At 49.0% G+C, this 142582-nt stretch overlaps 23 non-coding genes across 23 annotated transcripts; all 23 read right to left on the bottom strand.

Moving 5' to 3' along the window:
- Nucleotides 1-5154: 5154 nt before the first annotated feature.
- Nucleotides 5155-5227, bottom strand: trnar-ccu (transfer RNA arginine (anticodon CCU)). The gene has a single exon. It is a non-coding gene; the product is annotated as a tRNA-Arg (tRNA).
- Nucleotides 5228-12107: 6880 nt separating this feature from the next.
- On the bottom strand, nt 12108-12180 carry trnar-ucu (transfer RNA arginine (anticodon UCU)). The gene has a single exon. It is a non-coding gene; the product is annotated as a tRNA-Arg (tRNA).
- A 379-nt stretch (nt 12181-12559) lies between these two features.
- On the bottom strand, nt 12560-12632 carry trnar-ccu (transfer RNA arginine (anticodon CCU)). The gene has a single exon. It is a non-coding gene; the product is annotated as a tRNA-Arg (tRNA).
- A 23480-nt stretch (nt 12633-36112) lies between these two features.
- Nucleotides 36113-36185, bottom strand: trnar-ccu (transfer RNA arginine (anticodon CCU)). The gene has a single exon. It is a non-coding gene; the product is annotated as a tRNA-Arg (tRNA).
- A 3553-nt stretch (nt 36186-39738) lies between these two features.
- On the bottom strand, nt 39739-39811 carry trnar-ccu (transfer RNA arginine (anticodon CCU)). The gene has a single exon. It is a non-coding gene; the product is annotated as a tRNA-Arg (tRNA).
- Nucleotides 39812-40189: 378 nt separating this feature from the next.
- trnar-ccu (transfer RNA arginine (anticodon CCU)) lies at nt 40190-40262 on the bottom strand. The gene has a single exon. It is a non-coding gene; the product is annotated as a tRNA-Arg (tRNA).
- A 9786-nt stretch (nt 40263-50048) lies between these two features.
- Nucleotides 50049-50121, bottom strand: trnar-ccu (transfer RNA arginine (anticodon CCU)). Its single transcript has one exon. It is a non-coding gene; the product is annotated as a tRNA-Arg (tRNA).
- A 2726-nt stretch (nt 50122-52847) lies between these two features.
- trnar-ccu (transfer RNA arginine (anticodon CCU)) lies at nt 52848-52920 on the bottom strand. Its single transcript has one exon. It is a non-coding gene; the product is annotated as a tRNA-Arg (tRNA).
- Nucleotides 52921-53277: 357 nt separating this feature from the next.
- trnar-ccu (transfer RNA arginine (anticodon CCU)) lies at nt 53278-53350 on the bottom strand. The gene has a single exon. It is a non-coding gene; the product is annotated as a tRNA-Arg (tRNA).
- A 6698-nt stretch (nt 53351-60048) lies between these two features.
- Nucleotides 60049-60121, bottom strand: trnar-ccu (transfer RNA arginine (anticodon CCU)). The gene has a single exon. It is a non-coding gene; the product is annotated as a tRNA-Arg (tRNA).
- A 21505-nt stretch (nt 60122-81626) lies between these two features.
- Nucleotides 81627-81699, bottom strand: trnar-ccg (transfer RNA arginine (anticodon CCG)). Its single transcript has one exon. It is a non-coding gene; the product is annotated as a tRNA-Arg (tRNA).
- A 6728-nt stretch (nt 81700-88427) lies between these two features.
- Nucleotides 88428-88500, bottom strand: trnar-ucu (transfer RNA arginine (anticodon UCU)). Its single transcript has one exon. It is a non-coding gene; the product is annotated as a tRNA-Arg (tRNA).
- A 378-nt stretch (nt 88501-88878) lies between these two features.
- Nucleotides 88879-88951, bottom strand: trnar-ccu (transfer RNA arginine (anticodon CCU)). Its single transcript has one exon. It is a non-coding gene; the product is annotated as a tRNA-Arg (tRNA).
- A 12830-nt stretch (nt 88952-101781) lies between these two features.
- On the bottom strand, nt 101782-101854 carry trnar-ccu (transfer RNA arginine (anticodon CCU)). Its single transcript has one exon. It is a non-coding gene; the product is annotated as a tRNA-Arg (tRNA).
- Nucleotides 101855-102219: 365 nt separating this feature from the next.
- trnar-ucu (transfer RNA arginine (anticodon UCU)) lies at nt 102220-102292 on the bottom strand. Its single transcript has one exon. It is a non-coding gene; the product is annotated as a tRNA-Arg (tRNA).
- A 6113-nt stretch (nt 102293-108405) lies between these two features.
- Nucleotides 108406-108478, bottom strand: trnar-ccu (transfer RNA arginine (anticodon CCU)). Its single transcript has one exon. It is a non-coding gene; the product is annotated as a tRNA-Arg (tRNA).
- Nucleotides 108479-118379: 9901 nt separating this feature from the next.
- Nucleotides 118380-118452, bottom strand: trnar-ccu (transfer RNA arginine (anticodon CCU)). Its single transcript has one exon. It is a non-coding gene; the product is annotated as a tRNA-Arg (tRNA).
- A 2710-nt stretch (nt 118453-121162) lies between these two features.
- Nucleotides 121163-121235, bottom strand: trnar-ccu (transfer RNA arginine (anticodon CCU)). Its single transcript has one exon. It is a non-coding gene; the product is annotated as a tRNA-Arg (tRNA).
- Nucleotides 121236-121592: 357 nt separating this feature from the next.
- Nucleotides 121593-121665, bottom strand: trnar-ccu (transfer RNA arginine (anticodon CCU)). The gene has a single exon. It is a non-coding gene; the product is annotated as a tRNA-Arg (tRNA).
- Nucleotides 121666-127416: 5751 nt separating this feature from the next.
- Nucleotides 127417-127489, bottom strand: trnar-ccu (transfer RNA arginine (anticodon CCU)). The gene has a single exon. It is a non-coding gene; the product is annotated as a tRNA-Arg (tRNA).
- A 362-nt stretch (nt 127490-127851) lies between these two features.
- Nucleotides 127852-127924, bottom strand: trnar-ccu (transfer RNA arginine (anticodon CCU)). Its single transcript has one exon. It is a non-coding gene; the product is annotated as a tRNA-Arg (tRNA).
- A 5025-nt stretch (nt 127925-132949) lies between these two features.
- trnar-ccu (transfer RNA arginine (anticodon CCU)) lies at nt 132950-133022 on the bottom strand. Its single transcript has one exon. It is a non-coding gene; the product is annotated as a tRNA-Arg (tRNA).
- A 373-nt stretch (nt 133023-133395) lies between these two features.
- On the bottom strand, nt 133396-133468 carry trnar-ccu (transfer RNA arginine (anticodon CCU)). Its single transcript has one exon. It is a non-coding gene; the product is annotated as a tRNA-Arg (tRNA).
- Nucleotides 133469-142582: the final 9114 nt, after the last annotated feature.

Below are 142582 nucleotides of genomic sequence, written 5' to 3'. Positions count from 1 at the left end.
GTTAACAGCATTAGATAGCTAGTCTACTGGATAGATGATAGTGTGTGTGCTGGTGGTTAGCAATGTTTCCAGAACTTGTATGAATTGTATTGATCAGCTGCTTGGTTAAACTGGTCGTCTTCACTTGGGACAATGGTATTGGCTTGTGGGATGTTGAGGTGATCAGCCTCCTTGGGTTGAGGTGTTCTCCGTTCCTCATGGATCCTCTGTCCTTTGGGCAAATCCACCTTACGCACTGAGAGAAGTATCCGGACTAGGTGGAGAAGAGAGAGGAGTGAGGGAGGTGATAGAAGGTGAAAGTGGAGAACAGAAACTGAAGTTGAAGAGAGAGAGAGAGATGAATGGAAGGGAGAGAGTGAAACAGACGGCAAGGAGGTGAAAGAGAGACACAGAAGCAGAGAGGAAGATACGCAAAGTGAGGGGGGAGAACGATGAAACTGGAGAAAATGAGGCAAAGATGGAGGAGAGGGAGAGAGCAAGAAACAGAAATGGAGGAAGAGAGAAAAATGAATGTGAGGGAGGGGAGGGGGCGATGGAAGTGAAGGTGAGGGTCCAGCATTGAGGAGAGAGATATGAAAGGAGTGAGAGAGAAATAGAAGAAGAGGAGAGAGCAATAATAAGTGGAGGAGGAGAAAGAGAAATAGAAGTGAAAAAGAAAGTGAGAAACAGAATTGGAGGAGGAGAGAGAAAAACAGAAGTGAAGGAGGAGAAAATAAAAAAGAGAATGGTGGAGAGAGAAACATAAGTGACGGAGGAAAAAGTGAGAAACAGAATGGGGCAGAAAAGAGAGAAAGTGAGAAATAGAATGTTGGAGGAGAAGAAAGTGGGAAATAGAAGTGGAAGAGGAGAAAGAGAAAGAGAAATGGGAGAGAAGAGAGAAACATAATGGTTGAGGAGAAGAAGGTGGGAACAGCTGTGGAGAAGATGGTGAGAAACAGAAGTGGAGAAGAGAGAGAAACAAAGCAGTGAAGCAGAGTGAGACTTTACTACACCCAGTATCCTCAGCTAGAGGAGGGAGAAAGACTGAGGGGGAGTTGGTGGGATGACATCACTTGCCAGAAATATCGACAGTCCTGCCTGACATGCCCCCGTGCCTGGATCATGCATTGTCAGGGTAACATCCTGGTGGAGAGAGGAACATAGGAACAGGAGGAGGCCATTCAGCCCCTCGAGCCTACTCCGGCATTCAATTAGATCTTGGCTGATCTGCATCTTAACTCCATCTACCCGCCTTAGTTCCCTAACCCTCAATACCCTCACCCAACAAAAATCGATCAATCTCAGTTTTGAAATTTTCAATTGACCCTCAGCCTGAACAGCTTTTTTGAGGGTGAGAGTTCCAGATTTCCACCACCCTTTGTGTGAAGGCAGGATCAGCGATCGGGAGTGGGAGGGGGACAGAGATCGGGAGAGGGAGGGGACAGCGATCGGGAGAGGGAGGGGAACAGCGATCAGGAGAGCGAGGGGGACAGCGATCGGGAGAGGGAGGGGGACAGCGATCGGGAGAGGTAGGGGGACTGAGCACCGGGGTGAGGGGGGTCGAGTAGGGGAGCGGGCGGCGGTGGTTGTACTTTGGTGCCCAGACGACCCCTCCTGCATCTCCTGGATCCACATTCAGGTAAATATAGTTAAAAATTGACCATTTTGATGGTGGCCCTTTAAGGACCCCTGGTTAGGCCGCACTAAGACCAGATTTTCCTGAATCCTGCCGGTAGGAACAGTACGAATGGGGGGGATGGTTAAGATAGGGAGAGTTCGGACTGTGTTTCCGACGTGTTCCCTCACATCTTAACTTGGCTAAATTCAGGCACGGGAAGTTTGCCTGCCCCAGAGGAAAGAGAGGCGGGAGAGGGGGGCTGGTTGGCCCAGACCAAAATCTAACCCACAGTTTTCATGCCACAGCCTGAAAGCTGTGAGAATGACAGAGAAATTACAACACAGAAACTGGGCGTTGGCCCCAACCAGTCGGTGCTGGTCTTGATCCCCCACACGAGCAGTATCCTAATCCCATGTGACCGCCCTATCCCTTCGTTCCCCTTTCCATCAATCACCTGTCTAACCTGTTCTTAAATGTTGACACCATCCCTGCTGCAATCACTGTCTCCAGTAGTGTATCCACCATAACCCACAGCCTCACAGCCCTCTGTGCAAAAACCTTTCTACTGCTCTCTGTCCTCAATCTCTTCCATTTAATCCTGTATCTAGATTCACCATTACCTCTTGCCTTAAACCCACTATTCCATGAACTTTTTCTATAACCTTATCTACTTGAGGTGCTGCTTTTAATGTCTTGTGCAGTTGAAGCAGATATTGCTGGCACCTTTTGTATTTGGTTATTTTTAAAGCTGTTTTCCTGACCCAGGATGCAGTGATCAACCTGAAGTCTGTCCAAGAACTCGCCAAAGACCTGGGCTTTGAATGGACCATTGTGGCTTCCGAGCTGGGATTCACAAGGGCGGAGATCGGCCGTTTTCACACGGCCTCTGTTCAGAAAAAGGTGCAAGCAAAGAAAATGTTAGAGAGCTGGTATGTCGAAAGCTCCATCACTAAAAATGAATAGTCTTAAGGAGTGGGATCTCACTAATGTTTCTGTGCTAGCATTTAATGCAATGACCCTCTCACCGTTCTGATATTGTCCGCAGCTCTCCAAACCGGCAGACAATGGGCCGTCTCCCAATGTACATGGTGACTGGGTGAGGTGCTGAGTGCGTAGTGCAGGCATGGAGGAGAAACACTTGCATTTATATAGCACCTTTCATGGCCTCGAGACATCCCACAGCACTTCAATGAAGTACGTTTCAAGTGTAGTCACTTCAAAGTGAAGTTGTAACGACACCAAATAAGGGGGTAGAGTTAATACTGAGGAGGACTGGGAGAAAATACAAGAAGACATCAATAAACTTGCAGAATGGGCGTGTAATTGGCAAATGAATTTCCATTTACATTAAGTGTGAGGTGGTGCATTTTGGTAGGAAGAATAAAGAGGGCACCTACTCCTTGGAAAATCAGAGTCAAAATGGGGTCGAGGAGCAGAGGGATCTGGGGGTCCAGATACACAAATCACTAAAAGTAGCAACACAGGTTATTCAGGCCATAAAAAGGCAAATCCAACACTCGGGTTCTTTTCCAGAGGAATAGAATTGAAAAGCAGAGAAGTCATGTTGAACTTGTATCGAACCTTAGTTAGACCACACTTGGAGTACTGAGAACAGTCCTGGTCTCCATATTATATAAAGGATATATTGAGAATAGACTGATGGGGCAGTAATTGGCCGGATTGGATTTGTCCTGCTTTTTGTGGACAGGACGTACCTGGGCAATTTTCCACATTGTCAGGTAGATGCCAGTGATGTAGCTAATTACATTCGATGTAATTCTATGTAATGTAGGAAATGTGGCAGCTAATTTACACACAGCAAGATCCCACAAACAGCAATGAGAGAAATAAACAGGTGATCTGTTTTTTTTGTGATTTTGGTTGAGGGATAAATATTGTCCCGGACACTGGGGAGAACTCCCCTGCTCTTCTTAGAAATAGTTCCATGGGTTCTTATACATCCACCTGAGAGGGCAGACGGGCCATCAGTTTAACGTCTCATCCAAAAGGCGGCACCTCCGACAATGCAGCACTCCCCCAGCATTGCACTGGAGTGTCAGCCTGAAGTGGGACTTGAACCCACAACCTTCTGACTCAATCTTTGAGCCAAGGCTGATACAGAAAAGTTGGTCTGATCGGTGTTCCCAGAGACATAATCTGGGCTGACACTTTAGTGCAGTACTGAGGGAGAGCTGTGCTGTATTTCAGGTCAGGTGTTTGTGAAAGATCACATGATGTTATTTTGGAGTTCTCCCCGGTGTCCTGGCCGATATTCATCCCTCAACCAACATCAATAAAATAGATTATCGGGTCATTATCTCATTGTTGCTTATGGGATCTTGCTGTCCGTGAATTTGCTGCTGCATTTCCTACATTACAACAGTGACTACACTTCAAAATTACTTCATTGGCTGTAAAGCGTTTTGGGACGTCCTGAGGTCATGAAAGGTGCGATATAAATGCAAATTCTTTTAAAAGACGTTTCCTCAAAGTCCTGTTTCTCGGACCAAGGTGGAGATTACTTTGTAGAAGAGTTAGTTATCCTATAATATAAATCAGGGTCTCTGTGATCTCCTCGACTCGTTTTGATCACTTAAAGGGGTCAGAGAGGAATTTCCAGATTTTATTTCTCTTATTATCCTCCATTTATAATCTGTTTTTTCACCTCTCCCAGGGGATTACACGGCTCTGGGTGGGTGGGGAGTATCTGTATCGAGATGCATCGGGCAGCACAACTTTATGGGACAGGCTAGATAGACCAGTTGGTCTTTTCCTGTCTGTCACTTTCATTTGCTCGAGTGATTCCCAAACTCATTGCCTTCCCCATTAGGCCACTGGGGTCACAGCTACTACCACAGCCTTTGTGCAATTGGTCATTGCTCTACGCTCTCATAACATTCTGTTCTTGTCGCCACTCACTTTGTTTTTATCAATAAATATATCTGCCAATTCCACACACTTCAGCAATGATTGGAAGCAGTTGTGAACACTTTTGATTTCCTCAAACAGTCCTGGCAAGTGTAGACGAGAGTTCCGGTCCCTGAATGGTGGGCTGACATTCGGTGGGGTACTCGTGTCTGATGGGAGCAGAGTAACGACCCCCCCCATCATATCTATCTGGTGGTCCTGGTAAGGAGTTGCGAGTCAGGGTAACGACTGTTCATGTTAGAATGGACTCTGACACTGAAAAAACCCAGAGCATGACTGGCTGGATGGAAAGCAGTGCAAGAAATGGGTTTCCTCTTGTACTGTTAGGCATGGAAGAGGAGGAGAAGAAGAAGACAGTGTTTGGTAAAATGAGGAAAGGAGGTAAAGGGACATTATTTGCCTGGAAAGTGCAGGTGACATTGTTCCCTGAGTATTGGGATGGCGCACAGCTTGGAAGAAGCATCGCATTGGTTTGTTCCACTGGAAAGCAAGTGACTGAGTGAGAAGGGTGTGGACAGGAACTCCCTGGATTGGTTGGTAAGTTGAAAGGAAAGCTCCCTGACTGTCACGGAATGGAGCAATGTTCAGAGAAGGTGTTTTGGCTTTTGTTTCAGTGTGAAAAAATGCTTCACCCCAGATGGGACTTGAACCCACAATCCCTGGCTTAGGAGGCCAGTGCCTTATCCATTAGGCCACTGGGGCTGCACACTATTGGTGTTTGGTGCTTGTGACCTGCCTCTTTGTCTCCATGGATTCACTTCCAAACTTGAGGCCTTTTTATTCACAATCACATTGTGTCAATTCCAAAGATCCCAGCAATGATGTGACAGGATCTGATTTGCTCTTGTGTGTTGGACATTGGAGTATTTTGAATTGGAGCAATGTGATTTGCCCCATGGCTCTCGGACTAAATATGACGATTAGTGAAGAGGAGGGCACCACGATTACAAATCGTCCAATCAAACTAAAATGTCTGCAACTAAAAATAAATTAACCAATGATCTGGTTCCTTTTGTTAGTGACACAGTTGCTGTCCTGCGTTGCCCACAAAGGCTTCAAGTGTATTGGTGGAGCCCACGCGACCCCTCTCCAAGGTCACCCGGGTGTGTTGAAGGCCGTGGAACAGCGGCCAGCAGTCAGAACAATCCTCCATGTGGATGCTTCCAGTGGATGGTGGTTTTAGCCTGGCCCAGGAACATCCCCACCAGGGGTTCATCTGATCCGCTCACCCCCCGCCTCTCTCCCCCACCCTGTCCACTGGGTGCCCGAAGACATGGACTTCAAGGTAACTAAAACTTGAGGCACGGCCCCTTTAAATAGTGAAACAGGGGTTGCAACCTCCGGTACTGCAAATAATGATAATGTATATCTTCATCCAACCCACAAAATGGACAAGTGGCCGGGTATCTGTGAAATGGCCGAGGAGAATGTTCATGCAACCCTCTCCACCCCAGGTCTCCAATGGTGCAGAGGAGAAACCCCAAATACAGGGCTTTCCTGAGGGGACACTCGCCTCTGCCGGCCAGCAGGATATTACCCAAGGGCATGTCGGGACGGAAGGCGAGGGAGAGTATGCAGCAGTGACCTGTTCAGGAAATCCCTCCACTCAGAGCAGAATGGGCCCAAGGGAATCTCCGAGAGATGCCTCAATTTGGGAGGCCGATGTTTCCAAGGGAGGCTTTGGAGCCTCACACCAATGAGCAGCTCCGTCCGAATATGGGTGAAATTCACCGGAATCGCTCCATATGGCTGAGCCTCCTCGACACACTCAACTGAGTCAGGGTCAATTGTGGATTTTATCCCCTCGATGGATTTGGCTCCAAGCCAGATGTCATTGTCAGCTCATCGGCTGCTGAAATCCTCATCCATGGCCTCCTCACGTCTAATCTTGACTATTCCATTGCTCCCCTGGCCGGCCTACCATCTTCCACCCTCCATAAACTGAAGCTCATCCTAAACTCTGCTGACCGTATCCTAACTCACATCAAGTCCCGTTCTCCCATCACCCCCGTGCGCACTGACCTCCATTGGCTCCCAGTCCCGCATCGACTCAATTTTAAAATTCTCATCCTTGTGTGCAAATCCCTCCATGACCTCGCCCCTCCCTCTCTCTGTAACCTGTCACCTCCTACCACCCTCTGAGATCTCTGAGCTCCTCCAATCCCTGCCTCTTTCACATCCCCGATTTTAATCGCTCCACCGTTGGTGGCTGTGCCTTCAGCTGCCTCGGCCCCAAGCTCTGGAATTCCCACCCTAAACCTCTCTGCCTCTCCACCTCTCTCTCCTCCTTTAAGACGCTCCTTAAAACCTACCACTTTGATCAAGCTTTTGATCACCTGTTCTAATATCTCCTTTTGTGGCTCGGTGTCAATTTTTGTCTAATTACTCTCCTGTGATTTACCAGAATGGTACCAGGGATGAGGGACTTCAGTTATGTGGAGAGACTGGAGAAGCTGGGATTGTTCTCCTTAGAACAGAGAAGTTTGAAGGGAGATTTAATCGAGGTGTTCAAAATGATGAAGGATTTTGATCGAGTGGATAGGGAGAAATTATTTCCACCGGCAGGAGGGTCGGTAACCAGAGGACACAGAGTGAAGATAATTGGCAAAATCTCCGGGGGGGAAATGAGGAGCATTTTTTTTCCCAGTGAGTTGTTGTGATCTGGAATGCACGGCCTGAAAGGGTGGTGGAAGCAGATTCAATGGTAACTTTCAAAAGGGAATTGGACTTCTACTTGAAAAGGAGAAATTTGCCGGGCAACAGGGAACGAGCAGGGGAGTGGGACTAATTGGAGGGCTCTTGCAAAGAGCAGGCACATACTCGATGGGCCAAATGGCCTCCTCCTGCTCTGTCCAGGGAAGGTTATGCCTTACAAATTTGATTGAATTATTTGAGGAAGTGACAAGGAGGATTGATGAGGGGAGTGCAGTGGATGTTGTCTACATGGATTTTAGTTCGTCATTTGACAAGGTCCCACCTGGAAGACTGGTCAGAAAGGTAAAAGCCCATGGGATACAGGGAAAGGTGGCGAATTGGATCCAAAATTGGCTCAGTAACAGGAAACAAAGGGTAAATGTCGATGGATGTCTTTGTGAATGGAAATCTGTTTCCAGTGTTGTGCCACAGGGCTCAGTGTTGGGTCTCTTGCTGTTTGTGGTATATATTAATGATTTGAACTTGAATGTAGGGGGCACGATTGGCAAATTTGCAGACGGCCCAAAAATTGGCCGTGTAGTTGATGGTGAAGAGGATAGCTGTAGACTCCAAGAAGATATCAATGGGTTGGTGGAGTGGGCGGAAAAGTGGCAAACGCAACCAGCACGGAGTGCGGCAGGCACAGAGTGAGACAGCTGAGAGTTTGGTGAGTGTGGGAGTTTGATGAAGTGGGGGAAGGAGGTGCTGCTTTGCCTTGCTTTTCCTGACTTTTTCTGCAGAGCGGCGGCGGACCTGAGCAGCAGAAGACTTAGAGCGGGGAATAAAATCAGCAGCAGACCTGCAACAAGAGACAACTACTGTGCGACGTCACAGGTGAGGCAGGAGAGTCCGAGAGGTGAGCTCAGTATAAAGGGAGAGACCGAGAGTGGGAGGAGAGTCCGAGATGTGAGCACAGTATAAAAGGAGAGACCAAGAGCGGGAGGAGAGTCTGAGAGGTGAACGTAGTGTAAAAGGAGAGTCCGAGAGGTGAGCGCAGTGTAAAAGGAGAGTCCCGAGAGCGGGAGGAGAGTCCGAGAGGTGAGCCCAGTGTAAAAGGAGAGTCCGAGATGTGAGCACAGTATAAAAGGAGAGACCAAGAGCGGGAGGAGAGTCTGAGAGGTGAGCCCAGTGTAAAAGGAGAGTCCCAAGAGCGGGAGGAGAGTCTGAGAGGTGAACGCAGTGTGAAAGGAGAGTCCCGAGAGCGGGAGGAGAGTCTGAGAGGTGAACGCAGTGTAAATCTAAGGCAAGTCATGACAGCAGAGCTCGCACCCGTGATATGCTCCTCCTGCACTATGTGGGAAGTCATGGACACTACCAGTGTCCCTGGTGACCATATGTGCAGGAAGTGTGTCCAGCTGCAGCTACTGTCTAATCACATTTCGGAGCTGGAGCTGTGGGTGGATTCGCTGTGGAGCATCCGCGATGCTGAGACTATCGTGGATAGCACGTTCAGTGAGGTGGTCACACCACAGGTAAAGGTTACGCAGGCAGAAAGGAAATGGGTGACCACCAGGAAGAGTAAAAGGACTAGGCAGATAGAGCAGGAGTCCCCTGGGGCCATCTCCCTCTCAAACAGATATACTGCTTTGGATACTGTTGGGGGAGATGGCTTATCAGGGGAAAGCAGCAAGAGCCAAGTTTGTGGCACCACAGGTGGCTCTGCTGCACAGGAGGGGAGGAAGAAGAGTGGCAGGGCTCTAGTGATAGGGGATTCAATTGTAAGGAGATCAGATAGGCGTTTCTGTGGCCGCAAACGTGACTCCAGGATGGTATGTTGCCTCCCTGGTGCGAGGGTCAAGGATGTCACGGAGCGGCTGCAGGACATTCTGGAGTGGGAGGGTGAACAGCCAGTAGTCGTGGTCCATATCGGTATGCTTCTTTGCAATAGTCCGTTCTGTTCTGTATGACGATGGCTCCTTCTTTGTCCGCTGGTTTGATGACGTGGAGCACAGTGGAGAGGATCTCCAAGAAGATCGCGCATATCGACACAGACATCAAGTTTTTACAGAGCTGCAAGAAAGCAGACAAGATCCCGAAAGGACTACAGATCACAAACCCACTCAATTCGACACACAACTCAGATTACGCTGAGAGACTCTGTCGTCGTACCTCTCGCACACTCTGCAACCATCTCGTACACCAACTCTACAGCAGACGCCGCAACCTCGAAACCAAGATAGAGTCCATACTCTCAACCTGTACTCAGGACACAGCAGACCAGCTACGAGACACCGCCAAACAGACGAGGCAACGGAACTACGCTGCCGACATGAAAACCAAGAGCAGGAAGCTTGAGAAACTCGGCATCACCACCAGCATCGACCAAGCCTCCCCCGGTACCACGGTTACAACCACAGGGAGATCTATCGTCAATTTGTCCGACCACACCCTTCAACCAGACGAAATCGAAGTTCTCAGCCGAGGGCTCAATTTCTGCCCCACCACCAAAATGGACCCCATCGGTCTCACGGCGGACACAGAGGAATTCATCAGGAGAATGAGGCTCCGGGAATTCTTCCACAAATCCCAAGATGTCAGCAGCGAACCCAATGAGACAATCAACGATCCGGAACAGCAGACAGAGGGATCCGCGGTACAGCAACCGAAGAAGAAAGAGTTAAACTGGACTCCTCCGGAGGGTCGCTGCCCTCAGCTTGACATGTATGCTCAAGCTGTCAGGAAATGCGTCAACGCCAGATTCATCAGCCGCACTCACAAGACAGTCCAGAATGTCACCCGAGCACAACGCAACGCCATCAACGCTCTCAAGACCAACCGCAACATCGTCATCAAACCAGCGGACAAAGGAGGAGCCATCGTCATACAGAACAGAACGGACTATTGCAAAGAAGCATACCGACAACTGGACAACCAGGAACACTACAGACGGTTACCCGCAGATCCGACCAAAGATCACACCCACCAGCTCAACAAACTGATCAAGACCTTCGATCCAGACCTTCAAAGCATCCTACGCACTCTCATCCCACGTACTCCCCGCGTGGGAGACTTCTGCTGCCACCCAAAGATACACAAAGCCAACACACCCGGACGTCCTATCGTATCAGGCAATGGAACCCTGTGTGAGAACCTCTCTGGATACGTCGAGGGCATCCTGAAACCCATCGTACAGGGAACCCCCAGCTTCTGTCGCGACACTACAGACTTCCTACAAAAACTCAGCACCCACGGACCAGTTGAACCAGGAACACTTCTCACCACGATGGACGTCTCGGCACTATACACCAGTATCCCCCACGATGATGGCATCGCTGCAAGAGCCTCAGTACTCAACACCAACAACAGCCAATCTCCAGACGCCATCCTACAACTCATCCGCTTCATCCTGGATCACAATGTCTTCACCTTCGATAACCAGTTCTTTACCCAAACACATAGAACAGCCATGGAGACCAAATTCGCACCCCAATACGCCAACATTTTCATGCACAAGTTCGAGCAGGACTTCTTCACTGCACAAGACCTCCAACCAACGCTATACACCAGATACATCGACGACATTTTCTTCCTATGGACCCACGGCGAAGAATCACTGAAGAGACTACACGATAACATCAACAAGTTCCATCCCACCATCAAACTCACCATGGACTACTCCTCAGAATCGGCTTCTTTCTTGGACACACGAGTCTCCATCAAAGACGGGCACCTCAGCACCTCACTCTACCGCAAGCCCACGATGCTCCACTTTTCCAGCTTCCACCCTAACCACATCAAAGAGGCCATCCCCTATGGACAGGCCCTGCGAGTACATAGGATCTGCTCAGACGAGGAGGAACGCGATGGACACCTACAGACGCTGAAAGACGCCCTCGTAAGAACGGGATATGACGCTCAACTCGTCGATCGACAGTTCCGACGGGCCACAGCGAAAAATCGCATAGACCTCCTCAGAAGACAAACACAGGACGCAACCTACAGAGTACCCTTCATCGTCCAGTACTTTCCCGGAGCGGAGAAACTACGCCATGACGACGAACACCTCGCTAAGGCCATCCCCACGCCTCCACTACTCGACTTCAAACAGCCACCCAACCTCAAACAGACCATCGTTCACAGCAAATTACCCAGCTTTCAGGAGAACAGCATCCACGACACCAAACAACCCTGCCAGGGCAACCTCTGCAAGACATGCCAGATCATCGACACAGATACCACCATCACACGAGAGGACACCACCCACCAGGTACATGGTTCATACTCCTGTGACTTGGCCAATGTTGTCTACCTCATACGTTGCAGGAAAGGATGCCCCAGAGCATGGTACATTGGCGAGACCATGCAGACACTGCGACAACGAATGAACGGACACCGCACAACAATCGCTAGACAGGAGGGTTCCCTCCCAGTCGGGGAACACTTCAGCAGTCAAGGACATTCAGCCACCGATCTTCGGGTAAACGTTCTCCAAGGTGACCTTCGAAACACTCGATAACGCAAAAATATATCTGCCAATTCCACACACTTCAGCAATGATTGGCAGCAGTTGTGAACACTTTTGATTCCCTAAAACAGTCCTGGCAAGTGTAGACGAGAGTTCTGGTCCCTGAATGGTGGGTTGACATCCGGTGGGGTACTCGTGTCTGATGGGAGCAGAGTAACGACCCCCCCCATCATATCTATCTGGTGGTCCTGGTAAGGAGTTGCGAGTCAGGGTAACAACTGTTCATGTTAGAATGGACTCTGACACGGGAAAAACCCAGAGCATGACCTGCTGGATGGAAAGCAGTGCAAGAAATGGGTTTCCTCTCGTACTGTTAGGCATGGAAGAGGAAGAGAAGAAGAAGACAGTGTTCGGTAAAATGAGATTATTTGCCTGGAAAATGCAGGTGACATTGTTCCCTGAGTATGTTAGATTCTCAAAATTCACCACAGATGGGACTTGAACCCACAATCCCTGGCTTAGAAGGCCAGTGCCTTATCCATTAGGCCACTGGGGCGGTGTGCAACAGGACCTTGGTGCTTGCAACTTGTCCCTTTGTCCCTATCGATTCACTTCAAATTTGATGCCTTTTTATGGGCCATCCCTTTCTTTTCACATACAATCACATTGTATCAGTTCCAAAGATCCCAGCAATGACGTGACAGGATCTGACTTGCTTTTGTGTGTCAGCAATTGGTACAGTTGAGTGTTGGGCAAAATGTCGATTTTATGTGAAAAGCAAGTGGTTTTGTCGCTGTTTCCTTGCCCCTCCTGGGAATAAGTTTCATCAATTCACAGGACACCTCGTGTGATTGAGCTCTTTGATCTCTCTGGAATTCAGCAATGAGGACAAAGAGCTGGTTTTCACAGAATGCAGTTGGTTTAAAAACCAAACTCACCCCAGGTGGGACTTGAACCCACAATCCCTGGCTTAGGAGGCCAGTGCCTTATCCATTAGGCCACTGGGGCTGTACACTATTTGTGTTTGGGGCTTGTGACCTGCCCCTTTGTCTCCATGGATTCACTTCCAAACTTGAGGCCTTTTTATTCACAATCACATTGTGTCAATTCCAAAGATCCCAGCAATGATGTGACAGGATCTGATTTGCTCTTGTGTGTTGGACATTGGAGTATTTTGAATTGGAGCAATGTGATTTGCCCCATGGCTCTCGGACTAAATATGACGATTGGTGAAGAGGAGGGCCCCACGATTACAAATCGTCCAATCAAATTAAAATGAATACAACTAAAAATAAAATTAACCAATGATCTGGTTCCTTTCGTTAGTGACACAGTTGCTGTCCTGCGTTGCCCACGAAGGCTTCAAGTGTATTGGTGGAGCCCACGCGACCCCTCTCCAAGGTCACCCGGGTGTGTTGAAGGCCGTGGAACAGCGGCCAGCAGTCAGAACAATCCTCCATGTGGATGCTTCCAGTGGATGGTGGTTTTAGCCTGGCCCAGGAACATCCTCACCAGGGGTTCATCTGATCCGCACACCCCCCGCCTCTCTCCCCCACCCTGTTCACTGGGTGCCCGAAGACAAGGACTTCAAGGTAACTGAAACTTGAGGTGCGGCCCCTTTAAATAGTGAAACAGGGGTTGCAGCCTCCGGTACTGTAAATAAAGATAATGTATATCTTCATCCAACCCACAAAATGGACAAGTGGCCGGGTATCTGTGAAATGGCCGAGGAGAATGTTCATGCAACCCTCTCCACCCCAGGTCTCCAATGGTGCAGAGGAGGAACCCCAAATACAGGGCTTTCCTGAGGGGACACTCGCCTCTGCCGGCCAGCAGGATGTTACCCGAGGGCATGTCGGGACGGAAGGCGAGGGAGAGTATGCAGCAGTGACCTGTTCAGGAAATCCCTCCACTCAGAGCAGAATGGGCACAAGGGAATCTCTGAGAGATGCCTCAATTTGGAAGGCCGATGTTTCCAAGGGAGGCTTTGGAGCCTCACACCGATGAGCAGCTCCGTCCGAAGATGGGTGAGATTCACCGGAATCGCTCCATATGGCTGAGCCTCCTCGACACACTCAACTGAGTCAGGGTCAATTGTGGATTTTAGCCCCTGGATGACTTTGGCTACATGCCAGATGTAATTGTCAGCTCATCGGCTGCTGAAATCCTCATCCATGGCCTTGTCACCCCTCCTTTTGCAGTGTGACTCAAGCATCAGGCACGTGGAGATAAAGCCCGGAGACAGGGAAAGGGACCGTTCCCTTCACCACCACCACTGCCCAACCCAGCCAAGGGGGGAAACCTATTTACATCCGCCAGGTCAAGCACATCCTGGGAGAGGTCAACCAGGGCCAAGGTAGGAACATCTTGAATTCAACACTTTTAAGTGTACAGACTCAAGCACCCTGGGTTCATAGACTCAAAACCCTAAGTGCAGAGATGTCAACACTTTAAGAGCACTAAGGACGATTTACCAAGGAAACAGACAAATCCTTAATTTCTCACTGAGGAACTCCCTGGGGTTTACCACTCAGTCTACGAGTGAATTTTTTTATATTCATTCATGGGATGTGGGTGTCGCTGGCGAGGCCAGCATTTATTGCCCATCCCTAATTGCCCTTGAGAAGGTGGTGGTGAGCCGCCTTCTTGAACCGCTGCAGTCCGTGTGGTGAAGGTTCTCCCACAGTGCTGTTCGGAAGGGAGTTCCAGGATTTTGACCCAGCGACGATGAAGGAACGGCGATATATTTCCAAGTCAGGATGGTGTGTGACTTGGAGGGGAACGTGCAGGTGGTGTTGTTCCCATGTGCCTGCTGCTCTTGTCCTTCTAGGTGGTAGAGGTCGCGGGCGTAGGAGGTGCTGTTGAAGAAGCCTTGGCGAGTTGCTGCAGTGCATCCTGTGGATGGTACACACTGCAGCCACAGTGCGCCGGTGGTGAAGGGAGTGAATGTTTAGGGTGGTGGGTGGGGTGCCAATCAAGCGGGCTGCTTTGTCCTGGATGGTGTTGAGCTTCTTGAGTGTTGTTGGAGCTGTACTCATCCAGGCAAGTGGAGAGTATTCCATCACACTCCTGACTTGTGCCTTGTAGATTGTGGAAAGGCTTTGGGGAGTTAGGAGGTGAGTCACTTGCCACAGAATACCCAGCCTCTAACCTGCTCTTGTAGCCACAGTATTTATGTGGCTGGTCCAGTTCAGTTTCTGGTCAATGGTGACCCTCAGGATGTTGATGGTGGGGGACTTGGCAATGGTAATGCCGTTGAATGTCAAAGGTAGGTGGTTAGACTCTCTCTTGTTGGAGATGGTCATTGCCTTGCACTTGTCTGGCGTGAATTTCCTATTTTGTTTGTTACTTATCAGCCCAAGACAGGATGTTGTCCAAGTTTTGCTGCATGCAGACACGGACTACTTCATTATCTGAGGGGTTGCAAATGGAACTGAACACTGTGCAGTCATCAGCAAACATCCTCGTTTCTGACCTTATGATGGAGGGAAGGTCATTGATGAAGCAGCTGAAGATGGTTGGGCCTAGGACACTGCCCTGAGGAACTCCTGCAGCAATGTCCTGTGACGAGAGATGATTGGCCTCCAACAACCACTACCATCTTCCTTTGTGCTAGGTATGACTCCAGCCACTGGAGAGTTTTCCCCCTGATTCCCATTGACTTCAATTTTACGAGGGCTCCTTGGTGCCACACTCAGCAAATGCTGCCTTGATGTCAAGGGCAGTCACTTTCACCTCATATCACCTCTGGAATTCAGCTCTTTTGTCCATGTTTGGACCAAGGCTGTAATGAGGTCTGGAGCCGAGTGGTCCTTGGCGGAACCCAAATTGAGCATCGGTGAGCAGGTGCCGCTTGATAGCGCTGTCAACGACACCTTCCATCACTTTGCTGATGATTGAGAGTGGACTGATGGGGAGGTTATTGGATTTCTCCTGCGTTTTGTGGACAGGACATACCTGGGCAATTTTCCACATTGTTGGGTTGATGCCAGTGTTGTCGCTGTACTGGAACAGCTTGGCTAGAGGCGCGGCTAGTTCTGGAGCACAAGACTTCAGTACCACAGCCGGGGTATTGTCAGGGCCCAGTAGCCTTTGCTGCATCCAGTGCACTCAGCCGTTTCTTCATATCACGTGGAGTGAATCGAATTGGCTGAAGACTGGTTTCTGTGATGGTGGGGATATCGGGAGGAGGCCAAGATGGATCATCCACTCTGGCTGAAGATGGTTTCAAACGCTTCAACCTTGTCTTTTGCACTCATGTGCTGGACTCTGTCATCATTGAGGATGGGGATGTTTGCAGAGCCTCCTCCTCCCGTTAGTTGTTTAATTGTCCACCATCATTCATGACTGGATGTGGCAGGACTGCAGAGCTTTGATCTGATCCGTTGGTTGTGGCATCTCTTCGCTCTGTCTATAGCATGTTGCTTCTGCTGTTTACCATGCATGTCGTCCTGAGTTGTTGCTTCACCAGGTTGGCACCTCATTTTTTGGTACACCTGGTGCTGCTCCTGACATGCTCTTCTACACTCCTCCTTGAACCAGGGTTGATTCCCCTGGCTTGTTGGTAATGGTAGAGTGAGGAATATGCCGGGCCATAAGGTTACAGATTGTGCTGGAATACAATTCTGCTATTGCTGATGGCCCACAGTGCCTCATGGATGCCCAGATTTGAGCTGCTAGATCTGTTCTGAATCTATCCCATTTAGCACGGTGTAAGTGTCACACAACACGTCGGATGGTGTCCTCAGTGCGAGGACGGGACTTCGTCTCCAACGAGGACTGTGTGGTGGTCACTCCTACCGATACTGTCATGGGACAGATAGATTGGTGAGGACGAGGTCAAGTAAGCTTTTTCCCCTCGTTTTGGTTCGCTCACCACCTGCCGCAGGCCCAGTGTGGCAGCTGTGTCCTTCAGGATCTGGCCAGCAGTGGTGCTACCGAGCCACCCTTGGTGATGGACATTGAAGTCCCTCCACCCAGAGTACATTCTGTGCCCTTTGTGCTTCTCAATATAGAGGAAGGACTGATTCATCAGCTGAGGGAGGGCGATAGGTGGTAATCACCACAGCAGGAGGTTCCACTTAGCCCATCTTTGACCTGATGCCATTAGATTTCAGGGGAATTCGGAGTCAATCTTCTGGACTCCCAGGGCCACTCCCTCCTGACTGTATATCACTGCATCGCTCCCTCTGGTCGATCTGTCCTGCCGGTGGAACAAGGCGTACCCAGGGATGGTGATGGAAGAGTCTGGGACGTTGCCTGAAAGGTATGATTCTGTGAGTGTGGCTGTTGCTTGACCAGTTTGTGGGACAGCTCTCCCACTTTTGGCACAAGCCCCCTGCTGTTCAGTGAGGAGGAACTTTGCAGGGTCGACTGGGCTTGGTTTGCTTTTGTTGTGTCTCGTTACCGAGCAGTCCATTCAGTTTTATTCTTATTTCAACTTTTTTTTAAGTGAAATTTTACAACTGAGTGGCTTGTTCGGCCATTTCAGAGGGCAATTAAGAATCAACCACATTGCTGTGGATCTGGAGTCACTTGTCGGCCAGACCCGGTAAGGACAGCAAGCTTCCTTGGGTTTTTATGACAATCCAGTAGTTTCATGGCCACCATTACCACTAGTAGTACTTTAATTCCAGATTTTATTTAATTAATTCAATTTAAATTCCCCAGCTGCCGTGGTGGGATTTGAATTCATAACTCCAGATTATTCGTCCAGGTCTCTGGATCACTAGTCCAGTAACATAACCAACATGTTACCGTACCCATTAGCGCACGAATGACGTCAACGTTTGCCCCACCGAACTGCCTTCCATCACCCAGTTCCTATTGAACATGAGTTCACCTTCCCAACACCCAGTTCGGATGCCCACAAGTTACTGAGTGAATGAATTAACCCTTTCTTGCCATATCGTCACAGGAGTCAGACAAGTCTTGCACTAACAATTGTTTATTAACTTCAAATCATGATTAGCAATACTCAAACATTGAGATGCAAATAATTAGTCGATAGGATTATTAACAAAATGAATAGCAGGCACTTCAGTGATATTACAATAATTCAGCATTAACTGGGTCGCTGCTTATCAAATAGTCGTTGAGATCAGTGCCTGAGATTGATATAAATTGGTGAAATTAATTGAGGAGTAAACTCCTTAGTTAGCTGGCAAGTTAACAGCATTAGATAGCTAGTCTATTGGATAGATGATAGTGTGTGTGCTGGTGGTTAGCAATGTTTCCAGAACTTGTATGAATTTATTGATCAGCTGCTTGGTTAAACTGGTCGTCTTCACTTGGGACAATGGTATTGGCTTGTGAGATGTTGAGGTGATCAGCCTCCTTGTGTTGAGGTGTTCTCCGTTCCTCATGGATCCTCTGTCCTTTGGGCAAATCCACCTTACGCAGTGAGAGCAGTATCCGGACTAGGTGGAGAAGAGAGAGGAGTGAGGGAGGTGAGAGAAGGTGAAAGTGGAGAACAGAAACTGAAGTTGAAGAGAGAGAGAGAGATGAATGGAAGGGAGAGAGTGAAACAGACGGCAAGGAGGTGAAAGAGAGACACAGAAGCAGAAAGGAAGATCCGCAAAGTGAGGGGGGAGAACGATGAAACTGGAAAAAAATGAGGCAAAGATGGAGGAGAGGGAGAGAGCAAGGAACAGAAATGGAGGAAGGTGAGGGGGCGATGGAAGTGAAGGTGAGTGTTGACCGGAAGTCACCGGTTAACGGTTTTGGCTTAGTACACAGAGGAAGAGTCAATTCTCTCTTAATTTTCAATTCGCTTTATTAACGTTATTAGATCATGTACATACCGCTTATACGTCTGGTTAGATATAGGCATGCAGTTTACAGCAGGTTATACAGTTTTATACTCAAACTAGAATTTAAACGCACACCCACTGGGTTTCCCTGACTAACACTCCCTGAGTGGTCACAGAATAGAAAGGATATTGTATAATCCGGAAAGGAGAGATAACGCTGGCCAGGCGATTCGCTCTCTCTCTCTCGACGTCGTCTCTCCGTCCCTGACGTAGGGTCCCTACTTCCACGATGGTTAGTCTCCAGAGTCTCCCTCACAAACACACTCTGGCACCAAGCCTGCAATTCTTCAGTTTTAACCCCAAGCCTGTCTTTTCGAATGATGCTGTCTTCTCCGGTTGGCTCAAAATTCCTTGAGTGGTCAGTGTCATCACCTGATTGGCTCTGTTCCAAGGGGCTAGGTAGCATCACCTCATTACCCCTTTTCTAAATAAGGCCTGGTGTCTCATCAAAGCTCCTTTGTCCCTCCAAGAAGCGGAACGAATTCAAACCGGTTCTGGCCAGTTCAGACCAGTGACTGAACTCCAGGTCACCTCAGTTCAAAAGTCAGTCTCTTTGTTAGCAATTCGAATTAACCTCAGTAGTTTTCTGCAGCCCCTGGCCAACATGAGGCTCCAGCATTGAGGAGAGAGATATGAAAGGGATGAGAGAGAAATAGAAGGAGATGAGAGAGCAATAATAAGTGGAGGAGGAGAAAGAGAAATAGAAGTGAAAAAGAAAGTGAGAAACAGAATTGGAGGAGGAGAGAGAAAAACAGAAGTGAAGGAGGAGAAAATAAAAAAATAGAATGGTGGAGAGAGAAACATAAGTGACGGAGGAAAAAGTGAGAAACAGAATGGGGCAGGAAAGAGAGAAAGTGAGAAATAGAATGTTGGAGGAGAAGAAAGTGGGAAATAGAAGTGGAAGAGGAGAAAGAGAAAGAGAAATGGGAGAGAAGAGAGAAACACAATGGTTGAGGAGAAGAAGGTGGGAACAGCTGTGGAGAAGATGGTGAGAAACAGAAGTGGAGAAGAGAGAGAAACAAAGCAGTGAAGCAGAGTGAGACTTTACTACACCCAGTATCCTCAGCTGGAGGAGGGAGAAAGACTGAGGGGGAGTTGGTGGGATGACATCACTTGCCAGAAATATCGACAGTTCTGCCTGACATGCCCCCGTGCCTGGATCGTGCATTGTCAGGGTAACATCCTGGTGGAGAGAGGAACATAGGAACAGGAAGAGGCCATTCAGCCCCTCGAGCCTACTCCACCATTCAATTAGATCATGGCTGATCTGCATCTTAACTCCATCTACCCGCCTTAGTTCCCTAACCCTCAATACCCTCACCCAACAAAAATCGATCAATCTTAGTGTTGGAATTTTCAATTGACCCTCAGCCTGAACAGCTTTTTTGAGGGAGAGAGTTCCAGATTTCCACTAACCTTTTGTGAAGGTGGGATCAGCGATCGGGAGAGGGAGGGGGACAGCGATCGGGAGAGGGAGGGGATCAGTGATCGGGAGAGGGAGGGGGACAGCGATCGGGAGAGGGAGGGGGACAGCGATCGGGAGAGGGAGGGGGACAGCGATCGGGAGAGGGAGAGGACAGCGATCGGGAGAGGGAGGGGGACAGCGATCGGGAGAGGGAGGGGGACAGCGATCGGGAGAGGGAGGGGGACAGCGATCGGGAGAGGGAGGGGGACAGCGATCGGGAGAGGGAGGGGGACAGCGATCGGGAGAGGGAGGGGGACAGCGATCGGGAGAGGGAGGGGGACAGCGATCGGGAGAGGGAGGGGGACAGCGATCGGGAGAGGGAGAGGGAGGGGGACAGGATCAGCGATCGGGAGAGGGAGGGGGCAGCGATCGGGAGAGGGAGGGGGCAGCGATCGGGAGAGGGAGAGGGGCAGCGATCGGGAGAGGGAGGGGGCAGCGATCGGGAGAGGGAGAGGGAGGGGGACAGGATCAGCGATCGGGAGAGGGAGGGGGCAGCGATCGGGAGAGGGAGGGGGCAGCGATCGGGAGAGGGAGAGGGGCAGCGATCGGGAGAGGGAGGGGGCAGCGATCGGGAGAGGGAGAGGGAGGGGGACAGGATCAGCGATCGGGAGAGGGAGGGGGCAGCGATCGGGAGAGGGAGGGGGCAGCGATCGGGAGAGGGAGGGGGCAGCGATCGGGAGAGGGAGGGGGCAGCGATCGGGAGAGGGAGGGGGCAGCGATCGGGAGAGGGAGGGGGACAGCGATCGGGAGAGGGAGAGGGAGGGGGACAGGATCAGCGATCGGGAGAGGGACGGGATCAGCGATCGGGAGAGGGAGGGGGCAGCGATCCGGAGAGGGAGGGGGCAGCGATCGGGAGAGGGAGAGGATCAGCGATCGGGAGAGGGAGGGGGCAGCGATCGGGAGAGGGAGAGGATCAGCGATCGGGAGAGGGAGAGGGGCAGCGATCGGGAGAGGGAGAGGGACAGCGATCGGGAGAGGGAGAGGCAGCAATCGGGAATGAGGTGGCGCGATCAGCGATCTGGAGAGGGAGGGGGACTGAGATGGGGGGGTGGGGTTCGAGAGGGGTGCGGGCGGTAGTGGTTTTACTTTGGTGCCGAGACGACCCCTCCTGCATCTCCTGGTTCCACATTCAGGGAATTATATTTTAAAATTTACTTTTTTGATGGCGGCCCTTTAAGGACCCCTGGTTAGGCCGCACTTAGACCAGGTTTTCCTGAATACAACCGGCGGGAACAGTGCGAATGGGGGGAATGGTTAAGAAGGGGAAAGTTCAGACTGTGTTTCCGACATGTTCCCCCACATCTGAACTTGTCTGAATTCAGGCACGGGAGGTTTCCTGCCCCAGAGGAAAGAGAGGCAGGAGTGGGGGGGCTAATTTAAATGGGCATTTTAACTGTGGGCCCGACTAAGGCTCGCACACTTGAACCTGCGAATGAAAGCTGGTTTCATGAAAAATCCGGGCCATCGGAAGTCCAGGTAAGTCCAGTTTATTTTTACCTTTTATGGTTCCTTGTGAGGGCAGGGGAGGAGATGGGGAGATTGAGGGGGGGTGATGGGGAGAGGGAGAGGAGGTGATGAGGAGACGGGGGTGCGATGGGGAGAGTGATCGAGGGAGAGGGCGAGGGGGCTAGTGGCTGAGAGATGGAGAGGGCGAAGTGGGGGAGTGACGGTGTGTGGCAGGGGACAGGAGGGAGAGGGAGAGAGAGGGCTAGGGGAGTGATTGAGGGAAGGAGGGAGAGAGAGGCGTGCTTGTGCCGGGGATGCTGATGAGGCCTGGGGTCCAATTTCCATCAATCTTCGGGCCTCTCGGTTCGGGCCTGTGCTGGTCGGCCCAGACCAAAATCTAACCCACAGTTTTCATGCCACAGCCTGAAAGCTGTGAGAATGACATAGAAATTACAACACAGAAACTGGGCGTTGGCCCCAACCAGTCGGTGCTGGTCTTGATCCCCCACACGAGCAGTATCCTAATCCCATGTGTCCGCCCTATCCCTTCGTTCCCCTTTCCATCAATCACCTGTCTAACCTGTTCTTAAATGCAATCATTGTCTCCAGTAGTGTATCCACCATAACCCACAGCCTCACAGCCCTCTGTGCAAAAACCTTTCTACTGCTCTCTGTCCTCAATCTCTTCCATTTAATCCTGTATCTAGATTCACCATTACCTCTTGCCTTAAACCCGCTATTCCATGAACTTTTTCTGTAACCTTATCTACTTGAGGTGCTGCTTTTAATGTCTTGTGCAGTTGAAGCAGATATTGCTGGCACCTTTTGTATTGGGTTATTTTAAAAGCTGATTTCCTGACCCAGGATGCAGTGATCAACCTGAAGTCTGTCCAAGAACTCACCAAAGACCTGGGCTTTGAATGGACCATTGTGGCTTCCGAGCTGGGATTCACAAGGGCGGAGATCGGCCGTTTTCACACGGCCTCTGTTCAGAAAAAGGTGCAAGCAAAGAAAATGGAAGAGAGTTCTGGTCCCTGAATGGTGGGTTGACATCCGGTGGGGTACTCGTGTCTGATGGGAGCAGAGTAACGACCCCCCCCATCATATCTATCTGGTGGTCCTGGTCAGGAGTTGCGAGTCAGGGTAACAACTGTTCATGTTCGAAGGGACTCTGACACTGAAAAAACCCAGAGCATGACCTGCTGGATGGAAAGCAGTGCAAGAAATGGGTTTCCTCTTGTCCTGTCAGGCATGGAAGAGGAGGAGAAGAAGAAGACAGTGTTCAGTAAAATGAGGAAAGGAGGTAAAGGGACATGATTTGCCTGGAAAGTGCAGGTGACATTGTTCCCTGAGTATTGGGATGGCGCACAGCTTGGTCGAAGCATCGCATTGGTTTGTGCCACTGGAAAGCAAGTGACAGAGTGAGAAGGGTGCTGGACAGGAACTCCCTGGATTGGTTGGTAAGTTAAAAGGAAAGCTCCCTGATCGTCACGGAATGCAGCAATGTTCAGAGAAGGTGTTTTGGCTTTTGCTTCAGAGCCAAAAACTACTTCAAACCAGATGGGACTTGAACCCACAATCCCTGGTTTCGGAGGCCAGTGCCTTATCCATTAGGCCACTGGGGCTGTCTGTAATAGATGTTTGGTGCTGGCAACTTGCTCCTTTGTCTCTATCAATTCACTTCAAATTTGATGCCTTTTCATGGGCCATCCCTTTCGTTTCATCCACAATCACATTGTATCAGTTCCAAAGATCCCAGCAATGACGTGACAGGATCTGACTTGCTTTTGTGTGTCAGCAATTGGTACAGTTGAGTGTTGGGCAAAATGTTGATTTTAAGTGACTTTGTCGATGTTTCCTTGCCCCTCCTGGGGAAAGTTTCATCAATTTACAGGACACCTCCTGTGATGCAGCTCTTGAAATTTCATTAATGAGAATAAAGAGCTGTTTTTCAACCACACCCCAGATGGGACTTGAACCCACAATCCCTGGCTTCGGAGACCAGTGTTTTATCCATTAGGCCACTGGGGCTGCACACTATTGGTGTTTGGTTCTTGTGACCTGCCTCTTTGTCTCTATGGATTCACTTCCAAACTTGAGGCCTTTTTATTCACAATCACATTGGGCTCGATGTTACCAGGGCTGCGGGTTCGCGGCGGGGGGTCGATCGGGCGCGTGGGTAACGCGCCCGGTGAAATCAGTCAGGTCCCCGCGCGATCGCAGCCCAATTGGATCCACTGACCTGGTCTTCTGGGTTTCCCACTGCTGATCTGTGCGTCGGGCGGGCTGCGCATGCGCAGTAAGATCTGTCAGCTGGAGGAGCTCTATTTAAAGGGGCAGTCCTCCACTGACAGATGCTGCAACAAACAGAAAAAATCACAGCATGGAGCAGTCCAGGGGGAAGGCTGCTCCCAGTTTAATGATGCCTCACTCCAGGTATCAATACATGGGGTGAGGAGGAGGGGGAGGACAGAGATCTTCCCCCCGGCGGGCGGGAGGAAGCGGCCTGCCTCTGCCACCAGGAAGGCCTGGCTCGAGGTGGCAGAGGAGGTCACCAGCGCCACCAACATATCGCCCACCTGCATACAGTGCAGGAGGCGCTCCAATGACCTCAGTAGGTCAGCCAAAGTGAGTACACTTCCCCTTTCCCCTACACTCCGTCTGCCACATCACCGCCCCCACCCCACATCTCCTTCTGCACTGCCAACACTGCTCTGTCACATTACCCCTCACGCCCACTCAAACCTCATCCTCATCGTACCTGCACCTACTCACCTCGCCAGTACTCATCCCGCCACTACCACTCAACCCAATCCTCATACAATCTCATGGCTCTATCTCATACTCACCCTCTCATGCATCTCTTTTACGGCCAGCCTCACTCAACCTGCCACTACCTGTGCTGCAGCCACAGGGCATGCATCACATATGTGCAGTCGGCAGCGTAAGGCAAACGTGTCGTGAGCATGAAGGGGATGCGCAAGGGTGTTTGAGGGTTTGTCATGGTTGTTACTTATATTGAAATTCTGACCAACTCACATTACATATTATATTGGCACCATTACTGCCATGTCTTCGCGAATCTTGTCTGGTCTGTGCAATAATGCCCTTTCCTGAGGAGCACAATGAAGACCCACAACTGATGCCACCCATTGTGTCAATGCAGAGTGGGTGTAGGTGTATTTGCAGGGCTCTTTTGTGCAGACGACTGAGAGACGTCGGCGATGTCCCCGGTTGCACCCTGGAAGGATGCGGAGGAGAAATTGTTGAGGGCAGTGGTGACTTTGACAGCGACAGGTAAGAAGATGGTGCTCGGGCCAGCCAGGAGTAGCTCGGCATGAAGGAGGTTGCAGATGTCCAAGACTACATGTCGAGTTACTCTGAGCCTCCGTGTGCACTGCTGCTCGGAGAGGTCCAGGAAGCTGAGCCTCGGCCTGTGGACCCTGTGGCGAGGGTAGTGCCCTCTGCGACGCATCTCTCTCTGTGGTAGCCCTCCCTCCTGCTGTGCAGGTGGATGTGTCACAGCACTCTGTTGTGGAGCTCCATGTGTCAGAGGTGGACGGCGTGGATGGCGAGGCTGGTGATGCTGGTGATGCTGTTCGCCCTCCGAGGAGGTCATTACTGCAGCTACGGCGGCCCCCATCCGGAAGATGTACATCTGGGGGGGTCCGCAAGGTAGGTACATGTGTCTGGACCCCGGGGTAAGCGTGCAAGTTGGTGACTTTGATTGTCAGGAGGAGGGTGGTGGAGGCCAAACTTTGTCCCAAGTGACAGAGTGGCCTCCTGCAATGGGTGAGGATCTCACCCCCCCACCTGTCAAATGGACCTTTGCAGCTGCCACAGGCTGATGGCTGCAACAGGTCCATTTCAACTGGGAGTGTTTTCCCCATTGTGGGAAACAGTCCCAGTTTGCTCTAAAATCCCAACCCTCCTCACATAATCCCTTAATCAGGTCAGTTAATGACCTGAACAAGCGAAATAAATGTCTTCAAGTGGAATCCCGCTGGCTTTAATTGCCTGCGGGATTCCCACCAGCGGGGGCTGCGCGCGCACGCCGGCGCGTCAGCAGGGACCCTGGAAGTGCGCTGGTCCCAGGCGGGCTCCGGTCCCACTCCGGGATTTCCCGATTTTCGGGGCCCCCCCGCCAGGACCGCACCCGATAGCGGGTGTTAAAATGATGCCCATTGTGTCAATTCCAAAGATCCCAGCAATGATGTGACAGGATCTGATTTGCTCTTGTGTGTTGGACATTGGAGTATTTTGAATTGGAGCAATGTGATTTGCCCCATGGCTCTCGGACTAAATATGACGATTAGTGAAGAGGAGGGCCCCACGATTACAAATCGTCCGATCAAACTAAAATGTCTACAACTAAAAATAAATTATCCAATGATCTGGTTCCTTTCGTTAGTGACACAGTTGCTGTCCTGCGTCGCCCACGAAGGCTTCAAGTGTATTGGTGGAGCCCACGCGACCCCTCTCCAAGGTCACCCGGGTGTGTTGAAGGCCGTGGAACAGCGGCCAGCAGTCAGAACAATCCTCCATGTGGATGCTTCCAGTGGATGGTGGTTTTAGCCTGGCCCAGGAACATCCCCACCAGGGGTTCATCTGATCCGCTCACCCCCCGCCTTTCTCCCCGACCCTGTGCACTGGGTGCCCGAAGACAAGGACTTCAAGGTAACTAAAACTTGAGGTGCGGCCCCTTTAAATAGTGAACCAGGGGTTGCAGCCTCCGGTACTGTAAATAAAGATAATGTATATCTTCATCCAACCCACAAAATGGACAAGTGGCCGGGTATCTGTGAAATGGCCGAGGAGAATGTTCATGCAACCCTCTCCACCCCAGGTCTCCAATGGTGCAGAGGAGGAACCCCAAATACAGGGCTTTCCTGAGGGGACACTCGCCTCTGCCGGCCAGCAGGATATTACCCGAGGGCATGTCGGGACGGAAGGCGAGGGAGAGTATGCAGCAGTGACCTATTCAGGAAATCCCTCCACTCAGAGCAGAATGGGCCCAAGGGAATCTCCGAGAGATGCCTCAATTTGGGAGGTCGAGGTTTCTGAGGGAGACTTTAGTGCCTCGCACCGATGAGCAGATCCATCCAAATATGGGTGAGATTCACCAGAATGGCTCCATATGGCTGAGCCTCCTCAACACACTCAACTGAGTCAGGGTCAATTTTGGATTTTAGCGCCTGGATGGCTTTGTCTACAGGCCAGATATAATTGTCAGCTCATCGGCTGCTGGAATCCTCATCGATGACCTTGTCACCTCCAATCTTAACTATTCGAATGCTCTCCTGGCCGGCCTCCCATCTTCCACCCTCCCTTAAACTTAAGCTGATCCTAAACTCTGCTGCCCGTATCCTAACTCACACCAAGTCTCGTTTTCCCATCACCCCTGTGCTCGCTGACCTACATTGGCTCCCGGTCCAGCAACACTTCGATTTTAAAATTCTCATCCCTGTTTTGAAACCCCTCCATGACCTCGCCCCTCCCTATCTCTGTCACCTGTAACCTCCTACCACCCTCTGAGATCTCTGTGCTCCTCCAATCCTTGACTCTTTCAGATCTCCGATTTTAATTGCTCCACCATTGGCGGCCGTGCCTTCAGCTGCCTCGGATCGAACCTCTGGAATTCCCTCCCTAAACCTCTCTGCCTCTCCACCTCTCTCTCCTTCTTTAAGACGCTCATTAAAACCTACCACTTTGATCAAGCTTTCGATCACCTGTTCTATTATCTCCTTTTGTGGCTCATTGTCAATTTTTGTCTTATTGTAATTTACCAGAATGGTGCCAGGGATGAGGGACTTCAGTTCTGGGGAGAGACTGGAGAAGCTGGGATTGTTCTCCTTGGAACAGAGAAGTTTAAAGGGAGATTTAATCGAGGCGTTCAAAATGATGAAGGATTTTGATAGAGTGGATAGGGAGAAATTATTTCCACTGGCAGGAGGGTCGGTAACCAGAGGACACAGAGTGAAGATAATTGGCAAAATCTCCGGGGGGGAAATGAGGAGAATTTTTTTTACTCAGTGAGTTGTTGTGATCTGGAATGCACGGCCTGAAAGGGTGGTGGAAGCAGATTCAATAGTAACTTTTAAAAGGGAATTGGACTTATACTTGAAAAGGAGAAATTTGCAGGGCAACAGGGAATGAACAGGGGAGTGGGACTAATTGGATAGCTCTTTCAAAGAGCCGGCACAGGCACGATGGGCCGAATGGCCTCCTCTGTGCTGTTCAGGGAAGATCACACCTTACAAATTTGATTGAATTCTTTGAGGAAGTGACAAGGAGGATTGATGAGGGTAGTGCAGTGGATGTTGTCTACATGGATTTTAGTAAGGCATTTAACAAGGTCCCACCTGGCAGACTGGTCAGAAAGGTAAAAGCCCATGGGATACAGGGAAAGGTGGCGAATGGGATCCAAAATTGGCTCAGTAACAGGAAACAAAGGGTAAAAGTCGATGGATGTCTTTGTGAATGGAAATCTCTTTCCAGTGTTGTGCCACAGGGCTCAGTGTTGGGTCCCTTGCTGTTTGTGGTATATGTTAATGATTTGGACTTGAATGTAGGGGGCATAATTGGCAAATTTGCAGATGACACAAAAATTGGCCGTGTCGTTGATAGTGAAGAGGATAGCTGTAGACTCCAAGAAGATATCAATGGGTTGGTGGAGTGGGCGGAAAAGTGGTAAATGGAGTTCAACCCGGAGAAGTGTGAGGTAATGCACTTAGGGAGGGCAAAAAGTAAAAGGGAATACACAGTAAACGGGAATATATTGAGAGGGGTAGAGGAAGTGAGAGACCTTGGAGTGCATGTGCACAGGTCCCTGAAGGTGGCAGTACAGGTAGATAAGGTTCTGAAGAAGGCATACGGAATGCTCTCCATTATTAGCCGAGGTATAGAATACAAAAGCATGGATGTAATGATGGAACTGTATAAAACACTGGTAAGGCCACAGCTGGAGTATTGTGCGCAGTTCTTGTCACCACATTATAGGAAGGATGTAATTGCTCTGGAGAAAGTGCAGAGAAGATTTACAAGAATGTTGCCAGGGCTTGAAAATTGCAGCTACGAGGAGAGATTGGATAGGCTGGGGTTGTTTTCCTTGGAGCAGAGGAGGCTGAGGGGAGACTTGATTGAGGTGTACAAAATTATGAGGGGCCTAGATAGAGTAGACAGGAAGTACCTGTTTCCCCTAACGGAGAGCTCAAGAGCTAGAGGACATAGATTTAAGCTGATTGGCGGAAGGATTAGAGGGGACATGAGGAAAAGCTTTTTTACCCAGAGGGTGGTGGGTGTATGGAATTCGCTGCCCGAATTGATTGTAGAGGCAAGGACACTCAACTCGTTTAAAAAGTACCTGGACCTGCACCTAAAGTGTTGTAAGCTGCAGGGCTACGGACCGGGTGCTGGAAGGTGGGATTAGAATGGGCACCTGGTTGTTCTTCGAGCCGGCGCGGACACGATGGGCTGAATGGCCCCCTTCTGTGCTGTATCTTATCTATGGTTCTATGGTTCTATGATTCTAAGACAAGGCAGTCGCGCATCCTCCGCAAGTCAATGGGATCCCTCACCGTGAGGAGTACAGCATCGCCATGAGCTGAAAGGATCGCCTCCACGCCCGGCTTGTCCAGAGACAGTCCCAACAATCTGTTGCATAAGAGGTGCAGGAAAGACTCTGTGCAGATCAAATATAACTGGCCTGACATGGGGCCTCTTGATATTCTCCTCTCCCAAACCACAGGTTGGGGTGGGGCCATCAAAGATCCATTAACCTTACTCAGACACTCAGCAGTGGCATAAAGAAATAGGATCTGGGCGACGAAATGTGTCCCAAGCCCCAAAGTCCACAGGAGACCTAACAGATATTGGTGATCCACCCCATCGAGGGCCTTCTCCTGACCACCACCTCAACATCAATCGCAGCATCAACAATTCACCCACCATCGTCCTCCAGGTTGTCGTCCTTATCCCACAAGCCAATACCATTGTCCCCAGTGAAGACGACCAGTTTAACCAAGCAGCTGATCAATACAATTCCTACAAGTTCTGGAAACATTTCTAACCACCAGCACACACACGATCATCTGTCCAATAGACCAGCTATCTTGTTGTCCTCAGCCATTCTACCTCGACCCCACCCCGAGGATCGGAGGCAGAGGAGTCCCTCACGGGGTCCTCTGTGGGTTCTGGGCCAGACAGGGAGCAGCAGCCTGGGGCCCCCCCGCCCTATCCTTTGGGCAGTGTGACTCACGTATCAGGCACGGGGGATAAAACCATGTCTGACACAAAGCCCAGAGACAGGGAAAGGGACCGTCCCCTTCACCACCACCGCTGCCCAACCCAGCCAAGGGGGGAAACCTATTTACATCCACCACCAGGTCAAGTACATCCTGGGACAGGTCAACCAGGGCCAAGGTCGGAACATCTTGACTTCATCACTTTTAAGTGTATAGACTCAAGCACCCTACATTCATAGACACAACACACTAAGTGCACAGATGTCAGCACTGTATGAGCACTAAGGACGGTATCTTGATAAATATCAATCAAGGAAACAGACAAATCCTTAACTTCTCGCCAAGGAACAGTCTGGGGTTTACCGCCCAGCCTACGAGTGAATGATGTCAACGTTTGCCCCACCAAACTGCCTTCCATCACCCAGTTCCTATTGAACATGAGTTCACCTTCCCAACACCCAGTTAGGATGCCCACAAGTTACTGAGTGAATGAATTAACCCTTTCTTGCCATATCGTCACAGAAGTCAGACAAGTCTTGCACTAACAATTGCTTATTAACTTCAAATCATGATTAGCAATACTCAAACATTGAGATGCCAATAATTGGTAGATAGGATCATTAACAAAATGAATAGCAGGCACTTCAGTGATATTACAATAATTCAGCATTAACTGGGTCGCTGCTTATCAAATAGTCGTTGAGATCAGTGCCTGAGATTGATATAAATTGGTGAAATTAATTTAGGACTAAACTCCTTCGTTAACTGGCAAGTTAACAGCATTAGATAGCTAGTCTATTGGATAGATGATAGTGTGTGTGCTGGTGGTTAGCAATGTTTCCAGAACTTGTATGAATTGTATTGATCAGCTGCTTGGTTAAACTGGTCGTCTTCACTTGGGACAATGGTATTGGCTTGTGGGATGTTGAGGTGATCAGCCTCCTTGTGTTGAGGTGTTCTCCGTTCCTCATGGATCCTCTGTCCTTTGGGCAAATCCACCTTACGCAGTGAGAGCAGTATCCGGACTAGGTGGAGAAGAGAGAGGAGTGAGGGAGGTGAGAGAAGGTGAAAGTGGAGAACAGAAACTGAAGTTGAAGAGAGAGAGAGAGATGAATGGAAGGGAGAGAGTGAAACAGACGGCAAGGAGGTGAAAGAGAGACACAGAAGCAGAGAGGAAGATACGCAAAGTGAGGGGGGAGAACGATGAAACTAGAGAAAAATGAGGCAAAGATGGAGGAGAGGGAGAGAGCAAGAAACAGAAATGGAGGAAGAGAGAAAAATGAATGTGAGGGAGGTGAGGGGGCGATGGAAGTGAAGGTGAGGCTCCAGCATTGAGGAGAGAGATATGAAAGGAGTGAGAGAGAAATAGAAGAAGAGGAGAGAGCAATAATAAGTGGAGGAGGAGAAAGAGAAATAGAAGTGAAAAAGAAAGTGAGAAACAGAATTGGAGGAGGAGAGAGAAAAACAGAAGTGAAGGAGGAGAAAATAAAAAAGAGAATGGTGGAGAGAGAAACATAAGTGACGGAGGAAAAAGTGAGAAACAGAATGGGGCAGGAAAGAGAGAAAGTGAGAAATAGAATGTTGGAGGAGAAGAAAGTGGGAAATAGAAGTGGAAGAGGAGAAAGAGAAAGAGAAATGGGAGAGAAGAGAGAAACATAATGGTTGAGGAGAAGAAGGTGGGAACAGCTGTGGAGAAGATGGTGAGAAACAGAAGTGGAGAAGAGAGAGAAACAAAGCAGTGAAGCAGAGTGAGACATTACTACACCCAGTATCCTCAGCTAGAGGAGGGAGAAAGACTGAGGGGGAGTTGGTGGGATGACATCACTTGCCAGAAATATCGACAGTTCTGCCTGACATGCCCCCGTGCCTGGATCGTGCATTGTCAGGGTAACATCCTGGTGGAGAGAGGAACATAGGAACAGGAAGAGGCCATTCAGCCCCTCGAGCCTACTCCGGCATTCAATTAGATCATGGAAGATCTGTATCTTAACTCCATCTGCCCGCCTTAGTTCCCTAACCCCCAATACCCTCACCCAACAAAAATCGATCAATCTCAGTTTTGTAATTTTCAATTGACCCTCAGCCTGAACAGCTTTCTCGGGGGAGAGAGTTCCAGATTTCCACCACCCTTTGTGTGAGGGCGGGATCAGCGATCGGGAGAGGGAGGGGGACAGAGATCGGGAGAGGGAGGGGGACAGCGATCGGGAGAGGGACGGGATCAGTGATCGGGAGAGGGAGGGGGACAGAGATCGGGAGAGGGAGGGGGACAGCGATCGGGAGAGGGAGGGGAACAGCGATCAGGAGAGGGAGGGGGACAGCGATCGGGAGAGGGAGGGGGGCAGCGATCGGGAGAGGGAGGGGGACAGCAAACAGTGGGGTGGGAACAGCAATCGGGAAAGGGATGGGGCAGCGATCGGGAGGGGGAGGTGTACAAGAGGGGTGCGGGCAGCAGTGGTTATACTGTGGTGATGAGATGAACCCTCCTGCACCTCCTGGTTCCACATTCAGGTAAGTATATTTAATAATTGACCATTTTAATGCTGGCCCTTTCAGTACCCCTGGTTGGCTGCATGTCGACCAGGTTTTCCTGAATACAGCCGGCGGGAACAGTACGAATGGGGGGAGTAAAGATGGAGAGAGTTCGCACTGTGTTTCCGACATGTTCCCCCACATCTTAACTTGGCTGAATTCTTATGGTTCCTTGTGGGGGCAGGGGAGGAGACAGGGGGATTGATGGAGGCGGGGGTGGTGACGTGGAGGTTGAGGGGGGTTGACGTGGAGAGAGAGCGAGGCGATGGGGAGAGGGAGGGCAGGCGATGAGGAGATTGAGGGGGGTCGATGGGGAGAGAGAGCGAGGCGATGGGGAGAGGGAGGGAGGGAGGGAGGGCGGGCAACGAGGAGATTGAGGGGGGTCGACGGGGAGAGAGAGTGAGGTGACGGGGAGAGGGAGGGCGGACGACGGGGAGAGTGATCGAGAGAGCGGAAGGGAGTGGGCGAGGGGAGTAGTGACCGATACATGGCGGGGGATAGAGGGGGTGAAGAGGTGAGTGACGGAGTGAGGCAGGGGACAGGAGGGAGAGGGAGAGAGAGGGCTAGGGGAGTGATTGAGGGAAGGAGGGAGAGAGAGGGGTGTTCGTGCCGGGGATGCTGATGAGGCCTGGGGTCTAATTTCCATTGATCTTCGGGCCTCTCGGTTCGGGCCTGTGCTGGTCGGCCCAGACCAAAATCTAACCCACAGTTTTCATGCCACAGCCTGAAAGCTTTGAGAATGACATGGAAATTACAACACAGAAACTGGGCGTTGGCCCCAACCAGTCGGTGCTGGTCTTGATCCCCCACACGAGCAGTATCCTAATCCCATGTGTCCGCCCTATCCCTTCGTTCCCCTTTCCATCAATCACCTGTCTAACCTGTTCTTAAATGTTGACACCATCCCTGCTGCAATCACTGTCTCCAGTAGTGTATCCACCATAACCCACAGCCTCACAGCCCTCTGTGCAAAAACCTTTCTACTGCTCTCTGTCCTCAATCTCTTCCATTTAATCCTGTATCTAGATTCACCATTACCTCTTGCCTTAAACCCGCTATTCCATGAACTTTTTCTATAACCTTATCTACTTGCGGTGCTGCTTTTAATGTCTTGTGCAGTTGAAGCAGATATTGCTGGCACCTTTTGTATTTGGTTATTTTAAAAGCTGATTTCCTGACCCAGGATGCAGTGATCAACCTGAAGTCTGTCCAAGAACTCGCCAAAGACCTGGGCTTTGAATGGACCATTGTGGCTTCCGAGCTGGGATTCACAAGGGCGGAGATCGGCCGTTTTCACACGGCCTCTGTTCAGAAAAAGGTGCAAGCAAAGAAAATGTTCGAGAGCTGGTATGTCGAAAGCTCCATCACTAAAAATGAATAGTCTTAAGGAGTGGGATCTCACTAATGTTTCTGAGCTAGCATTTAATGCAATGACCCTCTCACCGTTCTGATATTGTAAGCAGCTCTCCAAACCGGCAGACAATGGGCCGTCTCCCAATGTACATGGTGACTGGGTGAGGTGCTGAGTGCGTAGTGACAGGCATGGAGGAGAAACACTTGCATTTATATCGCACCTTTCATGGCCTCGAGACATCCCACAGCACTTCAATGAAGTACGTTTCAAGTGTAGTCACTTCAAAGTGAAGTTGTAACGACACCAAATAAGGGGGTAGAGTTAATACTGAGGAGGATGGGAGAAAATACAAGAAGACATCAATAAACTTGCAGAATGGGCTTGTAATTGGCAAATGAATTTCCATATACATTAAGTGTGAGGTGGTACATTTTGGGAGGAAGAATAAAGAGGCCACCTACTCCTTGGAAAATCAGAGTCTAAATGGGGTCGAGGAGCAGAGGGATCTGGGGGTCCAGATACACAAATCAGTAAAAGTAGCAACGCAGGTTAATAAGGCCATAAAAAAAGGCAAATCAAGCACTCGGGTTCATTTCTAGAGGGATAGAATTGAAAAGCAGAGAAATTATGTTGAACTTGTATCGAACCTTGGTTAGACCACACTTGGAGTACTGAGAACAGTCCTGGTCTCCATATTATACAAAGGATATATTGAGAATAGACTGATGGGGCAGTAATTGGCCGGATTGGATTTGTCCTGCTTTTTGTGGACAGGACATACCTGGGCAATTTTCCACATTGTCAGGTAGATGCCAGTGATGTAGCGAATTACATTCGATGTAATTCTATGTAATGTAGGAAATGTGGCAGCTAATTTACACACAGCAAGATCCCACAAACAGCAATGAGAGAAATAAACAGGTGATCTGTTTTTTTTGTGATTTTGGTTGAGGGATAAATATTGTCCCGGACACTGGGGAGAACTCCCCTGCTCTTCTTAGAAATAGTTCCATGGGTTCTTTTACATCCACCTGAGAGGGCAGACGGGGCCTCAGTTTAACGTCTCATCCAAAAGACGGCACCTCCGACAATGCAACACTCCCCCAGCATTGCACTGGAGTGTCAGCCTGAAGTGGGACTTGAACCCACAACCTTCTGACTCAATCTTTGAGCCAAGGCTGATGCATAAAAGTTGGTCTGATCGGTGTTCCCAGAGACTTGAGCATATAATCTCGGCTGACACTTTAGTGCAGTACTGAGGGAGAGCTGTGCTGTATTTCAGGTCAGGTGTTTTGGAAAAATGACATGATGTTATTTTGGAGTTCTCCCCGGTGTCCTGGCCAATATTCATCCCTCAACCAACATCACTAAAATAGATCCTCGGGTCATTATCTCATTGCTGTTTGTGGGATCTTGCTGTCCGTGAATTGTCTGCTGCATTTCCTACATTACAACAGTGACTACACTTCAAAATTACTTCATTGGTCTATAAAGCGTTTTGGGACGTCCTGAGGTCATGAAAGGTGCGATATAAATGCAAGTTCTTTGAAAAAACATTTCCTCAAAGTCCTGTTTCCAGGACCAAGATGGAGATTACTTTGCAGAAGAGGTAGCTATCCCATAATACAAATCAGGGTCTCTGTGATCTCCTGGACTAGTTTTGATCACTAAAAGGGGTCAGAGAGGAATTTCCAGATTTTATTTCCCTAATTGTCCTACATTTATAATCTGTTTTTTTCACCTTTCCCAGGGGATTACACGGCTCTGGGTGGGTGGGGAGTATCTGTATCGAGATGCATCGGGCAGCACAACTTCATGGGACAGGCTAGATAGACCATTTGGTCTTTTCCTGTCTGTCACTTTCATTTGCTCGAGTGATTCCCAAACTCATTGCCTTCCCCATTAGGCCACTGGGGTCACAGCTCCTACCACAGCCTTTGTGCAATTGGTCATTGCTCTACGCTCTCATAACATTCTACCTGTTCTTGTCGCCATTCACTTGGTTTTTATCAATAAATATATCTGCCAATTCCACACACTTCAGCAATGATTGGTAGCAGTTGTGAACACTTCTGATTTCCTCAAACAGTCCTGGCAAGTGTAGACGAGAGTTCCGATCCCTGAATGGTGGGTTGACATCCGGTGGGGTACTCGTGTCTGATGGGAGCAGAGTAACGACCCCCCCCATCATATCTATCTGGTGGTCCTGGTAAGGAGTTGCGAATCAGGGTAAGAACTGTTCATGTTAGAATGGACTCTGACACTGAAAAAACCCAGAGCATGACCTGCTGGATGGAAAGCAGTGCAAGAAATGGGTTTCCTCTTGTACTGTTAGGCATGGAAGAGGAGGAGAAGAAGAAGACAGTGTTCAGTAAAATGAGGAAAGGAGGTAAAGGGACATTATTTGCCTGGAAAATGCAGGTGACATTGTTCCCTGAGTATTGGGATGGCGCACAGCTTGGTAGAAGCATCGCATTGGTTTGTGCCACTGGAAAGCAAGTGACAGAGTGAGAAGGGTGCTGGACAGGGACTCCCTGGATTGGTTGGTAAGTTAAAAGGAAAGCTCCCTGACTGTCACGGAATGGAGCAATGTTCAGAGAAGGTGTTTTGGCTTTTGTTTCAGTGCAAAAAAGCTGCTTCACCCCAGATGGGACTTGAACCCACAATCCCTGGCTTAGGAGGCCAGTGCCTTATCCATTAGGCCACTGGGGCTGCACACTATTGGTGTTTGGTGCTTGTGACCTGCTCCTTTGTCTCTATGGATTCACTTCCAAACTTGAGGCCTTTTTATTCACAATCACATTGTGTCAATTCCAAAGATCCCAGCAATGATGTGACAGGATCTGATTTGCTCTTGTGTGTTGGACATTGGAGTATTTTGAATTGGAGCAATGTGATTTGCCCCATGGCTCTCGGACTAAATATGACGATTAGTGAAGAGGAGGGCCCCACGATTACAAATCGTCGAATCAAACTAAAATGTCTGCAACGAAAAATAAAATTAACCAATGATCTGGTTCCTTTCATTAGTGACACAGTTGCTGTCCTGCGTCGCCCACGAAGGCTTCAAGTGTATTGGTGGAGCCCACGCGACCCCTCTCCAAGGTCACCCGGGTGTGTTGAAGGCCGTGGAACAGCGGCCAGCAGTCAGAACAATCCTCCATGTGGATGCTTCCAGTGGATGGTGGTTTTAGCCTGGCCCAGGAACATCCCCACCAGGGGTTCATCTGATCCGCTCACCCCCCGCCTCTCTCCCCCACCCTGTGCACTGGGTGCCCGAAGACAAGGACTTCAAGGTAACTAAAACTTGAGGTGCGGCCCCTTTAAATAGTGAACCAGGGGTTGCAACCTCCGGTACTGTAAATAAAGATAATGTATATCTTCATCCAACCCACAAAATGGACAAGTGGCCGGGTATCTGTGAAATGGCCGAGGAGAATGTTCATGCAACCCTCTCCACCCCAGGTCTCCAATGGTGCAGAGGAGGAACCCCAAATACAGGGCTTTCCTGAGGGGACACTCGCCTCTGCCGGCCAGCAGGATATTACCCGAGGGCATGTCGGGACGGAAGGCGAGGGAGAGTATGCAGCAGTGACCTATTCAGGAAATCCCTCCACTCAGAGCAGAATGGGCCCAAGGGAATCTCCGAGAGATGCCTCAATTTGGGTGGCCGAGCTTTCCGAGGGAGACTTCTGAGCCTCGCGCCGATGAGCAGCTCCGTCCGAATATGGGTGAGATTCACCGGAATCGCTCCATATGGCTGAGCCTCCTCGACACACTCAACGGAGTCAGGGTCAATTGTGGATTTTAGACCCTCGATGGCTTTGGCTATCGGCCAGATATAATTGTCAGCTCATCGGCTGCTGGAATCCTCATCGAACAGCTTGTCACCTCAAATTTTGACCATTCCAAAGCTCTCCTGGCCGGCCTCCCATCTTCCACCCGCCGTAAACTTAAGCTCATCCTAAACTCTGCTGACCGGATCCTAACTCACATCAAGTCCCGTTCTCCCACTGCCCAGTACATCCCAGACTCTGTTTACCTTCGCAGCAAGGGCTCTCCTCTCCACCACCTTTGTGTCACTGAAACTGATCACGTGTAGATGGGTTTATGGAAGAGTAGTTCAGACAGAATGGCCAATACCTCAGACTGGGCAGAAATCCTGCTGGATCTCAGCAACTCCCTGGATAAGACAGGCAGCTCCTGGAAGGACGTACGTATTCCTTGCAGTTTTATGAGAACATAAGAAATAGGAGCAGGAGTAGGCCAATCGGCCCCTCGAGCCTGCTCCGCCATTCAATAAGATCATGGCTGATCTGATCCTAACCTCAAATCTAAATTCATGTCCAATTTCCTGCCCGCTCCCCGTAACCCCAATTCCCTTTACTTCTAGGAAATTGTCTATTTCTGTTTTAAATTTATTTAATGATGTCGCTTCCACAGCTTCCTGGGGCAGCAAATTCCACAGACCTGCTACCCTCTGAGTGAAGAAGTTTCTCCTCATCTCAGTTTTGAAAGCGCAGCCCCTTATTCTAAGATTATGCCCCCGAGTTCTAGTTTCACCCATCCTTGGGAACATCCTTAACGCATCCACCCGATCAAGCCCCTTCACAATCTTTATGTTTCAATAAGATCGCCTCTCATTCTTCTGAACTCCAATGAGTAGAGTCCCAATCTACTCAACCTCTCCTCATATGTCCGCCCCCTCATCCCCGGGATTAACCAAGTGAACCTTCTTTGTACTGCCTCGAGAGCAAGTATGTCTTTTCTTAAGTATGGAGACCAAAACTGCATGCAGTATTCCAGGTGTGGTCTCACCAATACCTTATATAACTGCAGCAATACCTCCCTGTTTTTATATTCTATTCCCTAGCAATAAAAGCCAACATTCCATTGGCCTTCTTGATCACCTGCTGCACCTGCATACTAACTTTTTGATTGACTTGCATTAGGACCCCCAGATCCCTTTGGACTGCAGTAATTTCCAGTTTCTCGCCATTATGATGATAACTTGCTCTCTGACTTTTCCTGCCAAAGTGCATAACCTCACATTTTCCAATATTGTATTGCATCTGCCAAATAGGCTGCCAAGTTTCCTACATTAGAACAGTGACTACACTTCACAATTACTTCTTTGGCTATTAAGCATTTTGGGACGTTCAGAGGTCACGAAAGGTGCTATATAAATGCAAGTTCTTTTCAAAAATACTTTCCTCCAAGTCCTGTTTCTCGGAAGAGTTAGTTATCCTATAATATAAATCAGGGTCCATGTGATCTCCTGGACTAGTTTTGATCACCTAAAGGGGTCAGAGAGGAATTTTTGGATTTTATTTCCCAAATTGTCCTACATTTTCAATCTATTTTTTTCACCTCTCCCAGGGGATTACACGGCTCAGGGTGGGTGGTGAGTATCTGTATCAAGATGCATAGGGCAGCACAACTTTATGGGACAGGCTAGATAGACCAGTTGGTCTTTTCCTGTCTGTCACTTTCATTTGCTCGAGTGACTCCCAAACTCATTGCCTTCCCCATTAGGCCACTGGGGTCACAGCTCCTACCACAGCCTTTGTGCAATTGGTCATTGCTCTACGCTCTCATAACATTCTACCTGTTCTTGTCGCCACTCACGTTGTTCTTATCAATAAATATATCTGCCAATTCCACACACTTCAGCAATGATTGGTAGCAGTTGTAAACACTTTTGATTTCCCAGAACAACCTTGGCAAGTATAGAAGAGAGTTCTGGTCCCTGAATGGTGGGTTGACATCTGGTGGGGTACTCGTGTCTGATGGGAGCAGAGTAACGACCCCCCCATCATATCTATCTGGTGGTCCTGGTAAGGAGTTGCGAGTCAGGGTCACAACTGTTCATGTTAGAATGGACTCTGACACGGGAAAAACCCAGAGCATGACCGGCTGGATGGAAAGCAGTGCAAGAAATGGGTTTCCTCTTGTACTGTTAGGCATGGAAGAGGAGGAGAAGAAGAAGACAGTGTTCAGTAAAATGAGGAAAGGAGGTAAAGGGACATTATTTGCCTGGAAAATGCTGCTGACATTGTTCCCTGAGTATTGGGATGGCGCACAGCTTGGTAGAAGCATCGCATTGGTTTGTGCCATTGGAAAGCAAGTGACTGAGTGAGAAGGGTGTGGACAGGAACTCCCTGGATTGGTTGGTAAGTTAAAAGGAAAGCTCCCTGACTGTCACAGAATGCAGCAATGTTCAGAGAAGGTGTTTTGGCTTTTGTTTCAGAGCAAAAAACTGCTCCACCCCAGATGGGACTTGAACCCACAATCCCTGGCTTAGGAGGCCAGTGCCTTATCCATTAGGCCACTGGGGCTGTGTGTAATTGGAGCTTGGTGCGTGCAACTTGTCCCTTTGTCCCAATATATTCACTGCCAAATTTGATGCCTTTTTATGGGCCATCCCTTTCTTTTCAGACAGAATCACATTGTATCAGTTCCAAAGATCCCAGCAATGACGTGACAGGATCTGACTTGCTTTTGTGTGTCAGCAATTGGTACAGTTGAGTGTTGGGCAAAATGTCGATTTTATGTGAAAAGCAAGTGGTTTTGTCGCTGTTTCCTTGCCCCTGCTGGGGAAAAGTTTCATCAATTTACAGGACACCTCCTGTGACTTTGCTCTTGATCTCTTTGTATTTCAGCAATGAGGACAAAGAGCTGGTTTTCTCAGAATGCAGTTGGTTTAAAACTGAGCTCACCCCAGATGGGACTTGAACCCACAATCCCTGGCTTAGGAGGCCAGTGCCTTATCCATTAGGCCACTGGGGCTGCATACTATTGGTGTTTGGTGCTTGTGACCTGTCCCTTTGTCTCTATGGATTCACTTCCAAACTTGAGGCCTTTTTATTCACAATCACATTGTGTCAATTCCAAAGATCCCAGCAATGATGTGACAGGATCTGATTTGCTCTTGTGTGTTGGACATTGGAGTATTTTGAATTGGAGCAATGTGATTTGCCCCATGGCTCTCGGACTAAATATGACGATTAGTGAAGAGGAGGGCCCCACGATTACAAATCGTCCAATCAAACTAAAATGTCTGCAACTAAAAATAAAATTAACCAATGATCTGGTTCCTTTCGTTAGTGACACAGTTGCTGTCCTGTGTCGCCCACGAAGGCTTCAAGTGTATTGGTGGAGCCCACGCGATCCCTCTCCAAGGTCACCCGGGTGTGTTGAAGGCCGTGGAACAGCGGCCAGCAGTCAGAACAATCCTCCATGTGGATGCTTCCAGTGGATGGTGGTTTTAGCCTGGCCCAGGAACATCCCCACCAGGGGTTCATCTGATCCGCTCACCCCCCGCCTCTCTCCCCCACCCTGTGCGCTGGGTGCCCGAAGACAAGGACTTCAAGGTAACTAAAACTTGAGGCGCGGCCGCTTTAAATAGTGAACCAGGGGTTGCAACCTCCGGTACTGTGAATAAACATAATGTATATCTTCATCCAACCCACAAAATGGACAAGTGGCCGGGTATCTGTGAAATGGCCGAGGAGAATGTTCATGCAACCCTCTCCACCCCAGATCTACAATGGTGCAGAGGAGGAACCCCAAATACAGGGCTTTCCTGAGGGGACTCTCGCCTCTGCCGGCCAGCAGGATATTACCCGAGGGCATGTCGGGACGGAAGGCGAGGGAGAGTATGCAGCAGTGACCTATTCAGGAAATCCCTCCACTCAGAGCAGAATGGGCCCAAGGGAATCTCCGAGAGATGCCTCAATTTGAGAGACCGAGTTTCCAGAGGGAGGTTGGGTGCCTCGCGCCAATGAGCAGCTCCGTCCAAATATGGGTGAGATTCACCGGAATCGCTCCATATGGCTGAGCCTCCTCGACACACTCAACTGAGTCAGGGTCAATTGTGGATTTTAGCCCCTGGATGGCTTTGGCTACAGGCCAGATGTAATTGTCAGCTCATCGGCTGCTGGAATCCTCATCCATGGCCTCCTCACCTCGAATCTTGCATATTAAAAACTCTCCTGTCCGGCCTCCCATCTTAGACCCTCCGTAAATTGAAGCTCCTCCTAAACCCTTTTGCCCGTATCCTAACTCACACCAAGTCCCATTCTCCCATCACCCCTGTGCACACTGACCTACATTGGCTCCCGGTCTGGCAACACCTCGATTTTAAAATTCTCATCCATGTTTTCAAATCCCTCCATGACCTCGCCCCTCCCTATCTCTGTTACCTGTAACCTCCTACAACCCTCTGAGATCTCTGTGCTCCTCCAATCCTTGCCTCTTTCACATCCCCGATTTTAATCACTCCACCGTTGGCGGCTGTGCCTTCAGCTGCCTCGGCCCCAAGCTCTGGAATTCCCTCCCTAAACCTCTCTGCCTCTCCACCTCTCTCTCCTCCTTTAAGACGCTCCTTAAAACCTACCACTTTGATCAAGCTTTTGATCACCTGTTCTAATATCTCCTTTTGTGTCTTGGTGTCAATTTTTGTCTCATTCCACTCCTGTGATGCGCTTTGGGACATTTTACTAGAGTAAAGATGTGATATAAATACAAGGTGTTTTTGTTGTTGATGTTGGAGCAGGTAATAACTCTGACGGTATCCAGCCTGCTGACCCACTGCCCAGTACATCCCAGACTCTGTTTACCTTCGCAGCAAGGGCTCTCCTCTCCACCACCTTTGTGTCACTGAAACTGATCATGTGTAGATGGGTTTATGGAAGAAGAGCTCAGACAGAATGGCCAATACCTCAGAATGGGCAGAAATCCTGCTGGATCTCTTAGCAACTCCCTGGATAAGACAGGCAGCTCCTGGAAGGACGTACGTATTCCTTGCAGTTTTATGAAAAAGAGCTGCCTATCATAATTTAGGCTGTGCATCTGGCAGAAAAAGATTGTTACCAGCGCACAGCACTTTGGATGAACTTCCATGTGCAGCACCTGAAGGTGGAAAGTTCCAAGCTGGGTGTGGCTGCACGTGAGTCTCAGAACCAGAGCAGAGAGACCCAGTGTCTCCTACTGAGTTTCCACTGAATCTTGGTGACAAATTCAAGGGGAGGGATCAAAGTGAGAAACTGGAATCAAAAGATAGTGGTCACCTGTTGGTTTATGACCAATGCACTTCTCCCAATTGATTGTTGTGAAGGATGCAAATACAAATATACAACATCTTTGAAGATGGCAGGACAAGTGGATAAGGCTGTTAAAAAAGCACAGGGGATCCTTGGCTTTATAAATAGAGGCATAGAGTTGAAAAGCAAGGAATTGATGCTAAATTTTTATAAATTACTGTTTAGGTCTCAGCTGGAGTATTGTGTTCAATTCTGGGCACCACACTTTAGGAAGGATGTCAAGGCCTTCGAGAGGGTGCAGAAGAGATTTATTAGAATGGTACCAGGGATGAGGGACTTCAGTTATGGGGAGAGACTGGAGAAGCTGGGATTGTTCTCCTTAGAACAGAGAAGGTTAAAGGGAGATTTAATCGAGGTGTTCAAAATAATGAAGGATTTTGAGAGAGTGGATAGGGAGAAATTATTTCCACTGGCAGGAGGGTCGGTAACCAGAGGACACAGAGTTAAGATAATTGGCAAAATCTCCAGGGGGGAAATGAGGAGAATTTTTTCACTCAGTGAGTTGTTGTGATCTGGAATGCATGGCCTGAAAGGGTGAAGGAAGCAGATTCAATAATAACTTTCAAAAGGGAATTGGATAAATACTTGAAAAGGAGAAATTTTCAGGTCTACGGGGAATGAACAGGGGAGTGGGACTAATTGGATAGCTCTTTCAAAGAGCCGGCACAGGCACGATGGGCTGAATGGCCTCCTCCTGTGCTGTATGATTCTATGACATGGCAGAGTTCACCTGCTGGCACTCGTGCATCCTCCGCAAGTCAATGGGATCCCTCACCGTGAGGAGGACATCATCGCCATGAGCTGAAAGGATCGCCTCCACACCCGGCTTGTACAGAGACAGTCCCAACAATCTGTTGTATAAGAGGTGCAGGAAAGACTCTGTGCAGATCAAATATAACTGGCCTGACATGGGGCCTCCTTGACACATTCCTCTCCCAAACCAAAGGTGGGTGGGGGTCCATCAAAGATCCATTAATCTTAATCACACACTCAGCAGTGGCATAAAGAAGTGGGATCCGGGCGACGAAATGTGTCCCAAGCCCCAAAGCCCACAGGGAACCTAACAGATATTGGTGATCCACTCCATCGAGGGCCTTCTCCTGACCACCACCTCGACATCAATCTCAGCATCAACAATTCACCCACCATCCTCCTCCAGGGGGTCGTCCTCGGACATTCCGCTCGCTGCACAGAATGCGTCGCGAGGACCGGCCGCCATAACTGACCCCGCCTCTACCTGGACCCCACCCCCAGGATCGGAGGCAGAGGAGTCTCTCACGGGCTCCTCTGTGGGTTCTAGGCCAGACAGGGAGCGGCAGTCTGGCCCCACCCCCACCCCGCCCCGTCCTTTGGGCAGTGTGACTCAAGCATCAGGCACGGGGGATAAATCCATGCCTGAAGCAAAGCCCGGAGACAGGGAAAGGGACCGTCCCCTTCACCACCACCGCTGCCCAACCCAGCCAAGGGGGGAAACCTATTTACATCCATGACCAGGTCAAGCACATCCTGGCAGAGGTCAACCAGGGCCAAGGTCGGAACATCTTGACTTCAACACTTTTAAGTCCATCGACTCAAGCACCCTGGGTTCATAGACTCAAAACCCTAAGTGAACACACGTCAGCTCTGTGAGATCACTAATGACGGTATCTTGATAAATATCTACCAAGGAAACAGACAAACCCCGAACTTTTCGCGAAGGAACAGTCTGGGCTTTACCGCTCAGCGTAAGAGTGAATTTTTTTTTTATTCGTTCATGGGATGTGGGCATTGCTGCCAAGGCCGGCATTTATTGCCCATCCCTAATTGCCCTTGAGAAGGTGGTGGTGAGCCGCCTTCTTGAACCGCTGCAGTCCGTGTGGTGAAGGTTCTCCCACAGTGCTGTTAGGAAGGGAGTTCCAGGATTTTGACCCAATGACGAAGAAGGAATGGCAATATATTTCCAAGTCAGGATGGTATATGCCTTGGGGAGGGGAACGTGCAGGTGGTGTTGTTCCCATGTGCCTGCTGCCCTTGTCCTTCTATGTGGTAGAGGTCGCGGTTTTGGGAGGGGCTGTCGAAGAAGCCTTGGCGAGTTGCCAAATGAACATTTAGGATGGTGGATGGGGTGCCAATCAAGCTGGCTGCTTTGTTCTGGATGGTGTTCAGCTTCTTGAGTGTTGTTGGAGCTGCACTCATCCAGGCAACTGGAGAGTATTCCATCACACTCCTGACTTGTGCCTTGTAGATGGTGGAAAGGCTTTGTGGAGTCAGGAGGTGAGTCACTTGGCGCAGAATACCCAGCCTCTGACCTGCTCTTGGAGCCACAGTATTTCTATGGCTGCTCCAGTTAAGTTTCTGATCATTGGTGACCCCCAGGATGTTGATGGTGGGGGATTCGGCGATGGTGATGCCATTGAATGTCAAGGGGAGGTGGTTAGATTCTCTCTTGTTGGAGATGGTCATTGCCTGGTATTTGTCTGGCACCAATGTTACTTGCCACTTATCAGCCCAAGCCTGGATGTTGTCCAGATCTTGCTGCATGTGGGCACGGACTGCTTCATTGTCTGAGGGGCTGTGTCAGATTCTCAAATTCACAGATCCCCCAAAACACGGAGAAAAACCCTAAAGAAAAGGACTTTGGACTCTTTTCTAACCATTTCAGGGTGATGAAATGTATTGCGCCTAACAGAGGGTCAAAGGTTCAAGGTCAAAAGGTTCAAGGTCAAAAACCGGTGATGAAATGTATTGCGCCTAACAGAGGGTCAAAGGTTCAAGGTCAAAAGGTTCAAGGTCAAAAACCAAGATTTGGTATTTTTAAAAAAAGGCATGTTTGGGCTTGTAAAGGAAAAGGCTGCAACAGGAGTTGGGATCGAGCTCTGTAATAGACGGTTTGAGTATTGGAGTTAATCAAACTGTCTGGGGAACTGTGTGACCTCACTCAGCCCCTATCAGACATTTACATTCAGACAATAGACCCATGGAAGAGCAGTCCCCACCCAAATTACAGGACCCATCCAAAGCATGCGTAAAACAAATCCAATCACCCCACTCCAAGGAAATCTCAGGCCCAGTCAGGAAACTCGAAACCTGAGCACAATGACTACAATCAAGCAAGAGCTCAACAACTGATGAAACCATCCCGAAACCACTTCACACATTTCATAAACAAGTTACTCTTAACGAGCCCGCCAAAACCTTACAATAAACTGGGTCAGATTTGGCGCGCAGATAAGGAGGCTTCAATTAGTATAATTGAAGGCCCATTTTCTCAAGAAGGCAGTTCAGCCAGGAGTTCGACAGCTCGGAAGACAACAGTTCAACAAGGTGAGGGAGCAACAGAAAGAAGTTCAACAGGGAAGGTCAGCAGCTCGAGAAGCAGGCTGACACACAAGAAGAAACCAGAGCAACAGCCCCAGTGATCATCAGACACCTCGCGGCAACAAGGGCCTTACGAAACAACCAACCGAATATTACCAGCAACCAACCGGGTAATATTGGGCCACCGCGACCAAAAAAAACCAACTCAGGAGAAAACCAAAGATCCGCAAAGTTTCCACTCTACAATCTATTCCTGACTTACCTCTGGGTGAATTACTGTCAAGGATTTGTTTGGTGAGCATTATCTCTGGTCCTTTAGAGTCCAACTTAGCTAGTACAGTGGGATTGGGAGGGGTGAGGTATCTTTCTACTGTAATTTCCCTCGTGTGTACCGAAGTGTTCCCCATTTTATTAGAGTGTTAAGATTGTTGTGTTGTATTTTCTCTCTTGAATAAAGATCGAAGTTTCTTGCACCAAAACCAGTTGTCTGCTGCACTTTGTCACAACCCCCAAATAAGTCCAAGATCTAGAACCCAGGGAGTGGGAGTGATTCGGACCACTCAGAGGTCAGAGGTGAAGCTGACACACACCACCACCCCCGACAAATATTGGGATGGCGCACAGCTTGGTAGAAACATCACATTGGTTTGTGCCACTGGAAAGCAAGTGACAGAGTGAGAAGGGTGCTGGACAGGAACTAGCTTTTTTTTTTATTCGTTCACGGGATGTGGGCGTCGCTGGCAAGGCCAGCATTTATTGCCCATCCCTAATTGCCCTCGAGAAGGTGGTGGTGAGCCGCCTTCTTGAACCGCTGCAGTCCGTGTGGTGACGGTTCTCCCACAGTGCTGTTAGGAAGGGAGTTCCAGGATTTTGACCCAGCGACAATGAAGGAACGACGATATATTTCCAAGTCGGGATGGTGTGTGACTTGGAGGGGAACGTGCAGGTGGTGTTGTTCCCATGTGCCTGCTGCTCTTGTCCTTCTAGGTGGTAGAGGTCGAGGGTTTGGGAGGTGCTGTCGAAGAAACCTTGGCGAGTTGCTGCAGTGCATCCTGTGGATGGTGCACACTGCAGCCACAGTGCACCGGTGGTGAAGGGAGTGAATGTTTAGGGTGGTGGATGGGGTGCCAATCAAGCGGGCTGCTTTATCCTGGATGGTGTCGAGCTTCTTGAGTGTTGTTGGAGCTGCACTCATCCAAGCAAGTGGAGAGTATTCCATCACACTCCTGACTTGTGCCTTGTAGATGGTGGAAAGGCTTTGGGGAGTCAGAAGGTGAGTCACTCGCCGCAGAATACCCAGCCTCTGACCTGCTCTCGTAGCTACAGTATTTATATGGCTGGTCCAGTTAAGTTTCTGGTCAATGGTAACCCCCAGGATGTTGATGGTGGGGGATTCGGCGATGGTAATGCCGTTGAATGTCAAAGGGAGGTGGTTAGACTCTCTCTTGTTGGAGATGGTCATTGCCTGGCACTTATCTGGTGCGAATGTTACTTGCCCCTTATGAGCCCAAGCCTGGATGCTGTCCAAGTCTTGCTGCATGCGGGCTCGGACTGCTTCATTATTTGAGGGTTTGCGAATGGAACTGAACACTGTGCAGTCATCAGCGAACATCCCCATTTCTGACCTTATGATGGAGGGAAGGTCATTGATGAAGCAGCTGAAGATGGTTGGGCCTAGGACACTGCCCTGAGGAACTCCTGCAGCAATGCACTGGGGCTGAGATGATTGGCCCCCAACAACCACTACCATCTTCCTTTGTGCTAGGTATGACTCCAGCCACTGGAGAGTTTTCCCCCTGATTCCCATTGACTTCAATTTTACTAGGGCTCCTTGGTGTCACACTCGGTCAAAGGCTGCCTTGATGTCAAGGGCAGTCACTCTCACCTCACCTCTGGAATTCAACTCTTTTGTCCATGTTTGGACCAAGGCTGTAATGAGGTCTGGAGCCGAGTGGTCCTGGCGGAACCCAAACTGAGCATCGGTGAGCAGGTTATTGGTGAGTAAGTGCCGCTTGATAGCACTGTCGACAACTCCTTCCGTCACTTTGCTGATGATTGAGAGTAGATTGATGGGGAGGTAATTGGCTGGATTGGAATTGTCCTGTTTTTTGTGGACAGGACATACCTGGTCAATTTTCCACATTGTCAGGTAGATGCCAGTGTTGTAGCTGTACTGGAACAGCTTGGCTTGAGGCGCAGCTAGTTCTGGAGCACAAGTCTTCAGCACTACAGCTGGGATGTTGTCGGGGCCCATAGCCTTTGCTGTATCCAGTGCACTCAGCCGTTTCTTGATATCACGTGGAGTGAATCGAATTGGCCGAAGACTGGCTTCCGTGATGGTGGGGATATCGGGAGGAGGCCGAGATGGATCATCCACTCGGCACTTCTGGCTGAAGATGGTTGCAAACGCTTCAGCCTTGTCTTTTGCACTCACGTGCTGGACTCTGCCATCATTGAGGATGGGGATGTTTACAGAGCCTCCTCCTCCCGTTAGTTATTTAATTGTCCACCACCATTACACGACTGGAATGTGACAGGGCTGCAGAGCTTTGATCTGATCCGTTGGTTGTGGAATCGCTTCGCTCTGTCGATAGCATGTTGCTTCCGCTGTTTAGCATGCATGTCGTCCTGAATTGTCGCTTCACCAGGTTGGCACCTCATTTTTAGGTACGCCTGGTGCTGCTCCTGGCATGCTCTTCTACACTCCTCCTTGAACCAGGGTTGATCCCCTGGCTTGTTGGTAATGGTAGAGTGAGGAATATGCCGAGCCATGAGGTTACAGATTGTGCTGGAATACAATTCTGCTGCTGCTGATGGCCCACAGTGCCTCATGGATGCCCAGTTTTGAGCTGCTAGATCTGTTCTGAATCTATCCTATTTAGCACGGTGGTAGTGCCACACAACGCTGTTGGATGGTGTCCTCAGTGTGAAGATGGGACTTCATCTCCACGAGGACTGTGCGGTGGTCACTCCGACCAATACTGTCATGGACAGATGCATTTGCGACAGGTAGATTGGTGAGGACGAGGTCAAGTAAGTTTTTCCCCTCGTGTTGGATCGCTCACCACCTGCCGCAGGCCCAGTCTCGCAGCTATGTCCTTCAGGACTCGGCCAGTAGTGGAGCAACCGAGCCACTCGTGATGATGGACATTGAAGTCCCCCACCCAGAGTACATTTTGTGCCCTTGCTAACCTCAGTGCTTCTCAACATGGAGGAGGACTGATTCATCAGCTGAGGGAGGACGGTAGGTGGTAATCAGCAGGAGGTTTCCTTCCCCATGTTTGACCTGATGCCATGAGATTTCATGAGGTCCAGAGTCAATGTTGAGGACTCCCAGGGCCACTCCCTCCTGACTATCACTGTACCGCTACCTCTCGTGGGTCAGGACATACCCAGGGATGGTGATGGAAGAGTCTGGGACGTTGGCTGAAAGGTATGATTCTGTGAGTATGGCTATGTCAGGCTGTTGCTTGACTGGTCTGTGGGACAGCTCTCCCAATTTTGGCACAAGTCCCCAGATGTTAGTAAGGAGGACCTTGCAGGGCTTGATGTTTTGCCGTTGTCGTGTCCGGTGCCTAGTTGTCCGATGCAGGGTGGTCCGTCCGGTTTTATTACGACTTTTCGTAGCGAGATTTTACCACTGAGTGGCTTGCTGGGCCATTTCAGAGGGCAATTAAGAATCAACCACATTGCTGTGGGTCTGGAGTCACATATAGGCCAGACCGGGTAAGGACAGCAGGTTTCCTTCCCTAAAGGACATTCGTGAACCAGATGGGTTTTTCCAACAATCCGGTAGTTTCATGGCTATCATTACTGATATTAGGATTTTAATTCCAGATTTTATTTAATTAATTGAATTTAAATTCGCCAGCTGCCGTGGTGGGATTTGAGCTCATGACTCTGGATTTTAGTTCAGGCATCTGGATTATTCATCCAGTAACATAACCACTACGCTACTGTACCCAGAGGTGGTGGTACAGTGATATACAGTCAGGAGGGAGTGGCCCTGGGAGTCCACAACATTGACTCTGGACCCCATGAAATCTCATGGCATCAGGTCAAACATGGGCAAGGAAACCTGGATTGGTTGGTAAGTTGAAAGGAAAGCTCCCTGACTGTCACGGAATGCAGCAATGTTCAGAGAAGACTTTTGTTTCAGAGCCAAAAACTGCTTCACCCCAGATGGGACTTGAACCCACAATCCCTGGCTTAGGAGGCCAGTGCCTTATCCATTAGGCCACTGGGGCTGCACGCTATTGGATTTTGATGCTTGTGACCTGCCTCTTTGTCTCTATGGATTCACTTCCAAACTTGAGGCCTTTTTATTCACAATCACATTGTGTCAATTCCAAAGATCCCAGCAATGATGTGACAGGATCTGATTTGCTCTTGTGTGTTGGACATTGGAGTATTTTGAATTGGAGCAATGTGTAGATGGAGAGAAGATGTTTCCACTTGCAGGGGAGCCCGGAGCAAGGGGCCATAAACAAAAGATAGACACTAATAAATCCAATAGGAAATTCAGGATAAATTTCTTTCCCCAGAGAGTGGTTAGAATGTGGAACTCACTACCACAAGGAGTAGTTGAGACGGCTAGTCTAGATACATTTAAGTGGAAACTAGATAAACACATGAGGGAGAAAGGAATAGAAGGATATGCTGATATGGTTAGATGAAGAGAGTGGGAGGAGACTCGTGTGGAGCATAAACACCGGCATGGACCTGTTGGGCTGAATGGCCTGTTTCTGTGCTGTACATTCTATGTAATTCTATGTAATGTAGGAAATGTGGCAGCTAATTTACACACAGCAAGATCCCACAAACAGCAATGAGATAAATAAATAGATGATTACTTTTGTGGTTTTGGTTGAGGGATAAATATTTTCCTGGACACCGGGGAAACTCCCCTGCTCTTGGAAATAGTGCCGAGGGACCTTTCACATCCACCTGAGAGGGCAAACGGGGCCTCGGTTTAACATCTCATCCAAAAGACGGCACCTCTGACAATGCAGCACTCCCTCAGCATTGCACTGGAGTGTCAGCCTGAAGTGGGACTTGAACCCACAAACTTCTGACTCAACCTTTGATCCAAGGCTGATACATAAAAGTGATCCAGGTTTGTCTGAGAGGCAACCCAACCTGTTGATTCCACCACTCTCCCTGGAATATCTAATGCTGTGTATGTGTTAACTATTTTAATATCCACAATAAGCTCGAGCTGGGTCAATCCCAACTTGACTTCAGCACTTTGAAGACAGCTTGGATTCAAACCACAGAGGCCTGGGAACAAGTCACTGACCCACTCTGCCAGTCACATGGGGAGACCGAAACCGTGGAGGCAAAACTAATCGCTTGGTAAAAATGTCATGTTTTAAAACTTTAACAAAGGATTTAGTGGAATTCAAATCAATTACAAGGCATGTCAAACTGGTTACCAGGGCAATATGGGTCAGAGGTAAGAGGGCAGCCAGCACGAAATGATAGAATCTCAATGTCACAGACTGCTGTAAAATCGTTGATCAGAAATAAAAGTCAGTCCCTGAATCAGAAAGGCATGTGTTCAAGTCCCACTCCAGAGACTTGAGCACAGAATCCAGGCTGACACTTTAGTGCAGGACTGAGGGAGAGCTGTGCTGTATTTCAGGTCAGGTGTTTGTGAAAGATCACAGGATATTATTTTGGAGTTGCCCCGGTGTCCTGGACAATAATCAACCCTCAACCAACATCACTAAAACAGATTATCTGATCATTATCCCATTGCTGCTTGTGGGATCTTGCTGTGCACAAATTGGCTGCCGTGTTTCCTACATTACAACAGTGACTACACTTCAAAATGACATCATTGGCTATAAAGTGTTTTGGGACGTCCTGAGGTTGTGAAAGGTGCTATATAAATGCAAGTTCTTTTCAAAAAAAATTTCCTCCAAGTCCTGTTTCTAGGACCAAGGTGGAGATTAATTTGTAGAAGAGTTAGTTATCCTATAATATAAATCAGGGTCTCTGTGATCTCCTGGACGAGTTTTGATCACCAAAAGGGGTCAGAGAGGAAATTTTGGACTTTATTTCCCGAATTGTCCTACATTTTTAATCTGTTTTTTTCACCTCTCCCAGGGGATTACACGGCTCAGGGTGGGTGGGGAGTATCTGTATCGAGATGCATCGGGCAACACAATTTTATGGGACAGGCTAGATAGACCAGTTGGTCTTTTCCTGCCTGTCACTTTCATTTGCTCGAGTGACTCCCAAACTCATTGCCTTCCCCATTAGGCCACTGGGGTCACAGCTACTACCACAGCCTTTGTGCAATTGGTCATTGCTCTACGCTCTCATAACATTCTACCTGTTCTTGTCGCCACTCACTTTGTTTTTATCAATAAATATATCTGCCAATTCCACACACTTCAGCAATGATTGGCAGCAGTTGTGAACAGCAGTTGTAGACGAGAGTTCTGGTCCCTGAATGGTGGGCTGACATCCGGTGGGGTACTCGTGTCTGATGGGAGCAGAGTAACGACCCCCCCCATCATATCTATCTGGTGGTCCTGGTAAGGAGTTGCGAGTCAGGGTAACAACTGTTCATGTTAGAATGGACTCTGACACTGAAAAAACCCAGAGCATGACCTGCTGGATGGAAAGCAGTGCAAGAAATGGGTTTCCTCTTGTACTGTTAGGCATGGAAGAGGAGGAGAAGAAGAAGACAGTGTTCGGCAAAATGAGGAAAGGAGGTAAAGGGACATTATTTGCCTGGAAAATGCAGGTGACATTGTTCCCTGAGTATTGGGATGGCGCACAGCTTGGGAGAAGCATCGCATTGGTTTGTGCCACTGGAAAGCAAGTGACAGAGTGAGAAGGGTGTGGACAGGAACTCCCTGAATTGGTTGGTAAGTTAAAAGGAAAGTTCCCTGACTGTCATGGAATGGAGCAATGTTCAGAGAAGGTGTTTTGGATTTTGTTTCAGAGCGAAAAACTGCTTCACCCCAGATGGGACTTGAACCCACAATCCCTGGCTTAGGAGGCCAGTGCCTTATCCATTAGGCCACTGGGGCTGTGTGTAATAGGAGCTTGTCCCTATCTATTCACTGCCAAATTTGATGCCTTTTTATGGGCCGGCCCTTTCTTTTCACACACAATCACATTGTATCAGTTCCAAAGATCCCAGCAATGACGTGACAGGATCTGACTTGCTTTTGTGTGTCAGCAATTGGTACAGTTGAGTGTTGGGTAAAATGTTGATTTTATGTGAAAAGCAAGTGGTTTTGTCGATGTTGCCTTGCCCCTCCTGGGGAAAAGTTGCATCCATTCACAGGACACCTCGTGTGATTGAGCTCTTTGATCTCTCTGCATTTCAGCAATGAGGACAAAGAGCTGGTTTTCACAGAATGAAGTTGGTTCAAAACCAAACTCACCCCAGATGGGACTTGAACCCACAATCCCTGGCTTAGGAGGCCAGTGCCTTATCCATTAGGCCACTGGGGCTGCACACTATTTGTGTTTGGTGCTTGTGACCTGCCCCTTTGTCTCTATGGATTCACTTCCAAACTTGAGGCCTTTTTATTCACAATCACATTGTGTCAATTCCAAAGATCCCAGCAATGATGTGACAGGATCTGATTTGCTCTTGTGTGTTGGACATTGGAGTATTTTGAATTGGAGCAATGTGATTTGCCCCATGGCTCTCGGACTAAATATGACGATTAGTGAAGAGGAGGGCCCCACTATTACAAATCGTCCGATCAAATTAAAATGAATACAACTAAAAATAAAATTAACCAATGATCTGGTTCCTTTCGTTAGTGACACAGTTGCTGTCCTGCGTCGCCCACGAAGGCTTCAAGTGTATTGGTGGAGCCCACGCGATCCCTCTCCAAGGTCACCCGGGTGTGTTGAAGGCCGTGGAACAGCGGCCAGCAGTCAGAACAATCCTCCATGTGGATGCTTCCAGTGGATGGTGGTTTTAGCCTGGCCCAGGAACATCCCCACCAGGGGTTCATCTGATCCACTCACCCCCCGCCTCTCTCCCCGACCCTGTGCACTGGGTGCCCGAAGACAAGGACTTCAAGGTAACTGAAACTTGAGGTGCGTCCCCTTAAAATAGTGATACAGGGGTTGCAACCTCTGGTATTGTGAATAAAGATAATGTATATCTTCATCCAACCCACAAAATGGACAAGTGGCCGGGTATCTGTGAAATGGCCGAGGAGAATGTTCATGCAACCCTCTCCACCCCAGGTCTCCAATGGTGCAGTGGAGAAACCTCAAATACAGGGCTTTCCTGAGGGGACACTCGCCTCTGCCGGTGAGCAGGATATTACCCGAGGGCATGTCGGGACGGAAGGCGAGGGAGAGTATGCAGCAGTGACCTGTTCAGGAAATCCCTCCACTCAGAGCAGAATGGGCCCAAGTGAATCTCCGAGAGATGCCTCAATTTGGGAGGCCGATGTTTCCAAGGGAGGCTTTGGAGCCTCACACCAATGAGCAGCTCCGTCCGAATATGGGTGAAATTCACCGGAATCGCTCCATATGGCTGAGCCTCCTCGACACACTCAACTGAGTCAGGGTCAATTGTGGATTTTATCCCCTCGATGGATTTGGCTCCAAGCCAGATGTCATTGTCAGCTCATCGGCTGCTGAAATCCTCATCCATGGCCTCCTCACGTCTAATCTTGACTATTCCATTGCTCCCCTGGCCGGCCTACCATCATCCACCCTCCGTAAACTTTAGCTCATCCAAAACTCTGCTGACCGTATACTAACTCACATCAAGTCCCGTTCTCCCATCACCCCCGTGCGCACTGACCTCCATTGGCTCCCAGTCCCGCATCGACTCAATTTTAAAATTCTCATCCTTGTGTGCAAATCCCTCCATGACCTCGCCCCTCCCTCTCTCTGTAACCTGTCACCTCCTACCACCCTCTGAGATCTCTGAGCTCCTCCAATCCCTGCCTCTTTCACATCCCCGATTTTAATCACTCCACCGTTGGCGGCTGTGCCTTCAGCTGCCTCGGCCCCAAGCTCTGGAATTCCCACCCTAAACCTCTCTGCCTCTCCACCTCTCTCTCCTCCTTTAAGACGCTCCTTAAAACCTACCACTTTGATCAAGCTTTTGATCACCTGTTCTAATATCTCCTTTTGTGGCTCGGTGTCAATTTTTGTCTAATTACTCTCCTGTGATTTACCAGAATGGTACCAGGGATGAGGGACTTCAGTTATGTGGAGAGACTGGAGAAGCTGGGATTGTTCTCCTTAGAACAGAGAAGTTTAAAGGGAGATTTAATCGAGGTGTTCAAAATGATGAAGGATTTTGATCGAGTGGATAGGGAGAAATTATTTCCACCGGCAGGAGGGTCGGTAACCAGAGGACACAGAGTGAAGATAATTGGCAAAATCTCCGGGGGGGAAATGAGGAGAATTTTTTTCCCAGTGAGTTGTTGTGATCTGGAATGCACGGCCTGAAAGGGTGGTGGAAGCAGATTCAATGGTAACTTTCAAAAGGGAATTGGACTTCTACTTGAAAAGGAGAAATTTGCCGGGCAACAGGGAACGAGCAGGGGAGTGGGACTAATTGGAGGGCTCTTGCAAAGTGCAGGCACATACTCGATGGGCCAAATGGCCTCCTCCTGCTCTGTCCAGGGAAGGTTATGCCTTACAAATTTGATTGAATTATTTGAGGAAGTGACAAGGAGGATTGATGAGGGGAGTGCAGTGGATGTTGTCTACATGGATTTTAGTTCGTCATTTGACAAGGTCCCACCTGGAAGACTGGTCAGAAAGGTAAAAGCCCATGGGATACAGGGAAAGGTGGCGAATTGGATCCAAAATTGGCTCAGTAACAGGAAACAAAGGGTAAATGTCGATGGATGTCTTTGTGAATGGAAATCTGTTTCCAGTGTTGTGCCACAGGGCTCAGTGTTGGGTCTCTTGCTGTTTGTGGTATATATTAATGATTTGAACTTGAATGTAGGGGGCACGATTGGCAAATTTGCAGACGGCCCAAAAATTGGCCGTGTAGTTGATGGTGAAGAGGATAGCTGTAGACTCCAAGAAGATATCAATGGGTTGGTGGAGTGGGCGGAAAAGTGGCAAACGCAACCAGCACGGAGTGCGGCAGGCACAGAGTGAGACAGCTGAGAGTTTGGTGAGTGTGGGAGTTTGATGAAGTGGGGGAAGGAGGTGCTGCTTTGCCTTGCTTTTCCTGACTTTTTCTGCAGAGCGGCGGCGGACCTGAGCAGCAGAAGACTTAGAGCGGGGAATAAAATCAGCAGCAGACCTGCAACAAGAGACAACTACTGTGCGACGTCACAGGTGAGGCAGGAGAGTCCGAGAGGTGAGCTCAGTATAAAGGGAGAGACCGAGAGTGGGAGGAGAGTCCGAGATGTGAGCACAGTATAAAAGGAGAGACCAAGAGCGGGAGGAGAGTCTGAGAGGTGAACGTAGTGTAAAAGGAGAGTCCGAGAGGTGAGCCCAGTGTAAAAGGAGAGTCCCGCGAGCGGGAGGAGAGTCTGAGAGGTGAACGCAGTGTAAATCTAAGGCAAGTCATGACAGCAGAGCTCGCACCCGTGATATGCTCCTCCTGCACTATGTGGGAAGTCATGGACACTACCAGTGTCCCTGGTGACCATATGTGCAGGAAGTGTGTCCAGCTGCAGCTACTGTCTAATCACATTTCGGAGCTGGAGCTGTGGGTGGATTCGCTGTGGAGCATCCGCGATGCTGAGACTATCGTGGATAGCACGTTCAGTGAGGTGGTCACACCACAGGTAAAGGTTACGCAGGCAGAAAGGAAATGGGTGACCACCAGGAAGAGTAAAAGGACTAGGCAGATAGAGCAGGAGTCCCCTGGGGCCATCTCCCTCTCAAACAGATATACCGCTTTGGATACTGTTGGGGGAGATGGCTTATCAGGGGAAAGCAGCAAGAGCCAAGTTTGTGGCACCACAGGTGGCTCTGCTGCACAGGAGGGGAGGAAGAAGAGTGGCAGGGCTATAGTGATAGGGGATTCAATTGTAAGGGGATCAGATAGGCGTTTCTGTGGCCGCAAACGTGACTCCAGGATGGTATGTTGCCTCCCTGGTGCTAGGGTCAAGGATGTCACGGAGCGGCTGCAGGACATTCTGGAGTGGGAGGGTGAACAGCCAGTAGTCGTGGTCCATATCGGTATGCTTCTTTGCAATAGTCCGTTCTGTTCTGTATGACGATGGCTCCTTCTTTGTCCGCTGGTTTGATGACGTGGAGCACAGTGGAGAGGATCTCCAAGAAGATCGCGCATATCGACACAGACATCAATTTTTTACAGAGCTGCAAGAAAGCAGACAAGATCCCGAAAGGACTACAGATCACAAACCCACTCAATTCGACACACAACTCAGATTACGCTGAGAGACTCTGTCGTCGTACCTCTCGCACACTCTGCAACCATCTCGTACACCAACTCTACAGCAGACGCCGCAACCTCGAAACCAAGATAGAGTCCATACTCTCAACCTGTACTCAGGACACAGCAGACCAGCTATGAGACACCGCCAAACAGACGAGGCAACGGAACTACGCTGCCGACATGAAAACCAAGAGCAGGAAGCTTGAGAAACTCGGCATCACCACCAGCATCGACCAAGCCTCCCCCGGTACCACGGTTACAACCACAGGGAGATCTATCGTCAATTTGTCCGACCACACCCTTCAACCAGACGAAATCGAAGTTCTCAGCCGAGGGCTCAATTTCTGCCCCACCACCAAAATGGACCCCATCGGTCTCACGGCGGACACAGAGGAATTCATCAGGAGAATGAGGCTCCGGGAATTCTTCCACAAATCCCAAGATGTCAGCAGCGAACCCAATGAGACAATCAATGATCCGGAACAGCAGACAGAGGGATCCGCGGTACAGCAACCGAAGAAGAAAGAGTTAAACTGGACTCCTCCGGAGGGTCGCTGCCCTCAGCTTGACATGTATGCTCAAGCTGTCAGGAAATGCGTCAACGCCAGATTCATCAGCCGCACTCACAAGACAGTCCAGAATGTCACCCGAGCACAACGCAACGCCATCAACGCTCTCAAGACCAACCGCAACATCGTCATCAAACCAGCGGACAAAGGAGGAGCCATCGTCATACAGAACAGAACGGACTATTGCAAAGAAGCAGACCGACAACTGGACAACCAGGAACACTACAGACGGTTACCCGCAGATCCGACCAAAGATCACACCCACCAGCTCAACAAACTGATCAAGACCTTCGATCCAGACCTTCAAAGCATCCTACGGGCTCTCATCCCACGTACTCCCCGCGTGGGAGACTTCTACTGCCACCCAAAGATACACAAAGCCAACACACCCGGACGTCCTATCGTATCAGGCAACGGAACCCTGTGTGAGAACCTCTCTGGATACGTCGAGGGCATCCTGAAACCCATCGTACAGGGAACCCCCAGCTTCTGTCGCGACACTACAGACTTCCTACAAAAACTCAGCACCCACGGACCAGTTGAACCAGGAACACTTCTCACCACGATGGACGTCTCGGCACTATACACCAGTATCCCCCACGATGATGGCATCGCTGCAAGAGCCTCAGTACTCAACACCAACAACAGCCAATCTCCAGACGCCATCCTACAACTCATCCGCTTCATCCTGGATCACAATGTCTTCACCTTCGATAACCAGTTCTTTACCCAAACACATAGAACAGCCATGGAGACCAAATTCGCACCCCAATACGCCAACATTTTCATGCACAAGTTCGAGCACGACTTCTTCACTGCACAGGACCTCCAACCAACGCTATACACCAGATACATCGACAACATTTTCTTCCTATGGACCCACGGCGAAGAATCACTGAAGAGACTACACGATAACATCAACAAGTTCCATCCCACCATCAAACTCACCATGGACTACTCCTCAGAATCGGCTTCTTTCTTGGACACACGAATCTCCATCAAAGACGGGCACCTCAGCACCTCACTCTACCGCAAGCCCACGATGCTCCACTTTTCCAGCTTCCACCCTAACCACATCAAAGAGGCCATCCCCTATGGACAGGCCCTGCGAGTACATAGGATCTGCTCAGACGAGGAGGAACGCGATGGACACCTACAGACGCTGAAAGACGCCCTCGTAAGAACGGGATATGACGCTCAACTCGTCGATCGACAGTTCCGACGGGCCACAGCGAAAAATCGCATAGACCTCCTCAGAAGACAAACACAGGACGCAACCGACAGAGTACCCTTCATCGTCCAGTACTTCCCCGGAGCGGAGAAACTACGCCATGACGACGAACACCTCGCTAAGGCCATCCCCACGCCTCCACTACTCGACTTCAAACAGCCACCCAACCTCAAACAGACCATCGTTCACAGCAAATTACCCAGCTTTCAGGAGAACAGCATCCACGACACCAAACAACCCTGCCAGGGCAACCTCTGCAAGACATGCCAGATCATCGACACAGATACCACCATCACACGAGAGGACACCACCCACCAGGTACATGGTTCATACTCCTGTGACTTGGCCAATGTTGTCTACCTCATACGTTGCAGGAAAGGATGCCCCAGAGCATGGTACATTGGCGAGACCATGCAGACACTGCGACAACGGATGAACGGACACCGCACAACAATCGCTAGACAGGAGGGTTCCCTCCCAATCGGGGAACACTTCAGCAGTCAAGGACATTCAGCCACCGATCTTCGGGTAAACGTTCTCCAAGGTGGCCTTCGAAACACTCGATAACGCAAAAATATATCTGCCAATTCCACACACTTCAGCAATGATTGGCAGCAGTTGTGAACACTTTTGATTCCCTAAAACAGTCCTGGCAAGTGTAGACGAGAGTTCTGGTCCCTGAATGGTGGGCTGACATCCGGTGGGGTACTCGTGTCTGATGGGAGCAGAGTAACGACCCCCCCCCATCATATCTATCTGGTGGTCCTGGTAAGGAGTTGCGAGTCAGGGTAACAACTGTTCATGTTAGAATGGACTCTGACACGGGAAAAACCCAGAGCATGACCTGCTGGATGGAAAGCAGTGCAAGAAATGGGTTTCCTCTTGTACTGTTAGGCATGGAAGAGGAAGAGAAGATGAAGACAGTGTTCGGTAAAATGAGATTATTTGCCTGGAAAATGCAGGTGACATTGTTCCCTGAGTATGTTAGATTCTCAAAATTCACCACAGATGGGACTTGAACCCACAATCCCTGGCTTAGGAGGCCAGTGCCTTATCCATTAGGCCACTGGGGCTGTGTGCAACAGGACCTTGGTGCTTGCAACTTGTCCCTTTGTCCCAGTCTGTTCACTTCAAATTTGATGCCTTTTTATGGGCCGTCCCTTTCTTTTCACACACAATCACATTGTATCAGTTCCAAAGATCCCAGCAATGACGTGACAGGATCTGACTTGCTTTTGTGTGTCAGCAATTGGTACAGTTGAGTGTTGGGCAAAATGTTGATTTTATGTGAAAAGCAAGTGGGTTTTGTCGCTGTTTCCTTGCCCCTCCTGGGAATAAGTTTCATCAATTCACAGGACACCTCGTGTGATTGAGCTCTTTGATCTCTCTGGAATTCAGCAATGAGGACAAAGAGCTGGTTTTCACAGAATGCAGTTGGTTTAAAAACCAAACTCACCCCAGGTGGGACTTGAACCCACAATCCCAGATTTAGGAGGCCAGTGCCTTATCCATTAGGCCACTGGGTCTGCACACTATTGGTGTTTGGTTCTTGTGACCTGCCCCTTTGTCTCTATGGATTCACTTCCAAACTTGAGGCCTTTTTATTCACAATCACATTGTGTCAATTCCAAAGATCCCAGCAATGATGTGACAGGATCTGATTTGCTCTTGTGTGTTGGACATTGGAGTATTTTGAATTGGAGCAATGTGATTTGCCCCATGGCTCTCGGACTAAATATGACGATTAGTGAAGAGGAGGGCCCCACTATTACAAATCGTCCAATCAAATTAAAATGTCTGCAACTAAAAATAAAATTAACCAATGATCTGGTTCCTTTCGTTAGTGACACAGTTGCTGTCCTGCGTCGCCCACGAAGGCTTCAAGTGTATTGGTGGAGCCCACGCGACCCCTCTCCAAGGTCACCCGGGTGTGTTGAAGGCCGTGGAACAGCGGCCAGCAGTCAGAACAATCCTCCATGTGGATGCTTCCAGTGGATGGTGGTTTTAGCCTGGCCCAGGAACATCCCCACCAGGGGTTCATCTGATCCGCTCACCCCCCGCCTCTCTCCCCCACCCTGTGCACTGGGTGCCCGAAGACAAGGACTTCAAGGTAACTGAAACTTGAGGTGAGGCCCCTTTAAATAGTGAAACAGGGGTTGCAGCCTCCGGTACTGTAAATAAAGATAATGTATATCTTCATCCAACCCACAAAATGGACAAGTGGCCGGGCATCTGTGAAATGGCCGAGGAGAATGTTCATGCAACCCTCTCCACCCCAGGTCTCCAATGGTGCAGAGGAGGAACCCCAAATACAGGGCTTTCCTGAGGGGACACTCGCCTCTGCCGGCCAGCAGGATATTACCCGAGGGCATGTCGGGACGGAAGGCGAGGGAGAGTATGCAGCAGTGACCTGTTCAGGAAATCCCTCCACTCAGAGCAGAATGGGCCCAAGGGAATCTCCGAGAGATGCCTCAATTTGGAAGGCCGATGTTTCCAAGGGAGGCTTTGGAGCCTCACACCGATGAGCAGCTCCGTCCGAATATGGGTGAGATTCACCGGAATCGCTCCATATGGCTGAGCCTCCTCGACACACTCAACTGAGTCAGGGTCAATTGTGGATTTTATCTCCTGGATGACTTTGGCTGCAGGCCAGATGAAATTGTCAGCTCATCGGCTGCTGAAATCCTCATCCATGGCCTTGTCATCTCCAATTTTGACTATTCCAATGCTCTTCTGTCTGGCCTCCCATCTTCCACCCTCCATAAACTGAAGCTCATCCTAAACTCTGCTGACCGTATCCTAACTCACACCAAGTCCCGTTCTCCCATCACCCCTGTGCTCGCTGACCGACATTGGCTCCTGGTCCAGCAACACTTCGATTTTAAAATTCTCATCCATGTGTACAAATCCCTCCATGTCCTCGCCCCTCCCTATCTCTGTAACCTGTAACCTCCTACCACCCTCTGAGATCTCTGCACTCCTCCAATCCCTGCCTCTTTCACATCCCCGATTTTAATCACTCCACCGTTGGCGGCTGTGATTTCAGCTGCCTCGGCCCCAAGCTCTGGAATTCCCTCCCTAAACCTCTCTGCCTCTCCACCTCTCTCTCCTCCTTTAAGACGCTCCTTAAAACCTACCACTCTGATCAAGCTTTTGATCACCTGTTCTAATATCTCCTTTTGTGGCTTGGTGTCAATTTTTGTCTAATTACACTCCTGTGAAGAGCTTTGGGACATTTTACTACAGTAAGGATGCGATATAAATACAAGGTGTTTTTGTTGTTGATGTTGGAGCAGGTAATAACTCTGACGGTATCCAGCCTGCTGACCCACTGCCCAGTACATCCCAGACTCTGTTTACCTTCGCAGCAAGGGCTCTCCTCTCCACCACCTTTGTGTCACTGAAACTGATCATGTGTGGATGGGTTTATGGAAGAGTAGCTCAGACAGAATGGCCAATACCTCAGACTGGGCAGAAATCCTGCTGGATCTCTTAGCAACTCCCTGGATCAGACAGGCAGCTCCTGGAAGGACGTACGTATTCCTTGCAGTTTTATGAAAAAGAGCTGCCTGTCATAATTTCGGCTGTGCGTGTGGCAGAAAAAGATTGTCACCAGCACACAGCACTTTGGATGAACTTCCATGTGCAGCACCTGAAGGTGGAAAGTTCCAAGCTGGGTGTGGCTGCACGTGAGTCTCAGAACCAGAGCAGAGACCCAGTGTCTCCGACTGAGTTTCCACTGAATCTTGGTGACAAATTCAGGGGGGAGGGATCAAAGTGAGAAACTGGAATCAAAAGATAGTGGTCACCTGTTGGTTTATGACCAATGCACTTCTCCCAATTGATTGTTGTGAAGGATGCAAATACAAATATACAACATCTTTGAAGGTGGCAGGACAAGTGGACAAGGCTGTTAAAAAAGCACAGGGGATCCTTGGCTTTACAAATAGAGGCATAGAGTCGAAAAGCAAGGAATTTACACTGAACCTTTATAAATTGCTGGTTAGATCTCAGCTGGAGTATTGTGTTCAATTCTGGGCACCACACTTTAGGAAGGATGTCAAGGCCTTGGAGAGGGTGCAGATGAGATTTATTGGAATGGTACCAGGGATGGGGGACTTCAGTTATGGGGAGAGACTGGAGAAATTGGGATTGTTCTCCTTAGAACAGAGAAGTTTAAAGGGAGATTTAATCGAGGTGTTCAAAATGATGAAGGATTTTGATAGAGTGGATAGGGAGAAATTATTTCCACTGGCAGGAGGGTCGGTAACCAGAGGACACAGAGTTAAGATAATTGGCAAAATCTCCAGGGGGGAAATGAGGAGAATTTTTTCACTCAGTGAGTTGTTGTGATCTGGAATGCACGGCCTGAAAAGGCGGTGGAAGCAGATTCAACAGTAACTTTCAAAAGGGAATTCGATAATATTTGAAAAGGAGCAATTTTGCAGGGCCACAGGGAACGAGCAGGGGAGTGGGACTAATTGGAGAGCTCTTTCAAAGAGCCGGCACAGGCACGATGGGCTGAATGGCCTCCTCCTGCGTTGAATGATTCTATGACACGGCAGAGTTCACCTGCTGGTACTCGCACACCCTCCGCAAGGCAATGGGATCCCTCACCGTGAGGAGTACATCATCGGAGGTAGAGGAATCTCTCATGGTCTCCTATCTGGGTTCTTGGCCAGACAGAGAGCAGCAGCCTGGGACCCCCCCACCCCGCCCCTCCTTTTGCAGTGTGACTCAAGCATCAGGCACGTGGAGATACATCCATGCCTGACACAAAGCCCGGAGACAGGGAAAGGGATCGTCCCCTTCACCACCACCACTGCCCAACCCAGCCAAGGGGGGAAACCTATTTACATCCGCGACCAGGTCACGCACATCCTGGGAGAGGTCAACCAGGGCCAAGGTCGGAACATCTTGAATTCAACACTTTTAAGTGTACAGACTCAAGCACTCTGGGTTCATAGTCTGAAAACCCAAAGTGCAGAGATGTCAACACTTTAAGAGCACTAAGGACGATTTACCAAGGAAACAGACAAATCCTTAATTTCTCACTGAGGAACTCCCTGGGGTTTACCACTCAGTCTACGAGTGAATTTTTTAATATTCATTCATGGGATGTGGGTGTCGCTGGCAAGGCCGTCATTTATTGCCCATCCCTAATTGCCCTTGAGAAGGTGGTGGTGAGCCGCCTTCTTGAACCGCTGCAGTCCGTGTGGTGACGGTTCTCCCACAGTGCTGTTAGGAAGGGAGTTCCAGGATTTTGACCCAGCGACGATGAAGGAACGGCGATATATTTCCAAGTCAGGATGGTGTGTGACTTGGAGGGGAACGTGCAGGTGGTGTTGTTCCCATGTGCCTGCTGCTCTTGTCCTTCTAGGTGGTACAGGTCGCGGGCGTAGGAGGTGCTGTTGAAGAAGCCTTGGCGAGTTTCTGCAGTGCATCCTGTGGATGGTACACACTGCAGCCACAGTCGCCGGTGGTGAAGGGAGTGAATGTTTAGGGTGGTGGGTTGGGTGCCAATCAAGCGGGCTGCTTTGTCCTGGATGGTGTTGAGCTTCTTGAGTGTTGTTGGAGCTGTACTCATCCAGGCAAGTGGAGAGTATTCCATCACACTCCTGACTTGTGCCTTGTAGATTGTGGAAAGGCTTTGGGGAGTTAGGAGGTGAGTCACTCGCCGCAGAATACCCAGCCTCTGACCTGCTCTCGTAGCCACAGTATTTATGTGGCTGGTCCAGTTAAGTTTCTGGTCAATGGTGACCCTCAGGATGTTGATGGTGGGGGACTTGGCAATGGTAATGCCGTTGAATGTCAAAGGTAGGTGGTTAGACTCTCTCTTGTTGGAGATGGTCATTGCCTGGCACTTGTCTGGCTTGAATTTCCTATTTTGTTTGTTACTTATCAGCCCAAGACAGGATGTTGTCCAAGTTTTGCTGCATGCAGACACGGACTACTTCATTATCTGAGGGGTTGCAAATGGAACTGAACACTGTGCAGTCATCAGCAAACATCCTCGTTTCTGACCTTATGATGGAGGGAAGGTCATTGATGAAGCAGCTGAAGATGGTTGGGCCTAGGACACTGCCCTGAGGAACTCCTGCAGCAATGTCCTGTGACGAGAGATGATTGGCCTCCAACAACCACTACCATCTTCCTTTGTGCTAGGTATGACTCCAGCCACTGGAGAGTTTTCCCCCTGATTCCCATTGACTTCAATTTTACTAGGGCTCCTTGGTGCCACACTCAGCAAATGCTGCCTTGATGTCAAGGGCAGTCACTTTCACCTCATATCACCTCTGGAATTCAGCTCTTTTGTCCATGTTTGGACCAAGGCTGTAATGAGGTCTGGAGCCAAGTGGTCCTTGGCGGAACCCAAATTGAGCATCGGTGAGCAGGTGCCGCTTGATAGCGCTGTCAACGACACCTTCCATCACTTTGCTGATGATTGAGAGTGGACTGATGGGGAGGTAATTGGATTTCTCCTGCGTTTTGTGGACAGGACATACCTGGGCAATTTTCCACATTGTTGGGTTGATGCCAGTGTTGTCGCTGTACTGGAACAGCTTGGCTAGAGGCGCGGCTAGTTCTGGAGCACAAGACTTCAGTACCACAGCCGGGGTATTGTCAGGGCCCAGTAGCCTTTGCTGCATCCAGTGCACTCAGCCGTTTCTTCATATCACGTGGAGTGAATCGAATTGGCTGAAGACTGGTTTCTGTGATGGTGGGGATATCGGGAGGAGGCCAAGATGGATCATCCACTTCTGGCTGAAGATGGTTTCAAACGCTTCAACCTTGTCTTTTGCACTCATGTGCTGGACTCTGTCATCATTGAGGATGGGGATGTTTGCAGAGCCTCCTCCTCCCGTTAGTTGTTTAATTGTCCACCATCATTCATGACTGGATGTGGCAGGACTGCAGAGCTTTGATCTGATCCGTTGGTTGTGGCATCTCTTCGCTCTGTCTATAGCATGTTGCTTCTGCTGTTTACCATGCATGTCGTCCTGAGTTGTTGCTTCACCAGGTTGGCACCTCATTTTTTGGTACACCTGGTGCTGCTCCTGACATGCTCTTCTACACTCCTCCTTGAACCAGGGTTGATTCCCCTGGCTTGTTGGTAATGGTAGAGTGAGGAATATGCCGGGCCATAAGGTTACAGATTGTGCTGGAATACAATTCTGCTATTGCTGATGGCCCACAGCGCCTCATGGATGCCCAGTTTTGTCCTGCTAGATCTGTTCTGAATCTATCCCATTTCGCACGGTGTAAGTGTCACACAACACGTCGGATGGTGTCCTCAGTGCGAGGACGGGACTTCGTCTCCAATGAGGACTGTGCGGTGGTCACTCCTACCAATACTGTCATGGGACAGATAGATTGGTGAGGACGAGGTCAAGTAAGCTTTTTCCCCGACGTCTTGGTTCGCTCACCACCTGCCGCAGGCCCAGTGTGTCAGCTGTGTCCTTCAGGACCTGGCCAGCAGTGGTGCTACCGAGCCACCCTTGGTGATGGACATTAAAGTCCCTCCACCCAGAGTACATTCTGTGCCCTTTGTGCTTCTCAATATAGAGGAAGGACTGATTCATCAGCTGAGGGAGGGCGATAGGTGGTAATCACCACAGCAGGAGGTTCCACTTAGCCCATCTTTGACCTGATGCCATTAGATTTCAGGGGAATTCGGAGTCAATCTTCTGGACTCCCAGGGCCACTCCCTCCTGACTGTATATCACTGCATCGCTCCCTCTGGTCGATCTGTCCTGCCGGTGGAACAAGGCGTACCCAGGGATGGTGATGGAAGAGTCTGGGACGTTTGCCTGAAAGGTATGATTCTGTGAGTGTGGCTGTTGCTTGACCAGTTTGTGGGACAGCTCTCCCACTTTTGGCACAAGCCCCCTGCTGTTCAGTGAGGAGGAACTTTGCAGGGTCGACTGGGCTTGGTTTGCTTTTGTTGTGTCTCGTTACCTAGCAGTTCATTCAGTTTTATTCTTATTTCAACTTTTTTTTAAGTGAAATTTTACAACTGAGTGGCTTGTTCGGCCATTTCAGAGGGCAATTAAGAATCAACCACATTGCTGTGGATCTGGAGTCACATGTCGGCCAGACCCAGTAAGGACAGCAAGCTTCCTTGGGTTTTTATGACAATCCAGTAGTTTCATGGCCACCATTACTACGAGTAGTACTTTAATTCCAGATTTTATTTAATTAATTCAATTTAAATTCCCCAGCTGCCGTGGTGGGATTTGAGTTCATAACTCCAGATTATTCGTCCAGGTCTCTGGATCACTAGTCCAGTAACATAACCAACATGTTACCGTACCCATTAGCGCACGAATGACGTCAACGTTTGCACCACCGAACTGCCTTCCATCACCCAGTTCCGATTGAACATGAGTTCACCTTCCCAACACTCAGTTGGGATGCCCACAAGTTACTGAGTGAATGAATTAACCCTTTCTTGCCATATCGTCACAGGAGTCAGACAAGTCTTGCACTAACAATTGTTTATTAACTTCAAATCATGATTAGCAATAATCAAACATTGAGATGCAAATAATTAGTCGATAGGATTATTAACAAAATGAATAGCAGGCACTTCAGTGATATTACAATAATTCAGCATTAACTGGGTCGCTGCTTATCAAATAGTCGTTGAGATCAGTGCCTGAGATTGATATAAATTGGTGAAATTAATTTAGGAGTAAACTCCTTAGTTAGCTGGCAAGTTAACAGCATGAGATTGCTAGTCTATTGGATAGATGATAGTGTGTGTGCTGGTGGTTAGCAATGTTTCCAGAACTTGTAGGAATTGTATTGATCAGCTGCTTGGTTAAACTGGTCGTCTTCACTTGGGACAATGGTATTGGCTTGTGGGATGTTGAGGTGATCAGCCTCCTTGGGTTGAGGTGTTCTCCGTTCCTCATGGATCCTCTGTCCTTTGGGCAAATCCACCTTACGCAGTGATAGCAGGATCCGGACTAGGTGGAGAAGAGAGAGGAGTGAGGGAGGTGAGAGAAGGTGAAAGTGGAGAACAGAAACTGAAGTTGAAGAGAGAGAGAGAGATGAATGGAAGGGAGAGAGTGAAACAGACGGCAAGGAGGTGAAAGAGAGACACAGAAGCAGAAAGGAAGATACGCAAAGTGAGGGGGGAGAACGATGAAACTGGAGAAAAATGAGGCAAAGATGGAGGAGGGGGAGAGAGCAAGAAACAGAAATGGAGGAAGGTGAGGGGGCGATGGAAGTGAAGGTGAGTGTTGACCGGAAGTCACTGGTTAACGGTTTTGGCTTAGTACACAGAGGAAGAGTCAATTCTCTCTTAATTTTCAATTCGCTTTATTAACGTTATTAGATCATGTACATACCGCTTATACGTCTGGTTAGATATAGGCATGCAGTTTACAGCAGGTTATACAGTTTTATACTCAAACTAGAATTTAAACGCACACCCACTGGCTTTCCCTGACTAACACTCCCTGAGTGGTCACAGAATAGAAAGGATATTGTATAATCCGGAAAGGAGAGATAACGCTGGCCAGGCGATTCGCTCTCTCTCTCTCGACGTCGTCTCTACGTCCCTGACGTAGGGTCCCTACTTCCACGATGGTTAGTCTCCAGAGTCTCCCTCACAAACACACTCTGGCACCAAGCCTGCAATTCTTCAGTTTTAACCCCAAGCCTGTCTTTTCGAATGATGCTGTCTTCTCCGGTTGGCTCAAAATTCCTTGAGTGGTCAGTGTCATCACCTGATTGGCTCTGTTCCAAGGGGCTAGGTAGCATCACCTCATTACCCCTTTTCTAAATAAGGCCTGGTGTCTCATCAAAGCTCCTTTGTCCCTCCAAGAAGCGGAACGAATTCAAACCGGTTCTGGCCAGTTCAGACCAGTGACTGAACTCCAGGTCACCTCAGTTCAAAAGTCAGTCTCTTTGTTAGCAATTCGAATTAACCTCAGTAGTTTTCTGCAGCCCCTGGCCAACATGAGGCTCCAGCATTGAGGAGAGAGATATGAAAGGGATGAGAGAGAAATAGAAGAAGAGGAGAGAGCAATAATAAGTGGAGGAGGAAAAAGAGAAATAGAAGTGAAAAAGAAAGTGAGAAACAGAATTGGAGGAGGAGAGAGAAAAACAGAAGTGAAGGAGGAGAAAATAAAAAAAGAGAATGGTGGAGAGAGAAACATAAGTGACGGAGGAAAAAGTGAGAAACAGAATGGGGCAGGAAAGAGAGAAAGTGAGAAATAGAATGTTGGAGGATAAGAAAGTGGGAAATAGAAGTGGAAGAGGAGAAAGAGAAAGAGAAATGGGAGAGAAGAGAGAAACATAATGGTTGAGGAGAAGAAGGTGGGAACAGCTGTGGAGAAGATGGTGAGAAACAGAAGTGGAGAAGAGAGAGAAACAAAGCAGTGAAGCAGAGTGAGACATTACTACACCCAGTATCCTCAGCTAGAGGAGGGAGAAAGACTGAGGGGGAGTTGGTGGGATGACATCACTTGCCAGAAATATCGACAGTTCTGCCTGACATGCCCCCGTGCCTGGATCGTGCATTGTCAGGGTAACATCCTGGTGGAGAGAGGAACATAGGAACAGGAAGAGGCCATTCAGCCCCTCGAGCCTACTCCACCATTCAATTAGATCATGGCTGATCTGCATCTTAACTCCATCTACCCGCCTTAGTTCCCTAACCCTCAATACCCTCACCCAACAAAAATCGATCAATCTTAGTGTTGCAATTTTCAATTGACCCTCAGCCTGAACAGCTTTTTTGAGGGAGAGAGTTCCAGATTTCCACCACCCTTTTGTGAAGGTGGGATCAGCGATCGGGAGAGGGAGGAGGACAGCGATCGGGAGAGGGAGGGGGACAGCGATCGGGAGAGGGAGGGGAACAGCGATCGGGAGAGGGAGGGGGACAGCGATCGGGAGAGGGAGGGGGACAGCGATCGGGAGAGGGAGGGGAACAGCGATCGGGAGAGGGAGGGGGACAGCGATCGGGAGAGGGAGGGGGACAGCGATCGGGAGAGGGAGGGGGACAGCGATCTGGAGAGGGAGGGGGACAGCGATCGGGAGAGGGAGGGGGACAGCGATCGGGAGAGGGAGGGGGGCAGCGATCGGGAGAGGGAGGGGGCAGCGATCGGGAGAGGGAGGGGGACAGCGATCGGGAGAGGGAGAGGGACAGCGATCAGGAGAGGGAGGGGGACTGAGATGGGGGGGTGGGGTTCGAGAGGGGTGCGGGCGGTAGTGGTTTTACTTTGGTGCCGAGACGACCCCTCCTGCATCTCCTGGTTCCACATTCAGGGAATTATATTTTAAAATTGACTTTTTTGATGGCGGCCCTTTAAGGACCCCTGGTTAGGCCGCACTTAGACCAGGTTTTCCTGAATACAACCGGCGGGAACAGTGCGAATGGGGGGAATGGTTAAGAAGGGGAGAGTTCAGACTGTGTTTCCGACATGTTCCCCCACATCTGAACTTGTCTGAATTCAGGCACGGGAGGTTTCCTGCCCCAGAGGAAAGAGAGGCGGGAGTGGGGGGGCTAATTTAAATGGGCATTTTAACTGTGGGCCCGACTAAGGCTCGCACACTTGAACCTGCGAATGAAAGCTGGTTTCATGAAAAATCCGGGCCATCGGAAGTCCAGGTAAGTCCAGTTTATTTTTACCTTTTATAGTTCCTTGTGAGGGCAGGGGAGGAGATGGGGAGATTGAGGGGGGGTGATGGGGAGAGGGAGAGGAGGTGATGAGGAGACGGGGGTGCGATGGGGAGAGTGATTGAGGGAGAGGGCGAGGGGGCTAGTGGCTGAGAGATGGAGAGGGCGAAGTGGGGGAGTGACGGAGTGTGGCAGGGGACAGGAGGGAGAGGGAGAGAGAGGGCTAGGGGAGTGATTGAGGGAAGGAGGGAGAGAGAGGCGTGCTTGTGCCGGGGATGCTGATGAGGCCTGGGGTCCAATTTCCATCAATCTTCGGGCCTCTCGGTTCGGGCCTGTCCTGGTCGGCCCAGACCAAAATCTAACCCACAGATTTCATGCCACAGCCTGAAAGCTGTGAGAACGACATAGAAATTACAACACAGAAACTGGGCGTTGGCCCCAACCAGTCGGTGCTGGTCTTGATCCCCCACACGAGCAGTATCCTAATCCCATGTGTCCGCCCTATCCCTTCGTTCCCCTTTCCATCAATCACCTGTCTAACCTGTTCTTAAATGTTGACACCATCCCTGCTGCAATCACTGTCTCCAGTAGTGTATCCACCATAACCCACAGCCTCACAGCCCTCTGTGCAAAAACCTTTCTACTGCTCTCTGTCCTCAATCTCTTCCATTTAATCCTGTATCTAGATTCACCATTACCTCTTGCCTTAAACCCGCTATTCCATGAACTTTCTGTAACCTTATCTACTTGAGGTGCTGCTTTTAATGTCTTGTGCAGTTGAAGCAGATATTGCTGACACCTTTTGTATTTGGTTATTTTAAAAGCTGTTTTCCTGACCCAGGATGCAGTGATCAACCTGAAGTCTGTCCAAGAACTCGCCAAAGACCTGGGCATTGAATGGACCATTGTGGCTTCCGAGCTGGGATTCACAAGGGCGGAGATCGGCCGTTTTCACACGGCCTCTATTCAGAAAAAGGTGCAAGCAAAGAAAATGTTTTGAGAGCTGGTTTGTCGAAAGCTCCATCACTAAAAATGAATAGTCTTCAGGAGTGGGATCTCACTAATGTTTCTGAGCTAGCATTTAATGCAATGACCCTCTCACCGTTCTGATATTGTCCGCAGCTCTCCAAACCGGCAGACAATGGGCCGTCTCCCAATGTACATGGTGACTGGGTGAGGTGCTGAGTGCGTAGTGACAGGCATGGAGGAGAAATACTTGCATTTATATAGCACCTTTCATGGCCTCGAGACATCCCACAGCACTTCAATGAAGTACGTTTCAAGTGTAGTCATTTCAAAGTGAAGTTGTAACGACACCAAATAAGGGGGTAGAGTTAATACTGAGGAGGATGGGAGAAAATACAAGAAGACATCAATAAACTTGCAGAATGGGCTTGTAATTGGCAAATGAATTTCCATATACATTAAGTGTGAGGTGGTACATTTTGGGAGGAAGAATAAAGAGGCCACATACTCCTTGGAAAAGAAGAGTCTAAATGGGGTAGAGGAGCAGAGGGATCTGGGGGTACAGATACACAAATGACTAAAAGTAGCAACGCAGGTTAATAAGGCCATAAAAAGGCAAATCCAGCACTAGGGTTCATTTCTAGAGGAATAGAATTGAAAAGCTGAGAAGTTATGTTGAACTTGTATCGAACCTTAGTTAGACCACACTTGGAGTACTGAGAACAGTCCTGGTCTCCATATTGTATAAAGGATATATTGAGAATAGACTGATGGGGCAGTAATTGGCCGGATTGGATTTGTCCTGCTTTTTGTGGACAGGACATACCTGGGCAATTTTCCACATTGTCAGGTAGATGCCAGTGATGTAGCTAATTACATTCGATGTAATTCTATGTAATGTAGGAAATGTGGCAGCTAATTTACACACAGCAAGATCCCACAAACAGCAATGAGAGAAATAAACAGGTGATCTGTTTTTTTGTGATTTTGGTTGAGGGATAAATATTGTCCCGGACACTGGGGAGAACTACCCTGCTCTTCTTAGAAATAGTTCCATGGGTTCTTTTACATCCACCTGAGAGGGCAGACGGGGCCTCAGTTTAACGTCTCATGCAAAAGACGGCACCTCCGACAATGCAGCACTCCCCCAGCATTGCACTGGAGTGTCAGCCTGAAGTGGGACTTGAACCCACAACCTTCTGACTGAAACATTGAGCCAAGGCTGATACATCAAAGTTTACCTGATCGGTGTTCCCAGAGACTTGAGCATATAATCTCGGCTGACACTTTAGTGCAGTACTGAGGGAGAGCTGTGCTGTATTTCAGGTCAGGTGTTCTTGAAAAATGACATGATATTATTTTGGAGTTCTCCCCGGTGTCCTGGCCAATATTCAACCTTCAACCAAATTTCTCCTTTTCAAGTATTTTTCCAATTCCCTTTTGAAAGTTATTATTGAATCTGCTTCCACCACCCTTTCAGGCCGTGCATTCCAGATCACAACAACTCACTGAGTAAAAAAATTCTCCTCATTTCCCCCCTGGAGATTTTGCCAATTATCTTAACTCTGTGTCCTCTGGTTACCGACCCTCCTGCCAGTGGAAATAATTTCTCCCTATCCACTCTATCAAAATCATTCATAATTTTGACCACCTCGATTAAATCTCCCTTTAAACTTCTCTGTTCTGAGGAGAACAATCCCAGCTTCTCCAGTCTCTCCCCATAACTGAAGTCCCTCATCCCTGGTACCATTCCAGTAAATCTCCTCTGCACCCTCTCTAAGGCCTTGACATCCTTCCTAAAGTGTGGTGCCCAGAATTGAACACAATACTCCAGCTGAGACCAAACCAGCAATTTATAAAGATTTAGCATCAATTCCTTGCTTTTCTACTCTATGCCTCTATTTATAAAGCCAAGGATCCCCTATGTTTTTTTAACAGCCTTATCCACTTGTCCTGCCGCCTTCAAAGATGTTGTATATTTGTATTTGCATCCTTCACAACAATCAATTGGGAGAAGTGCATTGGTCATAAACCAACAGGTGACCACTATCTTTTGATTCCAGTTTCTCACTTTGATCCCTCCCCCTTGAATTTGTCACCAAGATTCAGTGGAAACTCAGTAGGAGACACTGGGTCTCTGCTCTGGTTTTGAGACTCACGTGCAGCCACACCCAGCTTGGAACTTTCCACCTTCAGGTGCTGCACATGGAAGTTCATCCAAAGTGCTGTGCGCTGGTGACAATCTTTTTCTGCCAGACGCACAGCCTAAATTATGACAGGCAGCTCTTTTTCATAAAACTGCAAGGAATACGTACGTCCTTCCAGGAGCTGCCTGTCTTATCCAGGGAGTTGCTGAGATCCAGCAGGATTTCTGCCCAGTCTGATGTATTGGCCATTCTGTCTGAGCTACTCTTCCATAAACCCATCCACACATGATCAGTTTCAGTGACACAAAGGTGGTGGAGAGGAGAGCCCTTGCTGCGAAGGTAAACAGAGTCTGGGATGTACTGGGCAGTGGGTCAGCAGGCTGGATACCGTCAGAGTTATTACCTGCTCCAACGTCAACAACAAAAACACCTTGTATTTATATCGCATCCTTACTGTAGTAAAATGTCCCAAAGCGCTTCACAGGAGTGGAATTGGACAAAAATAGACACCGAGCCACAAAAGGAGATATTAGAACAGGTGATCAAAAGCTTGATCAGAGTGGTAGGTTTTAAGGAGCGTCTTAAAGGAGGAGAGAGAGGTGGAGAGGCAGAGAGGTTTAGGGAGGGAATTCCAGAGCTTGGGGCCGAGGCAGCTGAAGGCACAGCCACCAACGGTGGAGTGATTTAAATCGGGGATGTGAAAGAGGCAGGGATTGGAGGAGCACAGAGATCTCAGAGGGTGGTAGGAGGTTACGGGTTACAGAGATAGGGAGGGGCGAGGACATGGAGGGATTTAAAAACATGGATGAGAATTTTAAAATTGAGTTGATGCCGTACTGGGAGCCAATGTAGGTCAGTGTGCACAGGGGTGATGGGAGAACAGGAATTGGTGTGAGTTAGGATACGGGCAACAGGCTTGATAGCACTGTCGACGACACCTTCCATCACTTTGCTGATGATTGAGAGTAGACTGATGGAGCGGTAATTGGCCGGATTGTATTTGTCCTGCTTTTTGTGGACAGGACATACCTGGGCAATTTTCCACATTGTCGGGTAGATGCCAGTGTTGTAGCTGTACTGGAAAAGTTTGGCTAGAGGCACAGCTAGTTCTGGAGCACAAGTCTTCAGCACTACAGCCGGGATGTTGTCGGGTCCAATAACCTTTGGTGTATCCAGTGCACTCAGCCGTTTCTTGATATCACTTGGAGTGAATCGAATTGGCTGAAGACTGGCTTCTGTGATGGTGGGGATATTGGGAGGAGGCCGAGATGGATCATCCACTCAGCATTTCTGGCTGAAGATGGTTGCAAACCCTTCAGCCTTGTCTTTTGCATTCAAGTGCTGAACTCCGCCATCATTGAGGATGGGGATGTTTACAGAGCCTCCTCCTCCCATTAGTTGTTTAATTGTCCACCACCATTCACGACTGGATGTGACAGGACTGCAGAGCTTTAGATCTGATCCATTGGTTGTGGGGGAAACGCTTAACTCTGTCTATAGCATGTTGCTGCTGCTGTTTAGCATGCATGTCGTCCTGAGTTGTAGCTTCACCAGGTTGGCACCTCATTTTTAGGTACGCCTGGTGCTGCTCCTGGCATGCTCTTCTACACTCCTCATTGAACCAGTGTTGATCCCCTGGCTTGTTAGTAATGGTAGAGTGAGGAATATGCCAGGCCATGAGGTTACAGATTGTGCTGGAATACAATTCTGCTGCTGCTGATGGCCCACAGCGCCTCATGGATGCCCAGTTTTGAGCTGCTAGATCTGTTCTGAATCTATCCCATTTAGCACGGTGTAAGTGTCACACAACACGTTGGATGGTGTCCTCAGTGCGAGGACGGGACTTCGTCTGCACGAGAACTGTGCGGTGGTCGTGGACAGATGCATTTGGGACAGATAGATTGGTGAGGACGAGGTCAAGTCAGTTTTTCCCCTCGTTTTGGTTCGCTCACCACCTGCCGCAGGCCCAGTGTGGCAGCTGTGTCCTTCAGGACCTGGCCAGCAGTGGTGCTACCGAGCCACCCTTGGTGATAGACATTAAAGTCCCTCCACCCAGAATACATTCTGTGCCCTTGCTGCTTCTCAATATGGAGGAGGACTGATTCATCAGCTGAGGGAGGACGATAGGTGGTAATCACCACAGCAGGAGGTTCCCTTGCCCCTGTTTCACCTGATGCCATAAGATTTCAGGGGAATTCGGAGTCAATCTTCTGGACTCCCAGGGCCACTCCCTCCTGATTGTATATCACTGCATCGCTCCCTCTGGTCGATCTGTCCTGCCGGTGGAACAGGGCGTACCCAGGGATGGTGATGGAAGAGTCTGGGACGTTGCCTGAAAGGTATGATTCTGTGACCAGTTTGTGGGACAGCTGTCACCACTTTTGGTACAAGCCCCCTGCTGTTCAGTGAGGAGGAACTTTGCAGGGTCGACTGGGCTTGGTTTGCTTTTGTTGTGTCTCAGTGCCGAGTCGTCCGTTCAATTTTATTCTTATTTCAACTTTTTTTTTTAAAGTGAGATTTTACAACTGAGTGGCTTGTTCGGCCATTTCAGAATCAACCACGTTGCTGTCGATCTGGAGTCACATATAGGCCAGGTAAGGACAGCAGGTTTCCTTGGGTTTTTACGACAATCCAGTAGTTTCATAGCCACCATTACGAATACTTTAATACCAGATTTTATTTAATTGATTGAATTTAAATTCCCCAGCTGCCGTGGTGGGATTTAAACTCATACCTCCAGATTATTCATCTAGGTTCTATGGACGACTGGTACCAGTAACACAACCACCATGCCACCGTAACCGTTAGTACAAGAATGCTGGCAACGTTTGCCCCACCGAACTGCCTTCCATCACCCAGTTCCTATTGAACATGAGTTCACCTTCCCAACACCCAGTTAGGATGCCCACAAGTTACTGAGTGAATGAATTAACCCTATCTTGCCATATCGTCACAGAAGTCAGACAAGTCTTGCACTAACAATTGTTTATTAACTTCAAATCATGATTAGCAATACTCAAACATTGAGATGCCAATAATTAGCAGATAGGATTATTAACAAAATGAATAGCAGGCACTTCAGTGATATTACAATAATTCAGCATTAACTGGGTCGCTGCTTATCAAATAGTCGTTGAGATCAGTGCCTGAGGTTGATATAAATTGGTGAAATTAATTTAGGACTAAACGCCTTAGTTAGCTGGCAAGTTAACAGCATGAGATAGCTAGTCTATTGGATAGATGATAGTGTGTGTGCTGGTGGTTAGCAATGTTTCCAGAACTTGTATGAATTGTATTGATCAGCTGCTTGGTTAAACTGGTCGTCTTCACTTGGGACAATGGTATTGGCTTGTGGGATGTTGAGGTGATCAGCCTCCTTGTGTTGAGGTGTTCTCCGTTCCTCATGGATCCTCTGTCCTTTGGGCAAATCCACCTTACGCACTGAGAGCAGTATCCGGACTAGGTGGAGAGGGGAGAGGAGTGAGGGAGGTGAGAGAAGGTGAAAGTGGAGAACAGAAACTGAAGTTGAAGAGAGAGAGAGAGATGAATGGAAGGGAGAGAGTGAAACAGACAGCAAGGAGGTGAAAGAGAGACACAGAAGCAGAGAGGAAGATACGCAAAGTGAGGGGGGAGAACGATGAAACTGGAGAAAAATGAGGCAAAGATGGAGGAGAGGGAGAGAGCAAGAAACAGAAATGGAGGAAGAGAGAAAAATGAATGTCAGGAGATGAGGGGGCGATGGAAGTGAAGGTGAGGGTCCAGCATTGAGGAGAGAGATATGAAAGGAGTGAGAGAGAAATCGAAGAAAAGGAGAGAGCAATAATAAGTGGAGGAGGAGAAAGAGAAATAGAAGTGAAAAAGAAATTGAGAAACAGAATTGGAGGAGGAGAGAGAAAAACAGAAGTGAAGGAGGAGAAAATAAAAATGAGAATGGTGGAGAGAGAAACATAAGTGACGGAGGAAAAAGTGAGAAACAGAATGGGGCAGGAAAGAGAGAAAGTGAGAAATAGAATGTTGGAGGAGAAGAAAGTGGGAAATAGAAATGGAAGAGGAGAAAGAGAATGAGAAATGGGAGAGAAGAGAGAAACATAATGGTTGAGGAGAAGAAGGTGGGAACAGCTGTGGAGAAGATGGTGAGAAACAGAAGTGGAGAAGAGAGAGAAACAAAGCAGTGAAGCAGAGTGAGACTTTACTACACCCAGTATCCTCAGCTAGAGGAGGGAGAAAGACTGAGGGGGAGTTGGTGGGATGACATCACTTGCCAGAAATATCGACAGTCCTGCCTGACATGCCCCCATGCCTGGATCATGCATTGTCAGGGTAACATCCTGGTGGAGAGAGGAACATAGGAACAGGAGGAGGCCATTCAGCCCCTCGAGCCTACTCCGGCATTCAATTAGATCTTGGCTGATCTGCATCTTAACTCCATCTGCCCGCCTTAGTTCCCTAACCCTCAATACCCTCACCCAACAAAAATCGATCAATCTCAGTTTTGAAATTTTCAATTGACCCTCAGCCTGAACAGCTTTTTTGAGGGAGAGAGTTCCAGATTTCCATCACACTTTGTGTGAAGGTGGGATCAGCGATCGGGAGTGGGAGGGGGACAGAGATCGGGAGAGGGAGGGGTACAGCGATCGGGAGAGGGAGGGGGACAGCGATCGGGAGAGGGAGGGGGACAGCGATCGGGAGAGGGAGGGGATCAGCGATCGGGAGAGGGAGGGGGACAGCGATCGGGAGAGGGAGGGGGACAGCGATCGGGAGAGGGAGGGGGACTGAGCACCGGGGTGAGGGGGGTCGAGTAGGGGAGCGGGCGGCGGTGGTTGTACTTTGGTGCCCAGACGACCCCTCCTGCATCTCCTGGATCCACATTCAGGTAAATATAGTTAAAAATTGACCATTTTGATGGTGGCCCTTTAAGGACCCCTGGTTAGGCCGCACTAAGACCAGATTTTCCTGAATCCTGCCGGTAGGAACAGTACGAATGGGGGGGATGGTTAAGATAGGGAGAGTTCGGACTGTGTTTCCGACGTGTTCCCTCACATCTTAACTTGGCTAAATTCAGGCACGGGAAGTTTGCCTGCCCCAGAGGAAAGAGAGGCGGGAGAGGGGGGCTGGTCGGGCCAGACCAAAATCTAACCCACAGTTTTCATGCCACAGCCTGAAAGCTGTGAGAATGACAGAGAAATTACAACACAGAAACTGGGCGTTGGCCCCAACCAGTCGGTGCTGGTCTTGATCCCCCACACAAGCAGTATCCTAATCCTATGTGACCGCCCTATCCCTTCGTTCCCCTTTCCATCAATCACCTGTCTAACCTGTTCTTAAATGTTGACACCATCCCTGCTGCAATCACTGTCTCCAGTAGTGTATCCACCATAACCCACAGCCTCACAGCCCTCTGTGCAAAAACCTTTCTACTGCTCTCTGTCCTCAATCTCTTCCATTTAATCCTGTATCTAGATTCACCATTACCTCTTGCCTTAAACCCGCTATTCCATGAACTTTTTCTATAACCTTATCTACTTGAGGTGCTGCTTTTAATGTCTTGTGCAGTTGAAGCAGATATTGCTGGCATCTTTTGTATTTGGTTATTTTTAAAGCTGTTTTCCTGACCCAGGATGCAGTGATCAACCTGAAGTCTGTCCAAGAACTCGCCAAAGACCTGGGCTTTGAATGGACCATTGTGGCTTCCGAGCTGGGATTCACAAGGGCGGAGATCGGCCGTTTTCACACGGCCTCTGTTCAGAAAAAGGTGCAAGCAAAGAAAATGTTAGAGAGCTGGTATGTCAAAAGCTCCATCACTAAAAATGAATAGTCTTAAGGAGTGGGATCTCACTAATGTTTCTGAGCCAGCATTTAATGCAATGACCCTCTCACCGTTCTGATATTGTACGCAGCTCTCCAAACCGGCAGACAATGGGCCGTCTCCCAATGTACATGGTGACTGGGTGAGGTGCTGAGTGCGTAGTGACAGGCATGGAGGAGAAACACTTGCATTTATATAGCACCTTTCATGGCCTCGGGACATCCCACAGCACTTCAATGAAGTACGTTTCAAGTGTAGTCACTTCAAAGTGAAGTTGTAACGACACCAAATAAGGGGGTAGAGTTAATACTGAGGAGGATGGGAGAAAATACAAGAAGACATCAATAAACTTGCAGAATGGGCGTGTAATTGGCAAATGAATTTCCATATACATTAAGTGTGAGGTGGTACATTTTGGTAGGAAGAATAAAGAGGGCACCTACTCCTTGGAAAATCAGAGTCTAAATGGGGTCGAGGAGCAGAGGGATCTGGGGGTACAGATACACAAATCAGTAAAAGTAGCAACGCAGGTTAATAAGGCCATAAAAAAGGCAAATCCAGCACTTGGGTTCATTTCTGGAGGAATAGAATTGAAAAGCTGAGAAGTTATGTTGAACTTGTATCGAACCTTAGTTAGACCACACTTGGAGTACTGAGAACAGTCCTGGTCTCCATATTATATAAAGGATATATTGAGAATAGACTGATGGGGCAGTAATTGGCCGGATTGGATTTGTCCTGCTTTTTGTGGACAGGACATACCTGGGCAATTTTCCACATTGTCAGGTAGATGCCAGTGATGTAGCTAATTACATTCGATGTAATTCTATGTAATGTAGGAAATGTGGCAGCTAATTTACACACAGCAAGATCCCACAAACAGCAATGAGAGAAATAAACAGGTGATCTGTTTTTTTGGGGATTTTGGTTGAGGGATAAATATTGTCCCGGACACTGGGGAGAACTCCCCTGCTCTTCTTAGAAATAGTTCCATGGGTTCTTTTACATCCACCTGAGAGGGCAGACGGGCCATCAGTTTAACGTCTCATGCAAAAGACGGCACCTCCAACAATGCAGCACTCCCCCAGCATTGCACTGGAGTGTCAGCCTGAAGTGGGACTTGAACCCACAACCTTCTGACTGAAACTTTGAGCCAAGGCTGATACATCAAAGTTTACCTGATTGGTGTTCCCAGAGACTTGAGCACATAATCTCGGCTGACACTTTAGTGCAGTACTGAGGGAGAGCTGTGCTGTATTTCAGGTCAGGTGTTTTGGAAAAATTACATGATGTTATTTTGGAGTTCTCCCCGGTGTCCTGGCCAATATTCAACCTTCAACCAACATCACTCACATCGATCCTCGGGTCATTATCTCATTGCTGTTCGTGGGATCTTGCTGTCCGTGAATTGTCTGCTGCATTTCCAACATGACAACAGTGACGACACTTCAAAATTACTTCATTGGTCTCTAAAGCGTTTTGGGACGTCCTGAGGTCATGAAAGGTGCGAAATAAATGCAAGTTCTTTGAAAAAACATTTCCTCAAAGTCCTGTTTCCAGGACCAAGACAGACATTACGTTGTAGAAGAGGTAGCTATCCCATAACATAAATCAGGGTCCGTGTGATCTCCTGGACTAGTTTTGATCACCGAAAGGGGTCAGAGAGGAATTTGCAGATTTTATTTCTCTAATTGTCCTCCATTTTTAATCTGTTTTTTTCACCTCTCCCAGGGGATTACACGGCTCTGGGTGGGTGGGGAGTATCTGTATCGAGATGCATCGGGCAACACAACTTTATGGGACAGGCAAGATGGACCAGTTGGTCTTTTCCTGTCTGTCACTTTCATTTGCTCGAGTGATTCCCAAACTCATTGCCTTCCCCATTCGGCCACTGGGGTCACAGCTGCTACCACAGCCTTTGTGCAGTTGGTCATTGCTCAACGCTCTCATAACATGAGCTCTTGAAATTTCATTAATGAGGACAAAGAGCTGGTTTTCACAGAATGAAGTTGGCTTAAAATTAACCTCACCCCAGATGGGACTTGAACCCACAATCCCTGGCTTCGGAGGCCAGTGCCTTATCCATTAGGCCACTGGGGCTGCACACTATTGGTGTTTGGTTCTTGTGACCTGCTCCTTTGTCTCTATGGATTCACTTCCAAACTTGAGGCCTTTTTATTCACAATCACATTGTGTCAATTCCAAAGATCCCAGCAATGATGTGACAGGATCTGATTTGCTCTTGTGTGTTGGACATTGGAGTATTTTGAATTGGAGCAATGTGATTTGCCCCATGGCTCTCGGACTAAATATGACGATTAGTGAAGAGGAGGGCCCCACTATTACAAATCGTCCAATCAAATTAAAATGTCTGCAACTAAAAATAAAATTAACCAATGATCTGGTTCCTTTCGTTAGTGACACAGTTGCTGTCCTGCGTCGCCCACGAAGGCTTCAAGTGTATTGGTGGAGCCCACGCGATCCCTCTCCAAGGTCACCCGGGTGTGTTGAAGGCCGTGGAACAGCGGCCAGCAGTCAGAACAATCCTCCATGTGGATGCTTCCAGTGGATGGTGGTTTTAGCCTGGCCCAGGAACATCCCCACCAGGGGTTCATCTGATCCGCTCACCCCCCGCCTCTCTCCCACACCCTGTGCACTGGGTGCCCGAAGACAAGGACTTCAACGTAACTAAAACTTGAGGTGCGTCCCCTTTAAATAGTGAAACAGGGGTTGCAGCCTCCGGTACTGTAAATAAAGATAATGTATATCTTCATCCAACCCACAAAATGGACAAGTGGCCGGGTATCTGTGAAATGGCCGAGGAGAATGTTCATGCAACCCTCTCCACCCCAGGTCTCCAATGGTGCAGAGGAGGAACCCCAAATACAGGGCTTTCCTGAGGGGACACTCGCCTCTGCCGGCCAGCAGGATATTACCCGAGGGCATGTCGGGACGGAAGGCGAGGGAGAGTATGCAGCAGTGACCTGTTCAGGAAATCCCTCCACTCAGAGCAGAATGGGCCCAAGGGAATCTCCGAGAGATGCCTCAATTTGGGAGGCCGATGTTTCCAAGGGAGGCTTTGGAGCCTCACACCAATGAGCAGCTCCGTCCGAATATGGGTGAAATTCACCGGAATTGCTCCATATGGCTGAGCCTCCTCGACACACTCAACTGAGTCAGGGTCAATTGTGGATTTTATCCCCTCGATGGATTTGGCTCCAAGCCAGATGTCATTGTCAGCTCATCGGCTGCTGAAATCCTCATCCATGGCCTCCTCACGTCTAATCTTGACTGTTCCATTGCTCCCCTGGCCGGCCTACCATCATCCACCCTCCGTAAACTTTAGCTCATCCAAAACTCTGCTGACCGTATCCTAACTCACATCAAGTCCCGTTCTCCCATCACCCCCGTGCGCACTGACCTCCATTGGCTCCCAGTCCCGCATCGACTCAATTTTAAAATTCTCATCCTTGTGTGCAAATCCCTCCATGACCTCGCCCCTCCCTATCTCTGTTACCTGTAACCTCCTACCACCCTCTGAGATCTCTGTGCTCCTCCAATCCCTGCCTCTTTCACATCCCCGATTTTCATCACTCCACCGTTGGCGGCTGTGCCTTCAGCTGCCTCGGCCCCAAGCTCTGGAATTCCCTCCCTAAACCTCTCTGCCTCTCCACCTCTCTCTCCTCCTTTAAGACGCTCCTTAAAACCTACCACTTTGATCAAGCTTCTGATCACCTGTTCTAATATCTCCTTTTCTGTCTCGGTGTCAATTTTTGTCTAATTACTCTCCTGTGATTTACCAGAATGGTACCAGGGATGAGGGACTTCAGTTATGTGGAGAGACTGGAGAAGCTGGGATTGTTCTCCTTAGAATAGAGAAGTTTAAAGGGAGATTTAATCGAGGTGTTCAAAATGATGAAGGATTTTGATCGAGTGGATGGGGAGAAATTATTTCCACCGGCAGGAGGGTCGGTAACCAGAGGACACAGAGTGAAGATAATTGGCAAAATCTCCAGGGGGGAAATGAGGAGAATTTTTTTTCCCAGTGAGTTGTTGTGATCTGGAATGCACGGCCTGAAAGGGCGGTGGAAGCAGATTCAATGGTAACTTTCAAAAGGGAATTGGACTTCTACTTGAAAAGGAGAAATTTGCCGGGCAACAGGGAACGAGCAGGGGAGTGGGACTAATTGGAGGGCTCTTGCAAAGTGCAGGCACATACTCGATGGGCCAAATGGCCTCCTCCTGCTCTGTCCAGGGAAGGTTATGCCTTACAAATTTGATTGAATTATTTGAGGAAGTGACAAGGAGGATTGATGAGGGGAGTGCAGTGGATGTTGTCTACATGGATTTTAGTTCGTCATTTGACAAGGTCCCACCTGGAAGACTGGTCGGAAAGGTAAAAGCCCACGGGATACAGGGAAAGGTGGCGAATTGGATCCAAAATTGGCTCAGTAACAGGAAACAAAGGGTAAATGTCGATGGATGTCTTTGTGAATGGAAATCTGTTTCCAGTGTTGTGCCACAGGGCTCAGTGTTGGGTCTCTTGCTGTTTGTGGTATATATTAATGATTTGAACTTGAATGTAGGGGGCACGATTGGCAAATTTGCAGATGGCCCAAAAATTGGCCGTGTAGTTGATGGTGAAGAGGATAGCTGTAGACTCCAAGAAGATATCAATGGGTTGGTGGAGTGGGCGGAAAAGTGGCAAACGCAACCAGCACGGAGTGCGGCAGGCACAGAGTGAGACAGCTGAGAGTTTGGTGAGTGTGGGAGTTTGATGAAGTGGGGGAAGGAGGTGCTGCTTTGCCTTGCTTTTCCTGACTTTTTCTGCAGAGCGGCGGCGGACCTGAGCAGCAGAAGACTTAGAGCGGGGAATAAAATCAGCAGCAGACCTGCAACAAGAGACAACTACTGTGCGACGTCACAGGTGAGGCAGGAGAGTCCGAGAGGTGAGCACAGTATAAAGGGAGAGACCGAGAGTGGGAGGAGAGTCCGAGATGTGAGCACAGTATAAAAGGAGAGACCGAGAGTGGGAGGAGAGTCTGAGAGGTGAACGTAGTGTAAAAGGAGAGTCCGAGAGGTGAGCCCAGTGTAAAAGGAGAGTCCGAGAGGTGAGCCCAGTGTAAAAGGAGTGTCCCGAGAGCGGGAGGAGAGTCTGAGAGGTGAACGCAGTGTAAATCTAAGGCAAGTCATGACAGCAGAGCTCGCACCCGTGTTATGCTCCTCCTGCACTATGTGGGAAGTCATGGACACTACCAGTGTCCCTGGTGACCATATGTGCAGGAAGTGTGTCCAGCTGCAGCTACTGTCTAATCACATTTCGGAGCTGGAGCTGTGGGTGGATTCGCTGTGGAGCATCCGCGATGCTGAGACTATCGTGGATAGCACGTTCAGTGAGGTGGTCACACCACAGGTAAAGGTTACGCAGGCAGAAAGGAAATGGGTGACCACCAGGAAGAGTAAAAGGACTAGGCAGATAGAGCAGGAGTCCCCTGGGGCCATCTCCCTCTCAAACAGATATACCGCTTTGGATACTGTTGGGGGAGATGGCTTATCAAGGGAAAGCAGCAAGAGCCAAGTTTGTGGCACCACGGGTGGCTCTGCTGCACAGGAGGGGAGGAAGAAGAGTGGCAGGGCTCTAGTGATAGGGGATTCAATTGTAAGGGGATCAGATAGGCGTTTCTGTGGCCGCAAACGTGACTCCAGGATGGTATGTTGCCTCCCTGGTGTTAGGGTCAAGGATGTCACGGAGCGGCTGCAGGACATTCTGGAGTGGGAGTGTGAACAGCCAGTAGTCGTGGTCCATATCGGTATGCTTCTTTGCAATAGTCCGTTCTGTTCTGTATGACGATGGCTCCTTCTTTGTCCGCTGGTTTGATGACGTGGAGCACAGTGGAGAGGATCTCCAAGAAGATCGCGCATATCGACACAGACATCAAGTTTTTACAGAGCTGCAAGAAAGCAGACAAGATCCCGAAAGGACTACAGATCACGAACCCACTCAATTCGACACACAACTCAGATTACGCTGAGAGACTCTGCCGTCGTACCTCTCGCACACTCCGCAACCATCTCATACACCAACTCTACAGCAGACGCCGCAACCTCGAAACCAAGATAGAGTCCATACTCTCAACCTGTACTCAGGACACAGCAGACCAGCTACGAGACACCGCCAAACAGACGAGGCAACGGAACTACGCTGCCTACATGAAAACCAAGAGCAGGAAGCTTGAGAAACTCGGCATCACCACCAGCATCGACCAAGCCTCCCCCGGTACCACGGTTACAACCACAGGGAGGTCTATCGTCAATTTGTCCGACCACACCCTTCAACCAGACGAAATCGAAGTTCTCAGCCGAGGGCTCAATTTCTGCCCCACCACCAAAATGGACCCCACTAGTCTCACGGCGGACACAGAGGAATTCATCAGGAGAATGAGGCTCCGGGAATTCTTCCACAAATCCCAAGATGTCAGCAGCGAACCCAATGAGACAATCAACGATCCGGAACAGCAGACAGAGGGATCCGCGGTACAGCAACCGAAGAAGAAAGAGTCAAACTGGACTCCTCCGGAGGTTCGCTGCCCTCAGCTTGACATGTATGCTCAAGCTGTCAGGAGATGCGTCAATGCCAGATTCATCAGCCGCACTCAGAAGACAGTCCAGAATGTCACCCGAGCACAACGCAACGCCATCAACGCTCTCAAGACCAACCGCAACATCGTCATCAAACCAGCGGACAAAGGAGGAGCCATCGTCATACAGAACAGAACGGACTATTGCAAAGAAGCAGACCGACAACTGGACAACCAGGAACACTACAGACGGTTACCCGCAGATCCGACCAAAGATCACACCCACCAGCTCAACAAACTGATCAAGACCTTCGATCCAGACCTTCAAAGCATCCTTAGCACTCTCATCCCACGTACTCCCCGCGTGGGAGACTTCTACTGCCACCCAAAGATACACAAAGCCAACACACCCGGACGTCCTATCGTATCAGGCAACGGAACCCTGTGTGAGAACCTCTCTGGATACGTCGAGGGCATCCTGAAACCCATCGTACAGGGAACCCCCAGCTTCTGTCGCGACACTACAGACTTCCTACAAAAACTCAGCACCCACGGACCAGTTGAACCAGGAACACTTCTCACCACGATGGACGTCTCAGCACTCTACACCAGTATCCCCCACGATGATGGCATCGCTGCAAGAGCCTCAGTACTCAACACCAACAACAGCCAATCTCCAGACGCCATCCTACAACTCATCCGCTTCATCCTGGATCACAATGTCTTCACCTTCGATAACCAGTTCTTTACCCAAACACATAGAACAGCCATGGAGACCAAATTCGCACCCCAATACGCCAACATTTTCATGCACAAGTTCAAGCACGACTTCTTCACTGCACAGGACCTCCAACCAACGCTATACACCAGATACATCGACGACATTTTCTTCCTATGGACCCACGGCGAAGAATCACTGAAGAGACTACACGATAACATCAACAAGTTCCATCCCACCATCAAACTCACCATGGACTACTCCTCAGAATCGGCTTCTTTCTTGGACACACGAGTCTCCATCAAAGACGGGCACCTCAGCACCTCACTCTACCGCAAGCCCACGATGCTCCACTTTTCCAGCTTCCACCCTAACCACATCAAAGAGGCCATCCCCTATGGACAGGCCCTGCGAGTACACAGGATCTGCTCAGACGAGGAGGAACGCGATGGACACCTACAGACGCTGAAAGACGCCCTCGTAAGAACGGGATATGACGCTCAACTCGTCGATCGACAGTTCCGACGGGCCACAGCGAAAAATCGCATAGACCTCCTCAGAAGACAAACACAGGACGCAACCTACAGAGTACCCTTCATCGTCCAGTACTTCCCCGGAGCAGAGAAACTACGCCATGACGACGAACACCTCGCTAAGGCCATCCCCACGCCTCCACTACTCGACTTCAAACAGCCACCCAACCTCAAACAGACCATCGTTCACAGCAAATTACCCAGCTTTCAGGAGAACAGCATCCACGACACCAAACAACCCTGCCAGGGCAACCTCTGCAAGACATGCCAGATCATCGACACAGATACCACCATCACACGAGAGGACACCACCCACCAGGTACATGGTTCATACTCCTGTGACTTGGCCAATGTTGTCTACCTCATACGTTGCAGGAATGGATGCCCCAGAGCATGGTACATTGGCGAGACCATGCAGACACTGCGACAACGGATGAACGGACACCGCACAACAATCGCCAGACAGGAGGGTTCCCTCCCAATCGGGGAACACTTCAGCAGTCAAGGACATTCAGCCACCGATCTTCGGGTAAACGTTCTCCAAGGTGGCCTTCGAGACACTCGATAACGCAAAAATATATCTGCCAATTCCACACACTTCAGCAATGATTGGCAGCAGTTGTGAACACTTTTGATTCCCTAAAACAGCCCTGGCAAGTGTAGACGAGAGTTCTGGTCCCTGAATGGTGGGCTGACATCCGGTGGGGTACTCGTGTCTGATGGGAGCAGAGTAACGACCCCCCCATCATATCTATCTGGTGGTCCTGGTAAGGAGTTGCGAGTCAGGGTAACAACTGTTCATGTTAGAATGGACTCTGACACGGGAAATACCCAGAGCATGACCTGCTGGATGGAAAGCAGTGCAAGAAATGGGTTGCCTCTTGTACTGTTTGGCATGGAAGAGGAGGAGAAGAAAAAGACAGTGTTCGGTGAAAGGACATTGTTTGCCTGGAAAGTGCAGGTGACATTGTTCCCTGAGTATGTAAGATTCTCAAAATTCACCCCAGATGGGACTTGAACCCACAATCCCTGGCTTAGAAGGCTAGTGCCTTATCCATTAGGCCACTGGGGCGGTGTGCAACAGGACCTTGGTGCTGGCAACTTGCCCCTTTGTCCCTATCGATTCACTTCAAATTTGATGCCTTTTTATGGGCCGGCCCTTTCTTTTCATACACAATCACATTGTATCAGTTCCAAAGATCCCAGCAATGACGTGACAGGATCTGACTTGCTTTTGTGTGTCAGCAATTGGTACAGTTGAGTGTTGGGCAAAATGTCGATTTTATGTGAAAAGCAAGTGGTTTTGTCGCTGTTTCCTTGCCCCTCCTGGGAATAAGTTTCATCAATTCACAGGACACCTCGTGTGATTGAGCTCTTTGATCTCTCTGGAATTCAGCAATGAGGACAAAGAGCTGGTTTTCACAGAATGCAGTTGGTTTAAAACCAAACTCACCCCAGGTGGGACTTGAACCCACAATCCCTGGCTTAGGAGGCCAGTGCCTTATCCATTAGGCCACTGGGGCTGCACACTATTGGTGTTTGGTGCTTGTGACCTGCTCCTTTGTCTCTATGGATTCACTTCCAAACTTGAGGCCATTTTATTCACAATCACATTGTGTCAATTCCAAAGATCCCAGCAATGATGTGACAGGATCTGATTTGCTCTTGTGTGTTGGACATTGGAGTATTTTGAATTGGAGCAATGTGATTTGCCCCATGGCTCTCGGACTAAATATGACGATTGGTGAAGAGGTGGGCCCCACGATTACAAATCGTCCAATCAAATTAAAATGTCTGCAACTAAAAATAAAATTAACCAATGATCTGGTTCCTTTCGTTAGTGACACAGTTGCTGTCCTGCGTCGCCCACGAAGGCTTCAAGTGTATTGGTGGAGCCCACGCGATCCCTCTCCAAGGTCACCCGGGTGTGTTGAAGGCCGTGGAACAGCGGCCAGCAGTCAGAACAATCCTCCATGTGGATGCTTCCAGTGGATGGTGGTTTTAGCCTGGCCCAGGAACATCCCCACCAGGGGTTCATCTGATCCGCTCACCCCCCGCCTCTCTCCCCCACCCTGTGCACTGGGTGCCCGAAGACAAGGACTTCAAAGTAACTGAAACTTGAGGCACGGCCCCTTTAAATAGTGAAACAGGGGTTGCAACCTCCGGTACTGTAAATAAAGATAATGTATATCTTCATCCAACCCACAAAATGGACAAGTGGCCGGGTATCTGTGAAATGGCCGAGGAGAATGTTCATGCAACCCTCTCCACCCCAGGTCTCCAATGGTGCAGAGGAGGAACCCCAAATACAGGGCTTTCCTGAGGGGACACTCGCCTCTGCCGGCCAGCAGGATATTACCCGAGGGCATGTCGGGACGGAAGGCGAGGGAGAGTATGCAGCAGTGACCTGTTCAGGAAATCCCTCCACTCAGAGCAGAATGGGCACAAGGGAATCTCTGAGAGATGCCTCAATTTGGAAGGCCGATGTTTCCAAGGGAGGCTTTGGAGCCTCACACCGATGAGCAGCTCCGTCCGAAGATGGGTGAGATTCACCGGAATCGCTCCATATGGCTGAGCCTCCTCGACACACTCAACTGAGTCAGGGTCAATTGTGGATTTTAGCCCCTGGATGACTTTGGCTACAGGCCAGATGTAATTGTCAGCTCATCGGCTGCTGAAATCCTCATCCATGGCCTCGTCACCCCTCCTTTTGCAGTGTGACTCAAGCATCAGGCACGTGGAGATAAAACCCGGAGACAGGGAAAGGGGCCGTTCCCTTCACCACCACCGCTGCCCAACCCAGCCAAGGGGGGAAACCTATTTACATCCGCCAGGTCAAGCACATCCTGGGAGAGGTCAACCAGGGCCAAGGTAGGAACATCTTGAATTCAACACTTTTAAGTGTACAGACTCAAGCACCCTGGGTTCATAGACTCAAAACCCTAAGTGCAGAGATGTCAACACTTTAAGAGCACTAAGGACGATTTACCAAGGAAACAGACAAATCCTTAATTTCTCACTGAGGAACTCCCTGGGGTTTACCACTCAGTCTACGAGTGAATTTTTTTATATTCATTCATGGGATGTGGGTGTCGCTGGCGAGGCCGGCATTTATTGCCCATCCCTAATTGCCCTTGAGAAGGTGGTGGTGAGCCGCCTTCTTGAACCGCTGCAGTCCGTGTGGTGATGGTTCTCCCACGGTGCTGTTAGGAAGGGAGTTCCAGGATTTTGACCCAGCGACGATGATGGAACGGCGATATATTTCCAAGTCAGGATGGTGTGTGACTTGGAGGGGAACGTGCAGGTGGTGTTGTTCCCATGTGCCTGCTGCTCTTGTCCTTCTAGGTGGTAGAGGTCGCGGGCGTAGGAGGTGCTGTTGAAGAAGCCTTGGCGAGTTGCTGCAGTGCATCCTGTGGATGGTGCACACTGCAGCCACAGTGCATCGGTGGTGAAGGGAGTGAATGTTTAGGGTGGTGGGTGGGGTGCCAATCAAGCGGGCTGCTTTATCCTGGATGGTGTTGAGCTTCTTGAGTGTTGTTGGAGCTGTACTCATCCAGGCAAGTGGAGAGTATTCCATCACACTCCTGACTTGTGCCTTGTAGATTGTGGAAAGGCTTTGGGGAGTTAGGAGGTGAGTCACTTGCCACAGAATACCCAGCCTCTGACCTGCTCTTGTAGCCGCAGTATTTATGTGGCTGGTCCAGTTCAGTTTCTGGACAATGGTGACCCCCCAGGATGTTGATGGTAGGGGACTTGGCAATGGTAATGCCGTTGAATGTCAAAGGTAGGTGGTTAGAATCTCTCTTGTTGGAGATGGTCATTGCCTTGCACTTGTCTGGCGTGAATTTCCTATTTTGTTTGTTACTTATCAGCCCAAGACAGGATGTTGTCCAAGTTTTGCTGCATGCAGACACGGACTACTTCATTATCTGAGGGGTTGCAAATGGAACTGAACACTGTGCAGTCATCAGCAAACATCCTCGTTTCTGACCTTATGATGGAGGGAAGGTCATTGATGAAGCAGCTGAAGATGGTTGGGCCTCGGACACTGCCCTGAGGAACTCCTGCAGCAATGTCCTGTGACGAGAGATGATTGGCCTCCAACAACCACTACCATCTTCCTTTGTGCTAGGTATGACTCCAGCCACTGGAGAGTTTTCCCCCTGATTCCCATTGACTTCAATTTTACGAGGGCTCCTTGGTGCCACACTCAGCAAATGCTGCCTTGATGTCAAGGGCAGTCACTTTCACCTCATATCACCTCTGGAATTCAGCTCTTTTGTCCATGTTTGGACCAAGGCTGTAATGAGGTCTGGAGCCGAGTGGTCCTTGGCGGAACCCAAATTGAGCATCGGTGAGCAGGTGCCGCTTGATAGCGCTGTCAACGACACCTTCCATCACTTTGCTGATGATTGAGAATGGACTGATGGGGAGGTTATTGGATTTCTCCTGCGTTTTGTGGACAGGACATACCTGGGCAATTTTCCACATTGTTGGGTTGATGCCAGTGTTGTCGCTGTACTGGAACAGCTTGGCTAGAGGCGCGGCTAGTTCTGGAGCACAAGACTTCAGTACCACAGCCGGGGTATTGTCAGGGCCCAGTAGCCTTTGCTGCATCCAGTGCACTCAGCCGTTTCTTCATATCACGTGGAGTGAATCGAATTGGCTGAAGACTGGTTTCTGTGATGGTGGGGATATCGGGAGGAGGCCAAGATGGATCATCCACTTCTGGCTGAAGATGGTTTCAAACGCTTCAACCTTGTCTTTTGCACTCATGTGCTGGACTCTGTCATCATTGAGGATGGGGATGTTTACAGAGCCTCCTCCTCCCGTTAGTTGTTTAATTGTCAACCATCATTCATGACTGGAAGTGGCAGGACTGCAGAGCTTTGATCTGATCCGTTGGTTGTGGCATCTCTTCGCTCTGTCTATAGCATGTTGCTTCTGCTGTTTAGCATGCATGTCGTCCTGAGTTGTTGCTTCACCAGGTTGGCACCTCATTTTTTGGTACACCTGGTGCTGCTCCTGGCATGCTCTTCTACACTCCTCCTTGAACCAGGGTTGATTCCCCTGGCTTGTTGGTAATGGTAGAGTGAGGAATATGCCGGGCCATAAGGTTACAGATTGTGCTGGAATACAATTCTGCTATTGCTGATGGCCCACAGCGCCTCATGGATGCCCAGTTTTGTCCTGCTAGATCTGTTCTGAATCTATCCCATTTAGCACGGTGTAAGTGTCACACAACACGTCGGATGGTGTCCTCAGTGCGAGGACGGGACTTCGTCTCCAATGAGGACTGTGTGGTGGTCACTCCTACCGATACTGTCATGGGACAGATAGATTGGTGAGGACGAGGTCAAGTAAGCTTTTTCCCCTCGTTTTGGTTCACTCACCAGCTGCCGCAGGCCCAGTGTGGCAGCTGTGTCCTTCAGGACCTGGCCAGCAGTGGTGCTACCGAGCCACCCTTGGTGATGGACATTGAAGTCCCTCCACCCAGAGTACATTCTGTGCCCTTTGTGCTTCTCAATATAGAGGAAGGACTGATTCATCAGCTGAGGGAGGGCGATAGGTGGTAATCACCACAGCAGGAGGTTCCACTTTGCCCATCTTTGACCTGATGCCATTAGATTTCAGGGGAATTCGGAGTCAATCTTCTGGACTCCCAGGGCCACTCCCTCCTGACTGTGTATCACTGCATCGCTACCTCTGGTCGATCTGTCCTGCCGGTGGAACAAGGCGTACCCAGGGATGGTGATGGAAGAGTCTGGGACGTTTGCCTGAAAGGTATGATTCTGTCAGTGTGGCTGTTGCTTGACCAGTTTGTGGGACAGCTCTCCCACTTTTGGCACAAGCCCCCTGCTGTTCAGTGAGGAGGAACTTTGCAGGGTCGACTGGGCTTGGTTTGCTTTTGTTGTGTCTCGTTACCTAGCAGTCCATTCAGTTTTATTCTTATTTCAACTTTTTTTCAAGTGAAATTTTACAACTGAGTGGCTTGTTCGGCCATTTCAGAGGGCAATTAAGAATCAACCACATTGCTGTGGATCTGGAGTCACATGTCGGCCAGACCCGGTAAGGACAGCAAGCTTCCTTGTGTTTTTATGACAATCCAGTAGTTTCATGGCCACCATTACCACTAGTAGTACTTTAATTCCAGATTTTATTTAATTAATTCAATTTAAATTCCCCAGCTGCCGTGGTGGGATTTGAATTCATAACTCCAGATTATTCGTCCAGGTCTCTGGATCACTAGTCCAGTAACATAACCAACATGTTACCGTACCCATTAGCGCACGAATGACGTCAACGTTTGCCCCACCGAACTGCCTTCCATCACCCAGTTCCTATTGAACATGAGTTCACCTTCCCAACACCCAGTTAGGATGCCCACAAGTTACTGAGTGAATGAATTAACCCTTTCTTGCCATATCGTCACAGGAGTCAGACAAGTCTTGCACTAACAATTGTTTATTAACTTCAAATCATGATTAGCAATACTCAAACATTGAGATGCAAATAATTAGCCGATAGGATTATTAACAAAATGAATAGCAGGCACTTCAGTGATATTACAATAATTCAGCATTAACTGGGTCGCTGCTTATCAAATAGTCGTTGAGATCAGTGCCTGAGATTGATATAAATTGGTGAAATTAATTTAGGACAAAACGCCTTAGTTAGCTGGCAAGTTAACAGCATTAGATAGCTAGTCTATTGGATAGATGATAGTGTGTGTGCTGGTGGTTAGCAATGTTTCCAGAACTTGTATGAATTTATTGATCAGCTGCTTGGTTAAACTGGTCGTCTTCACTTGGGACAATGGTATTGGCTTGTGGGATGTTGAGGTGATCAGCCTCCTTGTGTTGAGGTGTTCTCCGTTCCTCATGGATCCTCTGTCCTTTGGGCAAATCCACCTTACGCAGTGAGAGCAGTATCCGGACTAGGTGGAGAGGGGAGAGGAGTGAGGGAGGTGAGAGAAGGTGAAAGTGGAGAACAGAAACTGAAGTTGAAGAGAGAGAGAGAGATGAATGGAAGGGAGAGAGTGAAACAGACAGCAAGGAGGTGAAAGAGAGACACAGAAGCAGAAAGGAAGATACGCAAAGTGAGGGGGGAGAACGATGAAACTGGAGAAAAATGAGGCAAAGATGGAGGAGGGGGAGAGAGCAAGAAACAGAAATGGAGGAAGGTGAGGGGGCGATGGAAGTGAAGGTGAGTGTTGACCGGAAGTCACCGGTTAACGGTTTTGGCTTAGTACACAGAGGAAGAGTCAATTCTCTCTTAATTTTCAATTCGCTTTATTAACGTTATTAGATCATGTACATACCGCTTATACGTCTGGTTAGATATAGGCATGCAGTTTACAGCAGGTTATACAGTTTTATACTCAAACTAGAATTTAAACGCACACCCACTGGGTTTCCCTGACTAACACTCCCTGAGTGGTCACAGAATAGAAAGGATATTGTATAATCCGGAAAGGAGAGATAACGCTGGCCAGGCGATTGGCTCTCTCTCTCTCTACGTCGTCTCTCCGTCCCTGACGTATGGTCCCTACTTCCACGATGGTTAGTCTCCAGAGTCTCCCTCACAAACACACTCTGGCACCAAGCCTGCAATTCTTCAGTTTTAACCCCAAGCCTGTCTTTTCGAATGATGCTGTCTTCTCCGGTTGGCTCAAAATTCCTTGAGTGGTCAGTGTCATCACCTGATTGGCTCTGTTCCAAGGGGCTAGGTAGCATCACCTCATTACCCCTTTTCTAAATAAGGCCTGGTGTCTCATCAAAGCTCCTTTGTCCCTCCAAGAAGCGGAACGAATTCAAACCGGTTCTGGCCAGTTCAGACCAGTGACTGAACTCCAGGTCACCTCAGTTCAAAAGTCAGTCTCTTTGTTAGCAATTCGAATTAACCTCAGTAGTTTTCTGCAGCCCTGGCCAACATGAGGCTCCAGCATTGAGGAGAGAGATATGAAAGGGATGAGAGAGAAATAGAAGGAGATGAGAGAGCAATAATAAGTGGAGGAGGAGAAAGAGAAATAGAAGTGAAAAAGAAAGTGAGAAACAGAATTGGAGGAGGAGAGAGAAAAACAGAAGTGAAGGAGGAGAAAATAAAAAAGAGAATGGTGGAGAGAGAAACATAAGTGACGGAGGAAAAAGTGAGAAACAGAATGGGGCAGGAAAGAGAGAAAGTGAGAAATAGAATGTTGGAGGAGAAGAAAGTGGGAAATAGAAGTGGAAGAGGAGAAAGAGAAAGAGAAATGGGAGAGAAGAGAGAAACACAATGGTTGAGGAGAAGAAGGTGGGAACAGCTGTGGAGAAGATGGTGAGAAACAGAAGTGGAGAAGAGAGAGAAACAAAGCAGTGAATCAGAGTGAGACTTTACTACACCCAGTATCCTCAGCTAGAGGAGGGAGAAAGACTGAGGGGGAGTTGGTGGGATGACATCACTTGCCAGAAATATCGACAGTTCTGCCTGACATGCCCCCGTGCCTGGATCGTGCATTGTCAGGGTAACATCCTGGTGGAGAGAGGAACATAGGAACAGGAGGAGGCCATTCAGCCCCTCGAGCCTACTCTGCCATTCAATTAGATCATGGCTGATCTGCATCTTAACTCCATCTACCCGCCTTAGTTCCCTAACCCTCAATACCCTCACCCAACAAAAATCGATCAATCTTAGTGTTGCAATTTTCAATTGACCCTCAGCCTGAACAGCTTTTTTGAGGGAGAGAGTTCCAGATTTCCACTACCCTTTTGTGAAGGCAGGATCAGCGATCGGGAGTGGGAGGAGGACAGCGATCGGGAGAGGGAGGGGATCAGTGATCGGGAGAGGGAGGGGGACAGCGATCGGGAGAGGGAGGGGGACAGCGATCGGGAGAGGGAGGGGGCAGCGATCGGGAGAGGGAGGGGGACAGCGATCGGGAGAGGGAGGGGGACAGCGATCGGGAGAGGGAGGGGGCAGCGATCGGGAGAGGGAGGGGGACAGAGATCGGGAGAGGGAGGGGGCAGCGATCGGGAGAGGGAGGGGGACAGAGATCGGGAGAGGGAGGGGGCAGCGATCGGGAGAGGGAGGGGATCAGCGATTGGGAGAGGGACGGGATCAGCGATCGGGAGAGGGAGGGGGCAGCGATCGGGAGAGGGAGGGGGCAGCGATCGGGAGAGGGAGGGGGACAGCGATCGGGAGAGGGACGGGATCAGCGATCGGGAGAGGGAGGGGGACAGCGATCGGGAGAGGGAGGGGGACAGAGATCGGGAGAGGGAGGGGGACAGCGATCGGGAGAGGGAGGGGGACAGCGATCGGGAGAGGGAGGGGGACAGAGATCGGGAGAGGGAGGGGGCAGCGATCGGGAGAGGGAGGGGGACAGAGATCGGGAGAGGGAGGGGGACAGCGATCGGGAGAGGGAGGGGGACAGCGATCGGGAGAGGGAGAGGGACAGCGATCGGGAGAGGGAGGGGGACAGCGATCGGGAGAGGGAGGGGATCAGTGATCGGGAGAGGGAGGGGGACAGCGATCGGGAGAGGGACGGGATCAGCGATCGGGAGAGGGAGGGGGACAGCGATCGGGAGAGGGAGGGGGACAGAGATCGGGAGAGGGAGGGGGACAGCGATCGGGAGAGGGAGGGGGACAGCGATCGGGAGAGGGAGGGGGACAGCGATCGGGAGAGGGAGGGGGACAGCGATCGGGAGAGGGAGGGGGACAGCGATCGGGAGAGGGAGGGGGACAGCGATCGGGAGAGGGAGGGGGACAGCGATCGGGAGAGGGAGGGGGACAGCGATCGGGAGAGGGAGGGGGCAGCGATCGGGAGAGGGAGAGGGACAGCGATCGGGAGAGGGAGAGGGACAGCGATCGGGAGAGGGAGGGGAACAGCGATCGGGAGGGGGAGGGGGCAGCGATCGGGAGAGGGAGGGGGCAGCGATCGGGAGGGGGAGGGGGCAGCGATCGGGAGAGGGAGGGGAACAGCGATCGGGAGTGGGAGGGGGGCAGCGATCGGGAGGGGGAGGGGGCAGCGATCGGGAGAGGGAGGGGGACAGCGATCGGGAGAGGGAGGGGGGCAGCGATCGGGAGAGGGAGGGGGCAGCGATCGGGAGAGGGACGGGATCAGCGATCGGGAGAGGGAGGGGGACAGCGATCGGGAGAGGGAGGGGGACAGCGATCGGGAGAGGGAGAGGGGCAGCGATCGGGAGGGGGAGGGGGCAGCGATCGGGAGAGGGAGAGGGGCAGCGATCGGGAGGGGGAGAGGGACAGCGATCGGGAGAGGGAGGGGGACTGAGATGGGGGGTGGGGTTCGAGAGGGGTGCGGGCGGTAGTGGTTTTACTTTGGTGCCGAGACGACCCCTCCTGCATCTCCTGTTTCCACATTCAGGGAATTATATTTTAAAATTGACTTTTTTGATGGCGGCCCTTTAAGGACCCCTGGTTAGGCCGCACTTAGACCAGGTTTTCCTGAATACAACCGGCGGGAACAGTGCGAATGGGGGGAATGGTTAAGAAGGGGAAAGTTCAGACTGTGTTTCCGACATGTTCCCCCACATCTGAACTTGTCTGAATTCAGGCACGGGAGGTTTCCTGCCCCAGAGCAAAGAGAGGCAGGAGTGGGGGGGCTAATTTAAATGGGCATTTTAACTGTGGGCCCGACTAAGGCTCGCACACTTGAACCTGCGAATGAAAGCTGGTTTCATGAAAAATCCGGGCCATCGGAAGTCCAGGTAAGTCCAGTTTATTTTTACCTTTTATAGTTCCTTGTGAGGGCAGGGGAGGAGATGGGGAGATTGAGGGGGGGTGATGGGGAGAGGGAGAGGAGGTGATGAGGAGACGGGGGTGCGATGGGGAGAGTGATTGAGGGAGAGGGCGAGGGGGCTAGTGGCTGAGAGATGGAGAGGGCGAAGTGGGGGAGTGACGGAGTGTGGCAGGGGACAGGAGGGAGAGGGAGTGAGAGGGCTAGGGGAGTGATTGAGGGAAGGAGGGAGAGAGAGGGGAGCTTGTGCCGGGGATGCTGATGAGGCCTGGGGTCCAATTTCCATCAATCTTCGGGCCTCTCGGTTCGGGCCTGTGCTGGTCGGCCCAGACCAAAATCTAACCCACAGTTTTCAAGCCACAGCCTGAAAGCTGTGAGAATGACATCGAAATTACAACACAGAAACTGGGCGTTGGCCCCAACCAGTCGGTGCTGGTCTTGATCCCCCACACGAGCAGTATCCTAATCCCATGTGTCCGCCCTATCCCTTCGTTCCCCTTTCCATCAATCACCTGTCTAACCTGTTCTTAAATGTTGACACCATCCCTGCTGCAATCACTGTCTCCAGTCGTGTATCCACCATAACCCACAGCCTCACAGCCCTCTGTGCAAAAACCTTTCTGCTGCTCTCTGTCCTCAATCTCTTCCATTTAATCCTGTATCTAGATTCACCATTACCTCTTGCCTTAAACCCACTATTCCATGAACTTTCTATAACCTTATCTACTTGCGGTGCTGCTTTTAATGTCTTGTGAGGTTGAAGCAGATATTGCTGGCACCTTTTGTATTGGGTTATTTTAAAAGCTGTTTTCCTGACCCAGGATGCAGTGATCAACCTGAAGTCTGTCCAAGAACTCGCCAAAGACCTGGGCTTTGAATGGACCATTGTGGCTTCCGAGCTGGGATTCACAAGGGCGGAGATCGGCCGTTTTCACACGGCCTCTGTTCAGAAAAAGGTGCAAGCAAAGAAAATGTTTTGAGAGCTGGTTTGTCGAAAGCTCCATCACTAAAAATGAATAGTCTTAAGGAGTGGGATCTCACTAATGTTTCTGAGCCAGCATTTAATGCAATGACCCTCTCACCGTTCTGATATTGTACGCAGCTCTCCAAACCGGCAGACAATGGGCCGTCTCCCAATGTACATGGTGACTGGGTGAGGTGCTGAGTGCGTAGTGACAGGCATGGAGGAGAAACACTTGCATTTATATAGCACCTTTCATGGCCTCGGGACATCCCACAGCACTTCAATGAAGTACGTTTCAAGTGTAGTCACTTCAAAGTGAAGTTGTAACGACACCAAATAAGGGGGTAGAGTTAATACTGAGGAGGATGGGAGAAAATACAAGAAGGCATCAATAAACTTGCAGAATGGGCTTGTAATTGGCAAATGAATTTCCATATACATTAAGTGTGAGGTGGTACATTTTGGTAGGAAGAATAAAGAGGCCACCTACTCCTTGGAAAATCAGAGTCTAAATGGGGTCGAGGAGCAGAGGGATCTGGGGGTACAGATACACAAATGACTAAAAGTAGCAACGCAGGTTAATAAGGCCATAAAAAGGCAAATCCAGCATTGGGGTTCATTTCTAGAGGGACAGTATTGAAAAGCAGAGAAATTATGTTGAACTTGTATCGAACCTGAGTTGGACCACACTTGGAGTACTGAGAACAGTCCTGGTCTCCATATTATATAAAGGATATATTGAGAATAGACTGATGGGGCAGTAATTGGCCGGATTGGATTTGTCCTGCTTTTTGTGGACAGGACATACCTGGGCAATTTTCCACATTGTCAGGTAAATGCCAGTGATGTAGCTAATTACATTCGATGTAATTCTATGTAATGTAGGAAATGTGGCAGCTAATTTACACACAGCAAGATCCCACAAACAGCAATGAGAGAAATAAACAGGTGATCTGTTTTTTTGTGATTTTGGTTGAGGGATAATTATTGTCCCGGACACTGGGGAGAACTCCCCTGCTCTTCTTAGAAATAGTTCCATGGGTTCTTTTACATCCACCTGAGAGGGCAGACGGGCCATCAGTTTAACGTCTCATGCAAAAGACGGCACCTCCGACAATGCAGCACTCCCCCAGCATTGCACTGGAGTGTCAGCCTGAAGTGGGACTTGAACCCACAACCTTCTGACTGAAACTTTAAGCCAAGGCTGATACATGAATGTTTACCTGATCGGTGTTCCCAGAGACTTGAGCATATAATCTAGGCTGACACTTTAGTGCAGTACTGAGGGAGAGCTGTGCTGTATTTCAGGTCAGGTGTTCTTGAAAAATGACATGATATTATTTTGGAGTTCTCCCCGGTGTCCTGGCCAATATTCAACCTTCAACCAACATCACTAAAATAGATTATCGGGTCATTATCTAATTGTTGCTTGTGGGAACTTGCTGTGCAAATTGGATGCTGCATTTCCGACATGACAACAGTGACTACACTTCAAAATTACTTCATTGGCTGGAAAGCGTTTTGGGACGTCCTGAGGTCATGAAAGGCGCTATATAAATGCAAGTTCTTTTAAAATACGTTTCCTCAAAGTCCTGTTTCTCGGACCAAGGTGGAGATTAATTTGTAGAAGAGTTAGTTATCCTATAATATAAATCAGGGTCTATGTGATCTCCTGGACTAGTTTTGATCACCTGAAGGGGTCAGAGAGGAATTTTCCAGATTTTATTTCCCAAATTGTCCTACATTTATAATCTGTTTTTTCACCTCTCCCAGGGGATTACACGGCTCTGGGTGGGTGGGGAGTATCTGTATCGAGATGCATCGGGCAACACAACTTTATGGGACAGGCTAGATAGACCAGTTGGTCTTTTCCTGTCTGTCACTTTCATTTGCTCGAGTGATTCCCAAACTCATTGCCTTCCCCATTAGGCCACTGGGGTCACAGCTACTACCACAGCCTTTGTGCAATTGGTCATTGCTCTACGCTCTCATAACATTCTACCTGTTCTTGTCGCCACTCACTTTGTTTTTATCAATAAATATATCTGCCAATTCCACACACTTCAGCAATGATTGGTAGCAGTTGTGAACACTTTTGATTTCCTAAAACAGTTCTGGCAAGTGTGGAAGAGAGTTCCGGTCCCTGAATGGTGGGTTGACATCCGGTGGGGTACTCGTGTCTGATGGGAGCAGAGTAACGACCCCCCCATCATATCTATCTGGTGGTCCTGGTAAGGAGTTGCGAGTCAGGGTAACAACTGTTCATGTTAGAATGGACTCTGACACTGAAAAAACCCAGAGCATGACCTGCTGGATGGAAAGCAGTGCAAGAAATGGGTTTCCTCTTGTACTGTTAGGCATGGAAGAGGAGGAGAAGAAGAAGACAGTGTTCGGTAAAATGAGGAAAGGAGGTAAAGGGACATGATTTGCCTGGAAAATGCAGGTGACATTGTTCCCTGAGTATTGGGATGGCGCACAGCTTGGTAGAAGCATCGCATTGGTTTGTGCCACTGGAAAGCAAGTGACAGAGTGAGAAGGGTGCTGGACAGGAACACCCTGGATTGGTTGGTAAGTTAAAAGGAAAGCTCCCTGACTGTCACGGAATGGAGCAATGTTCAGAGAAGGTGTTTTGGCTTTTGCTTCAGAGCCAAAAACTACTTCACCCCAGATGGGACTTGAACCCACAATCCCTGGCTTAGGAGGCCAGTGCCTTATCCATTAGGCCACTGGGGCTGTCTGTAATAGGAGCTTGGTGCTGGCAACTTGCCCCTTTGTCTCTATCAATTCACTTCAAATTTGATGCCTTTTTATGGGCCATCCCTTTCGTTTCATCCACAATCACATTGTATCAGTTCCAAAGATCCCAGCAATGACGTGACAGGATCTGACTTGCTTTTGTGTGTCAGCAATTGGTCCAGTTGAGTGTTGGGCAAAATGTTGATTTTAAGTGAAATGTGGCTTTGTCGATGTTTCCTTGCCCCTCCTGGGGAAAAGTTTCATCAATTTACAGGACACCTCCTGTGATGCAGCTCTTGAAATTTCATTAATGAGGATGAAGAGCTGTTTTTCACAGAATGCAGTTGGTTTAAAATCAACCACACCCCAGATGGGACTTGAACCCACAATCCCTGGCTTAGAAGGCCAGTACCTTATCCATTAGGCCACTGGGGCTGCACTCTATTGGTGTTTGGTTCTTGTGACCTGCCTCTTTGTCTCTATGGATTCACTTCCAAACTTGAGGCCTTTTTCTTCACAATCACATTGGGCCCGATGTCACCAGGGCTGCGGGTTCGCGGCGGTGGGGCGATCGGGCGCGTTACCCACGCGCCCGGTGAAATCAGTCAGGTCACCGCGCGATCGCAGCCCAATTCGATCCACTGACCTGGTCTTCTGGGTTCCCCACTGCTGATCTGCGCGTCGGGCGGGCTGCGCATGCGCAGTAAGATCTGTCAGCTGGAGGAGCTCTATTTAAAGGGGCAGTCCTCCACTGACAGATGCTGCAACAAACAGAAAAAATCACAGCATGGAGCAGTCCAGGGGGAAGGCTGCTCCCAGTTTAATGATGCCTCACTCCAGGTATCAATACATGGGGTGAGGAGGAGGGGGAGGACAGAGATCTTCCCCCCGGCGGGCGGGAGGAAGCGGCCTGCCTCTGCCACCAGGAAGGCCTGGCTCGAGGTGGCAGAGGAGGTCACCAGCACCACCAACATATCGCCCACCTGCATTCAGTGCAGGAGGCGCTCCAATGACCTCAGTAGTTCAGCCAAAGTGAGTACACTTCCCCTTTCCCCTACACTCCGTCTGCCACATCACCGCCCCCACCCCACATCTCCTTCTGCACTGCCAACACTACTCTGTCACATCACCCCTCACGCCCACTCAAACCTCATCCTCATCTTACCTGCACCTACTCACCTCGCCAGTACTCATCCCACCACTACCACTCAACCCAATCCTCATACAATCTCATGGCTCTATCTCATACTCACCCTCTCATGCATCTCTTTTACGGCCAGCCTCACTCAACCTGCCACTACCTGTGCTGCAGCCACAGGGCATGCATCACATATGTGCAGTCGGCAGCGTAAGGCAAACGTGTCATGAGCATGAAGGGGATGCTCAAGGGTGTTTGAGGGTTTGTCATGGTTGTTACTTATATTGAATTTCTGACCAACTCACATTACATATTATATTGGCACCACTACTGCCATGTCTTCGCGAATCTTGTCTGGTCTGTGCAATAATGCCCTTTCCTGAGGATCACTATGAAGACCCACAACTGATGCCACCCATTGTGTCACTGCAGAGTGGGTGTAGGTGTATTTGCAGGGCTCTTTTGTGCAGACGGCTGAGAGACGTCGGCGATGTCCCCGGTTGCACCCTGGAAGGATGCGGAGGAGAGGTTGTTGAGGGCAGTAGTGACTTTGACAGCGACAGGTAAGAAGATGGTGCTCGGGCCAGCCAGGAGTAGCTCGGCATGAAGGAGGCTGCAGATGTCCATGACTACATGTCGAGTGACTCTGAGCCTCCGTGTGCACTGCTGCTCAGAGAGGTCCAGGAGGCTGAGCCTCGGTCTGTGGACCCTGTGTCGAGGGTAGTGCCCTCTGCGACACATCTCTCTCTGCGGTAGCCCTCCCTCCTGCTGTGCAGGTGGATGTGTCACAGCACTCTGTTGTGGAGCACCATGTGTCAGAGGTGGACGGCGTGGATGGCGAGGCTGGTGAGGCTGGCGATGCTGTTCGCCCTCCGAGGAGGTCATGACTGCAGCTACGGCGGCCCCCATCTGCAAGATGTACATCTGGGGGGGTCCGCAAGGTAGGTACATGTGACTGGACCCCGGGGTAAGTGTGCAAGTTGGTGATTTTGATTGTCAGGAGGAGGGTGGTGGAGGCCAAACTTTGTCCCAAGTGACAGAGTGGCCTCCTGCAATGGGTGAGGGTCTCACCCCCCCACCTGTCAAATAGACCTTTGCAGCTGCCACAGGCTGATGGCTGCAACAGGTCCATTTCAACTGGGAGTGTTTTCCCCATTGTGGGAAACAGTCCCAGTTTGCTCTAAAATCCCAACCCTCCTCACATAATCCCTTAATCAGGTCAGTTAATGACCTGAACAAGCGAAATAAATGTCTTCAAGTGGAATCCCGCTGGCTTTAATTGCCTGCGGGATTCCCACCAGCGGGGGCTGCGCACGCACGCCGGCGCGTCAGCAGGGAACCCGGAAGTGCGTTGGTCCCAGGCGGGCTCCGGTCCCACTCCGGGATTTCCCGATTTTCGGGGCCCCCCCGCCAGGACCGCACCCGATAGCGGGTGTTAAAATGATGCCCATTGAGTCAATTCCAAAGATCCCAGCAATGATGTGACAGGATCTGATTTGCTCTTGTGTGTTGGACATTGGAGTATTTTGAATTGGAGCAATGTGATTTGCCCCATGGCTCTCGGACTAAATATGACGATTAGTGAAGAGGAGGGCCCCACTATTACAAATCGTCCAATCAAATTAAAATGAATACAACTAAAAATAAATTAACCAATGATCTGGTTCCTTTCGTTAGTGACACAGTTGCTGTCCTGCGTCGCCCACGAAGGCTTCAAGTGTATTGGTGGAGCCCACGCGATCCCTCTCCAAGGTCACCCGGGTGTGTTGAAGGCCGTGGAACAGCGGCCAGCAGTCAGAACAATCCTCCATGTGGATGCTTCCAGTGGATGGTGGTTTTAGCCTGGCCCAGTAACATCCCCACCAGGGGTTCATCTGATCCGCTCACCCCCCGCCTCTCTCCCCCACCCTGTGCACTGGGTGCCCGAAGACAAGGACTTCAAGGTAACTGAAACTTGAGGCGCGGCCCCTTTAAATAGTGAAACAGGGGTTGCAACCTCCGGTACTGTAAATAAAGATAATGTATATCTTCATCCAACCCACAAAATGGACAAGTGGCCGGGTATCTGTGAAATGGCCGAGGAGAATGTTCATGCAACCCTCTCCACCCCAGGTCTCCAATGGTGCAGAGGAGGAACCCCAAATACAGGGCTTTCCTGAGGGGACACTCGCCTCTGCCGGTGAGCAGGATATTACCCGAGGGCATGTCGGGACGGAAGGCGAGGGAGAGTATGCAGCAGTGACCTGTTCAGGAAATCCCTCCACTCAGAGCAGAATGGGCCCAAGGGAATCTCCGAGAGACGCCTCAATTTGGGTGGCCGAGCTTTCCGAGGGAGGCTTTGGAGCCTCACACCAATGAGCAGCTCCGTCCGAATATGGGTGAAATTCACCGGAATCGCTCCATATGGCTGAGCCTCCTCGACACACTCAACTGAGTCAGGGTCAATTGTGGATTTTAGACCCTCGATGGCTTTTGCTATCGGCCAGATATAATTGTCAGCTCATCGGCTGCTGGAATCCTCATCGAACAGCTTGTCACCTCAAATTTTGACCATTCCAAAGCTCTCCTGGCCGGCCACCCATCTTCCACCCTCCGTAAACTGAAGCTCATCCAAAACTCTGCTGACCGGATCCTAACTCACATCAAGTCCCGTTCTCCCATCACCCCCGTGCGCACTGACCTACATTGGCTCCCGGTCTGGTATCAACTCAATTTTAAAATTCTCATCCTTGTGTACAAATCCCTCCATGGCCTCGCCCCTCCCTATCTCTGTAACCCGTAACCTCCTACCACCCTCTGAGATCTCTGAGCTCCTCCAATCCCTGCCTCTTTCACATCCCCGATTTTAATCGCTCCACCGTTGGTGGCTGTGCCTTCAGCTGCCTCGGCCCCAAGCTCTGGAATTCCCTCCCTAAACCTCTCTGCCTCTCCACCTCTCTCTCCTCCTTTAAGACGCTCCTTAAAACCTACCACTTTGATCAAGCTTTTGATCACCTGTTCTAGTATCTCCTTTTGTGGCTCGGTGTCAATTTTTGTCCAATTACTCTCCTGTGACGACTTTGGGACATTTTACTACAGTAAAGGTGTGATATAAATACAAGGTGTTTTTGTTGTTGATGTTGGAGCAGGTAATAACTCTGACGGTATCCAGCCTGCTGACCCACTGCCCAGTACATCCCAGACTCTGTTTCCCTTCGCAGCAAGGGCTCTCCTCTCCACCACCTTTGTGTCACTGAAACTGATCACGTGTAGATGGGTTTATGGAAGAGTAGCTCAGACAGAATGGCCAATACCTCAGACTGGGCAGAAATCCTGCTGGATCTCAGCAACTCCCTGGATAAGACAGGCAGCTCCTGGAAGGACGTACGTCTTCCTTGCAGTTTTATGAGAACATAAGAACAGAAGAAATAGGAGCAGGAGTGGGCCAATTGGCCCCTCGAGCCTGCTCCGCCATTCAATAAGATCATGGCTGATCTGATCCTCACCTCAAATCTAAATTCATGTCCAATTTCCTGCCCGCTCCCCGTAACCCCTAATTCCCTTTACTTCTAGAAAACTGTCTATTTCTGTTTTAAATTTATTTAATGATGTAGCTTCCACAGCTTCCTGGGGCAGCAAATTCCACAGACCCTCTGAGTGAAGAAGTTTCTCCTCATCTCAGTTTTGAAAGAGCAGCCCCTTATTCTAAGATTATGCCCCCTAGTTCTAGTTTCACCCATCCTTGGGCACATCCTTACCGCATCCACCCGATCAAGCCCCTTCACAATCTTATGTGTTTCAATAAGATCGCCTCTCATTCTTCTGAACTCCAATGAGTAGAGTCCCAATCTACTCAACCTCTCCTCATGTGTCCGCCCCCTCATCCCCGGGATTAACCGAGTGAACCTTCTTTGTACTGCCTCGAGAGCAAGTATGTCTTTTCTTAAGTATGGAGACCAAAACTGTATGCAGTATTCCAGGTGCGGTCTCACCAATACCTCATATAACTGCAGCAATACCTCCCTGTTTTTATATTCTATTCCCTAGCAATAAAAGCCAACATTCCGTTGGCCTTCTTGATCACCTGCTGCACCTGCATACTAACTTTTTGATTTTCTTGCACTGGGACCCCCAGATCCCTTTGTACTGCAGTACTTTCCAGTTTCTCGCCATTATGATGATAACTTGCTCTCTGACTTTTCCTGCCAAACTGCATAACCTCACATTTTCCAATATTGTATTGCATCTGCCAAATAGGCTGCCACGTTTCCTACATTAGAACAGTGACTACACTTCACAATTACTTCTTTGGCTATTAAGCATTTTGGGACGTTCTGAGGTCACGAAAGGTGCTATATAAATGCAAGTTCTTTTCAAAAAGACTTTCCTCCAAGTCCTGTTCCTCGGAAGAGTTAGTTATCCTATAATATAAATCAGGGTCTCTGTGATCTCCTGGACTAGTTTTGATCACCAAAAGGGGTCAGAGAGAAATTTTTGGATTTTATTTCCCAAATTGTCCTACATTTTTAATCTATTTTTTTCACCTCTCCCAGGGGATTACACGGCTCAGGGTGGGTGGGGAGTATCTGTATCGAGAGCAAGGGCAGCACAACTTTATGGGACAGGCAAGATAGACCAGTTGGTCTTTTCCTGTCTGTCACTTTCATTTGCTCGAGTGATTCCCAAACTCATTGCCTTCCCCATTAGGCCACTGGGGTCACAGCTACTACCATAGCCTTTGTGCAATTGGTCATTGCTCTACGCTCTCATAACATTCTACCTGTTCTTGTCGCCACTCACTTTGTTTTTATCAATAAATATATCTGCCAATTCCACACACTTCAGCAATGATTGGTAGCAGTTGTGAACACTTTTGATTTCCTAAAACAGTCCTGGCAAGTGTAGACGAGAGTTCTGGTCCCTGAATGGTGGGTTGACATCCGGTGGGGTACTCGTGTCTGATGGGAGCAGAGTAACGACCCCCCCATCATATCTATCTGGTGGTCCTGGTAAGGAGTTGCGAGTCAGGGTAACAACTGTTCATGTTAGAATGGACTCTGACACTGAAAAAACCCAGAGCATGACCTGCTGGATGGAAAGCAGTGCAAGAAATGGGTTTCCTCTTGTACTGTTAGGCATGGAAGAGGAGGAGAAGAAGAAGACAGTGTTCGGTAAAATGAGGAAAGGAGGTAAAGGGACATTATTTGCCTGGAAAATGCAGGTGACATTGTTCCCTGAGTATTGGGATGGCGCACAGCTTGGTAGAAGCATCGCATTGCCATTGGAAAGCAAGTGACAGAGTGAGAAGGGTGCTGGACAGGAACTCCCTGGATTGGTTGGTAAGTTAAAAGGAAAGCTCCCTGACTGTCATGGAATGCAGCAATGTTCAGAGAAGGTGTTTTGGCTTTTGTTTCAGAGCCAAAAACTGCTCCACCCCAGATGGGACTTGAACCCACAATCCCTGGCTTAGGAGGCCAGTGCCTTATCCATTAGGCCACTGGGGCTGTGTGTAATAGGAGCTTGGTGCTTGCAACTTGCCCCTTAGTCCCTATCTATTCACTGCCAAATTTGATGCCTTTTTATGGGCCATCCCTTTCTTTTCACACACAATCACATTGTATCAGTTCCAAAGATCCCAGCAATGACGTGACAGGATCTGACTTGCTTTTGTGTGTCAGCAATTGGTACAGTTGAGTGTTGGGCAAAATGTTGATTTTAAGTGAAAAGCAAGTGGTTTTGTTGATGTTTCCTTGCCCCTCCTGGGAATAAGTTTCATCAATTCACAGGACACCTCCTGTGATTTTGCTCTTGATCTCTCTGTGTTTCAGCAATGAGGACAAAGAGCTGGTTTTCTCAGATGGGACTTGAACCCACAATCCCTCGCTTAGGAGGCCAGTGCCTTATCCATTAGGCCACTGGGGCTGCACACTATGGGTGTTTGGTGCTTGTGACCTGCCCCTTTGTCTCTATGGATTCACTTCCAAACTTGAGGCCTTTTTGTTCACAATCACATTGTGTCAATTCCAAAGATCCCAGCAATGATGTGACAGGATCTGATTTGCTCTTGTGTGTTGGACATTGGAGTATTTTGAATTGGAGCAATGTGTAGATGGAGAGAAGATGTTTCCACTTGCAGGGGAGCCCGGAGCAAGGGGCCATAAACAAAAGATAGACAGTAATAAATCTAATAGGAACATCCCCACCAGGGGTTCATCTGATCCGCTCACCCCCGCCTCTCTCCCCCACCCTGTGCACTGGGTGCCCGAAGACAAGGACTTCAAGGTAACTAAAACTTGAGGCACGGCCCCTTTAAATAGTGAACCAGGGGTTGCAGCCTCCGGTACTGGAAATAAAGATAATGTATATCTTCATCCAACCCACAAAATGGACAAGTGGCCGGGTATCTGTGAAATGGCCGAGGAGAATGTTCATGCAACCCTCTCCACCCCAGGTCTCCAATGGTGCAGAGGCGGAACCCCAAATACAGGGCTTTCCTGAGGGGACACTCGCCTCTGCCGGCCAGCAGGATATTACCCGAGGGCATGTCGGGACGGAAGGCGAGGGAGAGTATGCAGCAGTGACCTATTCAGGAAATCCCTCCACTCAGAGCAGAATGGGCCCAAGGCAATCTCCGAGAGACGCCTCAATTTGGGTGGCCGAGGTTTCTGAGGGAGGCTTCGGTGCCTCGCGCTGATGAGCAGCTCCGTCCAAATATGGCTGAGATTCCCTGGAATCGCTCCATATGGCTGAGCCTCCTCGACACACTCAACTGAGTCAGGGTCAATTGTGGATTTTAGCACCTGGATGACTTTGGCTACAGGCCAGATGTAATTGTCAGCTCATCGGCTGCTGAAATCCTCATCAAACAGCTTGTCACCTTAAATTTTGACTATTCCAATGCTCTCCTGGCCGGCCTCCCATCTTCCACCCTCCATAAACTGAAGCTCATCCAAAACTCTGCTGACCGTATCCAAACTCACACCAAGTCCCATTCTCCCATCACCCCCGTGCACACTGACCTACATTGGCTCCCGGTCTGGCATCAACTCAATTTTAAAATTCTCATCCTTGTGTACAAATCCCTCCATGACCTCGCCCCTCCCTATCTCTGTTACCTGTAACCTCCTACCACCCTCTGAGATCTCTGAGCTCCTCCAATCCCTGCCTCTTTCACATCCCCGATTTTAATCACTCCACCGTTGGTGGTTGTGCCTTCAGCTGCCTCGGCCCCAAGCTCTGGAATTCCCTCCCTAAACCTCTCTGCCTCTCCACCTCTCTCTCCTCCTTTAAGACGCTCCTTAAAACCTACCACTCTGATCAAGCTTTTGATCACCTGTTCTAGTATCTCCTTTTGTGGCTCGGTGTCAATTTTTGTCTAATTCCACTCCTGTGAAGCTCTTTGGGACATTTTACTACAGTAAAGATGCGATATAAATACAAGGTGTTTTTGTTGTTGACGTTGGAGCAGGTAATAACTCTGACGGTATCCAGCCTGCTGACCCACTGCCCAGTACATCCCAGACTCTGTTTACCTTCACAGCAAGGGCTCTCCTCTCCACCACCTTTGTGTCACTGAAACTGATCACGTGTAGATGGGTTTATGGAAGAGTAGCTCAGACAGAATGGCCAATACCTCAGACTGGGCAGAAATCCTGCTGGATCTCTTAGCAACTCCCTGGATAAGACAGGCAGCTCCTGGAAGGACGTACGTATTCCTTGCAGTTTTATGAAAAAGAGCTGCCTGTCATAATTTAGGCTGTGCGTCTGGCAGAAAAAGATTGTCACCTGCGCACAGCACTTTGGATGAACTTCCATGTGCAGCACCTGAAGGTGGAAAGTTCCAAGCTGGGTGTGGCTGCACGTGAGTCTCAGAACCAGAGCAGAGACCCAGTGTCTCCGACTGAGTTTCCACTGAATCTTGGTGACAAATTCAGGGGGGAGAGATCAAAGTGAGAAACTGGAATCAAAAGATAGTGGTCACCTGTTGGTTTATGACCAATGCACTTCTCCCAATTGATTGTTGTGAAGGATGCAAATACAAATATACAACATCTTTGAAGGTGGCAGGACAAGTGGATAAGGCTATTAAAAAAGCACAGGGGATCCTTGGCTTTATAAATAGAGGCACAGAGTACAAAAGCCAGGAATTTATGCTAAATCTTTATAAATTACTGGTTAGGTCTCAGCTGGAGTATTGTGTTCAATTCTGGGCACCACACTTTAGGAAGGATGTCAAGGCCTTCGAGAGGGTGCAGAGGAGATTTATTAGAATGGTACCAGGGATGAGGGACTTCAGTTATGGGGAGAGACTGGAGAAGCTGGGATTGTTCTCCTTCGAACAGAGAAGGTTAAAGGGAGATTTAATCGAGGTGTTCAAAATAATGAAGGATTTTGATAGAGTGGATCGGGAGAAATTATTTCCACTGGCAGGAGGGTCAGTAACCAGAGGACACAGAGTGAAGATTATTGGCAAAATCTCCAGGGGGGAAATGAGGAGAATTTTTTCACTCAGTGAGTTGTTGTGATCTGGAATGCACGGCCTGAAAGGGTGAAGGAAGCAGATTCAATAATAACTTTCAAAAGGGAATTGGATAAATACTTGAAAAGGAGAAATTTTCAGGTCGACGGGGAATGAACAGGGGAGTTGGACTAGATGGAGAGCTCTTTCAAAGAGCCGGCACAGGCACGATGGGCTGAATGGCCTCCTCCTGTGCTGTATGATTCCATGACACGGCAGAGTTCACCTGCTGGCACTCGTGCATCCTCCGCAAGTCAATGGGATCCCTCACCGTGAGGAGGACATCATCGCCATGAGCTGAAAGGATCGCCTCCACGCCCGGCTTGTACAGAGACAGTCCCAACAATCTGTTGTATAAGAGGTGCAGGAAAGACTCTGTGCAGATCAAATATAACCGGCCTGACATGGGGCCTCCTTGACACATTCCTCTCCCAATCCACAGGTCGGGGGGGCATCAAAGATCCATTAATCTTAATCACACACTCAGCAGTGGCATAAAGAAGTGGGATCCGGGCGACGAAATGTGTCCCAAGCCCCAAAGCCCACAGGGAACCTAACAGATATTGGTGATCCACCCCATCGAGGGCCTTCTCCTGACCACCACCTCGACATCAATCGCAGCATCAACAATTCACCCACCATCCTCCTCCAGGGGGTCGTCCTCGGACATTCCGCTCGCTGCACAGAATGCGTCGCGAGGACCGGCCGCCATAACTGACCCCGCCTCTACCTGGACCCCACCCCCAGGATCGGAGGCAGAGGAGTCTCTCACGGGCTCCTCTGTGGGTTCTGGGCCAGACAGAGAGCGGCAGTCTGGCCCCACCCCCACCCCGCCCCGTCCTTTGGGCAGTGTGACTCAAGCATCAGGCACGGGGGATAAATCCATGCCTGAAGCAAAGCCCGGAGAGAGGGAAAGGGACCGTCCCCTTCACCACCACCGCTGCCCAACCCAGCCAAGGGGGGAAACCTATTTACATCCATGACCAGGTCAAGCACATCCTGGCAGAGGTCAACCAGGGCCAAGGTCGGAACATCTTGACTTCAACACTTTTAAGTCTATCGACTCAAGCACCCTGGGTTCATAGACACAAAACCCTAAGTGAACACACGTCAGCTCTGTGAGATCACTAATGACGGTATCTTGATAAATATCTACCAAGGAAACAGACAAACCCCGAACTTTTCGCGAAGGAACAGTCTGGGGTTTACCGCTCAGCGTAAGAGTGAATTTTTTTTTTATTCGTTCACGGGATGTGGGCATTGCTGCCAAGGCCGGCATTTATTGCCCATCCCTAATTGCCCTTGAGATGGTGGTGGTGAGCCGCCTTCTTGAACCGCTGGAGTCCGTGTGGTGAAGGTTCTCCCACAGTGCTGTTAGGAAGGGAGTTCCAGGATTTTGACCCAATGACGAAGAAGGAATGGCAATATCTATCCAAGTCAGGATGGTATATGCCTTGGGGAGGGGAACGTGCAGGTGGTGTTGTTCCCATGTGCCTGCTGCCCTTGTCCTTCTAGGTGGTAGAGGTCGCGGTTTTGGGAGGGGCTGTCGAAGAAGCCTTGGCGAGTTGCCAAATGAACGTTTAGGATGGTGGATGGGGTGCCAATCAAGCGGGCTGCTTTGTTCTGGATGGTGTTCAGCTTCTTGAGTGTTGTTGGAGCTGCACTCATCCAGGCAAGTGGAGAGTATTCCATCACACTCCTGACTTGTGCCTTGTAGATGGTGGAAAGGCTTTGTGGAGTCAGGAGGTGAGTCACTTGGCGCAGAATACCCAGCCTCTGACCTGCTCTTGTAGCCACAGTATTTCTATGGCTGCTCCAGTTAAGTTTCTGGTCAATGGTGACCCCCAGGATGTTGATGGTGGGGGATTCGGCGATGGTGATGCCATTGAATGTCAAGGGGAGGTGGTTAGATTCTCTCTTGTTGGAGATGGTCATTGCCTGGTATTTGTCTGGCACCAATGTTACTTGCCACTTATCAGCCCAAGCCTGGATGTTGTCCAGATCTTGCTGCATGTGGGCACGGACTGCTTCATTGTCTGAGGGGCTGTGTCAGATTCTCAAATTCACAGATCCCCCAAAACACGGAGAAAAACCCTAAAGAAAAGGACTTTGGACTCTTTTCTAACCATTTCAGGGTGATGAAATGTATTGCGCCTAACAGAGGGTCAAAGGTTCAAGGTCAAAAGGTTCAAGGTCAAAAACCAAGATTTGGTATTTTTTTAAAAAGGCATGTTTGGGCTTGTAAAGGAAAAGGCTGCAACAGGAGTTGGGATCGAGCTCTGTAATAGACGGTTTGAGTATTGGAGTTAATCAAACTGTCTGGGGAACTGTGTGACCTCACTCAGCCCCTATCAGACATTTACATTCAGACAATAGACCCATGGAAGAGCAGTCCCCACCCAAATTACAGGACCCATCCAAAGCAAGCGTAAAACAAATCCAATCACCCCACTCCAAGGAAATCTCAGGCCCAGTCAGGAAACTCGAAACCTGAGCACAATGACTACAATCAAGCAAGAGCTCAACAACTGATGAAACCATCCCGAAACCACTTCACACATTTCATAAACAAGTTACTCTTAATGAGCCCACCAAAACCTTACAATAAACTGGGTCAGATTTGGCGCTCAGATAAGGAGGCTTCAATTAGTATAAGTGAAGGCCCATTTTCTCAAGAAGGCAGTTCAGCCAGGAGTTCGACAGCTCGGAAGACGACAGTTCAACAAGGTGAGGGAGCAACAGAAAGAAGTTCAACAGAGAAGGTCAGCAGCTCTAGAAGCAGGCTGACACACAAGAAGAAACCAGAGCAACAGCCCCAGTGACCATCAGACACCTCGCGGCAACAAGGGCCTTACGAAACAACTATCCGGATATTACCACCAACCAACCGGGTAATATTGAGCCACCGCGACCAAAGAAAACCTACTCGGGAGAAAACCAAAGATCCGCAAAGTTTCCACTCTACGATCTATTCCTGACTTACCTCTGGGTGAATTACTGTCAAGGATTTGTTTGGTGAGCATTATCTCTGGTCCTTTAGAGTCCAACTTAGCTAGTACAGTGGGATTGGGAGGGGTGAGGTATCATTCTACTGTAATTTCCCTCGTGTGTACCGAAGTGTTCCCCATTTTATTAGAGTGTTAAGATTGTTGTGTTGTATTTTCTCTCTTGAATAAAGATCGAAGTTTCTTGCACCAAAACCAGTTGTCTGCTGCACTGTCACAACCCCCAAATAAGTCCAAGGTCCAGAACCCAGGGAGTGGGAGCGATTCGGACCACTCAGAGGTCAGAGGTGAAGCTGACACACACCACCACCCCCGACAAATATTGGGATGGCGCACAGCTTGGCAGAAACATCACATTGGTTTGTGCCACTGGAAAGCAAGTGACAGAGTGAGAAGGGTGCTGGACAGGAACTAGCTTTTTTTTTTATTCGTTCACGGGATGTGGGCGTCGCCGGCAAGGCCGGCATTTATTGCCCATCCCTAATTGCCCTCGAGAAGATGGTGGTGAGCCGCCTTCTTGAACCGCTGCAGTCTGTGTGGTGACGGTTCTCCCACAGTGCTGTTAGGAAGGGAGTTCCAGGATTTTGACCCAGCGACAATGAAGGAACGACGATATATTTCCAAGTCAGGATGGTGTGTGACGTGGAGGGGAACGTGCAGGTGGTGTTGTTCCCATGTGCCTGCTGCTCTTGTCCTTCTAGGTGGTAGAGGTCGTGGGTTTGGGAGGTGCTGTCGAAGAAGCCTTGGCGAGTTGCTGCAGTGCATCCTGTGGATGGTACACACTGCAGCCACAGTGCGCCGGTGGTGAAGGGAGTGAATGTTTAGGGTGGTGGATGGGGTGCCAATCAAGCGGGCTGCTTTATCCTGGATGGTGTCGAGCTTCTTGAGTGTTGTTGAAGCTGCACTCATCCAAGCAAGTGGAGAGTATTCCATCACACTCCTGACTTGTGCCTTGTAGATGGTGGAAAGGCTTTGGGGAGTCAGGAGGTGAGTCACTCGCCGCAGAATAACCAGCCTCTGACCTGCTCTCGTAGCCACAGTATTTATATGGCTGGTCCAGTTAAGTTTCTGGTCAATGGTGACCCCCAGGATGTTGATGGTGGGGGATTCGGCGATGGTAATACCGTTGAATGTCAAAGGGAGGTGGTTAGACTCTCTCTTGTTGGAGATGGTCATTGCCTGGCACTTATCTGGCGCGAATGTTACTTGCCCCTTATGAGCCCAAGCCTGGATGCTGTCCAAGTCTTGCTGCATGCAGGCTCGGACTGCTTCATTATTTGAGGGTTTGCGAATGGAACTGAACACTGTGCAGTCATCAGCGAACATCCCCATTTCTGACCTTATGATGGAGGGAAGGTCATTGATGAAGCAGCTGAAGATGGTTGGGCCTGGGACACTGCCCTGAGGAACTCCTGCAGCAATGCCCTGGGGCTGAGATGATTGGCCCCCAACAACCACTACCATCTTCCTTTGTGCTAGGTATGACTCCAGCCACTGGAGAGTTTTCCCCCTGATTCCCATTGACTTCAATTTTACTAGGGCTCCTTGGTGCCACACTCAGCAAATGCTGCCTTGATGTCAAGGGCAGTCACTCTCACCTCACCTCTGGAATTCAACTCTTTTGTCCATGTTTGGACCAAGGCTGTAATGAGGTCTGGAGCCGAGTGGTCCTGGCGGAACCCAAACTGAGCATCGGTGAGCAGGTTATTGGTGAGTAAGTGCCACTTGATAGCACTGTCGACAACTCCTTCCGTCACTTTGCTGATGATTGAGAGTAGACTGATGGGGCGGTAATTGGCTGGATTGGAATTGTCCTGTTTTTTGTGGACAGGACATACCTGGTCAATTTTCCACATTGTCAGGTAGATGCCAGTGTTGTAGCTGTCCTGGAACAGCTTGGCTTGAGGCGCAGCTAGTTCTGGAGCACAAGTCTTCAGCACTACAGCTGGGATGTTGTCGGGGCCCATAGCCTTTGCTGTATCCAGTGCACTCAGCCGTTTCTTGATATCACGTGGAGTGAATCGAATTGGCCGAAGACTGGATTCCGTGATGGTGGGGATATCGGGAGGAGGCCGAGATGGATCATCCACTCGGCACTTCTGGCTGAAGATGGTTGCAAACGCTTCAGCCTTGTCTTTTGCACTCACGTGCTGGACTCTGCCATCATTGAGGATGGGGATGTTTACAGAGCCTCCTCCTCCCGTTAGTTATTGAATTGTCCACCACCATTACATGACTGGAATGTGACAGGACTGCAGAGCTTTGATCTGATCCGTTGGTTGTGGAATCGCTTAGCTCTGTCGATAGCATGTTGCTTCCGCTGTTTAGCATGCATGTCGTCCTGAATTGTCGCTTCACCAGGTTGGCACCTCATTTTTAGGTACGCCTGGTGCTGCTCCTCTACACTCCTCCTTGAACCAGGGTTGATCCCCTGGTTTGTTGGTAATGGTAGAGTGAGGAATATGCCGAGCCATGAGGTTACAGATTGTGCTGGAATACAATTCTGCTGCTGCTGATGGCCCACAGCGCCTCATGGATGCCCAGTTTTGAGCTGCTAGTTCTGTTCTGAATCTATCCCATTTAGCACGGTGATAGTGCCACACAACGCTGTTGGATGGTGTCCTCAGTGTGAAGATGGGACTTCATCTCCACGAGGACTGTGCGGTGGTCACTCCGACCAATACTGTCATGGACAGATGCATTTGCGACAGGTAGATTGGTGAGGACGAGGTCAAGTAAGTTTTTCCCCTCGTGTTGGATCGCTCACCACCTGCCGCAGGCCCAGTCTCGCAGCTATGTCCTTCAGGACTCGGCCAGTAGTGGAGCAACCGAGCCACTCGTGATGATGGACATTGAAGTCCCCCACCCAGAGTACATTTTGTGCCCTTGCTAACCTCAGTGCTTCTCAACATGGAGGAGGACTGATTCATCAGCTGAGGGAGGACGGTAGGTGGTAATCAGCAGGAGGTTTCCTTCCCCATGTTTGACCTGATGCCATGAGATTTCATGAGGTCCAGAGTCAATGTTGAGGACTCCCAGGGCCACTCCCTCCTGACTATCACTGTACCGCTACCTCTCGTGGGTCAGGACATACCCAGGGATGGTGATGGAAGAGTCTGGGACGTTGGCTGAAAGGTATGATTCTGTGAGTATGGCTATGTCAGGCTGTTGCTTGACTGGTCTGTGGGACAGCTCTCCCAATTTTGGCACAATTCCCCAGATGTTAGTAAGGAGGACCTTGCAGGGTCGACTGGACTTGGTTTGCCGTTGTCGTGTCCGGTGCCTCGTTGTCCGATGCCAGGTGGTCCGTCCGGTTTTATTACGACTTTTCGTCGTGAGATTTTACAACTGAGTGGCTTGATAGGCCATATCAGAGGGCAATTAAGAATCAACCACATTGCTGTGGGTTTGGAGTCACATTTTGGCCAGACCAGGTAAGGACAGCAGGTTTCCTTCCCTAAAGGACATTGGTGAACCAGATGGGTTTTTACAACAATCCGGTAGTTTCATGGCTATCATTACTGATATCTGGAATTAAAATCCTAATATTATTTAATTAATTGAATTTAAATTCGCCAGCTGCCGTGGTGGGATTTGAGCTCATGACTCTGGATTTTAGTTCAGGCATCTGGATTATTCATCTCGTAACATAACCACTACGCTACTGTACCCAGAGGTGGTGGTACAGTGATACACAGTCAGGAGGGAGTGGCCCTGGGAGTCCTCAACATTGACTCTGGACCCCATGAAATCTCATGGCATCAGGTCAAACATGGGCAAGGAAAGCTGGATTGGTTGGGAAGTTGAAAGGAAAGCTCCCTGACTGTCACGGAATGCAGCAATGTTCAGAGAAGACTTTTGTTTCAGAGCCAAAAACTGCTTCACCCCAGATGGGACTTGAACCCACAATCCCTGGCTTAGGAGGCCAGTGCCTTATCCATTAGGCCACTGGGGCTACACACTATTGGATTTTGATGCTTGTGACCTGCCCCTTTGTCTCTATGGATTCACTTCCAAACTTGAGGCCTTTTTATTCACAATCACATTGTGTCAATTCCAAAGATCCCAGCAATGATGTGACAGGATCTGATTTGCTCTTGTGTGTTGGACATTGGAGTATTTTGAATTGGAGCAATGTGTAGATGGAGAGAAGATGTTTCCACTTGCAGGGGAGCCATAAACAAAAGATAGACACTAATAAATCCAATAGAAAATTCAGGATAAATTTCTTTCCCCAGAGAGTGGTTCGAATATGGAACTCACTACCACAAGGAGTAGTTGAGGCGGCTAGTCTCGATACATTTAAGTGTAAACTAGATAAACACATGAGGGAGAAAGGAATAGAAGGATATGCTGATATGGTTAGATGAAGAGAGTGGGAGGAGACTCATGTGGAGCATAAACACCGGCATGGACCTGTTGGGCCGAATGGCCTGTTTCTGTGCTGTACATTCTGTGTAATTCTATGTAATGTAGGAAATGTGGCAGCTAATTTACACACAGCAAGATCCCACAAACAGCAATGAGAGAAATAAATAGATGATTACTTTTGTGGTTTTGGTTGAGGGATAAATATTTTCCTGGACACCGGGGAAACTCCCCTGCTCTTAGAAATAGTGCCGAGGGATCTTTAACATCCACCTGAGAGGGCAAACGGGGCCTCGGTTTAACATCTCATCCAAAAGACGGCACCTCTGACAATGCAGCACTCCCTCAGCACTGCACTGGAGTGTCAGCCTGAAGTGGGACTTGAACCCACAAACTTCTGACTCAACCTTTGATCCAAGGCTGATACATAAAAGTGATCCAGGTTTGTCTGAGAGGCAACCCAACCTGTTGATTCCACCACTCTCCCTGGATTATCTAATGCTGTGTATGTGTTAACTATTTTAATATTGACAATAAGCTAGAGCTGGGTCAATCCCAACTTGACTTCAGCACTTTAAAGACAGCTTGGATTCAAACCACAGAGGCCTGGGAACAAGTCACTGACCCACTCTGCCAGTCACACGGGGAGACCGAAACCGTGGAGGCAAAACTAATCGCTTGGTAAAAATGTCATGTTTTAAAACTTTAACAAAGGATTTAGTGGAATTCAAATCAATTACAAGGCATGTCAAACTGGTTACCAGGGCAATATGGGTCAGAGGTAAGAGGGCAGCCAACACGAAATGATAGAATCTCAATGTCACAGACTGCTGTAAAATCGTTGATCAGAAATAAAAGTCAGTCCCTGAATCAGAAGGTCATGTGTTCAAGTCCCACTCCAGAGACTTGAGCACAGAATCCAGGCTGACACTTTAGTGCAGTACTGAGGGAGAGCTGTGCTGTATTTCAGGTCAGGTGTTTGTGAAAGATCACAGGATATTATTTTGGAGTTGCCCCGGTGTCCTGGACAATAATCAACCCTCAACCAACATCACTAAAACAGATTATCTGATCATTATCCCATTGCTGCTTGTGGGATCTTGCTGTGCACAAATTGGCTGCCGTGTTTCCTACATTACAACAGTGACTACACTTCAAAATGACATCATTGGCTATAAAGTGTTTTGGGACGTCCTGAGGTTGTGAAAGGTGCTATATAAATGCAAGTTCTTTTCAAAAAAAATTTCCTCCAAGTCCTGTTTCTAGGACCAAGGTGGAGATTAATTTGTAGAAGAGTTAGTTATCCTATAATATAAATCAGGGTCTCTGTGATCTCCTCGACGAGTTTTGATCACCAAAAGGGGTCAGAGAGGAATTTTTGGACTTTATTTCCCGAATTGTCCTACATTTTTAATCTGTTTTTTTCACCTCTCCCAGGGGATTACACGGCTCAGGGTGGGTGGGGAGTATCTGTATTGAGATGCATCGGGCAACACAACTTTATGGGACAGGCTAGATAGACCAGTTGGTCTTTTCCTGTCTGTCACTTTCATTTGCTCGAATGACTCCCAAACTCATTGCCTTCCCCATTAGGCCACTGGGGTCACAGCTACTACCACAGCCTTTGTGCAATTGGTCATTGCTCTACGCTCTCATAACATTCTACCTGTTCTTGTCGCCACTCACTTTGTTTTTATCAATAAATATATCTGCCAATTCCACACACTTCAGCAATGATTGGCAGCAGTTGTGAACAGCAGTTGTAGACGAGAGTTCTGGTCCCTGAATGGTGGGCTGACATCCGGTGGGGTACTCGTGTCTGATGGGAGCAGAGTAACGACCCCCCCATCATATCTATCTGGTGGTCCTGGTAAGGAGTTGCGAGTCAGGGTAACAACTATTCATGTTAGAAGGGACTGACACTGAAAAAACCCAGAGCATGACCTGCTGGAGGGAAAGCAGTGCAAGAAATGGGTTTCCTCTTGTACTGTTAGGCATGGAAGAGGAGGAGAAGAAGAAGACAGTGTTCAGTAAAATGAGGAAAGGAGGTAAAGGGACATTATTTGCCTGGAAAATGCAGGTGACATTGTTCCCTGAGTATTGGGATGGCGCACAGCTTGGGAGAAGCATCGCATTGGTTTGTGCCACTGGAAAGCAAGTGACAGAGTGAGAAGGGTGCTGGACAGGAACTCCCTGGATTGGTTGGGAAGTTAAAAGGAAAGTTCCCTGACTGTCATGGAATGGAGCAATGTTTAGAGAAGGTGTTTTGGATTTTGTTTCAGAGCGAAAAACTGCTTCACCCCAGATGGGACTTGAACCCACAATCCCTGGCTTAGGAGGCCAGTGCCTTATCCATTAGGCCACTGGGGCTGTATGTAATAGGAGCTTGTCCCTATCTATTCACTGCCAAACTTGATGCCTTTTTATGGGCCGGCCCTTTCTTTTCACACGCAATCACATTGTATCAGTTCCAAAGATCCCAGCAATGACGTGACAGGATCTGACTTGCTTTTGTGTGTCAGCAATTGGTACAGTTGAGTGTTGGGTAAAATGTTGATTTTATGTGAAAAGCAAGTGGTTTTGTCGATGTTGCCTTGCCCCTCCTGGGGAAAAGTTGCATCCATTCACAGGACACCTCCTGTGATTGAGCTCTTTGATTGCTCTGCATTTCAGCAATGAGGACAAAGAGCTGGTTTTAACAGAATGAAGTTGGTTCAAAACCAAACTCACCCCAGATGGGACTTGAACCCACAATCCCTGGCTTAGGAGGCCAGTGCCTTATCCATTAGGCCACTGGGGCTGCACACTATTTGTGTTTGGTGCTTGTGACCTGCCCCTTTGTCTCTAGGGATTCACTTCCAAACTTGAGGCCTTTTTATTCACAATCACATTGTGTCAATTCCAAAGATCCCAGCAATGATGTGACAGGATCTGATTTGCTCTTGTGTGTTGGACATTGGAGTATTTTGAATTGGAGCAATGTGATTTGCCCCATGGCTCTCGGACTAAATATGACGATTAGTGAAGAGGAGGGCCCCACTATTACAAATCGTCCAATCAAACTAAAATGTCTGCAACTAAAAATAAAATTAACCAATGATCTGGTTCCTTTCGTCAGTGACACAGTTGCTGTCCTGCGTCGCCCACGAAGGCTTCAAGTGTATTGGTGGAGCCCACGCGATCCCTCTCCAAGGTCACCCGGGTGTGTTGAAGGCCGTGGAACAGCGGCCAGCAGTCAGAACAATCCTCCATGTGGATGCTTCCAGTGGATGGTGGTTTTAGCCTGGCCCAGGAACATCCCCACCAGGGGTTCATCTGATCCGCTCACCCCCCGCCTCTCTCCCCCACCCTGTGCACTGGGTGCCCGAAGACAAGGACTTCAAGGTAACTGAAACTTGAGGTGCGGCCCCTTTAAATAGTGAACCAGGGGTTGCAGCCTCCGGTACTGTAAATAAAGATAATGTATATCTTCATCCAACCCACAAAATGGACAAGTGGCCGGGTATCTGTGAAATGGCCGAGGAGAATGTTCATGCAACCCTCTCCACCCCAGGTCTCCAATGGTGCAGAGGAGGAACCCCAAATACAGGGCTTTCCTGAGGGGACACTCGCCTCTGCCGGTGAGCAGGATATTACCCGAGGGCATGTCGGGACGGAAGGCGAGGGAGAGTATGCAGCACTGACCTGTTCAGGAAATCCATTCGATCAGAGCAGAATGGCCCCAAGAGAATCTCCGAGAGATGCCTCAATTTGGGAGGCCGAGTTTCCCGAGGGAGACTCCAGTGCCTCGCACCGATGAGCAGCTCCATCCGAATATTGGTGAAATTCGACGGAATCGCTCCATATGGCTGAGCCTCCTCGACACACTCAACTGAGTCAGGGTCAATTGTGATTTTAGACCCTGAATGGCTTTGGCTACAGGCCAGATGTAATTGTCAGCTCATCGGCTGCTGAAATCCTCATCCATGGCCTCGTCACATCTCATCTTGATTATTCCAATGCTCTCCTGGCCGGCTTCCCATCTTCCACACTCCATAAACTGAAGGTCATCCAAAACTCTGCTGACCGTATCAAAACACACACCAAGTCCCGTTCTCCCATCACCCTGTGCACACTGACCGACATTGGCTCCCGGTCCAGCAACACCTCGATTTTAAAATTCTCATCCTTGTGCACAAATCCCTCCATGACCTCGCCCCTCCCTATCTCTGTTACCTGTAACCTCCTACCACCCTCTGAGATCTCTGAGCTCCTCCAATCCCTGCCTCTTTCACATCCCCGATTTTAATCACTCCACCGTTGGCGGCTGTGCCTTCAGCTGCCTCGGCCCCAAGCTCTGGAATTCCCACCCTCAACCTCTCTGCCTCTCCACCTCTCTCTCCTCCTTTAAGACGCTCCTTAAAACCTACCACTCTGATCAAGCTTTTGATCACCTGTTCTAATATCTCCTTTTGTGGCTCGGTGTCAATTTTTGTCTAATTACACTCCTGTGAAGCTCTTTGGGACATTTTACTACAGTAAGGAAGCGATCTAAATACAAGGTGTTTTTGTTGTTGATGTTGGAGCAGGTAATAACTCTGACGGTATCCAGCCTGCTGACCCACTGCCCAGTACATCCCAGACTCTGTTTACCTTCGCAGCAAGGGCTCTCCTCTCCACCACCTTTGTGTCACTGAAACTGATCATGTGTAGATGGGTTTATGGAAGAGTAGCTCAGACAGAATGGCCAATACCTCAGACTGGGCAGAAATCCTGCTGCATCTCAGCAACTCCCTGGATAAGACAGGCAGCTCCTGGAAGGACGTACGTATTCCTTGCAGTTTTATGAAAAAGAGCTGCCTGTCATAATTTAGGCTGTGCGTCTGGCAGAAAAAGATTGTCACCAGCGCACAGCACTTTGGATGAACTTCCATGTGCAGCACCTGAAGGTGGAAAGTTCCAAGCTGGGTGTGGCTGCACGTGAGTCTCAGAACCAGAGCAGAGACCCAGTGTCTCCTACTGAGTTTCCACTGAATCTTGGTGACAAATTCAGGGGGGAGGGATCAAAGTGAGAAACTGGAATCAAAAGATAGTGGTCACCTGTTGGTGGGAACATGTCACTGACCCACTCTGCCCGTCACACGGGGAGACCGAAACCATGGAGGCAAAACTAATCGCTTGGGAAAAATCTCATTTTTTAAAACTTTAATAAATGATTTAGTGGAATTCAATACAATTACAAGGCATGTCAAACTGGTTACCAGGGCAATATGGGTCAGAGGTAAGAGGGCAGACAGCACGAAATGATAGAATCCAAATGTCACAGATTGCTGTGTAAATCGCTGATCAGAAATCGAAGTCAATCCCTGAACGTGTCCTTTCTGATGAAAGCTCATTATTCTCTAAACCAGATCAATAATTTTACTACACACCAGACCCAAGTGTTCACACGATATTCACTCATTTTGAGAGCACACCTCATGACGATGAATGGGAGTTTGTCTCCTCCACCTGAGCCCAGATTTTCTGATCACGTGATTTGAAACACTGTGGTAACCAGGGTTATTCCCGCTGTTAACCTCGGTTCTGCCTCTCAGTACAGAGCTTGCTCTATGGGTGCTTACACACACATGGACAGCTACTCTCCCAATTTCAAATGAATTGATAGTCCATGAGGGTTAGGACTGCCTCCTCTCCGACATGGACTCCCGTTCCTGTCAGCACTAAAGAATGTGAAAGTGACATTCTTTTTGGCTTATTTTAAACATTGGTGCCCCTTAATCAGCTTGAGTGATGATTTAATCATTCAGTGCTGATCAAGTATTGCTGGGTTTAATTCGATGGGGACTGAAGGTGTGGAGCTCGTGTTGTGCAGCTCCCGGACACAGACACACGTCAATTTAAGTGTCCTCCCATTTTCCAATATCTTTGTTAAAGATGGGAGCAGTGAAAAGAAGGAACTTCCATTGATATGATGCCTTTTACAACCTCAGGACGTCCCAAAGCGATTCACAACTCATGAAGTACTTTTGAGGTGTCGACTGCGGGAACCTGAAAAAGAACGAACTTCCATTTATATCGTGCCTTTCATGGCCTCAAGACATCTCAAAGTGCTTCAAATGATTTACTTTTGAAGTGTAGTCCATAAACAGCAATGAGATAAATGACCAGACAATCCATTTTTGGTGGTGTTGTATGAGGGATAAATGTTGACCAGGACACTGGGAGAACTCCCCTGCTCTTCACCTGAGAGGCCAGACTGGGTCTCGGTTTAGTGTCTCATTCTGAAGGATGAAAGTGTTGGACCAGCTTCTGTGCTCAAGTCTCTGGGGCTGGAAACCTCAACCTTCTGACTCAGAGGTGAGAGTGCTACCACTGAGACATGGATTCATTGTCCTGGTCACAGAAGGAATGGGAAAATGAGAAGGCAGAGGATTGGTGCAGATACTTTATATTGAAACTAGAATAACAGCAAAAGTGCACACTTGTTTTTGTTAGTTGATAAAATTATGAAATGATGAAGAATAACCTGTTTATAAGAAAAAGACTCTGATCTGTTTCAAAACTTTGTTTCTTGCAAATTTGTTTAGGTATGAAAAATCATGGAGCAAAATGAAGAAAACAAAGATGCTGCAGGATGCTTTGGAGAGGGCCGGGCGGAAGGACTTGGCAGATAAACTGCGATGTCTGCACTGGGGGCACCAGAAACTCAGTAGCCGTGTGGAGCTGCCCTCAGCCTTCCCATTCCTCATCACAGTTCACAAGACCATCAATAACAGGGAGGACCTGCAGAAGATCAATCAGCTCAGCCAGAAATAGTAAGGAAAGGCAATTGCTCTCGTGTCTTCTGACCACCGTGCTTTCTAAAATACAGAGTGACGTTCGGAAACTGAAAGTGTTACTTCTATCGTATAAATCTGTGGAGATGTGAAAGGCATAATAAAAATGGCAAACATTTCAGTGGTTCTGCATTTTTCCTCCACAACTTCAGAACGTATCTGATTCTTTTTCCTTCTGAAGGTCCAAATACCATTCCTCAGGGCACCATACACTTACTGTCTGGCTCCTACTAACAGCCAACCAGAGCGGGTACCTGAGATTGTGTGAGAGGATCCTGCACTGGGTCAGTGTCCAACTCCCCCAATCTTCTCTCTCTGGGCAAGTCTCAAGCCTCTTCTTGGTGCATTCCCCAGCTGGAATCAGGAACTCTGCTGTCGAGGTATGTGTCCTGCCAGCCCATAGCACAGAACATTGAGGCCTAACACATATCGCAGCAATACTGTGCCTTTAGACCTTGGTCAGGCCTCAGTTCGGATACTGTGTCCAGTTTTGGTGGTCTCACAAGGTGGGGGATATTGAGGCTTTGGAAAGGATGCAGAAGAGGACTTCAAGATTAATTCCCATTTTAGAACAGTTCTCCCACCCAGATAGGGTCAACAAGCTGGGTCTCTATATTTAGTGAAGTGTAGACTCAGGGGTGATTTGATCGAGGTTTATAAAATAATGAAGGGATTAGACTGTGTTTAGTGTGGACCAATTATTTCAACTGAATAGTTTAGGGAGGACCAGGGGTCCTGTTTACCAGTTATTTAAGGGCAGATCGAGATTTGATGTTGGTCGTTTCTTCCTTTCCCAGAGGACAGTGGACCAGTGGGACAGGTTACCGGCTGGTCTGGAGAACACTGATTGGCTGTATTTATGATGTCAGCTGTGGCTCAGCCAGTCGCACTCTTATCACTCAGTTAGAAGGTCATGTGTTCAAGTCCCACTCCAGAGACTTGAGGACAGAGTCCAGGCTGACACTTCAGTGCAGTACTGAGGGAGAGCTGTGCTGTATTTCACGTCAGGTGTTTGTGAAAGATCACATGATATTATTTTGGAGTTCTCCCCGGTGTCCTGGCCAATATTCATCCCTCAACCAACATCACTAAAACAGATTATCTGGTTATTATCTCATTGCTGTTTTGGGATCTTGCTGTGCGCAAATTGGCTGCTGTGTTTCCTACATTAGAACAATGACTACACTTTAAAACTACTACATTGGCTGGAAAGCGTTTTGGGACGTCCTGAGGTTGTGAAAGTATTGACATCTGGTGGGATACTCGTGTCTGATGGGAGCAGTGCAATGACCCCCTAATCATATCTATCTGGTGGTCCTGGTACGGTCAGGGTAAGAACTGTCGAAGGGACTCTGACATGGAAAAAACGCAGAGCATGACCTGCTGGATGGAAAGTGGTGCAAGAAATGGGTTTCCTCTTGTTCTGTTAGGCATGGAAGAGGAGGAGAAGAAGAAGACAGTGTTCAGTAAAATGAGGAAAGGAGGTAAAGGGACATTATTTGCCTGGAAAATGCAGGTGACATTGTTCCCTGAGTATTGGGATGGCGCACAGCTTGGTAGAAGCATCGCATTGGTTTGTGCCACTGGAAAGCAAGTGACAGAGTGAGAAGGGTGCTGGACAGGAGCTCCCTGGATTGGTTGGTAAGTTAAAAGGAAAGCTCCCTGACTGTCACGGAATGGAGCAATGTTCAGAGAAGGTGTTTTGACTTTTGTTTCAGAGCCAAAAACTACTTCACCCCAGATGGGACTTGAACCCACAATCCCTGGCTTAGGAAGCCAGTGCCTTATCCATTAGGCCACTGGGGCTGTATATAATAAAGGCTTGTTGCTTGCAATCTATTCACTGCTAAATTTGATGCCTTTTTATGGGCCATCCCTTTCTTTTCACACACAATCACAGTGTATCAGTTCCAAAGATCCCAGCAATGACGTGACAGGATCTGACTTGCTTTTGTGTGTCAGCAATTGGTACAGTTGAGTGTTGGGCAAAATGTCGATTTTATGTGAAAAGCAAGTGGTTTTGTCGCTGTTTCCTTGCCCCTCCTGGGAATAAGTTTCATCAATTCACAGGACACCTCGTGTGATTGAGCTCTTTGAGATCTCTGGAATTCAGCAATGAGGACAAAGAGCTGGTTTTCACAGAATGCAGTTGGTTTAAAAACCAAACTCACCCCAGATGGGACTTGAACCCACAATCCCTGGCTTAGGAGGCCAGTGCCTTATCCATTAGGCCACTGGGGCTGTACATTATCAGTGTTTGGTGCTTGTGACCTGCTCCTTTGTCTCCATGGATTCACTTCCAAACTTGAGGCCATTTTATTCACAATCACATTGTGTCAATTCCAAAGATCCCAGCAATGATGTGACAGGATCTGATTTGCTCTTGTGTGTTGGACATTGGAGTATTTTGAATTGGAGCAATGTGATTTGCCCCATGGCTCTCGGACTAAATATGACGATTAGTGAAGAGGAGGGCCCCACGATTACAAATCGTCCAATCAAACTAAAATGTCTGCAACTAAAAATAAAATTAACCAATGATCTGGTTCCTTTCGTTCGTGACACAGTTGCTGTCCTGCGTCGCCCACGAAGGCTTCAAGTGTATTGGTGGAGCCCACGCGATCCCTCTCCAAGGTCACCCGGGTGTGTTGAAGGCCGTGGAACAGCGGCCAGCAGTCAGAACAATCCTCCATGTGGATGCTTCCAGTGGATGGTGGTTTTAGCCTGGCCCAGGAACATCCCCACCAGGGGTTCATCTGATCCGCTCACCCCCCGCCTCTCTCCCCCACCCTGTGCACTGGGTGCCCGAAGACAAGGACTTCAAGGTAACTAAAACTTGAGGTGCGGCCCCTTTAAATAGTGAAACAGGGGTTGCAGCCTCCGGTACTGTAAATAAAGATAATGTATATCTTCATCCAACCCATAAAATGGACAAGTGGCCGGGTATCTGTGAAATGGCCGAGGAGAATGTTCATGCAACCCTCTCCACCCCAGGTCTCCAATGGAGCATAGGAGGAACCCCAAATACAGGGCTTTCCTGAGGGGACACTCGCCTCTGCCGGCCAGCAGGATATTACCCGTGGGCATGTCGGGACGGAAGGCGAGGGAGAGTATGCAGCAGTGACCTATTCAGGAAATCCCTCCACTCAGAGCAGAATGGGCCCAAGGGAATCTCCGAGAGATGCCTCAATTTGGGAGGCCAAGTTTGCAGAGGGAGACTCCGGTGCCTCGCACCAATAAGCAGTTCCGTCCGAATATGGGTGAGATTCACCGGAATTGCTCCATATGGCTGAGCCTCCTCGACACACTCAACTGAGTCAGGGTCAATTGTGATTTTAGCCCCTGGATGGCTTTGGTTACAGGCCAGATGTAATTGTCAGCTCATCGGCTGCTGAAATCCTCATCCATGGCCTTGTCACCTCCAATCTTAACTTCTCTGAATTCAGGCACGGGAGGTTGCCTGCCCCAGAAGAAAGAGAGGCGGGAGTGGGGGGGCTAATTTAAATGGCGATTTTAACTGTGGGCCTGATTAAGGCTCTCACACTTGATCCTGTGAATGAAAGCTGGTGTCAGGCAAAATCCTGGCCAAAGGAAGTCCGGGTAAGGCCCGTTCATTTTTACTTTTTATGGTTCCTTGTGAGGGCAGGGGAGGAGATGGGGAGATTGAGGGGGGCGACAGGGAGAGGGAGAGGAGGTGATGAGGAGACGGGGGTGGATGGGGAGAGTGATTGAGGGAGAGGGCGAGGGGGCCAGTGACTGAGAGATGGAGAGGAGGGAGGGGCGAAGTGGGGGAGTGACGGAGTGAGGCGGGGGCAGGAGGGAGACGGACGGAGAGGGATGGGGGGAGTGATTGAGGGAAGGAGAGAGAGTCAGGGGAGCTTGTGCTGGGGATGCTGATGAGGCCTGGGGTCTAATTTCCATCGATCTTCGGGCCTCTCGGTTCGGGCCTGTCCTGGTCGGCCCAGACCAAAATCTAACCCACAGTTTTCATGCCACAGCCTGAAAGCTTTGAGAATGACATAGAAATTACAACACAGAAACTGGGCGTTGGCCCCAACCAGTCGGTGCTGGTCTTGATCCCCCACACGAGCAGTATCCTAATCCCATGTGTCCGCCCTATCCCTTCGTTCCCCTTTCCATCAATCACCTGTCTAACCTGTTCTTAAATGTTGACACCATCCCTGCTGCAATCACTGTCTCCAGTAGTGTATCCACCATAACCCACAGCCTCACAGCCCTCTGTGCAAAAACCTTTCTGCTGCTCTGTGTCCTCAATCTCTTCCATTTAATCCTGTATCTAGAGTCACCATTACCTCTTGCCTTAAACCCGCTATTCCATGAACTTTTTCAATAACCTTATCTACTTGCGGTGCTGCTTTTAATGTCTTGTGCAGTTGAAGCAGATATTGCTGGCACCTTTTGTATTGGGTTATTTTAAAAGCTGTTTTCCTGACCCAGGATGCAGTGATCAACCTGAAGTCTGTCCAAGAACTCGCCAAAGACCTGGGCTTTGAATGGACCATTGTGGCTTCCGAGCTGGGATTCACAAGGGCGGAGATCGGCCGTTTTCACACGGCCTCTGTTCAGAAAAAGGTGCAAGCAAAGAAAATGTTCGAGAGCTGGTATGTCGAAAGCTCCATCACTAAAAATGAATAGTCTTAAGGAGTGGGATCTCACTAATGTTTCTGAGCTAGCATTTAATGCAATGACCCTCTCACCGTTCTGATATTGTACGCAGCTCTCCAAACCGGCAGACAATGGGCCGTCTCCCAATGTACATGGTGACTGGGTGAGGTGCTGAGTGCGTAGTGACAGGCATGGAGGAGAAACACTTGCATTTATATAGCACCTTTCATGGCCTCGAGACATCCCACAGCACTTCAATGAAGTACGTTTCAAGTGTAGTCACTTCAAAGTGAAGTTGTAACGACACCAAATAAGGGGGTAGAGTTAACACTGAGGAGGATGGGAGAAAATACAAGAAGACATCAATAAACTTGCAGAACGGGCGTGTAATTGGCAAATGAATTTCCATATACATTAAGTGTGAGGTGGTACATTTTGGGAGGAAGAATAAAGAGGCCACCTACTCCTTGGAAAATCAGAGTCTAAATGGGGTCGAGGAGCAGAGGGATCTGGGGGTACAGATACACAAATCAGTAAAAGTAACAACACAGGTTAATAAGGCCATAAAAAGGCAAATCAAGCACTAGGGTTCATTTCTAGAGGGATAGAATTGAAAAGCAGAGAAATTACGTTGAACTTGTATCGAACCTTAGTTAGACCACACTTGGAGAACTGAGAACAGTCCTGGTCTCCATATTATATAAAGGATATATTGAGAATAGACTGATGGGGCAGTAATTGGCCGGATTGGATTTGTCCTGCTTTTTGTGGACAGGACATACCTGGGCAATTTTCCACATTGTCAGGTAGATGCCAGTGATGTAGCTAATTACATTCGATGTAATTCTATGTAATGTAGGAAATGTGGCAGCTAATTTACACACAGCAAGATCCCACAAACAGCAATGAGAGAAATAAACAGGTGATCTGTTTTTTTTGTGATTTTGGTTGAGGGATAATTATTGTCCCGGACACTGGGGAGAACTCCCCTGCTCTTCTTCGAAATAGTTCCATGGGTTCTTTTACATCCACCTGAGAGGGCAGACGGGGCCTCAGTTTAACGTCTCATCCAAAAGACGGCACCTCCGACAATGCAGCACTCCCCCAGCATTGCACTGGAGTGTCAGCCTGAAGTGGGACTTGAACCCACAACCTTCTGACTGAAACTTTGAGCCAAGGCTGATACATGAAGGTTGGTCTGATCGGTGTTCCCAGAGACTTGAGCAGAAAATCTGGGCTGACACTTTAGTGCAGTACTGAGGGAGAGCTGTGCTGTATTTCAGGTCAGGTGTTTTGCAAAAATCACATGATATTATTTTGGAGTTCTCCCCGGTGTCCTGGGGCCAATATTCATCCCTCAACCAACATCACTGAAATAGATTATCGGGTCATTATCTCATTGTTGTTTGTGGGATCTTGCTGTCCGTGAATTGTCTGCTGCGTTTCCTACATTACAACAGTGACTACACTTCAAAATTACTTCATTGGCTGTACAGCGTTTTGGGACGTCCTGAGGTCATGAAAGGTGCTATATAAATGCAAGTTCTTTTAAAAGACGTTTCCTCAAAGTCCTGTTTCCAGGACCAAGACGGAGATTACGTTGTAGAAGAGGTAGCTATCCCATAATATAAATCAGGGTCCATGTGATCTCCTGGACTAGTTTTGATCACCTAAAGGGGTCAGAGAGGAATTTACAGATTTTATTTCTCTCATTGTCCTCCATTTTTAATCTATTTTTTTCACCTCTCCCAGGGGATTACACGGCTCTGGGTGGGTGGGGAGTATCTGTATCGAGATGCATCGGGCAACACAACTTCATGGGACAGGCAAGATAGACCAGTTGGTCTTTTCCTGTCTGTCACTTTCATTTGCTCGAGTGACTCCCAAACTCATTGCCTTCCCCATTAGGCCACTGGGGTCACAGCTACTACCACAACCTTTGTGCAATTGGTCATTGCTCTACGCTCTCATAACATTCGACCTGTTCTTGTCGCCACTCACTTTGTTTTTATCAATAAATATATCTGCCAGTTCCACACACTTCAGCAATGATTGGTAGCAGTTGTGAACACTTTTGATTTCCTCAAACAGTCCTGGCAAGTGTAGACGAGAGTTCTGGTCCCTGAATGGTGGGTTGACATCCGGTGGGGTACTCGTGTCTGATGGGAGCAGAGTAACGACCCCCCCCATCATATCTATCTGGTGGTCCTGGTAAGGAGTTGCGAGTCAGGGGAACAACTGTTCATGTTAGAATGGACTCTGACACGGGAAATACCCAGAGCATGACCTGCTGGATGGAAAGTGGTGCAAGAAATGGGTTTCCTCTTGTACTGTTAGGCATGGAAGAGGAGGAGAAGAAGAAGACAGTGTTCGGCAAAATGAGGAAAGGAGGTAAAGGGTCATTATTTGCCTGGAAAGTGCAGGTGACATTGTTCCCTGAGTATTGGGATGGCGCACAGCTTGGTAGAAGCATCGCATTGGTTTGTTCCACTGGAAAGCAAGTGACAGAGTGAGAAGGGTGCTGGACAGGAACTCCCTGGATTGGTTGGTAAGTTAAAAGGAAAGCTCCCTGACTGTCACGGAATGGAGCAATGTTCAGAGAAGGTGTTTTGACTTTTGCTTCAGAGCCAAAAACTGCTTCACCCCAGATGGGACTTGAACCCACAATCCCTGGCTTAGGAGGCCAGTGCCTTATCCATTAGGCCACTGGGGTTGTGTGTAACAAGAGCTTGGTGGTTGCAACTTGCCCCTTTGTCTCTATCTATTCACTGCCAAATTTGATGCCTTTTTATGGGCCGTCCCTTTCTTTTCACACACAATCACATTGTATCAGTTCCAAAGATCCCAGCAATGATGTGACAGGATCTGACTTGCTTTTGTGCGTCAGCAATTGGTACAGTTGAGTGCTGGGCAAAATGTTGATTTTATGTGAAATGCTTCGTCGCTGTTTCCTTGCCCCTCCTGGGAACAAGTTTCATCCATTGACTGGACACCTCCTTGTGATTTCGCTCTTTGATCTCTTTGTATTTCAGCAATGAGGACAAAGAGCTGGTTTTCACAGAATGAAATTGGCTTAAAATTAACCTCACCCCAGATGGGACTTGAACCCACAATCCCTGGCTTAGGAGGCCAGTGCCATATCCATTAGGCCACTAGGGCTGCACACTATTGGTGTTTGGTGCTTGTGACCTGCTCCTTTGTCTCTATGGATTCACTTCCAAACTTGAGGCCTTTTTATTCACAATCACATTGTGTCAATTCCAAAGATCCCAGCAATGATGTGACAGGATCTGATTTGCTCTTGTGTGTTGGACATTGGAGTATTTTGAATTGGAGCAATGTGATTTGCCCCATGGCTCTCGGACTCAATATGACGATTCGTGAAGAGGAGGGCCCCACGATTACAAATCGTCCAATCAAATTAAAATGTCTGCAACTAAAAATAAATTAACCAATGATCTGGTTCCTTTCGTTAGTGACACAGTTGCTGTCCTGCGTCGCCCACGAAGGCTTCAAGTGTATTGGTGGAGCCCACGCGACCCCTCTCCAAGGTCACCCGGGTGTGTTGAAGGCCGTGGAACAGCGGCCAGCAGTCAGAACAATCCTCCATGTGGATGCTTCCAGTGGATGGTGGTTTTAGCCTGGCCCAGGAACATCCCCACCAGGGGTTCATCTGATCCACTCACCCCCCGCCTCTCTCCCCCACCCTGTGCACTGGGTGCCCGAAGACAAGGACTTCAAGGTAACTAAAACTTGAGGTGCGGCCCCTTTAAATAGTGAAACAGGGGTTGCAGCCTCCGGTACTGCAAATAAAGATAATGTATATCTTCATCCAACCCACAAAATGGACAAGTGGCCGGGTATCTGTGAAATGGCCGAGGAGAATGTTCATGCAACCCTCTCCACCCCAGGTCTCCAATGGTGCAGAGGAGGAACCCCAAATACAGGGCTTTCCTGAGGGGACACTCGCCTCTGCCGGTGAGCAGGATATTACCCGAGGGCATGTCGGGACGGAAGGCGAGGGAGAGTATGCAGCAGTGACCTATTCAGGAAATCCCTCCACTCAGAGCAGAATGGGCACAAGGGAATCTCCGAGAGATGCCTCAATTTGGGAGGCCAAGTTTCCAGAGGGAGGCTTCGGTGCCTCGCGCTGATGAGCAGTTCCGTCCAAATATGGGTGAGATTCACCGGAATCGCTCCATATGGCTGAGCCTCCTCGACACACTCAACTGAGTCAGGGTCAATTGTGGAATTTAGCCCCTGGATGACTTTGGCTGCAGGCCAGATATAATTGTCAGCTCATCGGCTGCTGAAATCCTCATCCATGGCCTCGTCACCTCCAATCTTAACTTGTCTGAATTCCGGCACGGGAGGTTGCCTGCCCCAGGAGAAAAAGAGGCGGGAGTGGGGGGGCTAATTTAAATGGCCATTTTAACGGTGGGCCCGACTAAGTCTCGCACACTTGAACCTGTGAATGAAAGCTGGTGTCAGGCAAAATCCTGGCCATAGGAAGTCCAGGTAAGGCCCATTTATTTTTACTTTTTATGGTTCCTTGTGAGGGCAGGGGAGGAGATGGGGACATTGAGGGGGGGTGATGGGGAGATTGAGGAGGTGATGAGGAGATTGAGGGGGGCGACAGGGAGAGGGAGAGGAGGTGATGAGGAGACGGGGGTGCGATGGGGAGAGTGATCGAGGGAGAGGGCGAGGGGTCTAGTGACTGAGAGATGGAGAGGAGGGAGGGGCGAAATGGGGGAGTGACGGAGTGAGGCAGGGGGCAGGAGGGAGACGGACGGAGAGGGATGGGGGGAGTGATTGAGGGAAGGAGGCAGAGTAAGGGGAGCATGTGCTAGGGATGCTGATGTGGCCTGGGGTCTAATTTCCATCAATCTTCGGGCCTCTCGGTTCGGGCCTGTCCTGGTCGGCCCAGACCAAAATCTAACCCACAGATTTCATGCCACAGCCTGAAAGCTATGAGAATGACATCGAAACAACAACACAGAAACTGGGCGTTGGCCCCAACCAGTCGTTGCTGGTCTTGATCCCCCACACGAGCAGTATCCTAATCCCATGTGTCCGCCCTATCCCTTCGTTCCCCTTTCCATCAATCACCTGTCTAACCTGTTCTTAAATGTTGACACCATCCCTGCTGCAATCACTGTCTCCAGTAGTGTATCCACCATAACCCACAGCCTCACAGCCCTCTGTGCAAAAACCTTTCTACTGCTCTCTGTCCTCAATCTCTTCCATTTAATCCTGTATCTAGATTCACCATTACCTCTTGCCTTAAACCCGCTATTCCATGAACTTTTTCTATAACCTTATCTACTTGAGGTGCTGCTTTTAATGTCTTGTGCAGTTGAAGCAGATATTGCTGGCACCTTTTGTATTGGGTTATTTTAAAAGCTGTTTTCCTGACCCAGGATGCAGTGATCAACCTGAAGTCTGTCCAAGAACTCGCCAAAGACCTGGGCTTTGAATGGACCATTGTGGCTTCCGAGCTGGGATTCACAAGGGCGGAGATCGGCCGTTTTCACATGGCCTCTGTTCAGAAAAAGGTGCAAGCAAAGAAAATGTTCGAGAGCTGGTATGTCGAAAGCTCCATCACTAAAAATGAATAGTCTTAAGGAGTGGGATCTCACTAATGTTTCTGAGCCAGCATTTGATGCAATGACCCTCTCACCGTTCTGATATTGTCCGCAGCTCTCCAAACCGGCAGACAATGGGCCGTCTCCCACGGTACTTCAATGAAACATGTTTCAAGTGCAGTCACTTCAAAGTGAAGTTGTAACGACACCAAATAAGGGGGTAGAGTTAATATTTTTTTTTTTATTTGTTCATGGGATGTGGGTGTCGCTGGCAAGGCCGGCATTTATTGCCCATCCCTAAGAGGGCAATTAAGAATCAACCACATTGCTGTGGGTCTGGAGTCACATCTCGGCCAGACCGGGTAAGGACGGCAGGTTTCTTTCCCTAAAGGACATTAGTGAACCAGATGGGTTTTTATGACAATCTGGTAGTTTCATGGCTGTCATTACTGATATTAGTATTTTAATTCCAGATTTTTTTATTTTTTTAAATTTAATTAATTCAATTTAAATTTGCCAGCTGCCGTGGCTGGATTTGAACTCGCGACTCTGGATTTTCGTCCAGGCCTCTGGATTATTAGCCCAGTAACATAACCACTACGCTACCGTACCCTAACACTGAGGAGGACTGGGGGAAAATACAAGAAGACATCAATAAACTTGCAGAATGGGCGTGTAATTGGCAAATGAATTTCCATATACATTCAGTGCGAGGTGGTCCATTTTGGGAGGAAGAATAAAGAGGCCACCTACTCCTTGGAAAATCAGAGTCTAAATGGGGTCGAGGAGCAGAGGGATCTGGGGGTCCAGATACGCAAATCACTAAAAGTAGCAACGCAGGTTAATAAGGCCATAAAAAAGGCAAATCAAGCACGAGGGTTCATTTCTGGAGGAATAGAATTGAAAAGCAGAGAAGTTATGTTAAACATGTATAGAACCTTAGTTAGACCACACTTGGAGTATTGTGAACAGTCCTGGTCTCCATATTATGAAAAGGATGTGGAGGCATTGGAGAAGGTGCGAAAAAGATTTATTCGTCTGATACCAGAACTGAGAGGTTATACCTATCAGGAAAGATTGAACAAGCTGGGGCTCTTTCCTCTAGAAAAGAGAAGACTGAGGGATGACCTGATAGAGGTCTTTAAGATTATGGGAGGGTTTGAGGGTGTAGATTTAGAGAAAATGTTTCCACTTGCAGGGAGACCAGAACTTGGGGCCATAAATATAAGATAGTCGCCAATAAATCCATAAAGGAATTCAGGAGAAACATCTTTCCCCAGAGAGTGGTTAGAATGTGGAACTCGCTACCACAAGGAGTAGTTGAGGCGGCTAGTCTAGATACATTTAAGTGGAAACTAGATAAACACATGAGGGAGAAAGGAATAGAAGGATATGCTGATCGGGTTAGATGAAGAAGGGTGGGAGGAGGCTCGTGTGGAGCATAAACGCCGGCATGGACCTGTTGGGCCGAATGGCCTGTCTCTGTGCTGTACATTCTATGTAATGTAGGAAATGTGGCAACTAATTTACACACAGCAAGGTCCACAAACAGCAATGAGAGAAATAAACAGGTGATCTGTTCTCGATTTGATGTTGGTCATTTTTCTTTTCCCAGAGGACATTGGACCAGTGGAACAGGTTGCCGGCTCGTGTGGTGAACACTGATGGGCTGTGTTGGTGGTTCCAGCTGTGGCTCAGTCAGTATCACATGTGTTTTTAATTCCGATGAGGTCACGGTTTCAAATCCTACTTCAGAGACTTGAAGTACATAATCTAGACTGACACTTAAGTGCTTTAATGAGAGAGTGTTGTGCTGTCTTTCAGGTCAGGTGTTTGTAAAAGATCACATGATGTTATTTTGGAGTTGCCCCAGTGTCCTGGCCAATATTCATCCCTCAACCAACATCACTAAAACAGATTATCTGGCCATTATCTCATTGCTGTTTGTGGGATCTTGCTGTGTGCAAATTGGCTGCCGCGTTTCCGACATTGTGACAATTACGACACTTCAAAATGACTTCATTGGCTGTAAAGCGCTTTGGGACGTCCTGAGGTTGAGAAAGGCGCCACATAAATGCAAGTTCTTTTCAAAAAATATATTTGCTCGAAGTCCTGTTTCTAGGACCAAGGGTGGAGATCACCTCGTCGAAGCGTTAGTTATCCTATAATATAAATCAGGGTCCATGTGATCTCCTGGACTAGTTTTGATCACCTCAAGGGGTCAGAGAGGAATTTTCCAGATTTTATTTCCCTAATTGTCCTACATTTATAATCTGTTTTTTTCACCTCTCCCAGGGGATTACACGGCTCTGGGTGGGTGGGGAGTATCTGTATCGAGATGCATGGGGCAGCACAAATTCATGGGACAGGCTAAATAGACCAGTTGGTCTTTTACTGTCTGTCACTTTCATTTGCTCGAGTGACTCCCAAACTCATTGCCTTCCCCATTAGGCCACTGGGGTCACAGCTACTACCACAGCCTTTGTGCAATTGGTCATTGCTCTACGCTCTCATAACATTCCACCTGTTCTTGTCGCCACTCACATTGTTTTTATCAATAAAAAAATCTGCCAATTCCACGCACTTCAGCAATAATTGGCAGCAGTTGTAAACACTTTTGATTTCCTAAAACAGTCCTGGCAAGTGTAGACGAGAGTTCTGGTCCCTGAATGGTGGGTTGACATCCGGTGGGGTACTCGTGTCTGATGGGAGCAGAGTAACGACCCCCCCCATTATATCTATCTGGTGGTCCTGGTAAGGAGTTGCGAGTCAGGGTAACAACTGTTCATGTTAGAATGGACTCTGACACTGAAAAAACCCAGAGCATGACCTGCTGGATGGAAAGCAGTGCAAGAAATGGGTTTCCTCTTGTACTGTTAGGCATGGAAGAGGAGGAGAAGAAGAAGACAGTGTTCAGTAAAATGAGGAAATGAGGTAAAGGGACATGATTTGCCTGATAAATGCAGGTGACATTGTTCCCTGAGTATTGGGATGGCGCACAGCTTGGTAGAAGCATCGCATTGGTTTGTTCCACTGGAAAGCAAGTGACAGAGTGAGAAGGGTGCTGGACAGGAACTCCCTGGATTGGTTGGTAAGTTAAAAGGAAAGCTCCCTGACTGTCACGGAATGGAGCAATGTTCAGAGAAGGTGTTTCAGCTTTTGTTTCAGTGCAAAAAACTGCTCCACCCCAGATGGAACTTGAACCCACAATCCCTGGCTTAGGAGGCTCGTGCCTTATTCATTAGGCCACTGGGGCTGAATGTAATAGGAGCTTGGTGCTTGCAACTTGCCCCTTTGTCCCTATCAATTCACTTCAAATTTGATGCCTTTTTATGGGCCGGCCCTTTCTTTTCATCCACAATCACATTGTATCAGTTCCAAAGATCCCAGCAATGACGTGACAGGATCTGACTTGCTTTTGTGTGTCAGCAATTGGTACAGTTGAGTGTTGGGCAAAATGTTGACGGTTGGTGAAAAGCAAGTGGCTTTGTCGATGTTTCCTTGCTCGCCCTGGATATAAGTTCCGTCAATTTCCAGGACATCTCCTGTGATTGAGCTCTTTGATCTCTCTGTAATTCAGCAATGAGGACAAAAAGCTGGCTTTCACACAATGTTGTTTATTTAACATCAAACTAACCCCACATGGAACTTGAATCCACAATCCCTGGTTTAGGAAGCCAGTATCTTATCCATTAGGCCACTGGGGCTAATGGATAAGATACTGGTTCTTGTGACCTGTCCCTTTGTCTCTATGGATTTACTTCCAAACTTGAGGCCTTTTTATTCACAATCACATTGTGTCAATTCCCAAGATCCCAGCAATAATGTGACAGGATCTGATTTGCTCTTGTGTGACGACATCCCAGAGTATGAAAGGAAGTGGCCCTGGAAATAATGGATGCATTGGTGATCATCTTCCAAAATTCTATAGACTCTGGAACAGTTCCTCCAGATTGGAGGGTGGCAAATGTAATCCTACGATTTAAAAAAGGAGGGAGAGAAAAAACAGGGAATTACAGAGGTGGGGAAAATGCTCGAGTCTATTATAAAAGATGTGATAACAGAACACTTGGAAGGCATTAACGGGATTGGACCAAGTCAGCATGGGTTTATGAAAGGGAAATCATGCTTAACAAATCTACTGGAGTTTTTTGAGGATGTAACTAGTAGAATAGATAGGGGAGAACCAGTGGATGTGGTGTATTTGGATTTTCAGAAGACTTTTGATAAGGTCCCACACAAGAGGTTAGTGTGCAAAAGTAAAGCACATGGGATTGGGGGTAATATACTGGCATGGATTGAGAATTGTTTGACAGACAGGAAACAGAGAGTAGGAATAAACGGGTCTTTTTCCGGGTGGCAGGCAGTGACTAGTGGGGTACTGCAGGGATCAGTGCTTGCGCCCCAGTTATTCACAATATATATCAATGATTTGGATGAGGGAACTGGATGTAACATTTCCAAGTTTGCAGACGACACAAAGCTGGGGTGGAATGTGAGCTGTGAGGGGGATGCAAAGAGGCTCCAATGTGATTTAGACAAGTTGGGTGAGTGGGCAAGAACATGGCAGATGCATTATAACGTGGATAAATGTGAGGTTATCCACTTTGTTGTAAAAACAGAAAGGCAGATTATTATCTGAATGGTGATAGATTGGGAAAAGGGGAGGTGCAACGAGACCTGGGTGTCCTTGTACATTCAGGTGCAGCAAGCAGTTAGGAAGGCGAATGGTATGTTGGCCTTCATTGCAAGAGGATTTGAGTACATGAGCAGAGATGTCTTACTGCAGTTGTACGGGGCCTTGGTGAGACCACATCTGGAGTATTGTGTGCAGTTTTGGTCTCCTTATCTGAAGAAGGATATCCTTGCCATGGAGGGAGTGCAACGAAGGTTTACCAGACTGTTTCCTGGGTTGGAAGGACTGATGTATGAGGAGAGATTGGGACGATTAGGCCTATATTCACTAAAGTTCAGAAGAATGAGAGGTGATCTCATCAAAACATATAAAATTCTAACTCCGTCCGAATATGGGTGAGATTCACTGGAATCGGTCTATATGGCTGAGCCTCCTCGGCACACTCAACTGAGTCAGGGTCAATTGTGGATTTTAGCCCCTCGATGGCTTTGGCTACAGGCCAGATGTAATTGTCAGCTGATTGGCTGCTGGAATCCTCATTCATGCCCTTGTCACCTCCAACTTTGACTATTCCAATGCTCTCCTGGCCAGCGTCCCATCTTCCACCCTCCGTAAACTTAAGCTCATCAAAAACTCTGCTGCCCATATCCTAACTCACACCAAGTCCCGTTCTACCATCACCACTGTGCGCACTGACCTACATTGGTTCCCAGTCCGGCTCCTCCAATCCCTGCCTCTTTCACATCCCCGATTTTAATCACTCCACCGTTGGCGGCTGTGCCTTCAGCTGCCTCGGCCCCAAGCTCTGGAATTCCCTCCCCAAACCTCTCTGCCTCTCCACCTCTCTCTCCTCCTTTAAGACGCTCCTTAAAACCTACCACTTTGATCAAGCTTTTGATCACCTGTTCTAATATCTCCTTTTGTGGCTTGGTGTCAATTTTTGTCTAATTACACTCTTGTGAAGCGCTTTGGGACATTTTACTACAGTAAGGATGCAATATAAATACAAGGTGTTTTTGTTGTTGATGTTGGAGCAGGTAATAACTCTGACGGTATCCAGCCTGCTGACCCATTGCCCAGTACATCCCAGACTCTGTTTACCTTCGCAGCAAGGGCTCTCCTCTCCACCACCTTTGTGTCACTGAAACTGATCATGTGTGGATGGGTTTATGGAAGAGTAGCTCAGACAGAATGGCCAATACCTCAGACTGGGCAGAAATCCTGCTGCATCTCTTAGCAACTCCCTGGATAAGACAGGCAGCTCCTGGAAGGATGTACGTATTCCTTGCAGTTTTATGAAAAAGAGCTGCCTGTCATAATTTCGGCTGTGCGTCTGGCAGAAAAAGATTGTCACCAGCGCACAGCACTTTGGATGAATTTCCATGTGCAGCACCTGAAGGTGGAAAGTTCCAAGCTGGGTGTGGCTGCACGTGAGTCTCAGAACCAGAGCAGAGACCCAGTGTCTCCTACTGAGTTTCCACTGAATCTTGGTGACAAATTCAGGGGGGAGAGATCAAAGTGAGAAACTGAAATCAAAAGATAGTGGTCACCTGTTGGTTTATGACCAATGCACTTCTCCCAATTGATTGTTGTGAAGGATGCAAATACAAATATACAACATCTTTGAAGGTGGCAGGACAAGTGGATAAGGCTGTTAAAAAAGCACAGGGGATCCTTGGCTTTATAAATAGAGGCATAGAGTAGAAAAGCAAGGAATTTATGGTCAATCTTTATAAATTACTGGTTAGGTCTCAGCTGGAGTATTGTGTTCAATTCTGGGCACCACACTTTAGGAAGGATGTCAAGGCCTTCGAGAGGGTGCAGAAGAGATTTATTGGAATGGTACCAGGGATGGGGGACTTCAGTTATGGGGAGAGACTGGAGAAGCTGGGATTGTTCTCCTTAGAACAGAGAAGTTTAAAGGGAGATTTAATCGAGGTGTTCAAAATGATGAAGGATTTTGATAGAGTGGATAGGGAGAAATTATTTCCACTGGCAGGAGGGTCGGTAACCAGAGGACACAGAGTTAAGATAATTGGCAAAATCTCCAGG

The sequence above is a fragment of the Heptranchias perlo genome, chromosome 11 (genome assembly GCF_035084215.1).
Source record: "Heptranchias perlo isolate sHepPer1 chromosome 11, sHepPer1.hap1, whole genome shotgun sequence".
NCBI lineage: Eukaryota > Metazoa > Chordata > Chondrichthyes > Hexanchiformes > Hexanchidae > Heptranchias > Heptranchias perlo.
This window is presented reverse-complemented; position numbering and strand designations above follow the sequence as displayed.